This window comes from Lynx rufus, unplaced genomic scaffold (genome assembly GCF_022079265.1).
Source record: "Lynx rufus isolate CCGP_SWC_20201006 ecotype Redwood Valley unplaced genomic scaffold, mLynRuf1.p SCAF_8, whole genome shotgun sequence".
In the NCBI taxonomy this organism is placed as follows: domain Eukaryota; kingdom Metazoa; phylum Chordata; class Mammalia; order Carnivora; family Felidae; genus Lynx; species Lynx rufus.
The window spans coordinates 16,014,994-16,158,254 of record NW_025814896.1 but is presented as its reverse complement, the minus strand read 5'-3'; the positions used below and the strand labels follow the sequence as shown (position 1 = coordinate 16,158,254).

At 46.5% G+C, this 143,261-nt stretch overlaps 2 protein-coding genes across 3 annotated transcripts; one reads left to right on the top strand and one right to left on the bottom strand.

The window, feature by feature from the left end:
- Nucleotides 1-64,129: 64,129 nt before the first annotated feature.
- Nucleotides 64,130-85,909, top strand: PKIG (cAMP-dependent protein kinase inhibitor gamma). Its single transcript, XM_047069438.1, has 3 exons — nucleotides 64,130-64,158; nucleotides 81,666-81,839; nucleotides 85,197-85,909. The coding sequence occupies exons 2-3, from the start codon at nucleotides 81,692-81,694 to the stop codon at nucleotides 85,274-85,276; spliced, it is 228 nt and encodes a 75-aa protein (XP_046925394.1). The 5' UTR covers nucleotides 64,130-64,158; nucleotides 81,666-81,691; the 3' UTR covers nucleotides 85,277-85,909.
- A 512-nt stretch (nucleotides 85,910-86,421) lies between these two features.
- On the bottom strand, nucleotides 86,422-114,267 carry ADA (adenosine deaminase). 2 transcript variants are annotated; one of them, XM_047069498.1, is made up of 12 exons: nucleotides 114,151-114,267; nucleotides 102,360-102,421; nucleotides 96,531-96,653; nucleotides 93,018-93,161; nucleotides 92,133-92,248; nucleotides 91,064-91,191; nucleotides 90,273-90,344; nucleotides 90,091-90,192; nucleotides 89,773-89,837; nucleotides 87,935-88,064; nucleotides 87,194-87,296; nucleotides 86,422-86,716 (listed from the first exon to the last, which is right to left on the bottom strand). In XM_047069498.1, exons 1-12 carry the CDS (start codon nucleotides 114,181-114,183, stop codon nucleotides 86,703-86,705), a joined length of 1,092 nt encoding a protein of 363 aa, XP_046925454.1. In that variant the 5' UTR covers nucleotides 114,184-114,267; the 3' UTR covers nucleotides 86,422-86,702. The 2 variants fall into 2 exon arrangements, with proteins under 2 accessions (XP_046925454.1, XP_046925455.1); XM_047069499.1 differs by lacking the exon at nucleotides 114,151-114,267 and adding an exon at nucleotides 113,281-113,314.
- Between the last annotated feature and the right edge of the window lie 28,994 nt (nucleotides 114,268-143,261).

Below are 143,261 nucleotides of genomic sequence, written 5' to 3'. Positions count from 1 at the left end.
TGACTTCGGCTGAGGTCATGATCTCACAGTCTGAGTTTGAGCCCTGCGTCAGGCTCTGTGCTTACAGTTCAGAGCCTGGAGCCTGCTTCAGATTCTATGTTTCCCTCCCTCTCTGCCCTTCTCCAGCTCATGCTCTGTCTGTCTTTCTCTCTCTCAAAAATAAATAAACATAAAAAAAAGTTGGACGCTCAACCGACTGAGCCACCCAGGCGCCCCACTTTATGTCTGTTTTTAACCTCTCCTTATTCCAGAAATGATTAAAGCTGTATTACAAGATTCTTTTTTATTACTGTTGAGATGTAATTGATATTTATCATTGTATTAGTTTTAGGTATACAACAAAATGACTTGATATATGTAATATTATGAAATGATTACCACAATAAATTTAATAAACATCCACCCTCAAAAAAGCAGGGAGGAGGGGCGCCTGGGTGGCGCAGTCGGTTAAGCGTCCGACATCAGCCAGGTCACGATCTCGCGGTCCGTGAGTTCGAGCCCCGCGTCGGGCTCTGGGCTGATGGCTCGGAGCCTGGAGCCTGTTTCCGATTCTGTGTCTCCCTCTCTCTCTGCCCCTCCCCCGTTCATGCTCTGTCTCTCTCTGTCCCAAAAATAAATAAATTAAAAAAAAAAAAAAAAAAAAGCAGGGAGGAGGCACCTGAGTGGCTCAGTCCGTTAAGCATCTGACTTTTGATTTTGGCTCAGGTATCTCTCTCTCAAAAATAAATAAATTAATTAATTAATTTAGTTAATATCCATGAATACACATAGTTACAAATTTTTGTTTTGTTTTGTTTTTCTTGTGATGAGAATTTTTAAGGTTTACTCTTTTCACAACTTTCAAACATATAATACATTTGACATTGGTCTTATATTGTTAACTATATCTAGTTAACTATAGTCACTGTGCTGTACATTAATTACATTTCCAGGATTTATTTATCTTATAACTGGAAGTTTGTACTTTGACTGCCTTTACCTGTTTTGCCATCCCCACCCCCATCTCTGGCAACCACCAATCTGTTCTCCTATCAATGGTTGTTTTTTTGTTTTTTTTTTTAAGATTCCATATATAAGTGAGATCATAGTATTTGTTTTTCTCTGACTTATTTCACTTAGCATTATGCCCTCAAGTTCCATCCATGTTGTTGGAAATGACAGGATTTCCTTCTTTTTCATAGTTGGATAATATTGCATTGTATATATATACCACATTTTCTTTATCCATTCTTCTGTCATGGACACTTAGGTTGTTTCTATGTCTTGGGTATTGTAAATAATGCTGCAGTGAACTTGGAGGTGCAAATATCTTTTCACAATAGAGATTTCATTTCCTTCATATCAATACCCAGAAGTGGAATTGCTGGATCATAGGGTAGGTCTATTTTTAATTTTGTGAGGCACCTCGATAGTGTTCCCATAGTGTCTACCAACTTACGTTCCCACCAACAGTGTAAAGGTTTTCCTTTTCTCCACATTTTTGCTAGGATTTGTTATCTGTTGTCATTTTGAGAAAAGCCATCCTAACAGACATGAGGTGATACCTCATGGGTTTTGATTTGCATTTCCCTGACGTTTAGTGATGTTGAGTACCTTTTCATGTACCTTTTGGCCATTTGTATGTCTCCTTTGGAAAAAAAAGTCTATTCAGATCCTCTGCACATTTTTTAAGTGGATTGTTTGGTTTTTTCCTATTCAGTTGTGTGAGTTTTTTGTATAATTTGGATATTAACCCTTTATAAGGGGGCCTGGGTGGCTCAGTTGTTAAGCATCTGACTTTGGCTCAGGTCACGATCTCCTGATTCGTGAGTTTGAGACCCATATCTGGGTGAGCTAGAGCTCCGCTTCAGGTAAAACATGAGCCCCACTTCGAGCGAGCCCCGCTTCTCTCTCTTCTCTCTGCCCCTCACGGGATTCTCTCTCTCTCTCTCTCTCTCTGCTCCTTTCTCAGTTGCATCCTCTCTCTCTCTCTCTCAAGACAAAAACAAAAACGAAAAATCCTTTATCAGATATGTGATTTGCAAATATTTTTTCCTATTCTGTAGGTTGCCTTTTAGTTTTGTTGATGGTTTCCTTTGCTGTGAAGAAGCTTTTTAGTTTGATATAGTCCCACATGTTTAATTTTGCTTTTGGTGTCAAATTCAAAAAATCATAGCCAAGACTGATGTCAAGGAGCTTACTGCCTATGTTTTCTTCTAGTTTTATGGTTTAGGTCTTATGTTCAAGTCTTTGATCCATTTTGGGTTGATTCTTGTGTGCGGTGTTAAGTGGCCCAGTTTTATTCTTCTACATGTGCTGCCCAGTTTTCCCAACACCATTTACTAAAGAAACCATCCTTTCCCCATTGTGTATTCTTAGCTCCTTGTCATAAATGAATTGACTGTACATGTGTGGGTTTATTTCTGGGCTCTCTATTCTCTTCTGTTGATCTGTGTGTTTATTATTTCTGAAATATGTCTCACAATGTAAAATAGGTAAGACTTCTGTACCTCCTGCTCCATTTCATTTTTCAGCCACTGCCTTTGCTTCTGTGTGGACTGCTGGCACGCCCTTCTTGCTGAAAAAATGACTAGCACTCTCCTTTGGTTTGGGACAACTAATAGCTACAAGGTATTAGGGAGAAACTAGAGCCTAGTTGGGATGCCTCTGAAAATGGTAGGATTTGGGGAAATACACAGGCAGGTGATCAGTAACTTTCAAACAGGAAAAGGGAACAAAATGTTTTATACCTAAAAGCCCTTGTTTTTAATTTTTATTTTTATCAAAGGAATAATAAAGACTTCTTACTTCTGTGCTATAAGATTCTCTATTTGAGGATTTTAACCGCTTGGAAAATGAGATAATCAGGGGCGCCTGGGTAGCTCAGTCTGTTAAGCATCCGACTTCAGCTCAGGTCACGATCTCGCGGTCCGTGAGTTCGAGCCCTGCGTCGGGCTCTGGGCTGAAGTCTCAGAGCCTGGAGCCTGTTTCAGATTCTGTGTCTCCCTCTCTCTCTCTGACCCTCCCCTGTTCATGCTCTGTCTCTCTCTGTCTCAAAAATAAACGTTAAAAAAAATTAATAAAAAAAGAAAATGCGATAATCATAGATGTGTCGTTTAAAAATATAACTTTTAGGGGCACCTGGGTGGCTCAGTCTGTTAAGTGTTCGACTTCAGCTCAGGTCATGATCTTGCAGTTCATGAGTTCAAGCACCGCGTTGGGCTCTGTGCTGACAGCTCGGAGCCTGGAGCTTGCTTCAGATTCTGTGTCTCCCTCTCTCTCCGCCCTCCCCCACTTGTGCTCTCTCTCTCTCAAAAGTCTCTGCCCCTCCCCTGCTCACACTCTGTCTCTTGTTCAAAAAAATAAAAACATTGAAAAAATTTTAAAAATGTATAACTTCTAAATTTTCATAAACAATTTAATTGTACATGAGGCAGATTTGGGTGCAGTTTTTTGAGTGATTTTCTGTGTACTTTTTGAGTGTACTTTTGAGACTAGACTGTGTTTCTATTTGAATATTTGTACCAAAGCTTAATATTTTCCTGTTTTCTGACTGTATTTTACTGCCTAATAAAATAAATACTGAGTGTATTATTTTAAATCCACTTATTTGAAACACACTACCTATATCCTTGTGATTTCTAAGTTAAAACCTGAGGCATTAGATCTTTTCAACTTAGTTTATTTTCTTATGGATAATCTATTAAAGCTGAAGGCATCATGGTTGAAAGTCACTGAAACTTAATTAAAATAATATTTCCAGGGAGAAGCTAACAAAATGGCATAGGGTTCCTGTGACCTCAGTGTCACTGTTCTAACCAACATTTGGGAAATGCCAGAGCTTGTGGGAATGCGGAGTTACACAGTGGAAAGAACAAGAACTTGGGTTTCAGGCAGATCAGGGTAACCTTGGGCAAAGTCTTTTAGTCACTTCCTTTATCTATGAAATGTCTCATGAGATCCTTTGAGAGTTAACTATTATAAAACCTGACCAATAGAAGGGACTTTGTAAATACGAGTTATCTTCTGTTCTCTCACTTTTATTTCCACAAACCTACCTACTGTGTGCTTCTCCTTACCCCCGAAAGGAAACTTGAAGGGGCGCCTGGGTGGTTCAGTCAGTTAAGCATCTGACTCTTGGTTTTGGCTCAGGTCATGACCTTGCAGTTTGTGAGATCAGTTCCTCATCGAGCTCTGCGCTGTCAGAGAGGAGCCTGCTTGGGATTCTCTTTCTCTCCCTCTTTCTCTGCCCATCCCCCACTCATTCTCCCTCTCTCTCTCTCTTTCTCAAAATAAATAAATAAATTTAATTTTTTTAGAAAAAGGAAAGTTGAAAAAGAATAGAAAAGTTGGTGGTTTCATCCTACCATTCAACATCAGTTAAACATATGTAATTATATTGCTTTTTTGTGTGCACAAGGGTTAACATCAGTGGTTCTTGATGATCTCTGCATGTTACACGTGGTCCATATGGCCATATTTTCCAGACCAAAAAACTGGGGCTTGTAGTTTGATGAATATAGTATGCTCAGAGGTTCAAGAAAACAGTATATATATATTTATTTTATTTTATTTTATTTTTAAGTAACCTGGTGTGAGGCTTGAACTCACAACTCCGAGATCAAGTGTCGCATGCTCTACCAACTGAGCCAGCCAGGCACCCCTGGAGAATAGCATATTTTAAAATAACGCAGTCTTGGGGAAATCCTAGATGTGTTTTTATGTATCCTAAGGAAGCAATACAAAGTCATGGTGAGGAGACATTGGAGTCCTTTGGCCATGACTTCAAATCTTGGCCCAGGCACTTTCTACTTTTGTGCACAAGTTACTTAGCTTTTCTTCCTAAGCTTCAGCATTTCCTCATTTGTAAAATGGATATAACTAGCTCATGAGGATTGCACGAGCTAAAGGGCTCCACACAAGGCCTGGCAGGTAGTAAGTACTGGGCATATAAATGTTAATTGTTGTCATTATTATGAGGCCTTTGAAACATGTACATGTATTCAGTAATCTTTTTTTGCAAAAGACTGTAGAAGAACAAAAGCTTCTTTTTTTTTTAAAGATTTTTTTTTTTTTTTTTTTTAGAGAGAGAGTGCGAATGAGCAGGGGAGAGGGAAAGGTGCAGAAATATTTTGATGCCCAACTTGGCATGCCCCTGGGGTCTGTAATAAGACCTGACTTATTTGCCTTTCTCACAGTATTTGAATAACTGTTAGCACCTATTCCATTGCCTTTAAGATAATCTCTTTGAAGAGTGTGCATGTTTTTGGCTCATATAACTTGTACTTGTTCCAGAGGTAAGACTGACTTCAACATTAACTTAATCCATTGCCAGGCTTCTTTCCCTCAGATTCTCTTGGTGGTGGCCTTCCCAGGTTGTTGGCTTCATCTTTAGGCCAGCAGCAAAAGAGCTGTGGCGGTTCTGGGCCCCAGGTCCGTGTGTAGCACCCACCAAAGGAATTGAAAGATTCTCTCTTCCTCTGTTCTTCTAAGTGAAAAATTTTCTCAGAAGCCCCCAGTATACTAATCCTAAAATCTCATTGGCCTGTATTGTGTCATGTGCCCATTCTTGAACCATTTGCTGTCATCAAGGCAATGCAGTGCCTTTTGGCTTAGGCCTGGATCTTGAACAAGTTATTTATGAGGGGGACGAAATTATCTTTAGGCCAATCAAGAACAGAATTGTGTTTCTATTAGGATGTTTTTCTCTGAAGAGGAGGAATGGCCTCTGAATAGATTGGTTGGCTAGGAATTCTGTTGGCTGCTGATAACAGTGCTTTAAATAAGACAAATTAGGGGCACTGGCTCAGTCGGTTAAGTGTCCAACTTCAGCTCAGGTCATGATCTCGCGGTCCGTGAGTTCAAGCCCCGTATCGGGCTCTGTGCTGTCAGCTCAGAGCCTGGAGCCTGTTTCGGATTCTGTGTCTCCCTCTCTCTCTGACCCTCCCCCGTTCATGCTCTGTCTCTCTCTGTCTCAAAAATAAATAAATGTTAAAAAACATTTAAAAATAAATAAATAAGACAAATTATTTTTCTTTCAAAAAAATTAAGTCCAAAGTAGGTTGTCTGTTGCTGGTATGGCAGTTCAACGGTGCCATCAGGCAGTCAACATCTTTCTCTCTTTCTGCTTCACCATCCTTATCCATGGCTATAACTCTCATGGTCACCTTGTGGTCACCACTGGGCTTCTGGCTCTAACCAAACAGTCCTTCCTCAAGGCAGGAAGAAGTAGGAAAGGAGAAGACAAAGGATGTGCTTTAAAGTACTGGCAGTCCCAACCAACACATTCAGTTTACATCTTATTGTCCTTTTTTATAGGTGAGGGACGCTGGTGAATGTAGTCTCTTAGTTGGACAGATTGCTGTTCCCAACAATATAGGGATTCTGTTGCTATGGAAGAAGAGAAAATGCCTGTAGGCCTGGCACTGTGCAGTACCCACCACGGAAGGCACCGACAATCTCCACTACCCTCCATTTGGAGGAAACCATAGTTTGGTATATATTTACTGTCTTTCTAATCATCATTTTTTTTTAAGTTTCTATTTTTAATTTTGAGAGAGCATGAATAGGGGAGGGGCAGAGAGAAGGAGACAGAGGATCTGAAACAGACTCCATGCTGACAGCAGCAAGCCCAATGCAGGGCTTGAACCCGTGAACTGAGAGATAATGACCTGAGCCAAAGTCAGACACTCAACCGACTGAGCCAACCAGCCAGGTGCCCCTGTATTCATGATTTTTCAATCATATTCTACATGTGTTATAGTTCATATTTTCCATTTAACACCATCATGAGTATCTTTTCATGTTTTTTTGTTTTGTTTTGGTTTTTGGTTTTTTTGAGAGAGAGAGAGAGAGAGAGAGCATGCACAAGCGGGGGAGGGGCAGAGAGAGACGGAGACAGAGGATCTGAAGTGGACTCTGTGCTGACAGCAGACAGATAGCCTGATGTGGGGCTTGAGCTCATGAACCGTGAGATCATGACCTGAGTCCAAGTCAATGCTTACCCGACTGAGCCACCCCGGCACCCCATGAGTATCTTTTCATGTCAGTTAATACATAGGAGAAGCTTCTTCATCTCCACTTAACAGATGCTAGAGTAACAGATCCTCTTCATTTTTACTATAAAACGTAGTGTTTAATTCCATGGCCCTCTGAATGTTCTCGGCCAGTGAACAACTGTATACTGTGCAGTCCAATACAATAGCCACTAGCCACATGTGGCCGTTTAAATTTTAGTTGATGTCATTTAAAAAGTCATTTTCTCTCTCGAAAAGCCACAGATGACTGGTCATTATGGAAGTGAGCAGCCCAGAAATGGGATTGCAGACACTGGTGTGGGGCAGCTCTGCTCCACAGCGCCAGCACAGCGCAGCTCTCACCTGTTTGGGTTTAGGGTGTTTGAGTGTAGTGGTTAAAGTCACCAACCCGGGCACCTGGGGGGCTCAGTCTGCTGAGCGACTGGCTCTTGATTTTGGCTGAGGTCATGATCTCGCAGGTTGTGGGATCGAGCCCCACGTCAGGCTCTGCGCTGACAGCCTGTGGCCTGCTTGGGATTCTCTCTCTCCCCCTGTTTCCGCCTCTCCCCTGCTTGTGCACTCTCTCTCTCTCTCTTTCCCTTTCAAAATAAGTAAATAAACATTTAAGGTCACCAACTTGGAACCAGACTGCCTCATGTGAATTCTCACTCTACTATTTGCTAGTTGTGTGACTTCAGGTAAGTTCCTTACTTTCACTGTGCCCCAGTTTCCTTACTTGTAAAATGATGGTCCCAGTAGTACCTAGACTGTGAGGGTTACAGGATTTGATGTATGTAGAGTGCTTAGAACAGTGCCTGGCACAGAGTGAACAATTGTACATATCTGTCACGATGCTGCTGCTGATGGTGATGGTGATGACCAAGAGTCAGCTGGGTTTGTTCCCAAGCCTGTTCGCGCCAATTTTACTTGCTCTTGTGATTACAAAATAACTGTTACATAGGCTAATGAGATTTGGGGCCATAAAGGGGGAAAAAAAAGACATTGTTTTGTGAAAAATAAGTTTAATGTGGGGCGCCTGAGTGGCTTAGTCGGTTGAGCGTTCGACTTCGGCTCAGGTCATGGTCTCACGATTCGTGGGTTCAAGCCCCACGTCAGGCTCTGTGCAGACAGCTCAGAGCCTGGAGCCCGCTTCAGATTCCCTGTTTCCCTTTCTCTCTGCCCCTTCCCTGCTTGCACTCTGTCTCTCTCTCTCTCTCTCTCTCTCAAAAATAAATAAAACATTAAAAAAAAATTCAAAGTGTTTCCAATTAAAATAAATAAATAAATAAATAAGTTTAATATGTTTGAAAGACCTGATAAAGGTAAAGGACAAAAATAAACTTCTTGTTAAATTAGAGACAGAAGAGACCTCTGAAAAGATTGAGGAAAAAAATTCATCAAAATATAGGACTTTGCCTTCAGACTACTTCACATGTGTTTCCAGTAAAAACTGGAAAACATAGACATGCATCATGGGTGTGGTTCATGCAGGAACTTTAATTACTAGAACTTATTTTGAAAGAAAAAGCCTTGGTCTCCCCAAGTATTAGGCAAATCATACATTTTTAATGCTTTCTCTCTTTGATTGGCTGTTTGTGTTTTTTTTTTTTAATGAATTTTTTACCATGATTAGTCCTGATCTCATCAGGGAGAGAATGTCTGTTATTTTTTTAATTGTTACATATGGATTACCGTGCATCATTTGAAATGAATAATATCACCAAACCCAATTGTTGGACATTTACATTGTTGCTCAGTTTTTAGTGTTATAGTTGGTGTTCTGGTGAGCTTCTTTACAGCTAAATCTTCTCCAGTCAGTATGTTTTGATCACAGGACTTCAGAGGAGTCCTGCCCCTTTTCACTGACAGGCCCAGATTTCACAATCTGGAAATGCTTATACTACCATAAAAAAGGGCACGTGGGAATTCCAGCCCTAATTTTGCTTTTGTATTTAGCTCCATTTCTTCTTGTGGGTCACTAACTGATTTTAAGTTAATGTTTACTGTTTCATACACAAAGTTTGAGCTGCCCCAGAGAGTTCAGCGTAATGGAAGATGTCCTGATGTGACTTTTTTTCCCAGTTCACATAGCACTTTGTTTGAACTTTGCTTTTTATAGCGTTTCTCACAGATAGTTCTGTTCTGTAATTATTTTTGCATTCATTTTTTATTTGGTACCAAATTCTTAACTTGTTGAGGACTGGAGTCCTTCACTGGACCTTTATATATCCTAGCATAATGGGCCCTCACTTTGTGTTCATGGAAAGAATGGATGAATCAGTGTCACTTTCTTCTATTATGACATGGCCATCTTCCATAGCATGCCTTCTAATTCCTTGTTATGGAGGCTAGTCTTCTAAGCTCTTTATGATAGGTCAGGTTCCATGTTAGAGCAAAACACGCTAAATGTTTGTAAGGCGATTTTATTTATTTTTTACTTGAAAAAATTTTTAAAGTTTATTTATTTTGAGAGAGAGAGAGCACACGTACAAGCAGAGGCGGGGCAGAGAGAGGGAGAGAGAGAATCTCAAGCAGGCTCTGCACTGTTAGCATGGAGCCGACCTGGCACTTGAACCCACAAACCGTGAGATCATGACCTGAGCTGAAATCAAGAGTTGGATGCCCAAACAACTGAACCACCTAGGCACCCTTGTGAGGTGGTTTTGAAGCATAAACAAAGGTAAAATAAAGAAACCGCCCATCACCCATCATCTAGCTCCAGCAATTATCAACATTTGAGAGTCGATTTTGATTTGGACAGAGAGAATCTGGGGATTCTAAGGATTCTGAGAATTCTGGGGTGCCCATTTAGATTGTGTGGGGAAAGACGCAAGACATGTATAATGGGCAGGTGATGGCCAAGGACAAACCTGCCTACCTCCCACCTAGGATTGTTGTCAGGGTTCTGGGAGTTGACAAGAACAGCACAAAGAACAGGGCCCAACATGAGGTGAGTGTAACTTAGTGCTGCCGCTGCCACACCGTGACTGTCACCATTGCATAGCTTGAGGGAGCTGAGTGTGGTGGCCTAGGCACTTGGTGACCTTGGACATCAACCTTTCTGAGCTGCAGTTTCTCTGTATGAAAAATGAGAATGATGGCATCTTACATGCCATGGGAAGCAGTGAAACAAGGCATATAAGTGTGTTTTGGATTAGTTAACAATCACACTTTTCTAGAGTGCTGTTCTGGCTTGGAGAGACCAGGCTTCTGGAGTTTTTGAGAGTCAAACCTATTCCTTGTATGGACTCTTGTTCTGAGACTTCATGATATTAATGGGCCCCAGAGTCATTTGTCAACCTAGCAAATAAACATTATAGCACTATAAGTTTTGTTTCCATTTGCAAAATACTTGTTTCTAAAGCATGAAAACAATTTTGCTTTATATAGCTTGTCCATATATGCACTGGAAATGAAATACTTATCAACCAAGTTGGTAAAGAGATAAAAATAGTTTTCCTAAGGAATGGTTTGCTGGGAATTAGTGTTGGGAAAATGTTGTGGCAGAATCTGTTTCATCGGCTTTGAAATATAAACAGTATTTTCATTTGTCTATGTTTTTCTTATAACACTTTGCTCAACTCCTAATTAAAAATAGCTTTCCCAAATTCCTCCAGGATTCCTCTTTAAAAAAAAATCAGTTTTCTTTTCAATGAAGTCTAAGTTTGAAACCCTTTGCTTTCTCCTTAGTTCTGCAAAGAATTCTAATTATGCAGAACATTCATCCAAATCACAGACATATCTGTCTGAGATAAGAATTCGTAGATACTGTGGGAAGAGAAGCGGAATATCCTTGCTGGTTATAATAAATTTCTGCAGTGTTTGTTTGGATAGGACAATCAGCTGTCACATCTCCTGGGCATGAAAGTTAAAATAATTCCCAGTCAGAAAGTCAGTGCCCTGAACTTAAATTCTCACAAAGATCTTCTCATTTCAAACTACCACTTGCCATTAGGTTTGACTTTTTTTTTTTTTTTTTTTTTTAAATTTTTTTTTTTTCAACGTTTATTTATTTTTGGGACAGAGAGAGACAGAGCATGAACGGGGGAGGGGCAGAGAGAGAGGGAGTCACAGAGTCGGAAACAGGCTCCAGGCTCTGAGCCATCAGCCCAGAGCCCGACGCGGGGCTCGAACTCACGGACCGCGAGATCGTGACCTGGCTGAAGTCGGACGCTTAACCGACTGCGCCACCCAGGCGCCCCTAGGTTTGACTTTTTAAAAGTTTGATTTTTATTGTTTTAGCTAATAAAATTTGGCCATTTTACCATTTGTGATTTATAGCATCTTATACTTTTTTAAGCTTCATCATTCAAACAAACTAAACTCCCATTCTGTGCCACCAAACAACAAAATAAATAAATACAAAATGCAGTTTTATCTCAAAAAGAGCAGTATCCTAATACCACTATTTGGCCCCAGTGACATATGATCTCTCTTAGCTTTATTTCCCATAGACTGTTCTATTTTAAATGTTTTATTGCAGTTTCTTTTCTTGGTTGTTTTTCCTGAGATTCCAGTATATTTTGTCGATATTTCTTTTGGAAGGATCTAACTCAAATCATCTCTAGTAGTCATCCAGCCAATGTTGTAGTAGAAGATAGCCTTCTTCTAATTTAAATTTTAATTTAAATCTAATCTAACCTTCTAGATTGCTTCTAGAGACGCTGACAGGAAAAACTTTGGATTTTTATAATTATGGGGACACCCCTTCTCTGTGATACGTGTTTACGTCTCCTTGAGTGAAAAGGGAGTTGGAAAGGGGTTAAATGTACTCTTTGATCTTCCTTATTGATCACTGAAAAGTGAAATTTGGAACTAGTGTTCACTTCCAAAGGAATTGGAAGATTTTATCCAGTATATAAGGTGTACCTTCAGTTTTTAGGTACTAGAACTTTAGGATCAATTTTTCCCCTTCATTTCAACATATATTGAACATGTACTATGCACATAGTATTGTGCTGGGTGTTTTACATATATTAAGTAGCTCATTTAATTGTCAGAGAAGCACTGGTAGGTAGATAGGATTTAAATACCCAGGTGCTTAAGCTGAAAACCCTCTTCCTTGATCCCTCCTATCCATACCCAGTCCATTTGGTTACACCGCTGTAGTAGCAAAACACACCCTGCTCCCTCTGTAACCTGTGAGCTGTCAGACAGCATTGGCTGCCTCCTCGCTGGTCTCCCTGATTCCCTATTTTGTCCCACTGTAAGATTTATGGTTATACACCTAAAACTAGTACAATTTTATATGTCAACTATAGCTCAATAAAACTGCAGGACGGAGTGAGTAGAGAGAGAAATGAGGGTCGAAGTTAAATGCCTGTGATCAAAGGCTTTAGGTAGAACTCTGTAGTTGCTGTCCAGTATGGTAGCCATTAGCTACATGTGACTACTGGGCACCTGAATTGTGGTTCATCTGAACTGAGATGTGTTGCATGCAAGAGATTGTAAAGACTTCGTGCAAAGATAAAGATATGTTGTTCATAATTTTATACTGATTACATGTTGAAATGTAACCTGAAATGTGGTTCATCTGAACTGAGATGTGTTGCATACAAGAGATTGCAAAGACTTCGTGCAAAGATAAAGATATGTTGTTCATAATTTTATACTGATTACATGTTGAAATGATAATGTTTTGGAAATACTGTGTTAAGTAAAACAGATTAAAGCTTTAAGAAATGGTGTTATGTATATATACATATTATGTATATATATAAAAATCTCCACATAGCAGCCAGGGTATTTTTTTTTTAACTTTTTAAGATAACTGTAGATTCATATGCAGTTGTAAGAAACAATACTGAGATCCTATGTACCCTTTACCCAGTTTCCTTAATAATAGATCTTAGCTCAGATGTCACCTCCTCAAGGCATCCCTGCCTGACCACTCTGATATAGCCTGCTGTCCCCACTTTCATTCACCTGTCCGATTATTCTGCCTAATTTTCTTCATAGAATTTGTTAATGTCTGGAGTTATTTATTTACTTAGTTGTCTTTTGTCCAGAAGAAGGTGAGCTAAAGAGAATGGGAACCTTGTCTGTTCTCTTCATTGCTTTATCTCCAGTGCCTAGGACATGCACACAGTAGGTGCTTGATAAATATTTCCTGAATGACTGAACTTTGTGGATGTGGAAACTAAGTTTCGAAGTGATTGAGTAACTTAACTGTGGTCACATGGCTAGTAAATAGTGGAACCATGACTTGAAGCTACAGGCACAAAGGCCCTGAAGTCGAGCTGAGTTCATCCTGTTCAGAGAACAGATAGGACCAGGATGCTGGAGGATAGGCAATGAGAGGAGGGAGAGTGGTACCATTTCAGACTAGAGAAATAGTCCGGGCCCAGGTCACCTCAGGCGTTGTAGACCGTGATGATGAAAGTGGATCTCATTCTGAGTACAATGGGAGACACTGGAAGGTTCTAAGCAAGGGAACGCTATGAACAACATAGTCCAGCTTAGCTCATGGGAGTTCTGGGACCAAAGTCTGGGTCTAGAATGAAGCTTTCTTTTCCCTTGCTTTGCCCCCATGTGTATGCATTTCTTTTGGAGACCACTTCAAGAAAAGGACTCTGCTTTTGTCACTTTCAGACTATCACCCATTAATCACACTGGTCCTCCCAATAAGGAGTTCAGGCAGAATGATGTATATGTGCTGGGATGGAAAGGAAGACGCAGCTCATGCTGGGCTTTGGATACGTTCAGGAAGAGGCACCAGGTGACACCCAGTCAGTTCTTCATTGTACCCTGGCCTCTGTAGGTGCAGCACGTGCAGCTTGGAATTCTTGGGGACCACCCTCGGCTTTATGTTAGCACAGATGATACTGTCAACTGAAATATTCTGTATGGGGTAAAGCCAGTTTTTATCTGAGGCAGCATTAAAAACAAGGGCAGTTCTTCAGAGAGCAAATGAAGCAGCCAACATAGGAGAAAGATTTCCTCATGCATCTGCTGCAGGGGGCTGTGAGAAGCCCAAGAAAATAGGTAGCAAAGAAAAGTTCAGCCCTTGTTCAAAGAATTTAAAATCTGTTTAGAGAGTCGCCTGCAAATTGAAAAGTAGTTGATACTTCAGAGCAGCCTTACACTAGTTGCCTGGGAGAAGGACTCCAGACGAGGTCAGCCAAATGATGGCTGAGCCTGGTAAGGCTCTCAGAGGAGCTGGTGCTTGGCTGGCGTCCTGAAGGATAAATAAGAATTAGGAAGGAGAAAGGAGGAAAGGTGTTCAGGTGGCATGGGAAAAAACAATGTCAGGACGTATCTGAGAAAAGAAAGGTACTCCAGAGCAGAGGCTAAGTAGGATCTATCTGGCTGCAGCAGGTTCAAGAAGGGGAAGAGAGGGAAAGGATCTGATTGGAAGGAAATAGTGTGACAATGACTCTTGGTCAGGACTTTCCAGTCTTTTTCTGCTTGTGCAAATAACTCAGGTTGGAGAGATGGGCAGGTGTGTGGGTGGGTGACTGTTCACTGAGGTATGATGATAATAGCTATGATTTCAATAGCACCTACTCTGTGCCAGGCTCTGTTATAAGCACCTTCCATTTATTAACCTATTTAATCCTTAAAAGAGATCTTTGAGGTAGTTACTATTATTATCTGCATGTTTCAGATGGGGAAACTGAGACGTCGGGAGGAGAAGTAACCTGCCTAAGGTCACATAGCTCTAGAGTCTGTGCTCTTAGCCTCTATTATCACCTCTCACTTAATGGGGGCCAGGTGGATCCCCCCCCCCCGCTTTGTGTTATGAAACATTTCAAACATACAGAAAAAAATTTTTTTAAGTATAATGAACCTCTGTAGCAATTACCTAGATGAAACAATGCTAACATTTTGCTGCACGTGCTCTATTATATGTGTGTATTGTTCAGTTTTATAGTGGACTATTCAAAAGTATGGTACAGACATAATTCATCCCTGAATACAAAGCAGCAGCATCTCCCTTTTATTTGTTTGTTTGTTTGTTTGTTTGTTTGAAGTATTTATTTATTTTTGAGAGAGAGCATGAGCAGGGGAGCAGCAGAGAGAGAGGGAGAAAGAGAATCCAAAGCAGGCTCCACACTGTCAGCATGGAGCCTGATGTGGGGCTCGATCCCATCAATCGCGAGATCATGACCTGAGCTGAAATCAAAGAGTTGGATGCTTAATGGACTGAGCTACCCAGGTGCCCCAGACCATCTTCCTTTTAAATGGTATTCACATCCTTCCTTTTCCATGCATTCTTGAAAAATATATTGCCTCTAAAACTATGGGAAGGTATGTTAAGTGTGAAAAGAAGTTAGATTCTAGGCTCAAGTAATTATAAACAGGTTTTCCACTTACATGAATGTCTTGGTATTTGCAAATCAGGCAGGGTAATTAATGGCAGTTTTGTTTCCATAAGACTGCCTCATAATTTGCTGGACATTTAATGTCCGGGTCCCCTCCTACTAAATACCCATTTGAGTATGTAGGTTTCAAATACTGTGAAACCAAAATGCCCTCTCCTCCTCCCCCATTTCTAGAAAGCCCTCTGGTGACTGTGCCTGAGAACATTGACGTAACTGGCTAATGATGGAACCGTATGTTAAATTAAAAGAAAATGTATGCTCACAGAACCCATACTGTAATGATTTAGTGTTTGTTTATGATTCCGTGTTGGAAGTCATGAAGGTGGTAGAACTTACCTGTAATGTTCCTTTTGTTATGTGACCACGTACGTTCTAGATTTGTATACATATATTCATTTAGTCAATTAAATCCCCCCTATCACTACCACCACTTTGTTCCAGCAAGGCTGTATGACAGTTCTTGATTTATTTAACCATTAAATGTGTCTCCTTATGTATTGATCTGAATCAATTAGGAAATATCTATAATTCTTGTGCTTTTCCATATAATAGGACTTGAAGCAGACTCAGGGCCCACTCAGTTTGCTTTCCCAGCTTTATTTTCCCTGTTTTGCTAGAGATGCTGAAGGCTTTATCTCAACTTTATTGCTCCCTGGACTTCACCAATCTCTTTACTTTTCACTGTTACCTGTCAAAGTCCATTTGTCAAGCTTATCTCAAATGCCATCTTATTCATGGATCTTCCTCAGAGCATGTATTATCAGGATTGTAATTTAAACCCCATAACACATTCTTGTTCATGACACTAATCATAGACTGCCTGTGTTACATTTCATTGCCTGTTTCCCTTATCTTCCACATGTATTTCAGTAATAACTCCCTGGGCAATTTGTATGTGGCAAGCCTTGTTCAAGATTCTGGAAATAGAGATGAATCTCCCCTAGATAATCCCATTTTCTTCTTTGCTTTCTTGATAATTGAAGTGGCCTCTTATTCCCTTGTATTCCCTGTGGCACCTGGTACGTTGCCTTGCACATGGTGATTCGTATGTATTTCTGAATTCAGTTTGGGATACAGGAAAACAAGCACTTCCAAGTCAGATCTGAGTTAAAATCATGACACACCACTGTGCAACCTTGAGTAAATCACTTAACTTCCATGCGCTCCAGGGTTTTTATCTAAAAAACACTGATAATAACAGCCATCTTACAGGACTGTTGCAAGTTTAAGGATGAATTATATGATGTGCCAGGCACAGTTTAGCACCAAATAGGTGCTCATTCAGTGGTAGTTTTTGTAAGGGAGGCTCAGTCATTCCTTTAGGTCAGTTGAGTGATAGGATCTTAATTGTCTTAAAGGAAATGCTTACTTAGTCTTGGGGCTTCTCCAAGAAGGAACAGGCCCTTGGGGAAGGTCTGGCCAATCGCTGATTAACTGTTCCCTTTTTAGAGTCCGTGATCTGAGTCTCTGTTTTGGAACTACTTATATAATATATACCACCTGTTATTTGTATATTTTTAGCGGTGGGAGTCGGGTAATCCTAATCCTGTCTGTAAAAGAGCAAACTGTTTACCAGAAGCAGAGCCTTTTTCTTAACACTGACTCACGCTGACTCATCCTTCTCATTTTCCTTCCCACCGCTCATAACAACCTTGCAAGGGAGAGAATTTTTAGGGAAATCAGTCGGGTTACTTTTTTTTTTTTAATTTTCCAAAGTTGAAAGCTTGAAGGTGTCACGTCATTAATTCCATCTCAGAAAAGCCTCCTGCCCTGGAGTGGCCACAATGACCAATGCCATGTAGCTGAACATCTCACATAAAACCTCCTCCAGACAAACAATTCTGTTGGCTGAGAGATTAGACAAGTGCCTGAAATGTACATGTTAATTGACTAAACACATGTTCGCACCTTAACTCACATTCTGTTGAAACTAGAAAATTTCTTCTTCTGAGATAGGAAACCTGAGCAGAATTAGAGCCAGAGCTATGATACCTAACAGTGGTTTTGAGATACAGATACAATTCAGGTAGCACATTATAGTCAGCACAATGGGGAGAGAAGGTTGTAGATCAGGATGACTAATACCTTTGTGCCTTCATTTGATATTCATTAAATGAATATTTGTTGATCATCTGTGATGTGGCAGGTGCTAGTGCTGTAACAGTGAATAATAAAGACATGGTGTCTGCTCTCATGGACCTTGCAATCTAATGTGATTACAAATCATTCACTTGTATTGAATGCTATGGTGGTGGAAGTAGAGGATGCTAAGGGAACAGAGAGGTGCCCTGCCCTGTAAGTGTGAGCATGCACTTGTGCATGAAGGTGAAGGGAGGAAAAGGTACCCAAGCTGAGGCTGGCTGAAGTAGGCGCTAACTAGAAGAAAGGAGGTAGGTGGGGCAGGGATAGCTGAAGAGACTCCAGGCAGAAGGAGCGACAATGTGTGAAGGCCTTGAAGTGGGAAAGAGCTTGCTCATGGAGGAACTGAAATAAGTTCCAGGGTGACCCAAGGACAGTGGAGTGAGAGGGAAGTTTGCTACAAGAAACATTTGGAGAAGCTGCAGGGTCAGATCATGCAGAACATCGTGGGTCAGTTTATTAATTAAAAAAAAAAAAAACTTTAAAAATGAAGTAGGGACTCCTGGGTGGCTCAGTTGGTTGGACTTCTGACTCTTGATTTTGGCTCAGGTCATGATATCACAGTTCTCGAGTTTGGGCCCCACATCAGACTCCACGGTGACAGTGCAAGCCTGCTTGGGTTTCTCTCTCTCTCTGCCCCTGCCCCACCTCTCTTTCTCTCTCTTCTCTCAAAATAAATAAATAAACCTTAAAAAAAAAAAAAGCGAGGTAAATTTTACAGACAGTGCTTATTGTTGCATCCACAGGACTCCTGAAACAGAATGCTACGGGCACCAGTGACAGTCACAACAAAGTTTATTGCAATGAGAGGCAAGGCTGACAGATCGGGACCAACACTCTTGATAAGAGTGTGTCCCCGAACAGCCGGGGTACAGAGTTTTTAAAGCCGATCACATCGTTTTATCATTACCTGGGAACAGAACAGAGAAACAGTTCCCAGATGAGTTAGAAACAGTTGCCGAATGAGGTGATTATTTTAGACTTTCTGCCACTAAGTTGCAACCAGTGGATCTCCTTGACCTTGCCTCTGATGCTCTTTTCTTTGAGCTTTTGTTTCCTTCATTGGTGAAGCCTGATTTACAAGAGTATGAAGCGTAATTTACAAGAGTAAAGCAAGGCTGTTATCTCTTGACCTTCAGTGTCATAGAGAACAAAGCTGTTATTTTTCAAGCTACAGTGTTAGCTTTACACTACAATTTAACCCTTACACTTATGACAAGTGCATATACTTTTGTAAGCAATACCCCATTAGGAGTAAGGACTTTTAGCCTGATACTAAGGCTGTGAGACAAATAGGTTTTGAGCAGAGCCCAGACTTGATGTTAATTGCTAGCTTATAACCCCCTGGGTGGCGAGGGCACCAGTAGGACAGGGCTGGGATAGGTGGTTGTCTGTAGGTGGGTTTAGCAGAACCCAAGTGCTTTGTAGGATCCAAATTATCTGCACAGAGCACAGAATACTGTGGTTTATCAGGGTCTTCCTGGAGAGATTCCCAGGCGACCTGCAGTTTGAAGAAAGCCTCCTGAAATCATGGCTTGCTAGCTACAGAGGCAGTGTTTCCTCCAACTCCATTGATGAGACAGAAGAAAATAATCACCTTATCGATATATTTTCCTACAGTACATGTGACATTTTCCTTTTCTAAGAGTAGTATATTAAAAATATTGTTACAGTTTTGGGTTTTAGGGAGTTACTGAAGCTTATAGCATTTAAGTGTTCCATTTCAATATCTGGATTTTTGACATGATGCCAGAAATCATTTAATGTGTTACTGTGCTATTGTTGTTGTTATTCTTAAAGAGAGAAAGAAAAGATACTATGTATGGAACTAATTATCCTCTGTGTTTCTAATGAGGAAATGGTTTTTTTCCTACTAAAAAAGAATAAGCAAACATAAAAACGTATCGAGAGATCTGGGTCTATCCTTTACCTCCCCTTTTTCCTTTTAAAAAGCCATAAGAAACAGTGGGTAAAAACAGTTTACTGCCACAATATGTGAAATATATTTTCAAGAAGTTTGTTTCCCACCAGGTTTTGTTTGTTTCTCTAAAGCTTGACAAGCTCCATAGGTTTTATATAAGTTTGGGCTTAACCTAAATTCATAGCCATATCCAGACTGCCTTGCATCTTTCTATGTCCAAATTCAGAGGTACCATCTTGTTAGTTTGGGGTAGATTACAGGGTGGTTCAGGCCCACCGGGTTTAATCACTTAGCAAAGCGTGTCATCTGAAACACCATGGATGAATTTAGAGGATAGGGAGGTTGAATTAATAGAAACAAACAGTTGAAGGGTGGTTACCAGGGGCTGGAGATGGGGAGATGTTGGTCAGAGACTACAAGCCTTCGCTTACAATCTGATTAATCTCTAGTGATCCAGTGAACAGCATGATAACTATAGTTAATAATACTGTGTTGAAATTGGCTAAGACTTTAAGCATTCTTACCACACATAAACATACAAAAAGGGAACTAACTATTTGAGGTGATGGATATGTTAATTAACCTGATTTGGTACTCACTAAGTATATGTTAAATCATCACATTGTGTACTTTATTTTTTTAAATTTTTTTAATGTTTATTTTATTTTTTTGAGAGAGAGTGAGAGACAGAGCGTGAGTGGGGGAGGGGCAGAGAAAGAGGGAGACACAGAATCTGAAGCATGCTCCTGGCTCTGAGCTGTCAGCACAGAGCCCGACATGGGGCTCAAACCCACCAACTGTGAGATTATGACCTGAGCTGGTCAGATGCTTAACTGACTGAGCCACCCAGGCACCCCGGTTGCCCTTTTTTAAAGTTTATTTATTTCTTTTGAGAGAGAGTGTGTGAGCAGGGGAAGGGCAGAGAGAGAGAGAGGGAGAGAAAGAATCCCATGCAAGCTCTGTGCTGTCAGCACAGAGCCCTATACAGGGCTCGATCTCACAAACTGAGATCATGACCTGAGCCGAAATCAACACTTGAACGTTTAACCACCTGAGCCACCCAGGTGTCCTTGTGCAGAAGCTTTTTAGTGTGATACGGTGACACTTCTTTTGCTTTTGCTTTTAGTATTCTATTCAAAAAGTCATTGCCAAGTGTCAAGAGTCTTTTCTCCTGTGTTTTCTTCTAGGAGTTTTGTAGTTTTAGGTCTTATATTAAGTCTTTAATCCATTTTGAGTTAATTTTCATGAGTGATATAAAGCAGAGGGCCAAGTTTCATTATTTTGCATATAGATATCCAGTTTTCCCAATACCATTTATTAAAGAAACTATCTTTTCCCCATTGTATGTTCTTGGGGCTTTATCAAAGATTAGTTGACTGTATATGCCTGAGTTTATATCTGGGCTTTCTGTTCTGTTCCATTGGATGATGTATCTGGTTGCATGCAAGTACCATACTATTTTGAATACTGTAGCTCTCTCTCATAGTTTGAAATCAGGAAGTGTGATGCTTCCAGCTTTGTTCTTCCTTCTCAAGATTATGCTGGCTATTTGGGGTCTTTTGTGGTTTCATATGAATTTTAGGATTGATTTTTCTATTTCTATGAAAAATGCCAATGGAATTTTGATAGAGATTGTATTAAATCTGTAGATCACTTTAGGTAGTATGGACATTTTAATAACGTTAATTCTTCCAATCCATGAACACAGAATATCTTTCCTTTTACTTGTCTTTCTCAATTTCATCAATTTCTTACAGTTCTCAGTGTAGAGATCTTGTACTTCCTTAAATTTATTGCTAAATATTTTATTATTTTGACACTATCGTAAAGGGGGTTGTTTCCTTAATTTCTTTTGCAGATAGTTCATTGTTAATGTATAAAAACACTACTGATGGGGCGCCTGGGTGGCGCAGTCGGTTAAGCGTCCGACTTCAGCCAGGTCACGATCTCGCGGTCCGCGAGTTCGAGCCCCGCGTCAGGCTCTGGGCTGATGGCTCAGAGCCTGGAGCCTGTTTCGGGTTCTGTGTCTCCCTCTCTCTCTGCCCCTCCCCCGTTCATGCTCTGTCTCTCTCTGTCCCAAAAATAAATAAAAACGTTGAAAAAAAAAATTAAAAAAAAAAAAAACACTACTGATTTTTGTATATTTTATATCCTACAACTTTACTGAATTTGTTCTAAATTTTTTGGTGGTGCCTTTAGAGTTTTTAAAGATCATGTTGTCTGCAAACAAAGATAGTTTTACTTTCTCCTTTCCAAATTAGATACCTTTCATTTTCTTTTGTTTTTCTTCATCTTTATCTATTTTTGAGAGAGTGCAAGCTGGGGAGGGGCAAAGAGAGGGGGACAGAGGATCTGAAGCAGGCTCTGCAGTGACAGCAGCAAACCCAGTGTGGGGCTGGAACTCAGAACTGCGAGACAATGACCTGTGCTGAAGTCTGAAACTCATCTGAGCCACCTAGGTGCCCCTCATTTCTTTTTCTTATCTAATTACTCTGGTTGGGACATCCAGTGCTATGGTTGAATAGGAGTGGCAAGATGGGGTATCCTTGTCTTATTCCTGATCTTAGAGAAAAAGTTTTCAGATTTTCGCTGTTGAGTGTGACACTAGTTCTGGGCATGTCTTCTATGGCCTCTATTATGTTGAGGCATCATTTCTTCCTTTAAAAAAAATTTTTTTTTTAATGTTTATTTTTGAGAGAGAGAGAGAGAGCAAGTGCACTAGCAGGGGAGGGGCAGAGAGAGAGAGGGAGACACGAAATCTGAGGCTCCACACTCTGAGCTGTCACCACAGAGACCAATGCAGGGCTCGAACTGGGGAACGGGGAACAGTGAGATCATGACCTGAGCCAAAGTCAGATGCTTAACTGACTGAGCTGGCCAGGCATCCCAAGGCATCATTTCTTCTGTACTTAATTTGTTGAGAGATTTTATCATGAAAGGAAGAATTTTTTCAAATATTTTTATGTATCTACTGAGATGATCATATGATTTTTATCCTTCCTTTTTGTTGATATGGTGGATCACATTGATTTGCATTTGTTGAACCATTCTGACATCCCACAGATAAATTCAACTTGATCACAGTGTATGATCTTTTACTGTGCTTTTGAATTCAGTTTGCTGATAGTTTGTTGAAGATCTTTGCATATATATTCATTAGGTATATTGGCCTGAAATTTTCTTAGTGTCCTTATATGGCTCTGATATGCTGGCCTTGTAAATAATTTGAAAATCTTCCTTCCTCTTCAGTTTTTTTTAGAGTTTGAGAAGGATTGGTATTAATTCTTCTTTAAAGTTTGTGTTAGAATTCTCCAGTAAAGCCATTAGATCCTGGGCTTTTTTTTTGTTGGGAGGTTTTAGATTACTGATTTAGCCTCTTTACTCATTATTGATCTGTTCAGATTTTCTATTTCTTTATGATTTAGTGGTGGTAAGTTATATGTTTCTAGGAATTTTTCCATTTCTTCAGTGTTCTCAAATTGGTGTACAGTTGTTGATAGTACTCTCTTATGATCCTTTGCATTTCTGTGATATCAGTTGTACTGTCTCCTCTCTCATTTCTAATTTTATTTGATTCTTCTTTTTTTCTTGATTTCTAGCTAAAAGTTTATCACTTTTGTTTATCTTTTCAAAAAACAGCTCTTAGTTTGTTGATCTTTTGTTTTTCTGGTCTCTATTTCATTTATTTCTGCTCTGATCTTTGTTATTTCCTTCCTTCTGTTAACCTTGGGCTTGCTTTATTCTTCTTTTTCCTTGAGGTAGAACACTTTTTTGAGAGAGAAAGAGAGAGGAAGGGAGAGAATGTGTGTATAAGTGGGGGGGAGGGGCCGAGAGAGAGGAGAGAGACAGAGAGACAGAGAGAGAGAGAATCTCAAGTAGGCTCTACACGTCATTGTGGAGCCCAACACAGGGCTCGGTCCCACAAACTGAGATCATGACCTGAGCCAAAATCAAGAGCCAGACACTCAACCAACTGAGCCACCCAGCCACCCCAAGCCTATAAAGTTTCTGCTGAGAAATCTGCTGATAGTCTTATGGAGATTCCCTTGTATGTGAGGAACTTTTTTCCTCTTGTTGCTTTTAAAATTCTTTCTTTGTCTTTCATTTTTGACAGTTTTAGAATGTATCTTGGAGAAGATCTTTTGTGCTGCACCTTTTTGGGAGTCTGTGAGTTTCGTGAACTTGGATATCCAAATCTCTCCTTGCATTATTTTCTCAAATAAGCTTTCTGCCCCTTTCTCCCTCTTCTTCTGTGACTCCAATAATATGTATATATTTTTTCCTCTTGATGATATCTCATAATTTACATAGGCTTTCTTCACTCTTTCATTCATTTTTCTTTGTTCTCATTTGACTGCATAGTTTCAAATTACTTTTGACTTCGCAACTTCTTTCCTTTGTTTGATTAAGTCTGCTGTTGATGCCTTCCATTGCATTTTGTATTTCATTCATTATATTCTTCAGCTCCAGAATTTCTGTTTTTGTTTTTTTTTTATAATTTGTGTCTTTTTGTTAAAATTCTCATTTTGTTCATGTATTGTTTTCCCAATTTCATTGAATATCTTTCTGTGTTTTTTTGCAGCTCACTGAGCTGCCTTAAAACAACTATTTTGAATTCTTTATTGGGCAGATCACAAATCTCCATTTCTTTGGGGTCAGTTACTAGAAAATTATTGTGTTGTTTTGCTAATGTCAGGTTTCCTTGATTTTTCATGTTCCTTAAAGATTTACATTGTTCTCTTTACATTTGAAGAAGCAGTCACCTCCTCTAGTGTTTACTGACTGGCCTCAGGGAAAAAACATCTTCTGTTCACCTTACTAGGGATTCTGAGGCTTTCTCTTTTTCTGTGGATGCATCTCCTCCACACTTCTTGTTGTTCCCTCTTGGGGAGGAATTCTTAAAGATGTATGCCTTCTCTCAATCCTGTAAAGCCAGGCCTGGTGCTGACAGCGTCTTGTTTGATTTTCTTTGGGTGGTTCTGAATACTCAAGTTTGTGATTTTTTTTCTGAATTCCATAGAGTCAAGCCAGCTTTTTGCATGTGTTCACTAGCCATCTGCAAAGGCTTGCACTCACTGTCCTCAGGGTACTTAACTTAGAGCCGGCCATGGAATGGTGTGGGTATGGATGAGGCTCATGGGGCATTGTGGGTACCCATGGGCCAGTTGGCGGGGGAGTCGGTGGCGGGGGATCCTCTCAGGCAAGGTGTTGCTGGCAGCTTATGGGCAGACTTCCTGATGGAGTCCATGAAGGGGTAGTGTGATCTGTGTCCCTTTGATGGCCTCCCAGAACCCTAGCTCCTGTTCTCTCAGTCCCTGCCTACCCCACAGTCATGTAGAAACATCAGTCTTCTGGATGGAGTGAGAAAGAAGAGCGCCTCTTTGACAGCATCTTGTACAGCTGGGGAAGCTGGGCCTTCACTCACAAACACTCACTTTTCCTCATGGGAGAAATCATGGGGCAAGAAGGTCTCTCTGGGCCCTGAGCTGTGCTGTGGTGGGGGAGGAATGATTGACGTAAAGCGGAGCTGTTCCTCTTACCCTCTTCAGTGAGTCCAATCTTAGGTTTTTTTGCTCTAACAATGTGCTGACATTTTTCCACTGGATTCCTGGACCTCCACAAAGATACTCTTGTCCGTGGGTGATTGTCAAAATCATTATTCTTTGAGGGAAGGGTGATACAACACTCATTTTTTGCTATTTCGCTGATGTCACTCCTATATGTTTTTGTAACAAGATGAAATCCATCTCACAGAACCCAAGAGTTAGAAGGAATATTAAAGACTTCTACTAGTTTTAAAATTTATTGCTGATTGCTTACTGTTAGCAACTAAATCCTTTACTGCCTAAGATAATCTTTTCATTTTTTTGTCCTCATTTAGCTAAATCTCCTAGTTTAAATTTTTTTTTTTCAACGTTTTTTATTTATTTTTGGGACAGAGAGAGACAGAGCATGAACGGGGGAGGGGCAGAGAGAGAGGGAGACACAGAATCGGAAACAGGCTCCAGGCTCTGAGCCATCAGCCCAGAGCCTGACGCGGGGCTCGAACTCACAGACCGTGAGATCGTGACCTGGCTGAAGTCGGATGCTTAACCGACTGCGCCACCCAGGCGCCCCTAAATCTCCTAGTTTAAAAAAATGTTTGTCGTATATATTTCAGTTGATAAATATCTTGTCCCTCATATGTGACAAATCAATTAGACATTTTGGCTAGTAATAGTATTAAGTTTGTGAAGATCTATACTAAATTTGGATTCCAAGAATAACATGTTTTCATTTACAGCAGAGTATAGATTTGAGAGATAGTTTTTACTAATTATCTCAAATTGGGATGTGAAATCATAGTGGCAGTGTAGGTTTCAGTCTCCTGCATGTTTCCTTTCTGCCAAGTCTTTGAATGTGCCCTCTTATTCAAAAGGCCCCACTCATTGTTTTTATGATAGTCTAGTAACAGTCTCTAGTTTGGCCAAGCTCATTTGTCCTCTAGTCTTCTAGGATTATTTACAATTCCAAACTAAATTTCAGGGGTTGTATATATCTTGCATTATCTTAATTACTTCATTAAAATTCAGAAGGGGGCCATGAATGTTACCTATCTTGTTAAAGTCACATATAAAATTATTTTATTGGGATTTTCAGTGTATTTAGAGTAATCTCTACTTAACGAAATTGGCCTTTTCATTTCTTTGTATTATTTCACCAGTCAGTTCCTCAACCTTGACTGAATAGTAAATGTTTAAAAGAGGCTAGACCTTTATACCTTGGTCTCAAAGAACTGTAGCAGAGTATAGAGTGCAAACATGAGGTGTGGTGCTGCTTTGGATTCCCAAGACTTTCCTTGTCTGAGACTGCAAGAGAATTCGGGAGGAGCCTTTGCATAGCCGCGGGGCTAGGAACTTCTCTGTTTTTAAACATTAACCAGCTTTCTTCAGGAGACCTCTGTAAAGCCAGGAGTCATTAGGAACAAAACTTTCAGTCTTTAAATGGACCACAGTATTTTAATACAGCAGTATGAATATATAATACTCCATTCCATAATGTAGATATGTTTCTGAAAGATACACTGCTTTGTATCATTTTTGCTATTTAAATTGTCATCCTCTCCATTGTAATTGTTCTTATAATAGTAGCACTAGTAGTAATTAACATTTATGGAAGACTATGTTTTATATGCATAGTTTCCTTTAATCCTTACAACAGTCTAATAAATTGGGTATTTTATTCTCTCCATTTTACAAGAGAATGGAGACTTAAATAGACTATATACAATTTGTTTGGTTGGTTTTGGTAAAGTTCAGATTCCTTTTGCCCTCTGTTAGGCACTCAATAGTGGACATTCAGTAAGTACTTGAGTGAGATATAAAACCATCTTGTCTTTTGCACGATTTCCTTCTATTCCATTCCTACTGCCAACTCTCCAGTCCAAGCTCATATTTCTTGCAGTTTAACCAGTTTGCCTTTTTCTAGCCTCTCTTTACTTTAATGCATCCTTCTGGTGGGGCTCCTTTTGCCAAAGTTATGTATCTAAATCTTGCTTTGTAAATGTCACCCTGCCACTTAAAATTATTTATCACCGATCTCCTAAGGAATGATAATGGGCTTTGGGTTTGAATGGCCCTCAGTAAGAATAAGCACTTAGAGATTTCAGTGTATCTCAACTTCCAAACAGTCTATCTGCTCTGGCTTTTGTTTTCCTTTTTAAAATAAACTCTTTCTTAAAATAAAAATTCATAAGTGGTTCGTTTCTAGAAGTAACCATTATAAATTGCCTGGATAATCCTTCCAGAAACTGTATATCTCCAAGCAGAAATATTAGATCTGTTGGTTATTTTAAAATTACATAAATGAGTTCATATTGTTCATACTGTTCTGCCACTAGTGTTCACATAGATCCATTTTATTCTTTTAAACAACTTCATGATTGTATCAGTTACAGACCTTTTGGCTTCAAGTAGCAGAAAACAAAGAATGTACTGGAGGGATGTAGGACAAAGTTTGGAAAATGGTCAGGACCAAGGCAAGCCTGAGAACCATGAAGTAATAGGCTTAATGAGCCTCTTTTAGCTAAAGCAGCCAGGCCAGTTTGTTGCCATCACTGCCCTAGAACTCTCAGGAATAAATTCCAACTGTCCCTTTGTCTTTGTGTCACTGGCTTATGATTTAGAGTCCAAGTGGCAGGAGTACCTCCAAATAGGAGACAGATGAATTCTGGACAGCATAAAAAAATGATGAATTTCCATTTCAGTAGTGTTCTGTTGTATAAATATGCCATAATTTATTTAACTAGCTATTTCTTGGTAGATATTCATATCTACATATTCATAGTTGTCATATTCAGTTTTTCACTAGCAAAAAACACTGATTCAAAAAAAATTAGTTTGTCTTTGTGAATTTTTGTTTTAAGTGTATCTGTGGAATTAATTCCTAGTTGAAGACTGTGCTGTATGTATCAAAGGATATGTACATTTAAAATTTTGATGAATATTGCCAATTCATCCTGAGAAGTTGGCACTAGCTTACATTCTACAGGGGGAAACTGACTTTCTCTTCGTTTATAAGATACAAAGTTATTTATCACCAAATAACTCCATAAAAACCACAAGTGTCAAAACAAATGGAAAACCAAGTCCAAGTGGTTGGAGTATAGAATTTCAACTTTTACCAAGCAATAAGTGTATTAAGAGAAGTTTCTGATCAGCTAATTATATTTTTCCATTAAGAGGCTAACATGTTGGGGCGCCTAGGTGGCTCAGTTGGTTGGGTGTCCAACTTCAGCTCAGGTCATGATGTCACAGTTCACAAGTTCGAGCCCTACATCGCCTCAGTGCTGACAGCTCAGAGTCTGGAGCCTGCTTTGGATTCTTCCTCTCTCTCTGCCCCTCCCCTGCTCATGCTCTGCCTCTATCTCAAAAATAATAAATAAACATTAAAAATTAAAAAAAAAAAAAGAGGCTAACATGTTCATCAGTACCCAAGATATACCTGCTGACATTCTGTGAAATATAAAAAATAAATCAACTTCCCATATTTTTTTCCTTTCCATGTTTGTTTTCCTCAATATTGGATCCTTTCTTCATTTTATTTATCTTTTCAAAGTTTGTTGTATTTGTTTATTTGAATAGGCAATATTATTATATGGTACAGAATTCCTAAGTTTCTTGACAGGTACGTGCTGGGAATTCTACTTTCCAGCAATGGAAGACAAGGTCATTTGAATCATCCCTGCTGATGACAATTTAGAAAGCTGCACAAGATATAAAAACATTTTTCTGAAAGCTTCAAAAAGTTTAGAAGATATTAAAGCATTGTAGGAGAGGTAAACCTAGCTAACAGAGGTAAAGGCTAAGAGAGGTAAGCCTAGCTACCAAAGCCATTTTTGTTCTGAAGGCATTTGTTTATCCTGAGAAAGCATCTGTGTAATTAAGCTATACTATTGGTGGCCTCATCTGTGAGGACAGAATTCATAGCTTGTTGCCTGTCAAGGATAGGGACGTAAGTAAACCACCTTTCCAATTTGAATGGGACCCCTAAGGACATGAGGGGGATCTTGAGCTAAACCATCTCTCAAAATAGCTGTGCAACTAAAGCTTCTGGGGAAATTTTAATTTTGATGGTCTTAAGCTAACAGTGCCATCAGGCAAGTGGCAAAAGCAAGCAAAAATCCTTTCTAAAGAAAGATGTTATCCTGGATATCAAAATAGTCCTCTAAATAATTTGTTACATGATGATCAGCACATAGAAGAAAATGAGGTTCACAAGGAAACAAGACACCCATGAAAAGAACTAGAAGAAACAATATATAGCAGAAGCATCCTCAAAGCCATGAGATATTGGAAATTCAGACACGGACTATAATACAACTAATTTATTATGTAAAAAGAAGTAGAAGCCAAGAATGGAAATATCAGTAAGTAATTGTACACTGTCAAAAATGACAGCAGATTTGAAAAAGAATCAAAGTGGCATTGTAGTACTAAAAATATAATAATCAGAAACAAGATCACAGTATATTTAAAATCACTGAAGAGAGAATTAGTGAACTAGAAGATAGGTTAGGAGAAAACGATCCAGAATGAACCCTCAAGAGACAAAAGTATGCCAAATATAGAAGAGATGGTAAGAGAATTAAGAGAATCCAATGAGAAGGTCTAATATACATTTAATTGGAATCCTAGAAAGAGAAGAGCAAGAATGGCACAGAAGCAGTATTTGAAGAGATAATAGCTGAATATTTCCCATAAATGTTGAAAGATATGAATTCACAGATTCAAAAGTATATAGCCCAAAATGCATATAATGGGAAATAAAACAGGCTAAAAAGTGAGCATCTGCCCTTCTATATTTTTTACCTATTTACTATTATTATTTTTTTATTTTAGAGAGAGAGCATGAGTGGGGAAGAGGGGTAGAAGGAGAGAAAGAGAATCCCAAGCAGGCTCCATGCTCAGCCCAGAGGCCAGTGTGGGGTTGGACCCTGGGATCATGACCCAAGCAAAAATCAAGAGTTGGATGCTCAACTTGACTGAGCCATCCAGGTGCCCCAAGCAAACATCTATTTTAGGAAGTCAGAAGAAGCACAGCAAAATAATTCTAAAGGAAATAAAGACAAAGAAATAAGAGTAGAAATTAATGAAATATAAAACAAGTATATAACATAATCTATCAATGAAAACTTGGTTCTTGGGAAAGATTAATAAGAAGTATTTACTCTAGTGAGGTTGGTTAAGAGAAGGAAGGTGGGAGGAAGGGAGGGAGAAAAGAAGGAAGGGCACAGATAACCAATATCAAGAGTGAAAAGGGGGGAATCATATAGTCATTAGTAAGGTAATAAGATACAATGAATAATTTTATGCCAAAATTTTTGGAAATTTAATGAATTGATAAGTTTATTAGTAATGTAACTATTAATAAAAATTCAATCAGCAATTAAAAAAACCTTCCCACAAAGAAAGCTCCAGGTCTGGATGGCTTCATTGGCAAGTTATATCAAGTATTTAAAAGAGAAAGAATTAATATTACACAAACTCTTCCTGAAAATACAAAAAGAGATTATCAAAACAAAATAAAAACTTGACAGTAATATTGTGAGGGAGGAAAATTCACAGGCTATTTTACTCACAGATATGGAAAATCCTAAACTAAATATTAGCAAAGCAAAATCCAGTTTTTCACTTACTATTGTGGTGTAAGAAACTAGCCAGAATCATGTGCCTTAGAAGAGCCATTTTCTATACCAGAGATTCTGTGGGTCAGGAATTTCTGTGCTCCATTTTGTTTGGGCCCCCAGCTGGGAAGACTCAAAGGAGAGCTTGGAATCAGCTGGAGCCATTTTTACTTGCATGTCCAACTGTTGACATTAGCTGTTGTGTAGACGGTCAGCTGGCTGTTGTGTAGAACCTCAGATCATCTCTAACACCTGCATAGGATGTCTCCTTGTGGTCTGCATGGATTATTTTGAGCCTCCTGATAGCATGGCAGCTGGGTTCTAAGTGCAGGATCCTAAGACAGTTAATTGGAAGTCCTTAACATGTTTATGTTCTAATCTTGAAATTCACATATGCCACCACCACCATACTCTCTTGGTTGAGGGAGTTACAGAGGTCAGTCCAGATTCCAGGGAAGATGTCAAAGACCCCACCACCCAATCAGAGGAGTGCCAAAGTCACAATGTAAGAAAAGCACGTAGGATGGGATAGTATTGTTGAGGCTATCTTTGGAAAGCACAGTCTGCCCTATTAGTACCTGAAAAGGATAATACATCATGACCACGTTGGGTTTATACCTGGAATGCAAGGTTGGTTTGATACCATAGACTCAATTAGTGTAATTTGCTAACAGATTAAAAGAAAAAAATCGTGATTATGTGATGTAATTCAGTATCCATTCCTGATTAAAACAGCAGCAACAACTGTAGCTCCCTAGGAATAGGTGGAAAATAGGAAGGGAGCTTCCTTAATCTGGTAAAGAGAACTATAAAACATGTACAGTAAACATCATACATAATGGTGAATTTTCACTTTGAGGAAGTTTTCACCAGAGTTGCCCTATTATTACATCTATTCAACGCTTGTTGGAAGTTCTAGCAATTGCACTGAGGCAAGAAAAATAAAAAGTATTGGAAAGGACAAATTAATGATTTATTTACATGATGACATGATTGTTTATATAGAAATTATAAAAGAATTCTACAAATTATTAAAGTTAGTAACAGTTTTGCAAGTTTATTGGATACAAAATTAATATTCAAAATCAGTTCTATTTCTATATACCAGCTACAAATAGAAAAATTAAATTTTAAAAGATACTCTCAGGGTGTCTGGGTGGCTCAGTCAGTTGAGCATCTGACTTTGGCTCAGGTCATGATCTCACGGTTCGTGAGTTCAAGCCCCACGTCAGGCTCTGTACTCACGGTTCAGAGCCTGGAGCCTGCTTCGGATTCTGTATCTCCCTCTCTCTCTGTTCCTCCTCTGCTTGCACTCTCTCAAAAATAAAGAGTAAAACAACAACAACAACAAAACAAAACTCCCTACAGCAGCATCAAAAACAGCAGGTCCCTATAGAGAAAACTATGAAATTTTATTGGGAGACATTAAAGAGCAACCACATAAAAAGAGAGATCCTGGGGCGCCTGGGTGGCGCAGTCGGTTAAGCGTCCGACTTCAGCCAGGTCACGATCTCGCGGTCCATGGGTTCGAGCCCCACGTCAGGCTCTGGGCTGATGGCTCGGAGCCTGGAGCCTGTTTCCGATTCTGTGTCTCCCTCTCTCTCTGCCCCTCCCCCGTTCATGCTCTGTCTCTCTCTGTCCCAAAAATAAATTAAAAAAAAAAAAAAAAGAGAGATCTTGTTGCAGATATTAGAAAACTCGCTGCTATAGAAATACCAGTTCTTCATAAGACATGTGCGTTATTCTAGATTAGATGGGATTTAAGAAAGAAAACAATCAGATTCCAAGTGGGGTTCTAGATTGGATCCTAAAAAGAAAAAAGAAAAATCTTCCTTTTATCCTTATCCTTCAGCTACCCTGGAGAGACCCACCATTTCCAGTTTCTCATGCATCCTAGAGATAGTCCATGCATATAAAAGTAAATATGCATATTTATTTCTTTCCTTATTACAAAGTAGGTAAGTATACTGTTCATATTGTTCTGCATCCGGCTTTGTAAAATATATATATTTTGGAAATATTTTTTGTATCACTAAATAGCTATCATTTTTTGTCTATCTAAATGATTATGGTTGGGGCGCCTGGGTGGCTCATTTGGTTGGGTATCCGACTTCAGCTCAGGTCATGATCTCACAGCTCATGAGTTCAAGTCCCGTGTCGGGTTCTGTGCGACAGCTCAGAGCCTGGAGCCTGCTTTGGATTCTGTGTGTCTCTCTGTCTCAAAAATAAATAAACATTAAAAAAAATTTTTTTAAATGATTATGGTTGCATAGGCTTCTGTTTGGAAGTACCTTGATTTATTTAACCTGTCTCTCATGGATGGATATTTAGATTATTTCTAATCTTTTGCTGCAATGAATACATATTTCATATTTTTGAAAGTATGCCTTTATGATAAATTCCCAAAAGTGAATTTGCCTAGGCAGAGGATGTGTGACTTTTTAAATTGATTGACAAATGATACTATATCAGTGTATGACTATATTAGCAGTGGATGAGAATTCCTGTTTTTGAACACCAGTGTGTTAGACTTTTTGATACTCTCCAATGGTAGATGAAAAATAGAATATCAACTGAGGTTGAATACTTTTCATATATTCAGAGCCATATGTATTTACATTTCAGTAAATTCCCTGTTCATATTCTGAGCTTATTTGCCCCTTAGGTTGTTGGTCTTTGTCTTATCAGTTTCTAGAAATTCTTTATAGATTAAGGGAATAGGCTAGTCATGCTATGAAATATAATTTTTCCCAGTTTGACTTATGATTTTTACTTTGCTGATCATGATTTTTTGCCACACAGAATATTTTTATTTATACACAGTAGAATTTATCAGTATTTTTTAAATGACTTCAGGGTTTTAGGGGCGCCCGGGTGGCTCAGTCGGTTGAGCGTCTGACTTCAGCTCAGGTCACGATCTCACGGTTCGTGAGTTCGAGCCCCGCGTCAGGCTCTGGGCTGATGGCTCAGAGCCTGGAGCCTGCTTCTGATTCTGTGTCTCCCTCTCTCTCTGCCCCTCCCCCATTCATGCTCTGTCTCTTTCTCTGTCTCAAAAATAAATAAACATTAAAAAAAATAATAAAAAATAAATAAATAAATGACTTCTGGGTTTTATTTCATATTTGGAAAGGCCTTCCCAATTTTGAGGCTATAAAAATGTGCCATGTATTTTTCTAGTACTTACATGGTTTGATATTTTTGCATTTAAATCTGTAGATCCATCAGAAGTTATTTTTTGTGTGAGTTATAAAACTCTGCTTATTAACCTACCTTTCTCAGGCAGATGGAGAGATGGATTTGGACTCTAGGGGAGAGAGATCTGATAAAGAGTCTTGATATCTTTTAGGGTATGGAATTCATTTCACTCAGAGGAATTGGAATGAGCATCTGAAGTTAGCACTCCCTCTTCCCCACAGCAGGTGGGAAAAGTAGTTTTAAACTGAATCCTTTTTCAGTATCCCATTTCATTTCCCAAAACTTTCTATTACTGCACTACCTGACATGTTACAATTTTGATCTCCTTTTTGTTCCATTTTAAGTGGCTGTTTTCTGATGTCATGAAAAGGCACAGCTTCATTTCATTTATAAGTCCTCTAAATTATGATGTGGCATGAAATATAGTGAAGTCTAGTCATTATTTTTATGATCATTGTTTCCAAGGGCTTTCTTTTCTGATTGTGTTTGCCTGGTCCCAAACCCATCTCATCCAGTGATCTTTTTTTTTTTTTTTTTTTTTTTAACTTTCTGTAACTCTCCATCCATGTATTACTTTATAAGGCAGATCGTGAGCACAGGAGGAAACACACCTTGATCATGATTTCATATTCCTGTCATTGTTCCAATATAAATGCACAAACCTTCCAAACCTTTGAAATTCAGTTCAAACTTCTCAATGGAAATAAAGAAAATTAGAAATCATTTTTCTTCATTAGGTCTTGTGGTCCTTAATATAAATACTACTGTGCTGCTTGGTCTTCAGTGGATGATATTAACTTTGAGGCACTTAGGAAAATATATTACAACATCATTTAAAAATGAAATGTCTCATCACTCTAAAGCCACAGTTTTCATGTTTCTTGTGGGTTTTTTTCTATTTATCTACATTCATTTATCAGGTGCCTTTTGTTTTGCTAGGCATTGTGCTAGGGTGGTTGGGGCTGTGGAGATGAGTAAAATATTTTATCCATCAACTAAGGGAGGCACAGATACCACAAATAATCATAATGTACTGTGCCGGGTTCTATAATAGAGGTGCTTTTTAATGTTTATTCATTTATTTTGAGAGGAGAGAGAGAGTGATCATGAGCTGGGGGGAGAAAAAGAAGGAGAGAGAGAGGATCCCAAGCAGGCTCCATGCTGTCAGTGCAGAGCCTGATGTGGGGCTCCATCTCACAAACTGTGAGATCATGACCTGAGCCGAAGTCAGACGCTTAACTGACTAAGCCACCCAGGCGCCCCATCTATAGTAGAGATGTTTATTGGGAGCATGTATTATTGATCAGGGTTTTTAGTAGCAAAGGATGAAATCCACTCTAGCTGGTTTAAGCAGAAAGATAGTTTACACAGTCCCCAGGAAGTTGATAGATCTGGGTTTGAATGTTACACAACTGGAAACAAAGCAACCAGGGACAGTGTTTCCATAAGAAATGCCCAAGCACACTAAAGGGCATTGTTTTAGGGAAAACACTACTGCTTCCTTGACTTGCGTCTTCAGCACAAATGGCATTAGATATTGGACATTAGAAACTCTGTTCCAGAACAGTCCTGTAACATGAGCTTATAATTTCCTTTAAGGTCTCCAGTACAGTTAGATGCAGTTAGCCCAGTTCATGATCTTTATGTTCCTCATACCCCTCATTGGTCTAGAGCAGCAACTACTGAGCTTGAAATAGCTTTGCCTTCAATATGCACTTCACTTCAGATGACTGTGGGTGATTACATTAAAAACTCTTTCATTTCATGCTATCAATGACCAGCATGCTGTCATGTAGTGCAAGAATCAGCAAATTATGGCCTGCCACTTGTTTTGGTAAATGCAGTGTTATTATAATACACTATATTCCCCTGCTTGCACATTGTCTATGACGGCTAAAGAGTTGAGCAGTTGCAACAGGAGTTACTTGCTGTGCAAGTTCCTTATCAGTTACTTGTTCAGAGAGATACTCTATGTGATGGGGTCCTGAGGGACTGGGACAGCAGTCAGTGCTCTGACATTCATAATGGGCCTCGTGTAGCTCCCTGAGTTATATGATGTTCTCATTAAGGTTCTTTTCAGACACTCCAGCCCTTTCAGTCTTAGCTGGAGTGCAGGCGTTTATTAAGAAGTGCAGCATTCAGTGCTGCAGGCCAGTCTTCATTGCTTCAAGCCCATTGGCTCTACTTACATAATTAATTTCTATTTTATTTTATTTTTTGGCCTTTTGTTCTGTTAGGTGCCCCTTTTAGTCCTTCAGATGATGGTGTCTCCAGCTCATAGAGGATTCTCTTGTTAGGAGTCCAGTAAACTCTCTGCCATAACATAGAGATAATTTTGGGATATGGCCAGAAACTTTTGGATGCTGATGAGTGCTTGAAAGATCTGTCTTTCCTGTAAATTAAGCCAGATTAAATCAGGATTATCCTTGTTGATATTTGCACATATGGAGTTAATAGTTGGGTGCCCAAGAATTATAGGACCACAATTCAGGTGTAACTTTGTTCTCTTCTTTGAGCCCAGGCAGTATATTTAGTATATTTAGTCCACACTGAAGTCTTCTGTTAGTAACCTGGCTTTCCTGTGAAGGGATCCACATGATGGAGAAGCCCCCATGTTACTGCCCTCATCTGATTTTCTTCTTTCAAATTTACACTACTATTAATGAGCTTTTCTGTCCACTTCCTCCACTTCCTCTAACAGAGGCAGCCAGTCTACTTTTGTTTGCTTTCCAGTTTGTTGCTGTTTAAATTAATCTTCAAGCACATCATCTTTCTTTTTGTTTTCCTTATTGGGACTTAAATAAACTTCAACATAAGTATCTACAGAGGCTTCTTATCTCTGGGCTGACAGCCTCAGTCTTCTCCGAGGGAGAGGGAAGAATCCCTTTTATCTTTTGCAAGTCTGCCCTCTTTTAAAGACTGCTCTGCTTTAGGCCTGGAATTTTTTCCTGGCTAAGAATTTTCATCTGTGGACACAATAGCCTCTTTGCTGCTCTTTAATAAATAGTCTCTGTTTATTATAAATCATGGCATTGGTGCATATTAGTTTGAAGTTACCTTTAGTTCTATGGACTAATAGCCTTGTTCTTGATCTAATCTTTCATTGTAACTAAAATCCACTGGATGCACAATTACCATCAACCTTCCAGGAGCAATGTGATCAGTCATGGGTGGGAAATGAGAAGAAAACTCTGGGATCCTTTCTCTATGATTTTCTCACCAAATGTTTGGAAGGAGGGCTCTGGCTGAGGAGCTCAGAGACTTCCCAGGGCACTTCTCACAGGATCCTGCCCCCTTCTCTCTCTTCTCCATCTTGCTTTTAAAAGATCCTCCTTTTTCTCCTCTTATTTTCCCTTTCTTGACTTGGTATATATTGTCCATAGGAACTTAAAAAAAAAACCTTTTATATGTTTTCTTTTTATAGAATATTATATTTTTAAGAAGAATGTTTTGCCAAAAACATTTGAAATGCCAACAGACTGAAAGAAAAAAATTAAAATTACCTATAGTGTTACTAATAGATTCATCAGTTCTTTTTTTTCTACAAAATACTATTTTCCCTTTTGCAAACATGAGCCCCTATTATATACACCTTAACATTAAAATGAGACTATTTTTCTCATGTTCGTTAGTCTTTTGTAGCATCACATTGTGATTGCATAATAATCCATCTTATACATGTACCAAAATGTATTTCGCCACTCTAATTGTGAACTTTTAGGATTGTTTTCAGTTTGTCAGTCTTCAGGACACTGGTAAATCAGCAGCCTGAGTCCAGCCTTTGCACACATCCCATAATGATTTCTCCAGGAAGTGGGTTGACCTGGTCAAAGGACATGTATGTGTGTGTGTGTGTGTGTGTGTGTGTGTGTATACGTGTGTGTGTGTGTGTGTGTGCATATGCGTGTCTGTGTATATATTTTTTAATGTCTTTGTTTAAGTTTATTTATTTTGCAAGAGACAAAAAGCATGACTTGGGGAGGGGCAGGGAGAGAGGGAGACAGAGAAAATCCCAAGCAGGCTCCGCACTGCACTGTCAGCGCAGAGCCTGATTCAGGGCTCGAACCCACGAACCATGAGATCCTGACCTGAGCCGACGTTGGACACTTAACTAACTGAGCCACCAGGCATCCCTGTATATATGTATTTTTAATCAAGTAAACTTTATTTTTTAAGTTTATTTATTTATTTTGAGAGAACGAGAGAGAGCAGGGAAGGGCAGAGAGAGAGGGAGAGAGAATCCAAGCAGGCTCTGCACATTCAGCGTGGAGCCCTGTGCAGGGCTTGAACTCAAGAACTGTGAGATCATGACCTGAGCCGAAATCAAGAGTCGGAGGCTTAATGAGCAGCCACCCAGGCGCCCCAGTAAACTTCATTTTTTAGACCAGTTTTAGGTTCAAGCAAAATTGAACAGAAAGAGAGAGTTCCCATGCACCCCCTGTGCATGTAGGATTTTAAGGACTTCAGTGTGTGTTACCAAGTTGCCTTTTAAGACCGTTGTACCACTTTCTATTCTTAACTTACATTTTCCCTTTTTTTCCACAACACCATGTGTTATCATTCAAAAGAAGTCTTTGATAAGGTACATTTGAAACAATACCTACTCCATCTTAAAAAAGATGTTTTTTTTTAAATTTTTTTTTATTTTTATTTTGACACAGGGAGAGACAGAGCATGAACAGGAGAGGGTCAGAGAGAGGGAGACACAGAATCCGAAACGGGCTCCAGGCTCTGAGCTGTCAGCACAGAGCCCGACGTGGGGCTCGAACTCACGGAGCGCGAGATCATGACCTGAGCCGAAGTCGGCCACTCAACCGACTGAGCCACCCAGGCGCCCCTACTCCAGTCATCTTAAGACTGATTTATTTTCTTCTGAAATTCATATTTATGTTACTCATCCCATTACTATCTTTTATGGTTGGTGGTGGCAGAGTGCCACCAATCTTCCTTCCTTTGCCAATTTAACAGAAATTAGAAAAGTAATACCTTTTATTTATTGATATTATTATTATTATTATTTGATGTTTGTTTATTTTTGAGAGAGACAGAGTGCAGTCAGGCACGGGAGGGGCAGAGAGAAGGGGACAGAGGATCCAAAGCAGGCTCTGTGCGGATAGCAGTGAGCCCCGTATGCAGCTTGAACTCACAAACCGCAAGATCATGACCTGGAGCAAAGTCAGATGTCCAACCAACTAAGCCACCCATATGCCCCATATTATTTTTTTTTTTTTTGAGAGAGAGAGGGAGAGAGAGAATATGAGCAGGGGAGAGGGGCAGAGAGTGAGAAAGAGAATCTTAGAATCTTAAGCAGGCTCCACGCTCAGCATGGAGCCCAATGCAGGGCTGGATCCTACAACCCTGGGATCATGACCTGAGCCAAAATCAAGAGTCAGACACTCAACAGACTGAGCCACCCAGGTGCCCCCGAAAAGTAATAATTGTACACAAAAATAAGCACGTAGACCAGAAAGATACAAAGAAAAAACAGTCTCCCTCCTCACCCAGGCTTCCTCCTGAAAGTTACTTGGCTTTTACTTTAATGGTTTTTAGCAATTGTGGTTACTTCCAAAATTGTAAATAAGATCTATACACACACATAGCTGTTTTTTCTTCTTTATTTGTGTTTTTAGAGTGTTAACTTTGACACGTAGCTCCATATTCCTAAATGACAGATGTCTTGAAAAGTTCTGGTGCTTATCTCCTCTCACTTGACTTGTGCTTCTTATTTGACCTCAGAAAACTTCCCATGCTGGCTTGCTTTTAATTCAGGCATGTATTTGCATATTTGCTAGAGTGGTGCCACCAATCATTTGAGGTGTTTGGGGAGGCAAGTTATTTATTAAATATATTTAATCCATTAATTATATCTAATAATTATTTAATATATGTAATCCACGTTGGTTAAAATGGCAGTCTTAATCCACTCACTTTGTATCTCTTGACTCTCCTCTGTAAAAGATGAAGAAATCAGCACCCGGCACTACACTCTACCTTCTGTTCTTCCTTCTTCATTCTACATTCAGATGAGACGCTATTATTTTCTTCGTTTTACAGATGAGATAGCAGAATTAAGAGAGGTTAAGGGATTTGCCTGAAGTCACATAGCTCATAAATGGGAGAGGGAGCCAGGATTTTTTCTCAGGTGCATCTGCTTATACTGGTGCCTCGTTAACATAGCCTCTCCGCTCTGTCCCTCAAGGCTGTTATTACCTCTACTCCCCATCCTGTTTCTGTTGCTGCTATTGTTTTTTTTCCCCTGTGAGTTTAGGGAAAGGTAGGTAGATCTGTATTTTGACTTTGGCTGAAAGACTTACAAGCTGTAAATTACCAAATCACTGTGCCCTTGAATATAAGCATTTACAAGATGTTTTGCAGAAGAAATTAGACAATCTACTTGAAAGTTCCTGTGCAATGCAAACATCAGACATGATTAATTTCAGAGCTCAGTAAATATTTGTTGATGTAACAATGCAAACCAGCAATGTAGATTGTGGACTTCTGTTAGCATAGATGAGTCCTTTGGAACAATCAGTTTGTTAATTCCTTTTTCTTGAAGTGGCATTTAAAAATCCATGGTTACTTACTGTTTATTAAAGAAAAGAGCTCTGTTCTTTTGGAGATTTTTTTTATGCAGACACAGAGGGAAATCAAAGTCCACAGAAAAGCAGGCTGGCTATTTAAAGTGGCTCCAATGTTTTGGCCTCTTGTTGCTTTCCTCCACTTGTGCTTCATATTCTCATCACTCATTTCCACCTGTTGTTCCATTTGTAGTTAGACCTGGGGCCAAAAAGGAAGTTGAGGGTCGAGGTTACTCTGAAGCACCGCCTGACTTATCCCACCCTATTGTAGTGGTCTGTTTTCTTTCCTTCCCTCAGTTGACAATAACTCAGTGAGTACAGGGATCACGTTGCATTTGTTTATGCCTTCAGCATTTGGTGTATTAGGTCTCCAACAAATGTTTATAAATGAATGAATGCCAGCAGTGTTTTTCTGACTTCTGCATAAACTGCAAGGTGGCTTGTGATACCCATTGTCGGCGACAAACTACATCTGGTGCAGTTTCCCTACAGTGAGAGTCCCCGAGATGGCCTCGGACAGGTTCCACGAACCTGTTGAAATTATATACATCCAAAGGTAATGCGTTTTCCAAAGAGCAGCATCTTACTTTTCATCACATTCTCAAAGGAATATGTGACCTAAAATGAGTTGGCAACACCACACAAATTGTGAAAAGCTTTTCAGTGGTGTGGAAGAGCCATTAATTTATTTTTGTGCCCACACGCATATCAGTTTGTTGCTTGACCCTCTTGATAAATAAACTATATGTAAGTAACCCTGATGTGTTAGCACTTTAAGATCTAGATAAGATCAGCTTGATTCCTTGTTACTTGCCCGGTAAAAGTCCAAAGTTTCCCCAGGAATCTGCAGATTCCTTGGGGGTGAAGGTGTGGCTTCTGTTCTCTGGGTCATCTCCGCCTCCTCTTTCTCTGTTTTCTCAACCTGTCCGTTTCAGAATTGAAAGTCAATCCCTTCCTGGTTTCTGTCAGGAACACAGAATACACTCACAAAAAGCATTTGTAAGTGTTGTTACCAGCTTTGCTGGTGATTTGGGAGCCCCAGAAAGGGGTCGCATGGCAGAAAATCCAGACCTCTGGCATCTTCCTGGCTCCCTGTTCCTTCCCTTTCTTTTATTCATCACAGATTTCCCCTTGGAATTCAGTTCTTCTTTATTGTGTAGAGCTACTTGGCAACCTTCAGCTTTTATTTCTGTTATTTTTGCATGGCTGAACTCAAAAAGGTGACCAGGAGCCAAAAGGGCCTCCCATTTGACAGCCTTTCTCTTTGGAAGGCAGATGTGGCTGTAACGATTTTTTTTTCTTGTTGTATATATATTTTAACATCTTTTCAACTTCCTTGAATCCATCTTACTAAATTCTGTAGGTCTGTGTTCTTATGAAGAATGTCCCTGACTTCACTGCAAACGTAGGCCTTTATAAATGGGGTAGGACCTATAAGCACGCCGAAAATCTTGTTCTTACATAGAAACGAAAGAGGACGAACATTTTTATCTTGCGATCTGCAAAACTAGTTTCCCTCACTGTGCCGTAAACTGAGTTTCCTTCTCCAAGTTTCTTTAACTTTTTATTAATCTTCTTTTTTTAAAAAGGTAGTAATATATTTATTTTTGATGACTATGACATCAGTATGAATTTTTCAAAAATTAGAACAGTGTGGAAGTCACAATTAATGAAACCCCTCCCCCACCATAATCCTGTCCAGAGATGGCCTCTGGTAACATTTTGGTACATATCCTTGTAGAGATTTAAATGCATATAGCAACAATAAAACACTGACTATGAGCTGGGTACAGTGCTTTGTCTCATTAAATCTTCAATGTCTCTGAGATGGGGCCCCCCATTTACCAAACAGTAAACTGGAGGCTTATAGCTAACTGATGACTTTCCTAAACGTATTTCCAATATTTGCTTCTGTAAACAGTCTACAGTAAATGAAGACGTAACTAGCTGTTGCTCTTGTCTGTTTATGTCCACATGATAAATTTCCAGAACTATAATTGCTTAGTCAAAAAGGGTGCACATTGAAACTTTTGGTGCATTTTGAGAGCGGTGGTGAAGAGCATGGGCTTCGTGGTCATACATACCAGTGTTCATATCTTCACTGCCACTTGCTGGCCACTCGCTAGACTTAAACTGTGCCTCAGTTTGCTCATCTGTAAAATGGGGTAATACCAGAAACCTCACATGGCTTGTGAGGATTAAATGAGATGATGCATGTCACATCCCTGGCTAGTATTCAACACATAGGAAGAGCAGTGCATTAGACACACTGGGTCATTGCTCATATAAAGCCAACATTTCAGTGTGGAAGGTGGGGAGTCGCAGTGAAGACGAACAGTACACAAATTAATGAGCAAGAAAAATAGCATGCCATGCAGACATTTAAAAGTAAGTGATGTGATAGGTAGATGGGTGGTTACCTTAGGTTGAATGGTTGGGGAAGTCCTCAAGAGGTGACATTTTAGCTAAAGTCTGAATAATGAGGATATTCTTTAAATTCCTAGAAGTAGAATTGTGGTATCAAAATTACATGCATTAAAGCCTTTTGTTAATATATTGACCAAATATTACCAGTGACCAACAAAAAATTTTTTTAATAATTTACATTCCCTCTGCATATAAACATGTTTCTTTCCTTCACCCTTACCAGCACTTTTCTTTTGATTTTAAAAAGTGGGGTTAATATAAAGATTATCTTGGAGACCTTCCTGTTTGTCTTCTAATGTGCTTCATTAGCAGGGGTCAAAAATAAGAAAACAAGTTAGTCCCTTGGAGGGATCCCTTACTTGTCCAACATCACCCCTACTATAAACCTTTCTGCTCACTCACTCTGCCCTTTTTCTCTATGCCAGTTCCTGCACGCATTGTGTGACAGGACTGGAAGCCACCAGCACGTTAACCAGCATACATGTCAACAACCACGTTTCCCCTTGGGAATCAGGCAGTGCCTGGCTCAGGGGAGGTGCTGATCAAGCATTGCCTTTGCTATAAAAACAAGGCAGCTTTTAGAGGTGGGGCTGGTCTTTCCAAACAAATGTGTTGGCAAGGGTATAATAACCTGTGCGTTACAACTGCGCTGAAGGCTCTGCACATCTTTCTGTTCCAGTCACACCCCTCTCCGTGTGGCATGCGCTGGGGGCAGGGGTCTTGTGAGCAGTCACTGCCACTGCGGCTGCCCAGAAGCGGTGCGTAGTGTCTCTTTGGTTTGTTTGGAATGTGTGTATGATTACATATTGTTTGTGGATCTGTTCTGTAAAACCTTTTATCATCCTAAAACTGTGTCATAAGAAACATTCTCTTTGCAGGTCTTGAGTGGGGCTCAACATCATTACAGTGATATAGTACATGTTCAGTTACAGAGCTTATTCAGATACTGTTTTAATTTCAGTCGTATTTTTTATAGAATACACATGTATTAGACTTTAATCTCTGATTCAAGCCTTAAAGAAAATGACATTATGCAGTTTAAGCTCACAGGCAAACGGACTACAAGTTACGTGTTCTTAAAATGTGATTTCTTTTTATGATCTTGATCTTTTTAAACTCAGCAACCTAAATAAAACATCCTGAGGGCAAAATGTGTGAGCGAAGGGGTCCGGGGGTGGCGTAGGGAGGGAATGTGTTTGATGAAATTGTCCAGGAGCAAAGCACCACTCACTTGAAGCCCAGAGATTTGTCATCCAAATATGTGCAGATTGCTGGTACTATAAATAGTTTGAACTCGAGTAAACAGCTTCCTCCCCCTAGCTACTGCTTGGCCATTGTTCAGATGCCAGAACAGCCAGGGAATAGCATCTCAGACCAAGCTCATGGCACTTGTGCCCGACTCTTAGTCTGCTTCTTTGCCAGGTAGAGCCAGCAGCCACCCAGGGTTTGAGATGACCAGAAGGCAGACACTGAGGCCCTTTAGTTGCCCACTTTTGACTTCCACCCTGACCCAGCCTATCGTTACAGCTTTATAAACTTGCCTCTGCTCTAGAGTAGCAACAAGCTAAGGCTCCTGGCAACTATAAAAAGCCCCGGAACCACATGGCCGATGAGTACATGTAGGAGACACAGACATTTTCTTTTTCAGGGCTGAAGCATGCATGGCTCATTCCTTTCTTTTGGAGCCAAGAAGAGTGGCACTGGCTGTCAGAACCGCTGCAGGCTGCCCATGCCAGCAGCTGACGTGCCATGTGCCAGGAAGACAGGCTGTTGACATTTTAAGAACCCCTTTGAGGACTCAAGTAAAATGCTGACATTAGAGCAACCGAGGACATTCCATGGTTTATTACTATATTTCCTTTGGAAAAAATAAGTCTCTTTTTAAAATTCCTGCTTCAGCTGCATTCATTTACTCTGACTCTATGTCAGATGCCTCTGAGGAGGTTATGAATAACAACATTTTGTTGTTGAGGGGAACAGATGATAGGAATGATAGAAAAGTAGTGAATCAGGATCAGGGAACCTGGATTCTGGGGCAAGTTACCTAACTTTTCTTAGCTTTAATTCTTTCATCTGTCAAGTATAGGTAATTCTGTCTCTCCTGCTTCATGGGTTGGATGACAAAATGGATGTAATAATACTTTCTGGACTATATCAAACTAGTGGACCATAAAGGAGAGGTAGGTTAGTTAGAAAGAGTCTCGCAGGCCTGGCCTTCTACTTTGTAACCTCAAGCAAATGGCTAAGGTCTCTCAACCTTAATCTTATCATTTGTAAAATGGGAATATTGATATCTGCTTTGCAAGAGTGTTATAAAGATTAGAAATAACCTATATAAAGCACTGACAAATGGTAGATAATTATTAAACTGCAGTAATAATTATCATTATATTTAATGTGGAGGCATTCACTCTGGTTATTCAGAATTCTTTGCCTAGAGAAACAGATTCAGTTTGTAGATGTTGAGATTAGCAAAAGGCCCAGCTAAAAGCTGATGGCAGTAACTGATAAAAAATAGATAACATTTTTAAAAAGTCAAAATAATATGCAAACATAATTTTTAAAAAAAAATCTGCAGGTCTGGAAAGATACCCGTTTCCTGCTTGCCCCTCCCCCGAGGCAACATCTTCTGCCTTTAGCTCTTACAGTGGTTCCCTCTGTTTCTCTAAGTAACATTACACTAACTCCACTTTTTTTTTTAAATTTTTAATGTGTATTTATTTTTGAGACAGAGAGAGAAGGGGACAGAGGATCCAAAAAGTGGTTCTGAGCTGTCAGCACAGAGCCCAGTGCAGGGCTCGAACCCACGAGTGGCGAGATCATGACCTGAGCTGAAGTCGGACACTTAACTGACTGAGCCACCCAGGTGCCCCTCCACTTCTTTTTTAAAACTAATTTTTGTTTTTGTCAAAATGGCATATGCACATAGATTCTTTTTAAGATCAATATCATTACTTGTTACTGAAACAACAAATAATGTTTCATTAAACAAATAATGTTTCAATAAATTGTTACTGAAAATGGCTGTCTTCTGCCCCCACCCCTCTATCCCCTGCCTCCTGCCCTGCTTCCAAGAGCATCCATTTTGGATCCCATTAGTTGTTTGTTCTAGTGTTACTTCCATATATCCAAATAATATGCTTATACAGCTGCCTCTCTGTGTAAACATTCTCTTATTGTGGAAATTTTCAAACATATTCAATACTAGAATAATATAATGAGTGGTCATGTACCAGCCATTATCCAGCTTCAAGAATCATGACCCATCTTGTTTCATCTGTGCCTATAGCCACTTTTCCCCTTGCCACTGGATAATTTTGGAATAAATTTTAGGCATCATGTCATTTCATCAGTAGCAATTTCAGCATGCATCTCTAAGAAAACAAGGATTGCTTTGTTAAAAATGTAACTATGCTACCCTTATCACATATAAAATAATTAATAATTCCTTATTACTAGCAAAGATCTCTGATTAACTCCTAAGTATTTTTTTTATTCAAATCAGATGCAAGCAAGGACCACACACTACCATACAACTTTTTCTTTGTTCATCAGTTTTATTTTATTTATTTAGTTTTTCTTTGTTCATCAACTTAGGTGTTACCTATTGACCTCCTCCAATGGCACATTAGGCTTTAGCTTTTTTTATAAGCACCGCAGACCCCCTCACGCTTCTCCTTTACCTTTTTCACCCAGTATCACAGGTTTTGGGTTAAGTCAGTATCCAGTGTTTTGTAGCATTATGGTGTCGTAAATATTTACTGCTGAGCCAGTAATGTTCTGGTTATTTTTCCTTTCTGTATGGCTTTTCCTGGATGTTATAACAGCTGCGTCTTTACTATGCTCAGTTCTCTTTGTTTCTTACTGCAAAGTCTTCCCATACTCTTCCGTGGACTCTCAGTACGATTTTCAGCACAGCTGTCGGGGAGTCCCCAGTTAGACTGGCGCTCTCTAGGCCTGCGGGTCAGCTGAAGTCCTGAGCTACCCTCAGCCTCATCCTGGGCGTTCCTTCCACCTCTCTTGTTAGATCCCTGCTTTCAGCTCCTACCTTACAGCTTAAACCCTCCTTTAGGTGAAGGATATTCTCCAGGAGTTGAGTGAGAAAACAGTACACGAGAGAAACTGTTCTGAGTCCTTCCATGTATCAAAATCATCTGCATTTTGCCTCGCTGAGGATAAATTCTAGGTTCCAAATCATTTTCCTTTAGAACTTTTCCCTTTGAAAGCGTTGCTCCGTTGTCTTCCGGCAGCCAGTATTGCTCGGAAGAAGTCTGATGCCATTCTGATTCTTTTCTTTTGAAACAGTCTCCCTAGAAACGTGGAGGATTTTTTTCCTTTTGGATTCTGCAAGGTTAGGAGAATGCATATAGGCATGGGAGACTCTCCTCCTTTTTAAGGATGCAGCCTTCCTTTCAGCCCTGGGAACGTTTCCTCATGATTTCTTAGATGATTTCCTATTGTACTTTTCTTTGTATTCTTTCTCTGGAATTCCTATTTAGTCTAATGTTGAACTTCCTGGATTGTTGTTCTAGATCAAAATCCTTTTTTATCCTGTAAACTTTTCCCCCCTGTACTGTATTTTGAAAGATTTCCTTTTCGTGTTTTCCAGGTTTTCTACTGAATTGTTAATTTCAATATTCATATTATTAATTTCTAAGAGTCCAGTGTTGTCAGCTTATTTTATGAACATAGATAGTATCTTCAGAATCTCTCTGAAGACATAAGAAAATTTTTTGAAAGGTTTTCACTTGTCTGAATTTCTTTCCCATAAAAGAGTCCATTTTCTCTATATTTTAGTTTCTGTCCTGCTGTTGGTTTTCCTCAGATGCCCTGTGATGCCTTTTTTTTTTTCTTTTTTTCCTTTTTTTTGCCAATTGTAAGCAATAATAAAAGCCTCCTTTTAGGAGTTAGGCCTTCGTTTCCTCTGGAACTGGTTGTCTGTTTGCCACATGGACCTCACCCCTGCCTGGGAAGCTGCCAGAAGCTCTGTGTACCACGCTGAAGGGTACACTTTGCTTTAGGGCACCTGACCAGCAGTTAGACTGAGGGGCCCTCAAAGGTCAGGATAAGGACGCCCAATCTCCTATGAGACAGGAGGTATCCTGTGAACCTACCTATTTTTTTAAGTGCATGCTATCTGGGATCAGGCTTCCCTTCTCTTGCCATCCCTCCATTGGGCACACTGGCTGCATCACCAGCAGTCTAAGGGGGCCCAGGAGGTGGACCCTCAGAACATCAAACCCTATAAAGAATACAGCCAGGTATATTCCAAAATCAAAAAAAAAAAAAAAATCAAACATTTCTTTGTCATCTTTTGTGGGACTGACTCCTCTCTGCCCCCAAATGACTTAAGTGTCTGATTTTATTTTATTTTTTATTTTTAAGTTTACTTATTTATTTTGAGAGAGAGAGAGAGAGAGAGAGAGAGAGAGAGCGCATGAGTGTGCACAGGGGAAGGGCAGAGAGAGGGAATCCCAAGCAGGCTCTGCTCTATCAGCACCCAGAGCCCAACATGGGGCTTGAACTCGCGAACCTCGAGATCATGCACTGAGCCGAAATCAAGAGTCGGACACTTAATTGACTTAGCCACCCGGGTGCCCTTAAGCGTCTGATTTTAAAACATTATTTGAGTGTAGGTATGGTTCTTTTTGGGTCCATATGCCAGGAGGTTAACTGGTTATTTCTGTGTGGTAGGAAGATGGATGATTTTCCTCCCTTTTTTCCTGCTCTTCTATATTTCCTCTTTTTTACAGTAAGCAATTATAATTGGAAAGAAAAACAAATCTATTTTTTTATAATTGTCTCAGTCAATATGCTTCTTAATAATGTCTAGAGAAAATGGGGACCTTCTAGCTGTGTGCCATAGTGAATAAGAGAGTTTGAAATGGCATGACAACTGAAACCTGCCTTTTTAAAAAAAATTTTTTTTTACATTTATTTATTTTTGAGAGGCAGAGAGAGACAGAGTGTGAGTGGGGGAAGGGCAGAGAGAGAAGGAGACACAGAATCCAAAGCATGCTGCAGGCTCTGAGCAAGCTGTCAGCACATAGCCCGACGTGGGGCTCGAACCCACAAACCATGAGATCATGACCTGAGCCAAAGTTAGACGTTTAACCTACTCAGCCACTCAGGTGCCTGTGAAACCTGCCTTTGATAGGGTGAAAGCTAATTGCATTTTGCAGCAGCTGTTTGGACTAGGTCAGTAGCCATGGCCAGAACTTATTCATCATATGCTCCTTTCAACAGATGTCAGTCAGTTACCAGTTCAACAAATTACCTATTGATCTGTGTCTAGAATTTCCTCATGTGTCAAATGGAAATAATAATACCTACTTCATAGGACCTCACAGGGATTAAATGAGATAATTTATATAGAGCAATTGGAATATTACCTGGTGTATGGTAAACATCCATTGTAAGTTTTTATGATTTATAGATTTTCTTATTTTAACAAGTATCTCATCATATGTACAAAATGCTCATAAATTAAACACAGATCTTTTCCATAAGGAACTCAGATTCTAGCAACATAAGATCTGCCCAGGAATAAATATGCCTCAGAGAGGAGAAAAGCATAAGTTTTGTAAGAGAAAAACAGATAAAGTACTAAGGAAGTTCACAGGGAGAGACCCCTTCCAGACTGGGGGGTGAAGGGTGGGAATTAAGGGCAGCTTTGTGCAAAGGGGCTGCCTGAGCCCTTCAGAACAGCTATGCGCTCAGAAGCAGCCAGCGTTTCCTCAGGTGGAGCCAATACCGCGGGCCGTGTAGAGTTGGGAGCTTTCCTGCAGGGAAACCCTATCAGAGTCAGTAGAGTGAGGGACTTCAGAATACAGGCCTGGCCCCAGGCAGCCCTGGCGAGGAGCCCAGGCTCCTGCCCGTATTTCAGTGAACCTGGCACAGGTTGGTCAGCCTCTGCAGCATCGGTCTCCGCAGCTGTAAGATGAGAGGATACCAAATACCTCCTGCCCCTGATAATTGTCAGGGTAACATAAGGTGGTGTCTGTAGAGCGCTAGGCACAGAGCGTGGCCCCAGTCCACACGGTAAATCCGCCGTTGTCAGAAGACAGAATGAGCGTGCTGGTGTTGTCCTGTTTTCTCTTCGTGGACTCTGTCACAGATGTACAAGTATTCAGTCTGCCAGGCAAGTGTTATAAAATGTATGTGGTCGATGGGGCGCCTGGGTGGCTTAGTCGGTTAAGCGTCCAACTTCGGCTCAGGTCATGATCTCATGGTTCGTGAGAGTTCAAGCCCCGCGTTGGGCTCTGTGCTGACAGCTCTGAGCCTGGAGCCTGCTTCAGATTCTGTGTCTCCCTCTCTCTCCGCCCTCCCACACTTGTGCTCTCTCTCTCAAAAATAAATTAAAAAAAATAATTTAAAAAAGTAAAATATATGTGGTCGAAGAAAACAATATCTTTGTTTTTATGAACACGCTCCTTACTATTATTCTTGTTCAAATAACAAAACATGATTCAAAGAATTGGGAGTGATTTCAGTAAACTGATCTGTCCAGGGCCCAGCTCATTTTCTGATGCCCCCTTGGGCTTCTGGAATAAAGGCCTGGCCAGACAATAGTCCCAGTCTCCACCTCCAGTCCCTCCAAGCTGAGTGTTCCTGCTGAGAACACAGCTCTAGGTGGGCTTTTGTTCCTTTTTCATCCTGAGAATGAATTCTAGAGAATTCTAGAGAAATAATGGGTCCTCTGGCTTCCCAACATCCTTGACTTTATTCATTCACCGTTACATCATCTTCAGAGTAGAGGATGGTGACACTGAATCAGAATTAGAAAATAATGCCTTTACTTTAGGATGTCGCAGCTTATTTTTGCAAGTTTTTTTTCCAAGTATTTTTGAACATGTGGTATGTGCCAGGCACTTAATCCACACAATAACCTTGTAGGGTAAGTGTTATTATTCTCACTTTACACAGAAGTTGACTTTCCCAAGGTTATACATTGCTGGACCATCCAAGGACAGGAAGGAAAAACCCAGATCTCTCTGAGATGGTAACTACTGTTCTCCATGAGTTAAGAGGCTGGAGTGCTTTTCCTTCTGTAGCCCCCCACACCAGCTTTGGGAGGGCCTTAGATTGGCACACTCCCTCCTGACATATAGTCTGTTTGCTTAGTCCTTCCTGATTACAGCATCAAAGATTTCTGAGAACTAATTAAAATTTTTGTTAAGTCACAAACTCCCACAGCCTTACCCCCACCTATAAATAGCTTCTTTCCTAAAAGAGCTCCAATCCCATCTTCCCATCCAAGTAAGTTTAAGACAGATCAGATCTGCCTTTTGTGGGGAAGGGCGGCGGAAGCCCAGACTCCTTCAGGTCACGAGGTATTTTGGTAGCAAAGCAAGTAAGTAGTACCACCTCTTACCTAATGAATGGCCTGTCGTGTTTCCGTTAGGCAGTAGATGGATTACCTCCCCCTCCCCTGGCCTGGCTGAAAATCCTCCCTCCCACCCCTTCCCTATTTGTTTTAATAAGTTAGCTCATTTTTCTAAGTAGAGATGATCCCATTTAGAAACAAGGGTCATGTTCAGAGAAGTTACCATTCTGAGAAGTAGCCTTGGCATGTGTATGGCATGCATGCTGGCCTAAGTAGGAGTTAAAAGACTCAGTTTCCAAATCTCACCCTTTAATCTTGAGCTGTATGACCGTGAGCATGTCACTTCTCTTTGTTTCATTTTTCCTACCCAGGAAAAGCAGACTAAGAATTTAGCCCCCAGGTACTAATTCTCCTAAAATGAGAATCAGGCGAGATTACGTACGACAACAAAGCTGCCGTCTATCAGCTCGTAGTATGTGCAGATGCTTTCGTTTCCCTTGCACGTGTTCTTTCTCACTGCCCTAACAGGCAGGCCCTAGTGTCCCATTTTATAGTTTAAAAAAAAAAAAAGTTCAGAGCAGTTAAGTCACACAGGACTCAGATCCACATCTCTGGCTCCCACACTGATGCCCATAAGCAATATACATGTCACGCTGCTTCCCTTTGTACCCAGAAGTGCAGGGCTTTCGTGTGTCTTCCCCTTCAAGAGCTCTGCAAATGCAAGAGATTGCTACTCTCTCTCCTAACCCCTGCTGTTCCACGTTAATCCCTAAGGACAGTTCTCATACTTCTTTATCTTATCCAGTAGTTTATGCTGCCTCTTCCCATGTCCCCCAGGCCTTGTTCAGTGAATTCTTTGGTGTTTTCTCCCAGAGAAACTGTTCAACTGCACCACAAAGGAGGCTAAAGGAACCAGGCTGAGCCTGGCATCTCGGGCATCAGCCTCTGACCTGTCAAGGCTTCTCCCCTCCCTTAAGCATGTCGTCAGCCGGCTTGCAGTAAAATTCTTTATGTTGAGATTGTTGATAAGCTCCTCAGTCACTGACCTTCAAAAGTAGGAGGCCCCAAAGCCATCTTCATTGATGGGGAAACTGAGGTGCAGGAAGAGAGGTGACTTGAGGCCATTCAGTTAGGAGTGTGATTGAGACCAGAAGCCAGTTCTCCAGGCAACAGACCAGTGTGCCTTCCGAACCTCACACTTGGGCACATGTCCTCTCCCCTAAGTGAGGGACAAACATGCACTGTGCCCAGCATGCACCCAGAAAACTTGGGAGGAGAGATTAAACAACTGAGAAAATTGAGCAGGAGGAAATGGGGGTGGGGTCGAGTGGGGATCTCCACCCTAGGAAGCATATTACACACCAAAGTGAATGAAAACACAGCAAAGCAAACCAGATCACCTTCGGTCATCAGTGACTATGAGGCAAAGGGACTTAGGCCAGGATCCCTGGCCCAGTGACTGGATAGGAAGCCTTTTGTCACTAAGGCTGCACTGTTTAAAATTGAAGGAAGGATGTTAGGCAAGTGTGACGGCCTGGGATGCAGTTACAGCCCCCGCCCCCCCGGCTCATTGTCCAGAGGAAATGGATCTCCCCCGTGGACGGAGAGGTGGAAACCAAGCAAGGCAGCTGAGTGGTTGACATCATCAGGCTGAGCATTGGGTTACAACAAATGGGGACTTACTTGGCCAGAGACGTGGGAAACACCCACTAAAACCCTCGAAGTGCATTTCATTTAGAGACTCTGAAAGAGGGAGGGAGGGAGAGAGAGAGCAAGAAAGAATCCAGACTGCTCTGCCGGCCTGGTCTGCTAATCTTGCTAACCCTCAGAAGGGAAGCATTTTGAATCCTGGTTTCTTAAATCCTCCCCTCACTTGTGACTGAAGAGCCCTGGACTTTGGAGAAACTCTTCGCTCTTGTGAGTAGAACTTTATTCTCCGTCGCTCCCACCCCAAGGGAAAGCAGAGCTTGGAGGCAGAGCCCTCTGGAGAGCTCCGCTGGCTTTATTGCCTGTTGGCCACAAAGTGTCTATTTTTATATTATGATATATTATTGCTCTGAAAATTATGACTTTGTCTGAAACTGCCTGAGGCTAGAGTCTGAACTCAAGCTTCACAGATGGGCTCCATTCAAACGCTGTTTGACTTTTTTACCCCAGGAAGGCTGACAGATTGGCTACAGCTTTAAAAGCAGCTGCTTGCCCTAAAGATAGGTAAAGAAATAAGTGTTCCCTTAGGCATCGGTGTTTGTAAAAACCTTTCGTTTTTTTTCTCTGATTAAGAAGGTGGTACAACCAAATTTACACATTCCAGGGACACATGTCCCTGCAAGTGAAAATTCCCCGTAGTCCTTTCCTCACAAATATAAGATTGGTATCCTAAATGTAAGCTAGATGATTAGGTTTCATGAAGTTAGCTTATCACATACACCTAATGCCGCAGTAGCTTCATAGACTCCAGGATGGAAAGAAGCGTCGGAAAACTTTAGCTTCGTGGTATTTTTATTGCTTCCTTTTTAAAATTTGCTGTTGATGACTAGAAAATAAACAGAACAAGTGTAAGTAAGCACTTGGGCATTTTATTTGTTGGGGTTTGTTTTTAGGATTTTAAACCGGGCGAGGGGCGCCGAGGTGGCTCAGTCAATTAAGCGTCCGACTTCAGGTCAGGTCATGAGCTCGCGGTTCACAAGTTCGAGCCCCTCATCGGGTTCTATGCTGACAGCTCAGAGCCTGGAGCCTGCTCCTGATTCTGTGTCTCCCTCTCTGCCCCTCCCCCGCTTGCTCTCTCTCTGTCTCTCTCTCTCAAATAAATAAACATTAAAAAACAAAAACAAAAAAACGGGTGAGTCACTCTGTACAGAGGGGAAGGAAGGAGGCTCACCAGCGGGCGCCGGAGCTGAGGCTTCTGCGCTGGTTTGAGGTACGTGGCTTGCAGCCGCTGCGAGCAACCCACCTCCCCTGCCACCAGGTAGAAGCAGTTGGGAAAGTTAAAGGGGAAAGACTTCGGCTTTAAGAAACAAAGGGCCACCCAGTGAAACTTTGTGGCCCTGAGCAAGCGTTCTACACTTTCTGGACCCCAGTTTCCTCTTTTGTTCCTAAATAAAGGGACAAAACTAGATGGTCGCTATATTTCAGAATTCAGCTTGACATGAACCATCCATATCTTTCTTGCTTTTGAGGAGAATCCTTAGGGCTTGAGGAGCAAAGTGCCCGTGGTTTTCAGTATCCCAGAGTGGCTAAAAACGGGCACCTGTGAGGACAATTAAAAGAGGACATAACACAGTAAACAGTAAGTTACTTCTGAGTTTTTATAGTTTTGTAAGGTGTGATGAAGAAAGTCTCAGTGTGGTGTATGTGTGGGCACACACACAATAGGGAGGGAGGAGAAACAAGAATTAACACTAACGAGCGTCTCGTAAGTGCTCAACCCCATGTTATGCTCCCCCTTTTGCAAAACCCGAGGTGGTCAGCGTCATTACTCCCCGATCTCCATTGTATGTTCCATATTATCCTGAACTCCTTCCTCGTGTTCACCTGAACTGTGCTCCCAATTACTGGCATAACTTCCATTCACCGTGTCTCCTCTGGACCATGTGCCCTCTCTCGTGAGTCTGTCTCGGACGTTACCATAACCCCATTACCAGGTAGAAAGCCTGGCACGCAGTTCCAGAGGAGACACAGCATACTCGATTTTAATGTAGAGACCACCATCCTAGTCCCTGGCTTGGCACAAGAGAGGGAGAAAAGGAAGGAAAAATCTCTCTGCTGCCCTTCTACCTTCATCTTACCGAGACACGGCCTCTCCTGCTGCGGGAAAGGATGGCCAGAGCCAAAGCGCAAAGAAAAGCAGATGTCAAATCTTGAATTTTGAGTTTCTAGGGTTCCAGGTATTGTCAATTTAAGGGATTTTTATCTTTAAGCCTATTAGAGACTCTAACCCTCAAGAAGATGCAGTATTTAAAAACTGCTTGAGGGGTGCCTGCGTGGCTCAGTCTGTTGGGCATCTGACTCTTGATTTCAGCTCAGATCGTGATTCTAGGGTCTTGCGATCAAGCCCTGCATGGGGCTCACGCTGAGCATGGATGGAGCCTGCTTAAGATTCTCTGTCCCTCTGCCTCTCTCCCCTACTCACGTGCTCTCTCTCTCTCAAAAACAAACAAACAGTTGCTTGAATTAAGACCATGGTTACCAGGAGAGTTCTCAAAGCCCCTTGGAGTATCTGAGAGTTTCAGTCTCCTCCAGCAGCTCAACCCTTGAAAGTGCACCATTGCTGCCATGGAACCACCATGGCCGTGGGCAGTGGGCCTCTGCCTCTACCCAGCTCCCCAAGATCTCCAGACTTTGGCTGATTTAAAAACTGGTCCTTCCTCCTAAAATGGTGGTGAGGAGGTGATATTTCTGGAAGGAATACCTGGTTTAGGTTTTTATTTTTGTTTGAATTTTAATGCCTTTAGCAGGTGTGCTCCCCAGTTGCTTACCATCTGTGTTATTTGCTTGCCTGTCACCATCTCTAGTCTCCTGCCTGCCCCTTGTCCCCTGTGGGCATTTGTATTTTCGACCTCTGGGCTGGTTGGTATCTGCAGTCCTTGTCACTTCAGACTATCTAGGGTTCAGTGAGAAGTTGGAGAGGGGAGCAGGTACTCCCCACCTCCTAGTGGAGACATCTTAGATTACCTCATAGAGCCTGCTTCTCTTCTGTGAAGTGGGGGGGGGTCACAGTTATACCTACCTCCAGGGATACCATGGGGATGAAACAGGATAAAGCTCATAGCCTACTTAGTTGGCACAAAAATGCTTGGGATTAGCTACTTTATGGTTTCCAGAAACAGAATGTTAGCCAAGGTACACAGGCCCTGGCCCCCTGAGTCATCGGATGGCATTTGTATGAGGGATGTGAGGTCATCTCTGAACTTATCAGTGTTGAAGCCCATCCTGGCTCTTTCAACAAAGCCTTAGCACTGTTTCCTATCACCCAGTCAGGTGCTGTTCTCCTGGGACCAGAGGATGCTGGCCCAGCCACTTAAGGAAGAAGCTGGTGGCAGGTGTTACTTTCTGAGTGTGACAAGAAGCTGAGTTCACCCAATTAACTCTGCTGAGTGTTTTCACAAGGGGCCAGAAGTGATTCCTAAGTGGAGACAGACGTGGAAAATCTAAAGTTCTTGGAAACAAGTCATTAATCATGACCCAAGGCTGAGCTCACTACCTCCTGGAAATCTTTCAGAAATGCTTTATGAAAACTTTGTGCACTGCTTCTTCAAAGAGTGGTTCCTTTGGAAGCTGCCGTCAGCTCTGATGCTGAGTGATTCTAAATTGCAGATTAAAATGCATCTGTCTTATTAGAGGAAGCCAGCGTTTCCTAACTTTATTTAGAAGACGTCTCTTTAATCTTCCAAGAAATTACTACTCTTCAACTTGGCTTTTCCGAAATGAATAATGGACCTTCAGGTCACTAAAGAAATGAAGGTATTGTTAGCTGATGCGTTCTTATTATGTCCCAGGGACTTAGGTCAGTCATTATGTTTAGTACTTTATAGGTGTGGTCTCTGCCATTCAGTAAATTACACTGAGGGCAGACCTGGGACCAAGCATGAGGGTGGAGGAACAGGGCCTGGAGGAGAGATAGCCTGTGGCTTGTGAAGTTCTCAGAGCGTCACGGAAGACAGACAGATGAACAGTTGGAGCGGACCAGCATCTGGCAGATAGGGGTCCCGATCTCCAGCTGGTTGATTACCCCCAGAGCTTTGCCAGCTTTAGGGAGAAATGAGAGCTGCGTGCTGCTGAAGCTTTCACTCCTGGAACCTTCCTGTCCAAGGCTTCAGATGAAAGACAGGAACTCTTCCTCACAAACTGCAGGGGCCCCCGCCTTGGAGGATTCTATATCTTCATTCCCAAGTTTAAGGAGACATAAGGACAGGTGATTTTGCAGTCTAAGATCACCACTGGATCTTGCTGGTTTGTTTTTATAACATTTATTGTAGAGCATTTCCTTTTTCAGATTACGAAATTAGAACATATTCATGGAAGGAAAGCTAGACAGTACAGAAAAACACTTAAATCCTCACCCAGTGGTTTCACATCTTTGATTTTTTAATAAGGCTTGGCCAGGTCAAAGGGTATGGGCTTTGTTAGGTCTCTTATCCACATTCCAGTTTGGCACTAGAAAGTTTCTGCCAGTGTAAGAAACTCCCCTTTAACAGTACACGCTTGTCCTGTCCTCACCCCCCATCCACTCACCCACACACTACCACTGCTTTTCAGGTTTCACTTGTCATTTTCTGGGCAAAGTCTCTGTTTGCATATCTCAAAGGTGTTCATGCCATGTGCTGCGTTCCCCTGGGTAGGAGAAACCATTGTCTGTGGTTGGAGACTGCAGCCTTCCCTTGTACTTTCCCGTGCGTGTGCAAGAATTCATCCCCTGTTCAGAACCCTCTGTGTGTCAGGCGTTATGCAAGGCACTATGGGGAATGCCAAGGTAAATGAGACCTCTAAGCAGCTTGAAGTCTGATAGGAAAAAAAAGACTCCAATAACTCTAACACGTGTCATTGTGCACCCCCAGAGAGGGACAGTGCCATGGAAAACCTGAGAAAGAGGAGGGGCAGTGGCGTTTGAGTCGAGCCTTCAGTTCACTTCAATACTCTTTTCCTGTGTTCAGCTAGTTAGTATTTATTGAGCACCTAATTATTTTCCAGGCACTGGCAAGGTGATAGGTGGACAGTGTTTCATGGAACAGGCATGGTCCTTCTTCACATGAAGCTTACAAGGACGTGTAGTGGTGTTATGAAATGAATAAACGGGTGCAGTCAGGGCAGGTTTGCTTGAAGAGCCAGTGCTGAGATGAGGTGTCCGTTAGGCCAAGAGCTAAGGCAGGAGGTGTGGAGGAAGGGTGTTGTGGGAAAGAATCCAGATAGGGAAAGGTACATGTGTGCAAGGGCCCAAGGCAGGAGAGCATGTGGGATGTTGGAGAGACTGAAGGGAAGCCAGTGTGGCTGAAGCATAGAGGGGAAGAGAACTGAGAAGGAGGCAGAGGTTAGGGTTCAGAGAGTTAGGCAGAGGCCTGATGATGTAAGCCTTTGTGGGTGGTGTTTGCTGTGTGGAGAATGGATTGAGGGGCAGTCGCAGTAGTCGTGGAGAAAGAGGATTGGCGTTGGGTAGGACAAGAAGGTAAGGGTGGGGAGATAGAAGAGGTAGTAGATGGATTTGAAACCACTAGAGGTAGAAACTTAGAGGCTTTTAGTCTGTGCCAGACTCAGGGCTGGGCCCTGAGGGCATAGAGATGAAAGAGATACATCTCCTGTGCCCTGGGCTTTTAGAGGCCTAGCAGCATTGAAGGTTGGGTAGGATGTGGGTAGGCAGACACAGGAGCATGGGATTTCCTTCTCATAGTCAGCAGCTGTATTCCAGTACATGAGAAAGTTTCTCTCTGAGATGGCATAGAATATTACTCCTGGACTATAATTCTTTTCCTAAAAGGCAAGGAGAGCTGTTATTCCCGAGAGCCTTCCTTTATTCATTGGCTTGCCTGCCTTTCTCCTTGTGATTTCATACCTGAGCTCCCTACTGGAGTCCTACTGGACTCGGGGTTTGGAGACCTGAGTTTGTATTGCAGCTTTGTTACCAACCTGCCATGTGACTTACAAAGATTCTTAACTTGGCTTGGGACACCTGGGTGGCTCGGTTGGTTAAGCGTCTGACTCTTGGTTTCAGCTCAGGTCATGGTATCACAGTTTGTGGGATCGAGCCCCATGATGGGCTCTATACTGACACTGTGGAGCCTGCTTGGGATTCGCTCGCTCTCTCTCTCTCTCTCTCTCTCTGCCCTCTCCCCCTGCTCATGCTTTCTCTTCCTCTCAAAATAAATAAAAAAAAGAAAAAAAAAAAGATTCTTAACATCTCTGGGTCATTTTCACCTGTAAGTAAAAATGATACTGATCTGATACCTGGGTCATTATGAAGATGAAATTAAGATAAGGCATCTTAAAGTGCTTTGTAAAATATGAAGTGCTATAGAAATGTGAGGTGTCATTATTATTTCAGTGAAATAAAAGAACACAAGTTAAAAGCAAAGCATTTCACTGGGGAAGGCCAGAGTGTACCTTGCACCTAACTCTGAAATAGCAGATCCAGTGTAGTAGCTGTCCTTCAGGAGCGTTCTCTTTTATTTCATTCACTGGGATAAACCATTTCCTCTCCTTTCTCCTTCCATCAAAATGGTTTGCAGAACGAGCCATTTTGTTTCTCTGGATTCCAGAACCCATTTGATACAGAAGCCAAAGCATCTGCTTGAAGCCCAGGAGAGCCTGTGAGCAGAGATGCAGCATTTGCAGGGCTTTGGTTCCCAGCAGCCAGTACACTCCCAGGAGTGGATTTAATTGGCTCAGGGGGAGGACAGCAGTCAAGGGCACTGAGCCATGGAATAGTCAGCAGCACAGAACCAGCCCACACACCACCTGACCTGGGCAGTTTCTTTCTTTCTTTCTTTCTTTTTTTTAAAAATGTTTATTTTTGAGGGAGAGAGAGAGAGAGAGTGCAAGCAGGGGAGGGGCAGAGAGGGAGGGAGACAGAGGATCAAAGCAAGCTCCACTTTGTCAGTGCAGAGCCGGATGTGGGGCTTGAACTCATGAACTGTGAGAAGATCATGACCTGAGCTGAAGTTGGACACTCAACCGACTGAGTCACCCAGGTGCCCCCGGGCAGTTTCAAGCCAAAGCTTTAGGCTTTCTTTTGGATTTTAAAAGGGGAAAATTCCTTTTTTTCTAAGTAATATTTTTTCCCCTTCCTATTTTTTTTAAAGTTTATTTATTTATTTTGAGAGAGAGAGAGAGAGAGAGAGAGAGAGAGAATGCATGGGGGAGGGGCAGAGAGTGGGAGACAGAGAATCCCAATCAGGCTCTGCACCATCAGCACAGAGCCTGATGTGGGACTCTAACCCACAGACTGTGAGATCATGACTTGAGCTGACACCAAGAGTCGGATGCTTAACCAACTGAGCCACCCAGGCACCCATATTTTTCTCCTTCTTGAATAAAAAGCATAAATGTTTAGGAAATGAAGTACCTTTTTTTACCTCCATGAAGCTTTTTTAAAAAAAAATTGTCTTCCAGCCATTAAAATGTTCTGTTTTGACCAAAAAGAAAGTAAATACAATTAACTATCCCATGTAAAGATAAACAGGTAATGTGTAACATAGCTTATCGGAGTTTTCCTCTGCTCTCATATGCTTCTTTGTTATTGTTTTTATTTTCATTAATTTTCCCTAAAGTAGTAATGCATATGTTCATTGTAACTAAACAATTTGAAGATGTTAAAAAGAAAAAGTTATAATCTCTCCTTTCCCCCTTCTTCCCATTTCCTTCCTTCTGAAATCACTTTGGTATATATACCTTTTGATATACCTGAAATCAGTTTTGGTATATATACTTCCATACCTTTCTCCAAGCTCCTATTGAAGTGGATGCAGTGTTTGTGTAGATGTGTGGTTATTTGTTTTGTCAGAAATGGGATCATACTTTTATTCTGCACTTCCTTTTTCCCACTAAATAATACATCCTGGGTAGGTATAAATCTAATTCACCCTTTTAAATAGCTTCAGGGTGGGGTGCCTGGGTGGCTCAATCGGTTAAGCATCCAACTCTTGGTTTCAGCATAGGTCATGATCTCAGGTTCATGGAATCAAGTCCCACAATGGGCTCTGCACTGACAGCGCGGAACCTGCTTGGGATTCTCTCTTCCTCTCTCTCTGCCCCTCTCCCCACTCGTGCTTTCTTTCTCTCTCTCAAAATAAATAAACATTTTTTAAAAGTTTTAAGGGGTGCCTGGATGGCTCAGTTGGTTGGGCACCTGACTTTGGCTCAGGTCATGATCTCACAGCTTGTGAGTTCAAGCCCCACATCAGGCCCTTTGCTGACAGCTGAGAGCCTTGGAGCCTGCTTCGGATTCTGTCTCCCTCTCTCTCTGCCCCTCCCCCACTCATACTGTGTGTGTGTGTGTGTGTGTGTGTGTGTGTGTGTGTGTGTGTGTCTCAAAAATAAATAATAAAACACTAAAAAAACATTTTTTTTAAGTTTTAAATAGCTTTAGGGCTATAGACCTACAGGTACCACAATGTATTCAGCCATTTGTTCTTTGATAGATATTCAAGTGGTTATGTTTTGTTTTCTCTAAAAATATTGTTGCATTAAATATATACATACATCCTTTTTTGCTTGTGCTTTTACTTATTGAACTGAAGTCGAGTTGACACACAATGTTACATTAGTTTCAGGTGTACAACACAGTGATTTGCCGAGTCTGTAGGTTATGTATGCTGTGCTCACTGCAAGTGTAGCCACCATCTGTCACCATACAACACTATTATAATACCACTGACTATACTGGTGCTTTCATTTCTGTAGGTTGCATTTTCAAAAATAACATTGCTGGGTCAAGGGGTCTATGTATTTGACATTTTAATAGAGAATACCATCCTACTTTATAAAGAATTCTAGTAACTTGCATTCTTCCCATAAATGTGCGAGTACTTTCATTTCCCTAAATCTTTAATATTAGGTATTCTTTCCCTTTCTCCCTCCTATCCTCTGTCTCTTCCTCCCACTCTCCATCCTCCTCCTCCCTCTATCCCTTCCTCTCTCTTTATGGTTTCATTCTTTGACCAAGCTGATGGCAGAAAATGGTGTCTTTATAGGTGCTTGATTTGTATTTTCTTTACTACTTGTGAGATTGAACATTGTCTCATGTTAATTGGCCATTTTATTTTCCTCTGTGAATTTCCTTCACCCTTTTTCCTTATGAATTAGTTGCCTTTTTCTCAACAAGTTATAGGACCTCTTTATGTGTTAAGTATTCTTGCAAATGAATTTTTGCAATGTATTACAAATATTTTTCCTAATCTATTATTTGTTTATTAAATTTTTCTATTTGTTACTTCATTGTGTCTAGATTTCTTGCCTTGCTTAAAAGTAATATCGCCACCGGGGCGCCTGGGTGGCTCAGTCAGTTAAGCGTCCGACTTCGGCTCAGGTCACGATCTCGCAGTCTGTGAGTTCGAGCCCCGCGTCGGCTCTGTGCTGACTGCTCAGAGCCTGGAGCCTGTTTCAGATGCTGTGTCTCCCTCTCTCTCTGACCCTCCCCCATTCATGCTCTGTCTCTCTCTGTCTCAAAAATAAATAAACATTAAAAAAAATTTTTTTTTAAAAAAGAATAATATCCCCACCTCAGAGTTCTATAAATATTTTCCTAAATGTTCTTCCAATACTTTTAGGGTTTTAATTATTTAATCCTGAACCTTTAATCCCTTTGGAATTATGTTTATACATAGCAAAGAGGTAGGGATCAGGCTTTATTCTAGGTCTGCCAGCACCATTTATTAAATAAACCATCTTTTCTGTTTTGCACTGAAATTCCATCTTTGTGATAAATAAGTTCCTTTCTTGTATCCTTTTCTGAACTTGCTCTGTTAGTTCACAGACCTATTTGTTCTTATAACCATGTCTTTTTATTATGTCTTTATAAAGTAAATTTTTATTATCTCCTAAGATAAATCCCCTATTTAGATATTTTAAAAAATAATTTTCTTTTCTGTTTCTTGGCTAAATTTTGGGGTGTTTAGTATTCCATATGAACTTTAATTTTACCCATTTCACTTTCTTTTTTTTTTTTTTTTAATTTTTTTTTTTCCAACGTTTATTTATTTTTGGGACAGAGAGAGACAGAGCATGAACGGGGGAGGGGCAGAGAGAGAGGGAGACACAGAATCGGAAACAGGCTCCAGGCTCTGAGCCATCAGCCCAGAGCCCGACGCGGGGCTCGAACTCCCGGACCGCGAGATCGTGACCTGAGCTGAAGTCGGATGCTTAACCGACTGCGCCACCCAGGCGCCCCAACCCATTTCACTTTCAAAGAAAAACTATTTGTATTCTTATTGAAACTTAATTAAGACCATGTAGTAATTTGGGAAGGATTAACGTTTTTGGATAATTAGACTTAAACTTAAGTGTGAAACTTAAGTGTTCTATTTCAATATTTTGTCATTTTACCTTAGAATTTTTCAATATGCAACATAGATATATTGGGTCAATTCCAGTATTTGTCCTGAATAAGGACCATGCGAAGTTTTAGTTCTGATCTCTTCCATCCTTGACACTCTTACTGTCAAATGTGTAATATTGTCAGATTTGTGTTTATCTTCCTACTTAATCAGTGTTTTCAATTTACCAGTATACTGTACTTACTAGTTTTGCTCACTGTTGACTCTAAAACCCCACTTACTTTCTGTGCTTGGTTTCCTTTCTGTTGGAGAATGTTCTTAGAGTCTGAATGGCAAACTTGCTCAGTCTTTGTCTGGAAACATCTTTTGTCCTCACTCTTGATATTTTAGAATTCTAGATAGACCGCATGTATAACGATTACGAAAGTTGTGTGCGTCCCTTTAAAAGTTTTCAACCAAAATAGGAGTCATTCATGTAAAATGTAGAAGTTTTTCGCTTCCTTTCTCCTAGTCTCTGAGTCCCAGAGAGAGAAGCACTGTTCAGTTTGCTGATGGCCTTTTTCTATGTAGATACAAAACAAAACAAAACAAAACTGTGTATGTGTACAAATGCTGTACTTTTTCCTAGGCATAAACAATCATGTTCATACTTTATATTAAAAATTATGACCTGTACAGTGTCACACTCCTTTTTAACAACAGAGCATGCCCTTTTTTCCATGTCGGTACAATGAAATCTTTCTCATTCTTTGTAGCAGCCATCTAGTATGGTATTAGTACATCATAATTTAACTCTTTTTCCTATTAGCAAATATTTAACTTGTTTCTTCTTTCCTTTGCTATTGCACAATATGTTTTACTGATCATCCTTTTACTTATGGGAACATACCTTTGCTATAAATTCCTATATATTTGACCCAAAGGGTGTGCACATTGAATATGTTACTAGATATGCTTAACTTGTCTTCCCAAAAGATTGTTTTAGTTTACAACCCTAGAGTATGTCTGGCTCTAATTCTTGTTTTTCTTGTCCCTTAGAATTTCCACACTGATTAGTCAACAGTGGAAAATCCGAAGAGATGCAAGTAGGAAAAAGAAACTAAAACAGGTGGGTAGTCACATTGCTCATACCACTACTACAGCATCCCAAGTGTTTATCTAAATACCTTTACTTCTGTTCAAACAAATAAAAGAAATAGGTTCCAAGTGAAATTAGTAAGGAATTTTGGTCCCATGAAGAAAGGTATGGCCAAAGGTTGGCCCTTTGCAGAAATTATACAATATCACACTGCAATTTTACAGACCATTTCTTCATAGCATCAGAAAGACAATTTACTTCTAGTGGCTTCAAAGAGAATGGGTTTCTTCAGCCATCTATTTAAGCTGATGGAATTATACACAGGGGCTATCAGCAAATTTGGGCATGATGCCAACTTTCTTGTTTGTTGTGCAAAGCTATTTTCATCAGGACCAAAGCACATTATGGGGATTTTAATACTGTGATAGAGGAGCAAAAGCAAGCAAAACCCAGCCTGGAGAAACCAGCACAGCCCAGTGGTCTGATGAAGAGAGAGGGTGCAGGTCCCTTCCAGTCCGAAGAAAATTGCAGTTCATGAAACACGAATGGCCTACTTGGAAGTATGGCCACTTTGGGTCGGTGTTCATACTTTAACAGTTCTGGCATCGGTTAGTCATTTTTAACAGCCTTTGATCCGTGGCTCAGCTCCCTCCCCTCCCTACAACATGTCTACCTCTCTCTCTCTCTCTCTCTCTCTCGGCTCCGCCTCCCTATAGTTAGAGCAGAATCTCCCACCTTCATTTCTCTGTCCAAGGCCTAGTAGTCCCAGGAGCTTGGGGGAGTTCCACCTCCTTTAAATTCTGTCTCATGGCCTACCCTGCCTCCAGCACCTACGAGTCCTCTTCTCTGTTGGCAGAGTGAGAGTCTAGTCTGTCTGGAAGCTGCCCTGGGGCTGGAAGTCCCCAACTGCTTATCAGCAAGGCTTCGGGGCCTTGCCCTGCAGTAGCTTCCCAAGCTACTGGGCTTGTGTCCTGTTCTGACTCAGTGCCCCTGGGAACCCCCTGGATGCAGCTGTTTGCAGTGACTAAGATGCGGCAGCCGGTCAGCCCCCAGGCTGTTTATCTGGCCGAGGCCCATTTAGGAGGGCAAGCCTGCAAAAGACCTCTCTGTTCCATAGCCACTAAACCTTGAGGACGCTGGGGTTATAGGAAGTCTAGAGCTGGGGTTTTTAACCAGGGGTTTATAGTTAGCTTCTGGGATTCAGAATTCCCCTGTATTCATAGGTACAGTGTGCGTGTGTGTGTGTACACACACACACTTTTCTGGGCCAAGTGTCCGTAGCTTTCCTCAGGTTCTCAAATGTGATCTGAGATCTCTGAATTTTAAGAACCATTTGTCTAGAGAAAGCTAAAGTGTTGTAGGCCACTGTGTCCCCCTGAGCACCAGCCTCACAGATGCCAGGATCTTGAGGGACCTTACCAGGCTTCTAGGTTTTTCTGTTTGAGGGTGAACTGGGACAAATTACTTAGTGTCACTGAAGCTGAGAGCCTTCCCATGGGATGTCCCACAGTCCAGTCATGAAATTGCACCCCCATCCCTGGTTTCATCTCATTGAACACACCAGGTGTGCTGAACACTCGTAGGGGGTGGGGTTTGTGGCTTCTGAGTCCATAACTCAGAAGGGGCTCTGTAGGCAACTCTACTGACAGTGGTGAGAATAGTGCTGAGGGCTGGAATTCAGTTTGGCTCCTGATTGCCAGGAAGAGCACTAAATGCTTTATCTACATCATTTTCTTTAACACACACACTCCTTCAGTGAGGCTGGTACTGCTGTTTTACAAATGGAGAAATGGAGGCACAGAGAGATCTAGTAACTCACCAGAGATCACAGAGCCAATAAGCCAGTAAGTGATACATGACCCATGCACATGAGCTTAACCACCAAGCTTCATGGTAAAAGTAAAGGGCATTGACAGAAAAGCTAAAGTAAACGGGGGTGTTTAGTGTAGGGCAAGCTGCCCTGTATATTGTGATAGTGAGAGCATTGCTATGTTACACCAGACACACAGCTGTGGTCTTAAATCATTAAGAAAAGGTTGGTAATAGCGACGCCTGGGTGGCTCAGTCGGTTAAGCATCAACTTTGGCTCAGGTCATGATCTTGAGGTTTGTGAGTTTGAGCCTCGTGTCAGGCTCTGTGCTGACAGCTCAGAGCCTGGAGCCTGCTTCAGATTCTGTGTCTCCCTCTCTCTCTGCCCCTCCCCTGCTCACGCTCTCTCAAAAAAGAAAAGGCTGGTGGGGCGCCTGGGTGGCGCAGTCGGTTAAGCGTCTGGCTTCAGCCAGGTCACGATCTCGCGGTCCGTGAGTTCGAGCCCCGCGTCGGGCTCTAGGCTGATGGCTCAGAGCCTGGAGCCTGTTTCCGATTCTGTGTCTCCCTCTCTCTCTGCCCCTCCCCCGTTCATGCTCTGTCTCTCTCTGTCCCAAAAATAAATAAACGTTGAAAAAAAAAAAAAAAGAAAAGGCTGGTAATACATTAATGCATTAATGCAATACATGAGAAGAATTTCTATCCATTATAATTCAGATAAAGGATTTTTTTTACAGCTTCATTGAGATATAATTCACATACCATACAATTCACCCATTTAAAGTATACAATTCATTGGTCTTTAGTGTATTTAGAGTTGTGCATCTGTCCCCATAATCAGTTTTAGAGCATTTTCATTACTCATCACCTTCCCAACTCCCCACCCCTCCCCAGTCCTAGGCAACCACTAATCTACTTTCTGTCTCCAGGTGAGGTTTTGATACTTACAAGATTAACCGTGTGGGAATCTTGGTGATCTGGAGTGAGTTGTTCCCTGAGGGAAATTTGACTCTAACATATTTTATAAATGACTTTATTGGCTAAGAAGCTATAAGTGTGTCTTTGATATGCCTGAATTTGGGGTTGACATAGGCAAGAGACAAGTATTTTCTGAATCATTTCCACTTGTCAACATCGCCTGTCAAATAGGCTCCTCTGGGTAAGTGACTGTAAAACTTGGCTTTGTGGGGCCACATCTCTCCACTGGCGTCAGAACCAGCGGTAATCCAGCACAGGATCTTTCTTCTGTCATCTGAATCCCTGGTGTGGCTTCTCTCTCGGCTTTACTGTGGTTGTCGGTGTAAAGGCTGCTCATGTGGGTGCCTGTCACTGTAAAATTCAGGAGACAGCACGTACAGTATCCTGTCAGGCCCTTTGAGGACGTCCAACTGCGTGCTCTCTTGAGCTGTTTCATGGTAGCAGATCCACTGTACCTCTCTCTGGATTCATTCATTCTTTCTTTCTCTCTTTTAGAGACCATTTATTAGGCATTATGCAGCAGGTGCGGTGGTAGGTGCTCGGTGAATCTACTCTCCAAAAGCTCCTTGTGCCCATCATTACAGTGTGTGGCCTTGTGTCACCAGGTGGAGAGAGCCATTTGTGTTGAGAGAAGCCTGAGGCGCAGGGGGTTTGATGATAGAACAGTTCTCTGAGGGGGACGACACAGATGCAGTACTGTCCACCTCAAGACAAAGCCGTCCCCAGAGTGCACCAGCCTCAAGAATGTGCACCGGGACGCCTGGGTGGCTCAGTCGGTTTAGTGTCCAACTTCAGCTCAGGTCATGATCTCACGGTTTGTGAGTTCGAGCTCCGCATCAGGCTTTGTGCCGACAGCTCGGAGCCTGGAGCCTGCTTTGGATTCTGTGTCTCCCTTTCTCTCTGCCCCTCTCCCACCCTCACTCTGTCTCCCTCTCTCTCAATAAATAAATAAACATTTAAAAATTAAAAAAAAAAAGAATGGGCACTGAATTGGGAATGAAGAAATACAGATTCAAGTCCTGGTTGGAGGACCTTGGGTGACTTGTGCCACCTCTCTGAGCCATGGTGTCTCCATTGTGAGGGTTAAACAATGCAGTGCCTCTGAGATACTTCCGGCTCCATTGCTAGAAGGAGTGTGCATGTAGTAAGTGTTGAATGAAGAACTAAAGGAACGAAGGAACGTTCTGTGATTGTCAGGGCAAGAGTAGAACTGGAGCAGGTCAGGCGACTGGGTAGAGATGAGTGTAAATGAAGACAAAGGAGAGCCTCCCTTTCCTTTCCCTGGCAGTCCACTCCTGCTGCTTCAGCCCCTTTAACCTCACCTTTTCCTCAGGTTCTCTCTCATCCTCTGCTTCTCTGAGCCATAGAGGCGCTGCCTTTGAGGCCCCAGAGCCAGCCAGTCCTGGGTGAGAAACCAGGCTCCAGCACGTGCTATTATGTCTAACAGGGATCTAATTATACTAGGCTACTGTGAAGTAACTAAGACGGTGTATGGAAAGCACGTGTCACCATGCCTGATGCACAGTATATATACCCCATAAATGGTAGCCATTTTCATTTTATCACTGTCACTGTTATTTCTTTGGTCAGGAGCCAGGGCTCAGATTGTTATCTTAATCACTGGCTTGAGAGTATGGAGATTCTTAAGTTTTTATTTTGTTTGTTTACTAATTCATTCGCACGATTGTATTTATTGAGCCTCTTCCGTATGTCAGGAACCATGCTGTGTGCTGGGGATACATTGGCAAACAAAGTCGGGGTACCTATCCTCGTGGAGCCAATTGGGAAGGCAGATAGTGAACAAATATATCAACACTCGCAGCATGGCAAAACGGGGAGCTCTTATCTTTTCTGCTGGGTCAGGGAAGAGGATGCTCTGGCTGAAGGGTGTCTGTCCTGGGCCACTAGGAGTTACGCAGGACACTTCAGGGGGCTGGCCGTCCCGTGAAGACTCAGTGTCTGGATGTAGGGAGTGGAGGGCTGCAGTACTGAGCCCAGGGACTGGGAATCTTGGGCAAAGTGTTGCCATGGGCCGAAAGCACAGGTGAATCTATGTGCTCTCCTCAAGAACAGTCCCTGAGTTGTAAGCATGTTGCCTTTCCAGGTTCCAAGGGAGGCTCTTTAATTAGTACTTACCTATGTTGTGTTTTGTGGATCCTGATCTCTACTCTATCCAGAGGCAGGAAGAATGGAACAAGAACTTTGTTTCCCCTTCAGCTTAAGACCAGAGGACCCAGGCCTTGCTGGCACTGCGTTCGGGCCTACAGTATGTCTGTGAGTGTTGTGTGATGAGTAGTGCCCTTCACTGCCCCAAGGCTCCACTCACCCCACACTAGGGAGAAGGCTCTGAAAATAGGCATGGAAGGGAAGCATTAGAGTATCCAATTGGAAACACCTGTGAAAGGGTCACATCACAATCAGAGCAAAATTCAGAGGCACCCTTGTCCTCTCAGACCCCAGAGGGTACCAGCCACATTCGGTCTTCTTTCCCCACCAGTCCCCGTCCCCCAGCCCTGTGGCCTCCTGGTCATCTTTCTGGACACCAGGCAAGCCCCGCCTCTTGCAACTCCTCCCTCTGCCTGGCACAGCTTCCCCAGGTATTTGCCTCCCTTCCTTCCTTTGGGTCTGTGCATCCAAGGCTCCCTGTCACTCTGTAGAAAACCCCACACCTCTTGCCCCACTTTAGTTCTCTCCTTAGTACTTTCACCACCTGACATTTATTCTGTTTGCATGTTAGTGTGAGTCACTCCACTAGAATGTCAGCGTCATGAGGGCAGAGGGTCTGTTTTGTTCGCTGCTGAACCCTCAGTGCTCAGTGAGTGATAAATAGGAAGGAAGGGTGGAGTAACTTCCTTAAAATCAGTGCCTATAAACGACCGGCTTCCTGAGCCCCCGCTCTGCCTTATATGTCTTTTTATTACAGCTCTTACCTTCCAAGCTCTTTAAAGATTCTTAAAGTTTTTAAAGGTTTATATACAGAAGTGGTCTCTAAACTCTTTTCTCTCTCCTTACCTGTGGGGGCTCTGACACCCTCTCGTCAGTAGTAGAGACACACGCCACATCCTCCTGCCTAGTGTTACTAGAATCCCTGTGGGAGGCAAGGGGTGTGGCTTGAAACCGTCTCCTGGTGATCCTGGTAACCCTGGTGTATGCCCCTCACACTGGTCACCCCACCTAGACCATGCGTGAGTTCATCTCCCCACCCAGACCATGAACTTCCCTCAAGGGCATAGTGATGTCTTACTGTTCTTGTATCCATGGCATCTGGTCCCAAGGCTGGTGCACAATGAGTGATGAGTAAAATTTTGTTGAATGAATGGATGGATAAATTAATAGTATAGAAATCACATCTTGCCGCTTTTCATTCTCCACAGTAGATTTAGGGAGTGCTTTCATATAGACTTCCAGAGAGCTGGCATGGCAGTAACCTGTTAGAGACCACTCTGGCTGTCCGCTGCTGAATAACACTGCAGCCCCAGTACTTAGTGGTTCAAAATAACAGTAATAATTTATTATCATCTCTCATGGTTTCTGTGGGTCAGAAATGTGGGGACAGCTTGGCTGGGCTCTTGTGGCTTGGATCTCATGCACTTGCAGTCAGATGGTGCTGGAATAGCTAGAGGCTGCCATAGCCAGCGGCTGCTGGCTGTATCTCTCTCCATGCCCTCCCAGGATCTCTCCATGTGGGCATTTCATTGGGTTGGTTTGGGCTGCCTCAAAGTGTGGAGCCTCAAATTCCCTACATGCAGCTCAGAGCTCCAAAGATAAGTGGCCCAAGAGAGAGCTAGCTGGAGGCTGTGTCTCCTTTCCTAACCTCGTTTTGGGAGTCCCACAGCATCGCTTCTATTGCATCCCATTAGTTAGGAGTAAGTCACTAAGGCCAGATCATTCAAGGGATGCAAATTAGACTCCCCTCTCGATGGGAGGAGCATCAAAGCATTTGCAGATGTGTTTCAAAACCAACACAAAGATCCCAGCTTACTCCTTCATTGCACATTTGAGACACCCACTGTGTAAGGGGGAAGAACCTTGCCCAGAGGTACCCAGCGGAGCTGGTGCTCAGCCTCTGGACCTTTGGCCGGCCTGCTTGGAAGTGTACACTTTCCCTTCCTGCCCTCCCTGCACGGTCTGACGGGGACTGCCAGTCTCTGGGAACCATTTTAGCTAAGCCCTCACCAAGTTTAGATAGTGTGTAAACAGCAGGAGGCCCGGAGAGACCCAGCCTTCCTGGTCCCCAAGCGGTAATCCAGCTGGACTGTTCTGCCTCTTTCCAGAGACCTCCACAGAAACACAGATGTTCATGGATTGAAGAGTTTATATCACTGTCTCAATCCCCAGCCCCAGCTCTCTGCAGAATTCAGAGAATCAACCTAATACCACTGAGAAAATTCTGAAGATTTTTACCTCCAAATGAAAACTTTTTTTTAATGTTTATTTTTTAGAGACAGAGCACAAGTCGGGGAAGGGTAGAGAGCCTGGGGCACAAAGTATCCAAAGCAGGCTCTGTGCTGACAGCAGAGAGTCTGATGTGGGGCTTGAGCTCATGAACCATGAGATCATGACCTGAGCTGAAGTCGGACACTTAACTGTCTGAGCCACCCAGGCGCCCCTGAAAATTCTAAATAGAACTTTTCTCAAGTGTGGGAAAAGTGCATGTGGGTATATGTTTCAGCCAGCACTGTAGAATATTTTCGTGGGACTTCATTGCTTTCTTGCCCTTCCCTCAGGAATGCTTACTGTGAGGTTGGAGACTGATGGGAGAAAAGGGAACGGACAGCATTTAACAGATGCTTACTATATGCCAGGCAGGTGCTTTCATTTCTGTGTTTTGTAGCTTAATAGCACAGGCTCAATTCTACCCCACTCTCAGTGAGTATACAACTTTGGGGAAGCTTCTTAACCTCTCTGCATCTCAGCTCTCTCTTCTGTAGAATAGGATTAAGAACACTTTCCACTTCACAGAGCTGTTATAAAATTAAATGACATAATGCCTGTAAGGTGCTTAGCACACAGCCTGGCATGCACTAAGGACTGTGTAAGTGCTGGCTCTGATCATTCCTCACAACCACCTTTCAAGGCAATTGTTATAGCCCCATCGTCCAGAAGAGGAATCTATCGGTCAGGTGAGTTGTCCAGCTATAGGGGCAGAAGCCAGCCCTTGCCGTGTCCACCACACTACACAAGACTCCTGGTGGCTCAGCCGTGCCGTCACGACATGCGGCAGTGGTGAGCCACAGAGGCTCTGAAAGCCTCATGCCCTGCAGGGCCCTCTGGTCAGGGTCCTAGAGCAGGAAAATGTGAAAAGACAGAGCCAGGAATCCATGTACAAGGCTCTGTAAAGAGCAGAATAACAGAGAATATTCCAGGCAGAGAGAACAGTCTCATGAAGGCCCTGAATTCAGGAAGAACTTAGTTGCTTTGCGGAATTGAAGAGTAAATGAGTCAAAAGACAGTGGTAATGGGAAGAAAGGTCACAGGGGAGGGCAGGGCCAGATCAACGCAGGACTTTAGGGACTGGTGGCATGAGTTTAGATTTTCCCAGATGTGAAATGGAAAAGCATCAGAGGTTGAAAGAAGCAGGGGAATGACCCAACGTCTGATTTGCAAACATCACCCCAGTTGTTTGTGTAGAAAATAGACCGTGGGCCAAGGACAGAGCCGTGATGCAGTGAGGACGCTCCACCAGGGATACAGGTGAGGAAAGATGGAGACCAGGTGGTGACCGTGGAGAGGGGAGGAAGGCAGATCTAGGCTGAGCTTCCCAAGTAGAAATGATGGGACCTGGTGACAGATTATACATGAGTGGAGGCTGAGGAGGAATCCAGGATGCCTCCAGGTCTCCAGCTTGAGCAGCATGGACAGATGGTGTCTTCACTGAGCTGGGGAAGGCTAGATGAGGCAGGCTTGTGGCTTCACATGTGAGGTTTGAAATGGAGTGGGATGTCCAAGGGACATGCTAAGTAGGCAGACTGGCAACTCTAGAACTCTGGAGAGTGGCCTCTGGCTATATAGGGAGTCATCAACACACACTTTTTTTTTTTTTTATTTTTTTTATGTTTGTTTATTTTTAAGAGGGAGACAGAGTGTGAGCGGGAGGGAGAGCGAGGAGGAGACACAGAACTGGAAGCAGGCTCCAGGCTCTGAGCTGTCAGCACAGAGCCTGACACGGGGCTCGAACTCACAAACTCTGAGATCATGACCTGAGCCAAAGTCGGACACTTAACCAGCGACTAAGCCACCCAGGCGCCCCTGTCAACACACACTCTTAAGGGAAAGGGTCGAGAACTTCCAGGGACCCAACGGAGAGAGAGGAGGACCAAGCCAGATCCTGATTCTTGTCCTGGGGGGCCTGTAACATAAAAGTCCCTGACAAAGGAGGCACCTGTGTGGAAGAGGTTGCGGCATGGCCCGAGAGGTTAGGGGACGCCCCTGGAAGACAGTGATCTGAGAAAAGTCCATGGGGACTAGCAACCAGGAGGTCAGTGAGGACTTTGTGTGACTCAGCACCCCGCCTGTCCTTTCCTCCTCACTGAGTGGCCTCCCAAAGCCTGTGTCTCTACCACCTGCTTCTGGGGCTACATGGTTCTGGCCCTCTGGGTGCAGAGGCCAAGCCTCTGCCTAACTGCCTCCAAATGAAACCTCACTGGAAGCTGCTCTTTGAGTGGGCATCAGGCATTGCCCTGGCAGGAGACTCCTCTCTAGTGACTCCCCTCTGGGTGTGCCCCTAAGGCACCTAGATAGAGCTTGGTGCCGGTCTGCCCCCTTAGCGCAGGCCTCACATGGTTAGATTGAGCTGCCTGCCCCTTCTCAGGTTCTGGGAATGTACTTACTTTGGGACCCTGACTTTCCTGCTTGCTTCCCTCTGGTCCTGGCTGCCTGTCACAGGGAAAAGCTGCTTCCCTCTGAGTCTGAGAAATGCCAGCTGAGTAGGCCCTGGTATTTCCATCAGGTTTCCACAGCCCTTTCTTCCCTCAGAGAAGCCTTCCAGAGCATTTTCCCCACCTCTGAGGAGGCCTCTCCCATGGGACCAAGTCTCATTCTGTGCCCTTTGCAAAAGGGTGTGCTTTCTTTTTGTATGGTCTTTGCAAATACTTTTTAAAAAAGAAAAAAAAAAAAAACAGGAAGTGACCTTTCTGGTATATTTGGAAAACAATTTGGAGTTGTACTGGAATCTGCCTGAGCAATGAGGACGAATAGCTGTGGACTTGGAACAGACCATGTAGCTCTTGGCAGAGCCCAGGGCCTCTTCCGTTTACAGGGCTGGGGACAGTGTTAAAAACTAAAGGGAGAAGGCGGTTTCCTGTGGGGAGCTTGACAGTGCCCAGAGCAAGCACCTGCGAGAGCCCCTGACCCCAGGCCACCAAGGGTCTGGGCCTGGGAAGCTGAGTACGAGAGTCTTCCCTTCCATCCTAAGCATTCAGAGTCAGATGCCTTACAAGTGACCAGACCCCAAGAAGGCTCCCAAATCTGAAAACGAGGATGAGTGGAGGAGCAGCATCACTTTTGAGCACCTCATAGGGCTGGAGCTGAGATGAGGAGATATTAGATGGCTGTAGACGCAGCTTGTTTTCTCTGCCTGGATCACACTGTGTCCAGCTTTGCTGTAGACCTCAGCACAAGGTCACCTGCTTAAGGAGGCCTTCGCTGACCATATAACCCTTAACTAAACATCCACACACAGAGAACCCTGTTCTCTTCTTTCAATGCACTTATCACTATCTGTGATGATAAATCATTGACCTGTTCAATGCCTTTTTCTCTTATCAAATTGTAAATGTCTTTTTATTCTCCAAAATATATCCCATACCTGACACAGTGCCTGGCATATAGAAGGTGGTCAGTAAACAATGAATGAATGAATGAATGAATGGAGAACGAAAAAGAGAAGGGAGGGAGGGAGAGAGAGAGAGAAATGTCAGGACTGAAAGAGACGTAGGGAGCATATTTCAACCTTTGTTATATTCAGATGGGCAGAAAGGAAGATGGGGGTGTTGGAGAGAGAGAGAGTCAGAGAGTCAGAGTCAGTCACCCTATGGCACAGAGATTGAGCCAGACCTTTGGCCACTGTTCTGTTGCAGGGTTGCACACCCTTTGCTCCTTCTGCCTTGGAATCTAGAACATCTTCTATTATTTACTCATTCATCAAATATTCATATATCAGTATACATGCCAGCCAGAGCCACCACTTGTGTGGAACTAACATTCACTTCACCACCTTCAGCACCATAAAGAACAAAAGAAGGAAGTGTAAGTTTTTGGCCTTCTGTGCACCATTAAACATAGAGAGTAAAAACAAAGGAGTTGAATGAAAATGTCAAAAAGACAGTTTTACTGGTAAGACACCCAGTGAAAACAGGCCATACTAAGACTTATTAATTGTGTGCCTCTTACATTGCATATAACTTATCAGACCCTACACACGCCATCTCATTCAGTCCTCACAACAGCCCCCTGATCAGCAGGGTGTTACTGTTATCCCCACACTGCTGAGGAAGAAACTGGAGTCCAGAGAGGTGAAGGGAGATGTCCAAGGTCTCTGAGCCAGTGAATAGGGACTCCGGGCGGCATGTTTGTCCTAGATGCCATCTATTACACCACACACGCCCCTGGGAGATTTGCAGTGTTGCTAGGGCTCCCGAAAGGGGGGAGTGGTGTGGGAGAAAGAGCTCTGGGCCAGGAGTTAGGACCCCTAGATGCAAGAACTTTAGGCAAGTCATTTTTTCTTTCTGAACCTCCGTTTCCCCAGCTATTAATGAGAGGCTTGTCTAGAAGAGCTCTGGGATCCCCTTCAGTTTGATTATTCCACAAATGGTTTTGAGAGAAGTGGAAAAATTAATTAAGATAGATCTCTAACTCATACATTTGAGTAAATAAATTCCAGATCAAGCAAAGATTTAAATGTGAAAAAGTCATGAATGTGTAAGAAATAAACAAGGGAGAATTCTTTACTAATCTCAGAGTGGGGAAGACATTTCTGTATGTGATGCATACAGTGTGCATTATTTAGTGCATTTATTTATAAAATAAAATATGGATCAGTTTGACTACATGAATAGAGAAAAATGTGTGCATGTGAAGAAATGCCAAAAATAAAGCCATAGAACAAATGACAAGTAAAAATTACTTATAATTTTTCTTAAGGCAAAAAGATTAATTTCCTTAATGTATAATGAACTCCTGCAAATCAATAAGAAAAAGAGCTACAGTCCAATAGAAAAATGGGCACAGGATTTAAGTAAACAGTGTACAGAAAAGGAAATAGACGTGGAATGATGGTCAGCTTCACTCACAGGAACAGTACAAGCTAAAACAGCCAACTACTGTTTCACCTTTCAGACTGAGGAAAAAACGACAAAAAGACAAGTGTTGATAGGAATGTGTTGAAACAAAGTGTTCCTCATACATGCCCAATGAGAGTTAACCTCTGTGGAGGCAGATTTGGCAGTGTCTATTACCCTACCCAAATCACAGATCCTTTAATGAATGTGGCAGTTCTACTTTTATGGAAGCCAGGGGCGCCTGGCTGGCTCAGTTGGTGGCGTGTGGGACTCTTGATCTCGGGGTTGTGGGTTCAAGCCCCAAGTTGGGTGTAGAGATTACTTTAAAACAAACAACAACAACAACAACAAAAAACCCAAAGTCCATCAAGAGGGAAGTAATCAGTCTACAACAATGAGACGACAGAATACCATACTGTCAGTGAAGAAAGTTTTAGCTATATAAAGATTTTGGGTTTGTCTCTTGTGTTTTTTTGATGTAATCAGTGCTGTGGTTTCAGGTCCTCTGCCCATTTTTAATTGGATTACGTGTGTTTTTTTGTGTTGAGTTGTATAAGTTATTTATGTGTTGTGGATATTACCCCCTTATCAGATATATCATTTGCAAATACCTTCTCCCATTCAGGTCTGTCTTTTCATTTTGTTGATGATTTCTTTCACTGTGCACAAAAATTTTTATTTTGATATAGTTCCAATAGTTTATTTTTGTTTTTTGTTTCCCTTGCCTTAGGAAATATGTTTAGAAAAATATTGCAAGGCCAAAGAGATTACTGCTTGTTTTCTTGTAGGGGTTTCATGGTTTTATGTCACATATTTAGGTCTTTAATCCATTTTGAGTTTATTTTGGTGTATGGTATAAGAAAGTGGCCCAGTTTTCCTAGCGCAACTTATTGAAGAGACTGTCTTTTCCCCGTTGTTTATTCTTGCCTCCTTTGTCATAGATTGATTGGCCATATAAGCACGGGTTTATTTCTGGGCTCTTCATTCTGTTGCATTGATCTAGGTATCTGTTTTTGTACAAAGACCATACTGCTTTGATACTACAGCTTTGTAGTCTATCTTGAAATCTGGGGTTGTGATACCTCCAGCTATATTCTTCTTTCTCAAGATTGCTTTGCCTGTTTGGGGTCTTTTGTTTGTTCGTATAAAGTTTAGTATTATTTAGTATTCAGTATTATTTTAGTTCTGTGAAAAATGCTGTTGGTATTTTGACAGGGATTACATTGAATCTGTAGATGGCTTTAGGTGGTCTGGGACATTTTAACAATGTTCTTCCAATTCATGATCATGAAATATCTTTCTATTTGTGTCATCTTCAGTTACTTTCATCAGTATTTTCTAATTTTCAGAGTACAGGTCTTTCACCTCCTTGGTTAATAAGTATATTCCTAGTAATTGATTCTTTTTGGTGCATGTCCTTTTTTTGAGTTTTATACTACATGCACACGTATTCAAAAAGGAAATAATTTAAAAATAAAGTGAATGTTTTCACTATGAAAAATACAAAAATTTTAATTGTAATTTAAATATCTGATATCATTTTTTATTTAACAGTTGTGAGCATTTTCCCATGTCTTCTAAAAATATTCACAAACATTTTAATGCCTGAAGTGTATTTCATTTGGCTATAAATTAAACATTTGTATAATTGTGTATATTTCTCTGTTGTCCATATATGAGCTCATTTTAGTGTCTTAGTTTTTGACTATTATAAATACCATAATGAACATCTTTGTATATCTGCATTTACAACTTGGATTTTTTTCTTAGAACAGTTATGAGCTTAGTTGCTCAAGGATATGAAAAAAGTTGGTTTCTTTTTTTTTTAAGTTTACTTATTTTTGAGAGAGACAGAGTGTGCATGCATGAGAAGGGCAGAGAGAGAGAATCCCAAGCAGGCGCTGTCAGCGCAGAGTCCTTCTCGAGGCTCTGTCTCACGAACAGTGAGATCATGACCTGAGCCGAGTTAAGAGTCGGACACTTAACCGACTGAGCCACCCAGGCACCCAAAAGTTGAGGTTTCTTGATGCATCTTATCAAATCACTATCCAGAGATGTTCTGGTGGTTTATACTGTCATAGGCAGTCTGATAATGACCATTTTCTGACGTAGTTCCCAACTCTAAGGATTCATTTCCCCGTTGCTGTTGACTGTAAGCAGCAGAGAGCAAGAATTCAAGTGTTGAAGAAAAATGAAATTGTGTACTTGTGCTGTGGCGCAGGGGGCTCCCCAGACTAAACCCTACAATCGCTCTGGAATCCCTGTTACCCAAGGGAACGAGGATGGGGCAGGGGCAGCCGGAGCATGTTGGCTGGGTTGGTGTTTTCCAGGATTGGGCTTTGCACTTGGCACACTTCCCTGAACCAGGAGGATCAGCTCCCTGCACAGGGCAGCTTGTAAGGTCAGCCAGGCAAGGGCAGGAGTCAAAGCCCCAGGGTGTCTATTCCATCAGGAAGCTGGCCTTTTAGATGCAGCTTGTAACTCCATCCCACAGTGGCATCAGATTCTAGAGGTACCGGACAAGAACGTTACATCAGTCTACAGTAGCCTGAGGCCTTTCCCAGCAGCCCTGCGGAGTCACTTTATCATCCCCACCAATTGGCTAAGAGAGATGGAGGGACAATAGACAGGTAGATACAAACTTGAGAAATATTTATTGAGCACATACTCTTTGCCAGGCACTGTTTGAGAATCTAAAGATGAAGCACAGAGCATGTTGGTCCAGCTGCCAAGATTAGGCCTTTGGGTCTGGTGTGGTGAAATCTCCTGGAGCTTTTCTAGTTGGAGAAAAGCTAAGGAGACAGAGCTTGGGGAGATGGTGTGGCCTGCCCAGGGTCTGTCCCTTCCCCTCGGATGTGGATGTAACATGGAGGGTGGGCTTTGGGTCTAAGATATTTCTGAGTCATGGTTATGAACTCACTCACTGACCTCAGAGGGCTATTGTGGCAATTTAGTAAGTGAGGTAGGGAAAGCACAGAACGACTTGGCAAGTGTTACCTTTATTATTATTGTTTAGAATTGTCATAAATGTTCGTGTTATTACTGTTGTTGCAACAGGCCATTCCCCTGTTCTGAAGCTTTGAGCCATTTCCCAAGAGAGAGAGTGCAGGAGTGAAATTTCTGTGACCTGCAGAAGGAACCACTTCTGGGGCTTCAGAGAGTTCGTTGTGTTGTTTTGTTTTTTTACTGACAAGACCAAGCACTGGGGCAACTTCTTTCTCTCAAGGCAACCAAAGAAAAAAAAAAAAAAATAGCCTGAGCACACCCTCTGCTGGAGCTTGGGGGGATTGCCTTAGACAGGATCCGGCCCTGCCTTTATTTTACAGATGGGGGAACAGAGGTCTGGAGAGGAGCTGAGCATTCTGAGTGCCCCTGCTGTATTCTTTAGTGGTCTCTTCTGAGCTCGGTGTTGTGGGGAGACATTGGGGCCAGCCCTCCACACCAGTAGCCCACTCTTTCACACATGCACACTCCCCTTTGGCACTTCCCAAGCCCACCCCAGGCACCTTCTGCCAACGTCAGTTACCTAAGAAAAGCATCACACGGTAACTTGGGCTGATAAGAACTTCTGCAATTACAAAAATACAGTCTTAGAAGTTCCCCTTAGTTACAAAGAACCACACTTGATAAGGTGATTTTTTTCCTTGTATTTGCTCTTTCCCTACAGAAACTAGTTTCTATGTTAGGTGTTGTTTTGCAGTTAACAGTTTATCTCAGAAACCTTGCCATATCAGTACAGGTTCATCTGGTATGATTTGATTGCCTTCAGAAACTCAGAGGTGTTCAGTGAGAGATATTTATGTCCCCCTAGCAGATGAACATTTTAATACAGTAGCAATACTGATTGTTGGCAAGGGTGCAGATAAATGGACAATCTTATAGTGCTGTGCGTGGGAATATAAATAGGAGTAGTACAGAATTTATAAGTTTTTTTTCCCTTCATCTTTTATTGTCCTAAATACCTATGCTATTCACAAAGGCAACTTGGAAATGTGTCTAAACAATGTGGCTTAAACATCATCTCACCCTTCCTTTTAACCCAGCAATTCTACTTCTAGAAATGCATTCTAAGGAAATAACTAGAGCTAGACACAGATTTACATAAAGACCACATACTATGTGTAAATGGCAGACAATTGGAAATACCTCCATGTTCATTTCTAGAGGACTGATCAAATCTTGGTACATCCAAGTACACATGTACAAAAGTCACCTAGAGAGAACCTTAAATGATATGTTCTAGAGTGTTCTACAGAGTAGGCTATAAAATACAATACATGGTATGATCTCCCAATTTTTAAAAAATGTATGTGGCTCTTTTTTATGTATGTGGTTCTCTTCTCACTCTAGGCTATATTATCAACTATATTATCAACGACCAGAGCTCGTCATCATAGTAACTCCTAATTTCCTGTCTTTCTTCCCCACGCCACCCCCATCCCTCTTCTGAGTTCTAGCCCCGTACTTCCATTGACCTACTGTACGTCTCCCCTTTGAGGGCTCACAGGCCTCTCCAAGTTGGTGTGGTCAAATAGAACTCAGCCTTCACCCCACCATCATGCCCCAAAATATTCCTTCTGTGCTGTTCATCTCAGTCAACCACATTTTCATCTGCTTACTCATGTCAGAAAGCTCACTTCCCCACCATTCAGATACCAGGTCCTATTGATTTAGCCTCCAAATTACATCTAGAATCTGCACCACCACCTCCTGCCTCCACGGGCCATCCTCTCACACCTGACCTTCTGCGGGAGCCCTCAACTTGCCCACTTCTGGGCCCTGCTCAACCCAGATGTCAGAGTCATCTTTGAAAATGCAGATCTGAGCTTTTGTGACCTGGCCAAAACTCTTGAGTCGTCAGGTTGCAGAGGTGATCTGGCCCCTGCCCAGCTCAGCAGCATCCTTGGTGTCACTGCCCCTGGCCCAGCATACATGAGTCTGTGGCTCTTTTGGTTCTTCTGTTCCACCAAACCCGTCCCTCCCCTGAGCCTTCACACGTGCTCTTCCCCTCAGCTCCTTATCTAGATAACACCTGTTCTTCCCTGGAGCTCATCTAAAACATCACTTCCTGATCCCCAGCCTTGGTCAGACCCTGGTAGTCACTCCAGCACCCAGACAGTTCCTCGGGTGATTTAGGCAATTTGCTGTGGCCCCCAGCAGGCTGTAGACTCCCGGAGGGCAGGGACTGTGGCTGACTTGTTCATGGCTTCATCTGTAGCATCTAGCCAGTGCTAGATATTTATCAGTAACTTTAGAGGAAAGACAAGGGATGTTCTTTCAACTGGCCATAGTGGTTTTCTGGGTGTGAAACTTTGGGTGATTTATTTTGTTCTTCACACTTTTCTGTGCTGTTTTCAATGATTAAGGCAGAAACTGTCATTTTGTCGAAAGACATCCGTGCTAGGGACCGGAGCAGAGTCTTCCCTGCAGGATGGACCCGGCCTCACCTTTGTGCTCCTGCCCCTTTGCCCACAGGCCTGAAGAGCGATGCGACAGGCGTGATGGAGGTCGAGTCCTCCTACTCGGACTTCATCTCCTGTGACCGGACAGGCCGTCGGAACGCGGTCCCTGACATCCAGGGGGACTCTGAGGCTGTGAGCGTGAGGAAGCTGGCTGGAGACATGGGCGAGCTGACACTCGAAGGGGCAGGTCAGAACCCACGGGTCTTTAGCATTCCTACACTTCTGGGCTCTAGGGCTGTCCTCCAAGTCATAGACCGCCCACTCCAAATCAGTCCCGGGTGGCATCTCAGGCCCTGAGGACTCTCTGGCCAGGAACCTGGGGCTCCTCCCTTTCCTCCCTGCCCTCCATCCACAGGGCCTGTCAGTTCTCCCAGACTCAGCCCAGGTCCTTCGGCTTCCCTCCAGCCCCACAGCCTCCCTGCACCACTCCCTGCCGGCCAGTTGCCAGCGAGACAGCAAGACTCACTCAGACCATCCTGTCTCCTCCTGCCTCTGCCAAGCCCATCATCACAGGCCCTGCCGTGGGGCCAGACCCTACCCTGCCCTGCCTCTGGGTTCTCACCGGGGGCCCCTCTCCCTTCACTTTCTGTCCTCCAGCCATACCCACCATTAGTCTGTTTCTGTCAAGGTGCAGGCCTGCCCTGTCCAGAGCCTTCTGTGTCAGTTTCCTCTACTAGAACCTTCCCATTCAGTCCTGGGGTTGCCATCTCCCCGCTCAGGCTGTACTCAGAGGCACCTGCCCAGTCACTGACCTTCGTCACTCTGACAAGGTTTCATGTGTTTAAATGTGAGCTTCAGGAGAGCAGGGGCCTTCTCTTCTGCCGGCGCATAGCAGGTGCCTGGGAACTACAGGCTTCATGAATGAATGGGGGAGATAGCAAGCCAGCCGCCAACCCCCACAGTGCCTGGGGCCACCCTTCTTTCAGCCCTGGGACCTTCCTCTAGACAGCCTTCTCTGACCCTCCTGCACTGGGTAGAGCCCTCTCCTCCCTGTCCCCAGAGTTCCACGGAGGCGGTGTCTGTACCACATCACCTCCTACAGCAAACTGCAACTGTAGGGCTCCGTGGGTCTTCCACAGAGCTGTCCTGGAGGGCCACCATCTTACTTTCCTCCATGTAGCCTTCAGTCCAGAGCCCTTGGTGCTTGTTGGCCAGAAGTGACCATGGAGTACGGAGCAGACTGTGGGCACATGGACTCACCCCTCTCCTGTAACAGATGGCCCTACAGGCCCAAGAAGCTGGGCGGCTTGCTCAAGCTCACCAGCAAGTTAACACTGTTAGAATGGCAACCTGCCCAAGGAAGCACACCCCATACCTCCCCCAACCTCCCCCCGCCTTTCCTGTGGCCACGCTCCTCACAGCTCACCTCAGCCTGCTGCCTCGGAGCCAGAGGAAAGCACGTCTATTTCTCAACAGCCCCTTAACATGCTGCTCCCTGGGGCTGGTTCTTCCCGCCCTCCCCTCACCTGCCTCACCTTGCTTGCTCTTAGAGACCCAGACTGCTCTACGGAGAAGCCTTCCCTGACAGCCTCAAGCCAGAGGCGACACCTCTGCTCCCAGCCACCTCCATAACCCCACTTAGCACAGCGCCCCTCCTCTCCCACCTGGATCTTTGTCTCGCGTACGTGCTACATGGTGGCATATCGGCATATTGCTCACAGCTCCTGCATCCTTATGCTCAGCTCTAGTGAACGGTCTTCTGTCTCCTTCTACCTCAGTAGTAGTAAGCACTCATCCGTGGACACAGGCCCTTCTCATACCTGTTTCCTCTAATTTGGAATCCTTGAAGTGTCTGGGTCCTCTGGGTCTAGGACATTTGCCTGCCAGGGTGACGGACATTTGAAAAGGGGACCTGAGGAAGGAACAGTGTTCAATGCAAGGAAATGAAGCAGTCATGCTGGAGTGTAGGCCAGGCTGGCTGACGAACCTTCCAGTAGGCCCTGCAATGAGCCGTTTCCACAGGCAGGCCTGGGGGGCTGTGCTCAGTCCCCCGGACTCACTGAGGGAGTGGGCCTACAAAGATTCTGACCAGCAGACCCGGCTTAGAATCTGTTTGCTTAAAACAGCCCGGGAGACAGATGCCCAGCTGGACGGAAGGGGAAGTATGGCCTTGGCCTGTCCTGGAGGCCCAGCCGCCGGCCTTCCCAAGTCTGTGGCCTGTTGGTGTTTGTTAACGCTCCCTAAGCATATCGTACACAAGCCTTTGCCTTTCCTGCCTTATGTGGGGAGGATGTTTCCGTACTTTGCCTAATGATAAGAGACAAGACATGAAGAAAGGAATACACTGCCCAGCAGTTGCTGACCATGAAAAATTCTGACCAGTTTCAAATTGTGCCCTGAAACTGACCTCAAGGAAGTCCCAAGAATACTGATTGGTGAAGAAAGTGCTTGAGAACCTTCTCCCCAAGAGAGAGCTGGGACTGGCACAGAGGAAGTGTTGGCGAAGACATTCCCATGTGCCGGGTGACCGCCTTTGGCCCTACGCCTTGGTCACACACAGGTGAAGGTGTCCCCATCCTCACTTTAAACAAATTGCCTGAGGTCCCACAGCAAGGAAACAGAGCAGAGATTACTAGGGAATCCAACGAGAATGTTCCTGCTGGCCAGGGCAGGAAGCTCAGGGTCAAATTGGGTATCAGAACCTGGGAAATTTGCCCGAAGTGCAGACTAGTCTGTCAGACTTCTGGAGGGCCAGAAGGACCCTCTGGGCCCAAGCTTTTGTTACAGGACCACCCAGGATAGGGGTAGTGGTGGGGATGGGCACCAGACATCCACGTTCTGGCTGCACCACTGGCTACCACCACCTTCTCAGACTGCTACGCAGGTGGGATGAAGCAGTGCCGAGGACAGCCAGCCTTCATAAACCCTGGAGAGTGCTGCTTTGTGGCCGAAAAAATTCAGTGGGAAGGACATTGGCTCTCTCCACTGCTTATCTCTAGCAAATCAGTTCATGTCTTCAAGCCTGCTTTTCCCATCTATATCATGACTCTAATCATAATCTCCAGGCTGTGTGGATGCTCCAGCCTCAGGAGCTCAGGACAGGGTGGGGTGGTTCTCCTTGGTCAGTGGAGGGATTGGTCTAAGGATGCAAAGACAGCGGCCCTACTGGGAGGTCGGGCTGGTCTGGTAAGGACACAGCACAGTGAAACGGCCACACCCTGGTACTCCCCTGAGCTAGCCTGTTCCCTGCCCCTTCTCTGTCTTATGAGAACAACTACCACTCACTGAGCACCCATTCCATGCCGGGACGTCACATTTGCCCCCTCCTTTTGAGAACCTCCACAGACAGCCTGATCCTCAACTGAGGCTTGTAGCAGTCGTCATGAGCCTGGCCTTTCATTGACCTTAATTATACTAGTAACACCGCCTGCATTTTCTTCGTAAACGTTGTTAGAGGCCAAGCTAAGGGTCTTTTTGGCCATGGCCACCCTTAATCCAGCTCCTTCCCTGCGCCCCAGGGCTCACCCACTGTTCCGACTTCAGCTGCATCCTTCCAGGCCTTCTGTGCTTTACATTTGTGTATATGCTTCTTTTCTCTCTTCAGAAGGACAGACAGAGGCGGGCACCCCAGACAAGGAAGCTAGCAAGCAGCCTGAGAGCAACGATGGGACCACCTCATCTTGAGTCTGACCTTGCCCATGGAAGGTGGAAGAGAGACCTGCTGTCCCCACCTGGACAGGGAGCCCTGGCATTGGCCTGGCAGCCCCTTCTCTGAGCCCCTGTACCAGGCAAGCCAGGCCAGAGTGAAAAGGCACCCCCGGAGGCCGCCGTGGCCCCTACCCTGGAAAAACCCTCCCCCTGCACCCTCAGGCTCCACTCGCCCACCACCTCCTCACCGTGCCCGGGCACACTCTCAAGACCCTGTAGCTGCGGGGCATTATTTATTCAGCGGGCACCTGGGTGAGCAGCACCCCAAGAACACGCCTCCATAGGTGGTCTGGGCGGCAACCACGGCCCAGCTCTGCCCCGCCTTCTCCAAGCCCAACCTTCTGGGTCAAGACCTTCGTATCCCTTTTTTTAAAAAACACTTTTAAACTTTTTAAAAACTATAAACCTCTTTTCAGCAGAGAGGAAGGGAGCTGTTTTTTTTTTTTTTTTTTTGGAAGGCATTGTAAGCAGAACTGACCATCTGTGCAGCTCCGCGTCCTCTCGTGGAGCTTCACGGATCCATTTCTAGGGAAGGGGTTTTGTGCTCACAACTGATCAACTCTTTGCCCTTTCTACCAACATAAGTGGCACCTAGGACCCAAGAAATAAATGCTGATGATTTGTGTGACTGGTTTAAGATTATTTCTCCTTTAAGCAGCAAAAGCAGGGGTGGGCCAGGTTTCCCCGAGTTAGTTGGGATCTGTCACTGCCCCGGGTTTCCATGGAAGGGCATACCTGAGAAGATGCTGGTATTCCACAGAGGCTGGCACCCTCCTTGGCCTGGTGCCTGATGAGTCTTCTTCCATCTGTCCCTCTTGCTTACCCCAGTCCACAGCTCACCCCCATGGGCAGGCCCAGCCCTTAAAACCTACAGTGAGAGGGGGCTCAGAGGTAGCATTTAAGCACATAACTCTTCAAGAGAAGCCTGGTTTCTTCTTGAGGGAAGGCAGGCTATGGTTCCCTCTCCCCCCCCCCCCCGCCCAGCATCAGAAGCTCTAGCTTCTCCTTTGCAGCCCCCGCCAGGGTCCCAGGGTCCCGCTGCTGAGCAGGCTGCCCGAGTCTGGGAACCCACAGCCTCCTTCTGTTCTCACTCCGCCCAAGACCACAGCGCTGCACAACACTAGTCATTAGCTTCTTTATTGAGCACCAGATTTTCAGCATGAGTCCCCATAGGAAGGTTTCAGATTCAACCAGACTCTGGTCCACAGTCCGAGGAGAGATACAGCGTGCTGAAGTTTTCACGTGTACAGAAACAGGCACACAGGCTTCAAGAGCAGCAGTAGCTGACTATGGGAACCCTGGTCTTCCTTGAAGGAGTAAAGGTAGGAGTGTCATTCCAGGCCCCAGAGTCAGGGAGGCTCCATCCACAGGGTGAGGGTTTGGAGAGGTGGCCGTGATGTCTTCAGAGACGCTGCCCTGCTTGCCAGGTCAGAGACACAGAAAGGTTAGGCACCTTCTGGTACCCAGGATGTAAGAAAATCCCAGAATATCAGAGCCAGAGAGGAACCCTTGCTGCAGATGGGGAGACTGAGGCTTAGAGCGAGAGAATGCTTTGCCAAGATCACACAGTAAGAAAGCAGAACAGAGCTAGGACCTAGGCCCAGCTCCCCTGCCCTTCACTTTAGGTGGCCATGGTGACAACCCAAGTTGCCAAGACCTTTGGGACTACACTTCAGAAACTCTCCCCTGAGACCAGCCTCAAGGCAGCATTACACAGAAGGTAAGCTGATCCAGTGAGAGGCGCCGTCACCTAAAACCACGTGGCCAGGGAGTCCCCACACACTCTTGGCACTGCCCAGGAGGGGAAGGGGGTGCTTCTTGCAGGAAATCCCACAGAAAGCCAGGCTGCAGCCAAGGCAGGTCGGCAGCCCAGAAGATCAGCCAGGAACATACCTGCAGCAGCCAAAGATGGCATCCCATAGGCTTTACAGAGCAGATCAAGAAGCTTCCTCTTCTCATCTTCCGGGAGGAAACTGGACTTTGCCGCATTGATGTTCTAGAAGGACCAAAATGGTGGATAAGATGACACCAGAGAGCATGGAAGGAAGCCCTGGGCAATCTAGTGATGGGCCACCCTCTTCAGTGAACACGGGCAATCGATTAAGCTCAGAGCGGAGAAGGACGTGTCCAAGGTCACATGGCAGCAAGTGCCAGAGCAGAGACCGTGAGGTTCCGTGTTCTTGAAGTGGCACTACAGGACACAGTGATGTGAGGAGGAATTTGGAGAAATGTGACACAGGGTGGGATACGTGTGGGGCCAGAGAGATACTCCTGCCGGGACGGATTTGGGGTGTCACAACCTCTAAAATCAAGGGCTCAGCCTGGGATCTATGAATGGCCTGAAATGTGTGCAGAATTATAGCTGAGCACACCTTTCTGGAGAGAGAGTGGACAGTTTTTATCAGATTCTTTACAGGCACTCAATCCAGGCAAAGGCTGAAAAACCTGGTACCAGGTCAGCACACCAGCCTGAGGTCGTATCCATAGAGGGCACTTACCTCTAGGTCTGGCTTGGCTTGGCCCGTTGAGGCAAAGTCACTCATCTCCAGAGGTTCCGGGCCCTGGCCAAGACCTGCAGGCCTCACACACCCCCAGGGCCAAGAGTCAAGGCCACCAGGCCTCACGCCCACTCACCAGCCTCTTGAACTCCTCTTCAGTAAAGCCCATGTTCTGTTTGGTCATTTGGTAATCAGTTTCCAGGGTGGACTTGAAGATGAGAGGGTCATCCGTGTTGAGTGAGTAGTTAGCCTGGTCACGTTTGAACCTGGATACAGGGGTGAGGGGGAGAGGGAAGAGCCTCCTTTTACTCTGCGGTGAACAGTCACCGCACATTGGCTTTCACCCTCCCTTGAGCCTTGCAGCACCTTTAGACCTGGAAGAGCTGCTCGCTGTACAAAGGAAGAAAATTCAGAGAGCTCAGGCGACTTGTGTAATGCCACGTAAATAGCAACTCAAGACAGACCCATCTGACCAGCCCAGAGCTGGGCAAAGGCAGAAGAGGAACAGGTAGAATGGCAGATCATATGAAACCAGAGAGCATGGAAGGAAGCCCTGGGCAATCTAGTGATGGGCCACCCTCTTCAGTGAACACGGGCAATCGATTAAGCTCAGAGCGGAGAAGGACGTGTCCAAGGTCACATGGCAGCAAGTGCCAGAGCAGAGACCATGAGGTTCCGTGTTCTTGAAGTGGCACTACAGGACACAGTGATGTGAGGAGGAATTTGGAGAAATGTGACACAGGGTGAGATACGTGTGGGGCCAGAGAGATACTCCTGCCGGGACGGATTTGGGGTGTCACAACCTCTAAAATCAAGGGCTCAGCCTGGGATCTATGAATGGCCTGGAAAGCGGGGAGGCCCAGCAAGCAGCACCCTCTGGAGCCTTTGTCTTCACAGCCCGCACTCTGAGGGAGCTGTCTGGACTCCACCCTGTTCACCCTCAATCCCACTGGCATCAACTCTTCAACCAGCCCCGCGTGGAAAGGGTTCCTGGCACAATCCCAGATCACCGTCTCTGTAAACCCAGGCCTTTCCTGGCTCTTACCTCACTTGACTTGTGTAGCACAATTATACACTGTTGACTGGTCTTAAAACCCTTTTGATTTCTCAGATAGCACACTTTTGGCTCTCCTCGTACCAGACTGTCCCTTAAACGTCACTATCCTGCATTCTCTCCTAGGCCCTCTTGCTCCCCCATCTCCTGAGGCTGTCACTTCTCCATGAACCTTTCTCCAGCCCACAGGCTGTTTCCCGTGTGCCTCCAAGAACCTGCGCTCGGACGCTCAGCAGGTACCACACGCTCCACCACCCTGAAGCGGACCTCAGGACCCCCTTGTAATCCGATCACAGCCCGAGCTCCTTCCCTTCTTAAGCTTGGCAGACAGACCAGTGCAGGCCTGACCACGGTGGCCCCAAGTTCTTGTCGCCTTCTCCTGTGTCAGGGAAAGGTGGCTTTGCCCTCCTGAGGCCTGATGCCACCCCCGGGGCTCAGTCACAGGACAGCTGGAAGAAGGGCCAAGGTGTCTGGTTAGGTGGTGGGTTAGAAGCAGGCTGGGATGGGCCAGAACCGCCCCCCCCACCATGGGAAAGCTTCAAGATGGTGCTTGGGGGGAACACCCGGAGGTGCCAGGATCGCACGAGCTGGAAAGACTCCTCTTCCTGATGCCTAGGAGGCCAAATCGAGCGTGGAAGCACCCGTCCCACCTCAAGGCCAGCGGAACATTGTGCTGTGGCCACAAGAGTGAGGGGGCCCCGGTCCACTATTCGGGAGCGGGGCTTCCTCGGCATGGTATAGTACACCCGCAATTTGGGCTCCTCGTCCGTAAGGTGAGGACAGCAGCACCTGCTCCCCAAGGCCTTAGAGAGATTTCCTATCAAGAGGCCCCGCGTGGGCCAGCACCCAGCCCCTGCACTTCCCTCCCACCCTTCACTTTGCTGTACAAAACCGAATGGGCCCCAGGGTCTGGGCCTCACCGAACCACCGGGTGCTCCGTGTCCGACTTCCAGGCGCCAGTGAGGTAGCTGGACCAGGGGCAGACCTGGAAGAGCAGGTAGATAGCTGGCACGCGTGCCCCCAGGCCACACTGTTCCCAGACCCCAGGCTGGGACACCCCAGGGTGTCACCCCTGCTCTGACACCATTCTCCGCACAGCCACGCTGGCCTCCCAGCTGCCGAGTCCTGTGACCTCCATCCTGGCGGCTTTGATGCCCACTGCCCAGTCCTGCCACACTGGCCCGGCCCCGGCGGCCCCTGGCCTTCCGCCTCGGTCCCCTCGCTCCCCGGCCACTCACCTCAAAATGCAGGTTTTCGCGGCGCAGCCGGGTGTAAAGGGCCTCGTCATCCAGCGTGTGGTAGCCGTGTCCCACCCTCTCCGTCTTAAGCGTGTCCACGGCCTGCAGAGAAGCAAGTGGAGCCTAGTGCCAGGTGGGCAGGAAGCGGGGAGAAGGGCCCCACGCCAGCCCCGCCTCCTCACCTGTCTCACCACCTCCGCGGAGCCCGCCTCCCCTGCATGGACAGTGCGGTGAATGCCGCTCCTCACGGCCTCCTGGAAAGGCAAGAGCCAGTCATGGGCGGCCTGGGGGGCACCAGCAGCCTGACCTTCACCGCACTCTGGGTCTGAGTTTTGGCAGCCTTGAACTACGCCCAGTCAGCTGGCCTGCTTCAAGATGGGGAAGTGGGGGGTTTTGTTTGTGTCATCATAATCTAAGTGGCAGCTGCCCTTTATTAGACAGTTATTATGTGTCTGTCACCATATGAAATGGTTTGTATATGTTACCTAACATCCACAAGTATTATGATACCTGTTTTACAAGGAGAGAAACAGACCCAGGAAAGTAACAGAACGATGATCGAACAGGTGGGGAGCCGAGCTCTGAATCTTGGAGGGGAGACTCCAGAGCCCCTTCTCTAAAGCCCCCGCTGCATCCACGGGAAGTGCATCGTCAGGCTTCGAGATGTTTGCTCTAACTCTGTCATGCCAACAGATGCGACGGAAGCCCAGAGAAGGGGCAGCCTCACCCAGGTTCACATAGCAAGGTACAGACAGAAAGAAACAGGTTCACACATAGTACTCCCAACACCAAGGGGGAGTCTTCTGTTTATACCAAATTCCCAATGTCTAGCACCCCCAAGACCCAACTAAGCTGCACTAGGGGACCGTGGAGGCCTCACGCACCCCAGTCTGTGTGACCTCTCCCTCCTGGGTGGAAGCCAGCTCCTGGTGCTCACCCGGTGTCGCCCTCCCCACCGTCCTGCGGGACCCACCTCGTAGGCCTGCACGTGTCCCGGGAAGAGGCTGCTCCCTTGGATGGTCTCGTCTCCAGCCAGGTCAATGGCCACCACAGTCTGATGCTGGTACTTCTTACACAGCTCCACCACCTCCAGGGACCAGTCTGTGGGCAAGATGCCCACCGGGTCTCTGATGGCATCACCGAGGAGAGGCCCCCCGCCCTGGCTCACTGTCCCCCAACCTGAGCCCAGCGGCAAGGCGGGGGGCCCACGTCGGGTCTTCAGATCCCACTGGCCATGGCCTAAGCACGTGGCCTTTGGCCAACCCCTCCATCCAGGGCCTCGCTTTCCTCTCCTCTGAGAGGACTCCAGCTGCCACCGCATCGGCCCCTGGCCAGGCCCTGTGTGGAAAGTGCCGAGGGCGGGGCCTGGCTTGGTAGACAACAAATGGCTGTGTCTCACCTGACCCCACCTCTGCCCTCGAGGGGGCGGGGTGAGCTAAGCCTCACTTGGCTCATGAGGAGATGGAGACCCCCCGGTTTAACACGGAAGCCCAGAACAGACCCCACACGAGCGCTACTGGACGTATTGCTAACATACTCCGTCCTCTTAACAAATCAAGGCATCATGAAGGGTTTAAAAATGGGTGAACAGTCACAGGCTTTGGCACCAGATGGCCCCGTGTTCTCACGTGGCCTTTCTGCCTTCCCGACAGGAGAGAGAGGCTCCCCCGCCCTTCAGTCTCCTCATCTATCAGAGGGGAAACAACGGCCATCCTACCTCACAGGCTGCTACAAGGATCAGAGAAAATACGTGCGAGTCTCTGTACATGGAACCTGGCCTAGATTTTTTTTTTTCTATTGTTCAGGTTCCTTTGGATTTGTGCTGCCTGCAGGTCACGTGGCCGTCAGGCCTGATCTCCCTGGGGAGAAGCGTCTCTCGGCTGCCAGGAGTTCCGAGCCCGAAGCCCCAAGGTCCTGCTGAGGGGCTCAACAAACACCATGGTGCTGGGGGCAGGGGAAGCCCGGATGTGGCTCCAGGGCCAGGCTGGGGGATCGGCCGGTGTCAGAGGGGCGGCCCGGGGCAGGGCTGAGGGCGTACTCACTGGGCTGGTGGCGCATGCAGCACAGGATAGACCGCACCTTCACCCCAAAGTCTCGCTCTCCCTCCTGCAGGCCCTGGTTCACCACAGCCACCACCTCGTCGGGGGTGAGATCCCCTCTGTGTGGGGAGAAGAGTAGGGATGGGGCAGAGGCAAAGGTCTAAAGGACACAGCCCCGGGACTGGGATGTGGGGGGCATTGAGGGGAGAGAGAGAGAAGAGTCTTCTGAAGCGGCTTCAGCCCCCATGAACCCACCGCCTCTGGGGAGAAAGACATGGCCCCCAGCCCTGGCACACCCCACTTCCGGCTTGCTGGGGCACTTCCAGACTGGAAGGTGTGTGGGGCGGGGGTGGGGGGTGCTGGTCAGACACAACCCTCCCTGTGGGTGCCGGGCACTGATAAGCCCGCCTGCTCAGATTCCCACTAGTCCGCATGTATCAGAGTTGTAGCTAGAAGGGGGTAGTGGGGTTGGGCAATGCCACTTAGAGACCCCTGGGGTCCCGGCAGAGGGGCAAGAATGGGCCACACTCACTTCAATCACAGGGTTAGAACAGGACACCTAGAAGTCACTGGACGAGGGGGTTAATGTTTCTAGACTGTGGGTCTGTGTCCGGGACAAAGGAGGCAAGACACAGATGCACACTTTTTCCAAAGGTAGATAAGTAAGTAAATAAGTAAATAAATCAGACAGCAGGCCAGCCAGCCAGCCCAGATGAGGGCTGGGAATGTCTCTTGTGACAGAGTTAAGGACAGGACCTTAACTTTCTGAGGGCATGGACAGGACCAGGGTGGGTAACGTTAGGTCAGGGGCTCCTACCAGCCTGCCCCCGAGTCAGGTTGACCCATCCCACCATAGCCTGGGACCGGCCCCTCCAGGTGGTCACTCACTCGGCCTGGTCCCAGGGGATCGGCTCCACTTTAGAGTTGGCCAGCAGGTGCGGGCTGTAACGCACCTCCACATACACCACGCCCTCCTTGGCCTTCATCTCGACAAACTCATAGGCGATCCTTTTGATGGCCTCCCGGGAGCCCCTGGGAAGGGAAGAGAAGGGTTGGGAACAATAATCTGATTTTAAAAACGGGCAAAGGACCTGAATAAACATTTCTCAAAAGACATACAAATGGCCCGGTTTTATGAAAAGGTGTTCAGCATCACAAATTATCAGGGAAATGCAAATCAAAACCACAACCTCACACCTCACACCTTGTTAGGATGGCCACGATCAAAGAGACAAGTGATAGTGAGGATGTGGAGAAGAGGGGCCCCTGTGCACTGCTGGCAGGAACGCAAATTTTTGCAGCCACCGTGGAAAACCGTGTGGAGGTTCCTTGAGAAATTAAGACTAAGCTGTCATATGATCCGGCAATCCCCTTCTGGATATTTGTCCAAAGGAAATGAAGTCAGAATCTCACCGAGGTATCTGCACTGCCATGTTTACTGCAGCATTATTTACGACAGTGAAGACATTGTTACAACCTCAAGGTCCACTGACAGATGAATGGATAAATCTCTCTCTCTCTCTCTCTCTCTCTCTCTCTCACACACACACACACACACACACACACACACACTGAAATAGCTTTCAGCCTTAAGGAAATTCTGCCATTTGCAACATGGATGAAGCCGGAGGACATTATGCTAAGTGAAATAAGCCAGACGCAGAGAGACAAACACTGCATGATCTCACTTACATGTGGAATCTAAAACAGTCCAACTCATAAAAGCAGAAAGTACCACAGTAGTTGCCAGGGGCAGGTTGAGCAGGGAAAGGGGAAATTGGGAGATGTTGGGCAAAAGGTACAAAATTTCAGTTCCACAAGATGAGTAAGTTCTGGAGACCTAATGTACAGCATGGTGACCATAGGTAACCATACTGTATCACATACTGGAGATTTGCTAGAAGGGTAGAGCTTAAGTGTTCCCATCTCACACACACACACACACACACACACACACAGGCAAGAAAAAAGAAAAAGGGAGGCGCCTGGGTGGCTCAGTCGGTTAAGCATTTGATTTCGGCTTAGGTCGTGATCCCATGGTTCATGGGTTCAAGCCCCACGTCAAGGCTCTGTGCTGACAGCTCAGAGCCTGCTTTAGATTCTCTCTCTCTCTCTCTCTCTCTCTCTCTCTCTGTCTCTCGCTGTCCTTCCTCTACTCACGCTCTCTCTCTCAAATCAACATTAAAAAAATATTTTTTTAAAAAAGCAAAAGGTAACTATCCACAGTGATGGATATGTTAGCTTGCCTGCAATGATCGTTTCACAATGGATATACACATCAAAACACCTTAAAGGCACATAATTTCTATTTATCAATTATACCCCAATAAAACTAAGGCGAGAGAGAATGGACAAATCCAGAGTGTACCCTGGGGTCGGGGAAAAACCCGCGACTCAGATTTGAATCCCGGCTCCCACACTTATCGGTTGCAGGACTCTGGTGAGTCAGCCTGCCGCTCACGTCAAACGTGATCATGAGGACAAACACGTTAAACATCAAAAAACTCACCCAGGCCAGTGCTTAGAGCAGAACAGACAGATGCTCGAAGTGGTTTTGTTGGTAGCGGAGTGCTGGCTCTAGAAGCAAGGCACATTTAACCTGCCAGGGCCATTCTAAGTTCTCAAGTGACAATGAACTGTGCCTAGCTGGAAGTTTCCACCATGAAGAGTGAAAACAGAAAATGGTTACTAGAATGTGTGAGGGAAGTGTCTTGGGGAAGTTGGCCAACTCCCAGGAAAAGGGGACCATGCCTTTGCGGATGAGGTGGGGGGCAGCTGCTGCCTTCCCTGTGGGGCAGGGGCAGAGCCTGGGTCTGGGACCTCAGACCTGCCGCAGGGGAGCTGGCCTCTCAGGAAGAGGGTGCCAGATTGCCCCCACCCCCACAGGTGTGGAACGCATTCATTCCCCACTGTGACCAGCACGGTCCTAGGCCCAGGGGATACAGCAAACAAGACGGACAAAATCCCCGTCCCTGCAGTGCCTACAGTTGAGCAAGGCAGGCAAGTGAATAAGCAAAACGTAAAATCTACAGTAGGGGGCGCCTGGGTGGCTCGGTCAGTTAAGCATCTGACTCTGACTCTTGATATCTGCTCATCTCATGGCCGGCTCCGGGCTGAGCGTGGAGCCTGCTTGGGATTCTCTCTCCCCACCCCCTCTGCCCCTCCCCTGCTCATGCTCTTCCTTTCTCTCTCAAAATAAATAAAACTTTAAAAAAAATTAAAAAATAAAACCTACAGTAGGTCAGATGGTGAATCTAGCCAACGGCCTCCATCTGCCTCAATACCTTCTTCACTGGCCCTCCAACAACCCATACTGGGCACGTGCTCCAAACCTTTCCTCAGGTCCAGCCCTCTGGACTACATCACACCTTATCTATCCCAAAGCTTGGGCCATACTTCCTCCTCCAGGCAGCTTTCCCTGACTGCCTCCAACCCGTTTGCCTCTTCCCCTTCTGGAGCTCTGGAAGCACAGACTGCAAAGGCTTGACTCTCACTGGCCCTGGGAAACTCTGCCTCGTGCCAGGAAGCTCAAGGTGGCACCAGGGGAAGAATCTGTGTGGTCCTGGCCATGCTCCTATACTTCCTGAGCCTTCATTTCTCCTCTGCGAACAAGGAGCATGTCCACCTGGCAGGACTGTCGACAACCACAAAGAGTACAGTTCTGGGAGCTGCACACTTACTCTTCTAGATCAAAGAGACTCTGCTATTAAAAAATGGAAGGAATGAAAGGTAACATGAAAACACCAGTGCCTTGGGAGCCTGGGTGGCTCAGTCAGTTAAGCGTCTGACTTCGGCTCAGGTCATGATCTCACGGTCTGTGAGTTCGAGCCCTGCGTTGGGCTCTGTGCTGACAGCTCAGAGTCTGGAGCCTGTTTCGGATCCTGTGTCTCCTTCTCTCTCTGCCCCTCCCCTGCTCGTGTTCTGTCTCTCTCTCTCAAAACTAAGTAAACATTAAAAAACAAAAACACCAGTGCCTGGCTGTCCATGAAGGTATCTTCATCGTAACAGGGGACTTGCTGAGGACAGTGCTGTGTCCGTTCCAAACTCCAGTCCTAGGAGGTAGATGGGATCATGAGCCCCACTGTCTAGATAAGCGAACAGAGGCCCAGAGAGGGTACATTTTCCCCATGTCACAGTTATCTGGTGACAGGATCAGACACTAGGATCTGAGCTCCTGACCTCACCCCCGGTCACTTTTCCATAGAAGTTGAAGAAAAACATCAGTGCGTTATACCCACGTTCCAGAAGGAAAAAAACTCAAGGCCCAAAGGTAGGGAGAGATTCACACAAATGCACACAAGGATGAGAAACAGAACTGGGGTTTCACCCCACAGGTGGAGGCACAGGCCACAGGGAATGGGAGTCACCCAGAGCCTGGGGCGGGGGTGGGGGGTGACTCACGCGATGACAGGCATGTAGTAGTCAAACTTGGCCAGGAAATCTGGGAGGCTGGTGGGCTTGTCCATGCCGATGATGTCCTGCAGCTCCTCTGCGGTGTCAGCGGGGAGGGCAATCCCCCTCTTCCTGGGAACAGAACCGTGAGGGCAGTGGGCCGCTCCTGAGCGGGACCCAACCAACCCCTCAGAGGGGCCAGAACAGGAAACCCGGGGATCTCTCCACCCAACTCCTCCCGTTAAACAGATGGGAAAACTGAGGCCTGGGGCGTTTAGAACCCAGACTGGAATCCTTCCAGCAGCTCCTGTCCCCAAGGCTGTGACCAGCCAGGGAGTCGTAAGAGGGGATAACCGGAGTTAAAGTCTGTACACATACACACGCACATCCCTGGTGCCTGGGACCCGAGAAGCTGCCAGGCCAAGCCCACAGTTTCCTCCTCAGCCCCAGGAGTGGGGAGAGCCAGCTGGGCTTCTGCCAGGTCAGGGGTTATCGGGGCACTAACTGCAGCAACACAATGCCCGGGGCAGGCGCCAGACCTGCCCCCTCCGTCCTCCATCTGGCCGGCACATCAGAGAGGCCCGTCCTGCGCACTGAGCTGGGAGTGTCTGGTGGAGGCTCATGGGAAGGCATGGGGGGCCGGCCACCCACCTCAGCGCGGTCTCCCCTCTCTGCCCACAGACCCCGTGTGGGGCTCGCCCAGAATAGCCCTTCTGGACCGGAGCCTCCTCTCAGCCGCGGGCAGCGGGGTGCGCAGGTGGGCTGGCCTCCTCTGCTGCGACTCCCGGGTCCCCCTGGGCCTCAGTTGCCCCACTTTTAAGAACACCAGACATTCAAGACACGCTTCTACCACGAAGGGACAAAACAGGAGACCAAAGGGGCTCTGAGGAAACAACACAGAGAACAGAAGAAAACCTGAAACCCTGACAACGAAGAGCCTCGGGGACAGGCGAAGAGGTCACGTCCCTGAAACACAGCATCCTTTTCAGGAAGGGGACAACCAGAGGGTAAGGGCTCCCAGAAGCCTAAAAGAATATGGCGCCAATCATCGTAAGGATATAATAAAATGAATGGAAAATAAAGCAGCGAAACGCCTCCAGCAAGTACCACAAGAGACGAAAAATAGGAGCAAACGGTTAATCAGGTGACTAGATCAGGCTGGAGCAGCCGGTTATCCGCAAAGCAAGAACAAAAGAAGGAAGGAAGGAAGGAATCGCCAGAGAAACAGAAGTTTGAATAGTGTTTATGTTCTTTACTGACTTCGGTCACTAAAATACTACGATGCTTCCCCACATAAATCCCTAAGGCCCCGACGTAGGCACTCCTCTCCTCCCGGTGGCCCAGGAGTGACCCCCAGTCTGCAGCCAGCCCCCACCCCCCCGCCTCCCCCCAGCCCCGTGTCCCCACAGGACACCGTGGGGGGAGATGGCATCCCTGGTGTGGTCCCGGCACAGAGGGCAGCGTGGGCCCCCTGATCCTTCCGTTGCCGGGCAGCCTGCCCCGAGGCCACCCTCGGAAGGTCATCCCCAGGGACCGAGTCCCCCGCCCCCGAGCCAGGACCATTTAAGTGCTGTGTTTGGGAGCTGGTGGTGGCAGCAGAGGAAGGCTTTGGCGCTCACGTGGTCAGAGGCAGTGGCCACGCTTGCATAGGCCCTGCTGGACCTGCTCTGTGCGGCTCCCCTACCGGTCTTCCTCCAGCCCCCACGACCACTGCTTCCTGGCGGGGCTCTTCCTCCTGACATGCTTTCAGACTGTCTCTTTTACACACCTGTCCGGATGGACTCCTCCCCTTTCAAGGTTTTCACCTGAAAATCCAGAAATCTCTGCCTCTACACACCACCACTTGAGGGCCCAGGGCGGGCCGGGCACTGGATGGGACAGCAGTGACCAAGATAGACCACCTACCTCCTGCCACCTCTCCCCTCCCTGCCCCACGCTCCACATCCCTAAATACAGCCCCTCCGACCCCCCAGCTGCCCAACCCACGGTGGGGGGCCTCCCCTGGGACTCCATCTGCTTTGCCCACCAGCAGCCAGTCCCCAAGTCCCACTTATTTTCCTTCCTAAATGTCTGTCCCATTAGTGCCCCCCTCTCCAGACTCTCTCCTCATCAGCCACCAAGAGATCTTTTGACAGAGTGGTCAGAGGAGGCCGGTTAGAGGAGGGGACAGTTATGCAGAATTAAAAATTTTTTTAATGTTTATTTTTGAGAAAGAGAGGGAGACAGAGTATGAGTGGGGAGGAGAGAGAGAGAGAGAGAGAGAGAGAGAGAGAGAGAGAGAAAGAGAGAGAGAGAGGCAGACACAGGATCGGAAGCAGGCTTCAAGCTCTGAACTGTCAGCACAGAGCCCGACACGGGGCTCGAACTTAACGAACCGCAAGATCACGAAGTCAGACACTTAACCGACTGAGCCACCCAGGCGCCCCTTAAGCAGAACTAGGAAAGAGACAGAGGGAACAAGAGGGGCTCCAGGCAGAAGCCAGGAGGGAAGGTGAGGCATAGGGAGGCTGGAGCTCAGAGTGGGGTCAGTGGTAGGTGATGAGCCAGAGGGCAGGCGGAGCCCAATGGGGCTAAGTTAGGGCCTTACCCCCAAAGCACCAGCAAATCGCTGAAGGATTTCAAGCAGGGAAGCGGCGTAAAGAGGTTTCAGTGCTCCTTCTGGCCGCCGTGCGGGTAACAGATCCAAGAGCTACTGTCGCAGTCCCGGCAGGAAACAAACGGGACAGACACTCTTCAGGATCTCACGCACGACTGGGCCTCCAGAAGCTGCTTAGACCAAGCTGTAAAGCTCCAGTCTGGGACCCAACGCTGAGGCAAGAAGGAGTTCCTCTTAGGGCCCCGGGTCCTCCTGCCACCACAGCCACTCGGCAGCAAAGGCTCCACCCGGGACCAAGCTTGGTCCTCAGATGGTCCCTACGCCCCAGTCAGCCCTGCCTTGGCCAGTCCTCTTCCGGCCGTGGTGGGTGATGCGGCCACAGGGAGCCTGGCCAGAGGGCCCCGTGAGGAAGAGGAGCTCAGGATTTGGAGGTCAAAGTCCATCCCCCTGCCGTAGGTGCCAAATCACCCAGGGTAGGAGCTGTCCCATCTGGGGACCTCCACATCCTTGTCAGTAAAACAGACAGTACTTTCTTTTCAGGGAACAGAGAAGCAATGAGGCTATTTACGTGTCCAGCGTAAGACAGCAAGTTCCAAAGCCTGACGGACTGGGTTCCTTAAAGCCTGTGTGACCCTGGGAGAGTTACTCAACCTCTCTGTTTATTAAGTCTGGCAGGTTTGAGAAACATCCAGTGTGGACTAAGTAGCAGAAGAGGTCAGAGAGGCCACACAAGCTTTGCAGGTCTGTAAGGGCCATGGGTGGACTTCGGCTTTGCCCCTAAGCAAGCGGGGAGTGTGGGAGGGCTTGAGCAGGGGAGGGGTGCTGGTCAGACTCTGCTTTAAGCAGTTGTTCTGACTACAGTACTGTGGGGACAGGAGACGGGGGAGGCCAGAGCGGCCACCCGGAGACCAGTCAGGAGGCCACTGCCACAGTCCAGGTGGGGATGCTGGTGGCTCAGGCCAGGGCGGCGAAGGGAGGAGAGCGAGCCCACATTCAGAACGTGCTTTGGCAAAACGGCTGACAGGGTCACGAGGAGATCGAGAAAGAGGTAGGAGAAGCACCCGAGAAGACAGAATCATAGGAGCAGAGGGAAGCAGCGGGCACGAACATGGTCAACGGAGGCCCAAATCACAGAGGCAGAAGAGGCGCCACTGGATTTGGTGACAGGGAGGGAGGGAGGGTCTTCCTTCTTTCCTTCCTCAGCCCACCACACCCAGGAAGTCCTCCAGTGTGTTTATGGGCATCCACAGCTGCGTCTGACCGACTCCCTGCTCCCCCGCCTGCTGGCCTCGAGTTCAAGCTCCAGCTGGCACCTGTGACACCCCTTCCCCGGGGCCCACAAAGCCCCTCCCCTGCTCCTGATGCCAAGGTGACGTGGGGACAGCAAATCCGACCAGCATCCCTACAGGGGCGGTTCCCCTCCCTCCTCTCTCTACCCCGTCCCGGACTCAGGCCTCCTTGCTCCACCACCACGTGCCCTCTGACCCCTTGAACTAGCACCTGCCAGGAGATCCCATCCCCGTGCCAGTAACCCGCCTTAACGGCCTCATTAGGAGCCCTGGGGGAACGGCCAGCCCTCCGCACGGGCAAAGGACAGGCCAAGATAAGCCAAGCAGCTTCACCCCACTCAGCAGGAGCCACGACTTATAATTAATAACACCATCATTAAATGCCCTTTATGGACACCGTGCTTAACCCCGAGCTAAGGGTTTTCTGTGCACGGCTTCCCCTAAGCCTCCCGCTGGCAGGAGTTAATGTTCAGGGTGTGGACTCGGGGCCACACCCATGCTTACTAGACAAGTCCCCTCACCTGCCAGGGCTCAGTGTCCTCCTCCGCAAAATGGGGACAACAGTGGTACCTCCTCACAAGCTGTCGTGAGGATGGAGTACGTCAGCCCCGGTGCAGCGCTTCTATGGCGCTCAGCACAAGGTCAATGACGTAGGGGAGTCAAAAACTACATCAGTAGCAACTCCCTAGGGCAGAGTGAGGTCTGTGTAAGTAGGACAAGGTGGAGAAGTGTGTTCCCGCCAGACCTCTGTCCCCAGCTCTCGGAGGTAGAAGAGGTGCTCCGGAGAGTTGGGGGACAGACTCCCCAACATCGCTAGTTCTCTGGAACGGTGGCATCTGGAGAGGCCAGGGGACTCTGGCTGACGGAGCAGTGTTCACACTTGGGTCTGAGCTGAACTGCTCCAGGCAACGAGAGAGGCGGAGTCCTCCCAGCTCCACAGGGAAGGAGTGCCCAGCAAACAGGTGAAGAGCACAGTCCCCGGAAGGAGGGGTGGGTGGCAGAAGGGGCCCCCATCTCCCAGGTCAGTTCTGGAAAGAGGCCAAGGTTGCAGCAAGGAAATGGTGTGCTCACATTTGCATCCGGACCCACTGGCCTCTAAAGTCCCTGCTGTTAAGTGTTAGACCCAAGAGAAGGGCCACCATGAGCCCTTGAGGTGGGGAGGGAGGGGCGGGTGTCCCTCACTGGGGGGGCACTAGGGACCCTTCAACCCACCCACGTGCCTGTGAGCCGAGGCAGGAGGCACATTCTCGCTTGGAAGATGAAGAATGGCCCCCAGAGGAGGGGCCTCCTGTCCACATCCCCCAGCAGGCTATGGCCAGGGTCACATAGGGAAAGCCCTGGGGATCAGATGACCCTGGGTCAATTTTAGACTCTGTTTATGGTTATGTGGCCTCAGGCTACTGCCTTCACTTCTCTGGGCCCCTGGCTCTCCTCAGTGACATGGGGATAGCAACACCCTCCCTCCTCCAAGTGTGGAAGGATTAAATTCACTGACTCAAGGAGAGGGCTCAGCCTAGCGGCCCAGCACGAGGAGATGCTCGGCAAATGGTCCCAGCATCCTGTGTGGGTGCATCACCTGCCATAGACTCTACGGATTCAAAACACAGTGACCGGTTCAGTCCTGGGGACTGCCTCCTCGTGTGTGTGTGTGTGTGCGCACGTGTGTGTGCACCTGTCTGCGTGTGAGGCAGGGCAAGCTCTTCCTGGCTCACCTGGCAGCAGGAAGAAAGAGAAGCACAGAAAGCAGAAGACTTGGGCTGTGGGTCTCCCGCTCAGAGCTGAGGGGCCTTCGTTTGTCCACAGACCACCTTGTTCCGGCCGGGGGGCCAGCTTGATTCCATGGAGATATAGGAAGGAACAACCCTGGAATTGTCCAGAGTCCTCTGGGTTGAACTGTGGGCCCCCAAATATCCCCAAATGTTGCGGAGGAAGGTCTCTTATCCAAGGACTTACTTGCCATAGTATAAGATGGTTTCAGGCTTGATGGCCCCATCCAGGTGGATATGCAGCTCCACCTACAAGGGGGTAGAGGAACAGACACCCATGAATGCCTGAAGTACCTTCCAGAGGGTTTGCGTTAACAATGACCATGATACCATTAGTCCCATCAACTGGACACTTACCACATATGCCCCACTAAACTCTTTATACACACCACCTTGTTTAATCCTCATCTGTGGGGCGGGTTTAATGGTCATCTCTAGCTCTTTAACAGTTAAGACCACAGACAGGTTCAACCACAGCTGAGGTTCAAGGAGGTTAAATAACTTGCCCAAGGCCACACAGCAAGCCATAGAGGCAGGAACCCAGCCTAGTGCTTTGGTTCTCAACCACAGCTGGTAAATGGCAGAACCAGAATTGTAACCCAAGTTCAATCCCAGAGCCGGTGCTCTTAAACACGAGGCCAACCATGGTACCATAGGAGCTATGGAGCCCCAGCCACTGTCCCCACCCAGGCAGTGTCTGCTCTCCACCAACTCAGTCAACAAAATCCAGTATTCAAAAGTGTTGACCACAGACTTCCTGGACCTGTGAATATCCACAGTGGACTTCAAAACACAGGCCCCATCTTCAAAAGCAAAAGCAGATGTCACTTAAGCACAATTATCAGGAATCAATATTAGGCGACACAAGATCCTTCCAGTATTCCAGAAAGGGTACCACATACTTGGCCATCTTGGTGATCTTTCTCTACACACACACACACACACACACACACACACACACAACCCCAACAAATGTTGGACACACAAAGCCAGGAGTTTAAGGACACAGGCTTTGGAGACGGCCCATCAGACTGGACTCCCAGATCTGCCTCTTTGCTGGCTGTGTGACCTCATCTAAGACTCTTGATCTCTCAGAACCAGTTTCTCAGCTACAAAACAGGGTATTTCTGCCTCCCTCTCCACGAACAACTCTAAGGATTTAAAAAACAAAACAAAACAAAACAGACAGTGTTGGGTGCTTGGGTGGCTCAGTCAAGTGTTCAACTTTGGCTCAGGTCATGATCTCACACTTCGTGAGTTCAGGACCACCCCCCCTCCCCCATCGGGCTCTGTGCTGACAGCTCAGAGCCTGGAGCCTGCTTTGGTTTCTGTGTCTCCCTCCCTCTGTCCCTCCCCCGCTAGCACTCTGTCTCTGTCGCTGTGTGTGTGTCTCTCTCTCTCTCAAAAATAAACATTAAAAAAAAAAAAAGACAGTGTAGGTGGATGTGTATGGCCCACAGGAAGCAGACACTGCTCTCGGCCAGGGCATCTTCCAGAAGCGGTTAAGATGAGCATACCAGGGGCACCTACGTGGCTCAGTCCGTTAAGTGTTGGGCTTCAGCTCAGGTCATGATCTCGTACTCTGTGAGTTCGAGCCCCGCATCAGGCTCTGTGCTGACACTCAGAGCCTGGAGCCTGCTTCAGATTCTGTGTCTCCCTCTCTCTCTCCCCTCCCCTACTCACGCTCTGTCTCTGTCAAAAATCAATAAATGTTAAAAAAAAAAAAAAAAAAGATGAGCATACCAGGTACTCGGAGACAGCGGGAAAGTGACTTTTCCTGGGCCAGGGGGAGATCTAGAGAACTCCAGGTTGGGCCCTTCTCTGGAACTTGGGGACCTGGACACAAAAGTAGCTACCTTGGCTGGGGAGGAAGCCACCGGCTCCCGGGAATCCCAGGAACACCCACCTGAGCCGCTTCCTGTAGAGGAAACCCAGCCCCGGGCCTCAGAGGCACAGAGCTGCCAAGCCCTCCTCCCAGAATTTGGTCCGAGTAATCAGATCTTTCCAGAAGTCATCCAGCCTGCAAAGGAGCCAGTGGCACTCACCCCCAGGCTCAGAGGAGCTGTTGGTTCCCTGACAAAATAAGTTCAATGCCCACTTAGCTAACTGTTCATTGCATTCTCAAAAAACAGAAAAACGGTCAGCATTGGGAACACTGAAGCTTCCAGCCCAGGGAACTGCCAAGCAGTAGTGTGACCCTGGACAGGGGCCCTCCTCTCCCTGAGCCTGTGAAGTTTTTTATCCTTAACCCTCACGTGGCTGTGCTGAGGATCCCGCCAGAGAGGCAGGGTCCTTTGTGGTCAGATCTGGAATCCAGGCTCCTCCACTCCCTCTCTGGCGGCCTGGACAAAGTTACTTCACTTCCAGTGTCCTGGCGTCCTCATCCGTCCAATAGGGCGGTTAACATGCCTCTCTCCTGGGGCTTCGTGAGGCTTAACCACATTCACACATGTAGTGCGCTAGGCCAGCACGTAACAGATGCCGAAACGCTGCCAGTGAAGAGTCCTGTATTCACCAAACTGCTGAGGCCCTGCTGGGTGCTAGGAATGGAGAGCGAAGCTTAAGGGACAGAGTCCCGCTCCTGTGATGCCTACAGTCCAGCAAGGGAAGTGGAAGTAAATGTCACGGTGACAAATGTACACTCACAAGCCAAGACAAGTCCTTGAGAGGCATAAACAGTCCTACAGAAGAGATAATAAACAAAAGACCTTACCCAGCTAGAAGGCCAACAATGGCTTCCTGGAGAAAGCAGAGCTTGAGCCAAGATCCAAAAGATAGAGAGGAACCAATGAGGCAAAGGCAGGGTGAGGAGGAAAACAGGAAGAGCATTCTAGGCAGGGGGGACAGCACAGGCAAAGGCAATAGGAAAACATGCGGTGCGGAGAAGAACTAAAACACGGCTCCAAGAAGAGAGGGGTGGTGGGGCTGGAGGGGCTGCAGGACCACCCAGGCCATAGGGAGTCAAGTTTTAACTTGAGAGCACAGAGAAGTTATGACAGGGTTTGAAGCCAGCTAGAGGGGGAAGATACTCAGAGCAAAACCAGCTGGAGGCTATGAAGGTCAAGTTTATGAGAGATGATGGTGCCCCGAACCAGGGTGGCAAAGAGGACATGGAAAAGCAGGGGGACAGAAAAAGGGGTCAATGATGATGCCTCGGGTTAGGCCTTGGTGGGTTATGGGTAGCGATTCCCACGCTCTAGGCGCAGCCCAGGAAGAAACCCCAGCGCTCAGAGGGAAGGTAGGGCAGGGGTAAGAGGAGAGAGACATGGTCAGTTTGATCTTGGTTAAGCTAGGATACCTTTGAGCCCTCCACATGTAAAAGGACAGAGCCAGGAAGGAAAGTTCTAGAGTACTTTGAGATGGAGGCTGGCAATGCAAGTAGGAATATGGATGATGAAGCCGTGGCCTTGAATGACCTCACCAGGGAGAAGGTGTTAAGAAAGGGGCCAGAGAGGAAGCCTCCATGAGCACCAGCACCCAATGGCTTTACACGGGAGGTTGAACCTGGAGAAGAGCTGTCAGAGAGGCAGAAGAGAAACCAGGAGTGTGGTGTGCAGAAGGCAAGGGACGATCAGATTTTTTTTTTAATTTTCAATATTTATTTTCGAGAGAGACAGAGAGACAGAGTGTGAGCAGGGGAGGAGCAGAGAGAGAAGGAGATGCAGAATCCAAAACAGGCTCCAGGCTCCAAGCTGTCAGCACAGAGCCCGATGTGGGGCTTGAACCCACGAACCACGAGATCATGACCTGAGCTGAAGTCGGACACTTAACCGACTGAATTACCCAGGCGCCCCTAGGGACAATCAGATTTTAAGGAGGAGGGGCGCCTGGGTGGCTCAGTCAGTCAACGTCTCTTGATCTCGGCTCAGGTTATGATCTCACAGTTCGGGGGTTCAAGCCCCGAGTAGGGCTTCACGCTGAGGGTGCAGAGCCTGTTTGGGATTCTCTTTCTTCTCTCTCAAAATGAACAAAACAAAAAAGATTTTGAGGAGGAGTGGCCCAGCAGGTCAGCAGAATGGTAACCGCCCAAATATGGCTAGATCTGAATCCTGAGAAATACAGATTTCCTCACCTGGCAAAACAGGTGGTTTAAAGTTCTGAGGAGTTTATCCCGGATTATCTAGATAATGCAATTACCCATCTCCTTATGAGGGAGGCAGGGTTTTAAGAAAAACTCCTAGCAGTGTGACCACTGAGGCAGATGGGAGTTGAGTGGTCACAAGCCAAGGACAGCCTAGAGCCACCGGAAGCTGCCAACAGATGCGTCTCTCAGAGGGTGTGTGACCCTACTGACACCTTGGTGTTGGCCTTCTGACCTCCAGAACAGGGAGAAAATGTCTATTGTTTAAAAAAAGGTGGGTTTTTTTAATGTTTATTCATTTTTGAGAGAGAGAGAGAGAGAGAGAGAGAGAGAGAGAGAGAGAGAGGGAGGGAGGAGTGGGAAAAGGGCAGAGAGAGAGGGAGACACAGAATCCAAAGCAGCTCCAGGCTCTGAGCTGTCAGCACAGAGCCCGACAGGGGGCTTGACCCCATGAACCGTGAAATCACGACCTGAGCCAAAGTTGGCTGCTTAACCGATTGAGCCACCCAGGTGCCCCGAAAATTTCTATTGTTTGAAATTCCCATTACTGCGTGTGGTTATTTGTTACACAGCAGCTACAGGAAACTGATACAGTGAGGTCCTGCCAGACATCAAGCAATAGGAGAACAGAAACATGTCCCTTGGGCTAAGGCCACAGGGGACAGGACCTGGAGGGGAGGTTCTCGGCCCTGGGCGCCCATTAGGAGCACCTGGGAAGCTTTGGGAAGTCACCCACACCCAGGCCCAACCTGGTCCGTGAAGTCACATCCTTGGGCCTGCACATGGGATCATCGTTAGATTCAAATACACATAGCCAACATTGAGAAGCACTATCCTACAGGAAATATCCCAGAGGCCTGAGGGGGACAGAATCCACGCTGGAATAGGGGAAGAAACAAGTAGAGGTTTAAAAAAAAAAAAAAAAAAAAAGGAGAAAGTTTAGATTCTTCTTTCCAGAATTTTACTCCTGAAGAAGAAGAAAAGGCTGGAGAAAGGACTAGAGGGAGAGGTGGGTCCAGAGAATGGTCTGTAGCGTGAGAGTGACTGGGGCAGGCTTAAACGCTGATGGGGAAGACGATTTGCACGAGGCTACGGAGAAGGCCCGAGGGCTCCCCCTGAGAAGGGACAAATGGAAGAGCTGGACAGGGGAAAGGAGGAGGGAGAGGGAAGGGCTCCAGGCAGAGGAGCCCCGGGTGCAAACATCTGGATCAGGCAGCAGGGAGGGAAGTGGCCTGATATAGAGAACGATATAGTGGGGAGAGGAGGCGGCCATAGAAAGGGGGTGGAGGGCAGGGACAGGTCACGGTTACGGCCGGATCCGCGGAAGGGTTTGGGATAGGAGGTCACCTCTAGAAGTGCCTCCTGGCTGCCGTGTGGAAAGGAGGTGAGGGGGAAGCCAGAACAGAAGCCAGAGCTGCCCAGGAGTCAGGACTAGAGATAAGCACCCACAGGAGACACCTGCCGCGGCACGGACCGGACTGGGAGTGCCCCACGCGAATGCACGGGCTAACCGGGGCAGAAGTGCAGGGAGGGAGGAGGAAAGAGGCAGGAGGCAAGAGCCCCCCGGGGACAGGGAAAGCAGGGCCTGCTGCCCCGCTGTGTCCTACAGGTCCCACCGCTCCTGGGGCTTCCCGGAAAGCTGCCTTGACTCCTGTCAGGGGAGAAGCAGAGGCAGGAACCCCCTTCCTCAGGCAGCCCAAGCTCCTCAGGCAGGCCTCTTATGGAACTTTCTGGAGATGAGCCACTACCCACGAAGATGTCAGCATGCCCCAGAGGATAATGGGGTGCAAGCTCCAAGACTGGGGTGGAGACCCTGCTCTCTTGTCCCCATTCAGGAAAAAGGAACAGCAGGAACAGCAGGAACCAGGAACAGCTTCTAACTTACTGAGTATCCACGACATACTGGACCATCCACACACATTAACTGATTTCATCCTTAACAACAGCAAGGCGGGAACTTCACTACCATTTGACAGAAGTGGAAACTGAAAGTTCAAAAAGTATCCAGGGACACAAAGGCAGGCAGTGATAGAGTCAGGATTTGAACCCAGGTCTGAGTCACATTGAGCTCTCACTAGACTTTCCCTGCAGGCCTGGCCTCAGGGAGTCTACCATAAGTGATTCAGCAATAGCAATAACCAGCTGCCTACTATTATTAGGTCCTTTATCTCAGTTAATCCTGACCTCCAGGCAAGGTACACCTTACAGAGGTATACACATCAGCCCGGTGCCACAGAGGCCAGATGGGCTTGCTGAGCTCCAGGGAACTCTGTGACCTGCCTGACATTGCCCAGGCTGATAGCAGCAGAGCTGGGTTAGAACCCAAGTCTGTCTCCAAGCGCACGTCCCACCCACAGGCCAGACCATCGCCCCGGAGCGCGCACCGGACCTGTGCCCGGCCACCCGACCTCTCTGCAAGGGAGTCCCTCCCCCACTCCCCTGCACTTGCTCCCCAGGAGGCCGACTCACAAGCAGCATCTGAAAAACACGGCACGCATGAAATCCAGAGAGGAGCAGGAAGCATCCTCAGTTACCAAAACTTAAAAGCTCCCCCCCAGGTGCTGGGCACAGTGGGGGCATGAGCAGACGTGCCGAGTCTGGCTCTCAGGGGACGCCAGCCAGCCAGGTGGGGGCCAGGGAGGTGCATTCACTCACCCGAGGTGTCCGTGGCAGAGCCAGGACAAGGACATAGGTCATGGACTCCTGGGCCAGGCACTCCCAGATCGGACTCTGGCTCCTAACCGGCAGGCAGTGTGCCTTCAAAGCACACCCAAGTCGAACCGGGCGCCCCCAAACACAATATTCGGTTTTGTTTTCATCCTGCTGACTTTTGAAACTTACTTAACACGTCTGTCTCCCTATTAGTTCCCTGAAAGTGTGGACTCTGGGTCGTGATGCTGGATCTTCAGTGTTTAGGACAGTGCCCAGCACAGCAAAAAGCGCTCAGCACACGTCGAGTGACCAAGTGACCGTTTCCTCCGCTCTCTGTTCTAGGTCAGCAGTGCTGTGTCCTCTCCCTGAAACAAGGGAGGGGCCGACCTACGCCCTTGGGCTGGGAGAGGGCAGTGTAGACAGGACTCCTTGACCAGCCCCCAGAACCTGGATGAACCACAGGTGCCCACAGCCAGCCGGACACCCTCTCCCTCCCTAGCCCCGGTCTTGGCAATGAGCCGGTGCCCACAGGCCACCACGGCCTCTCAGCTGACTTTTGGGGGAAAACCAGGAGGCAGAGCGGCCCTGGGCTGACAAGCTGTTTCAGCCACACTTCCTCTAGAAAGTCCTCTGTGCTCGGCCCCATCTGAGCTCATGCAGCTCAGAGGCGTGGACCTGAAGGGGCCGAGCAGTCTCCTTGTGCCACCTGCTTCCTGGGGGCCTGATGGAGCAGAACAGAGCATTCAGTTGCTGCCGTGAGCTTCCCCAGACGTCTCAGAGATGGGAGGGCGTGTCTTCGGCCAGGGGCACATCTTGTGGAGCAACAGCCTAGGAGCTCGACACAGCTATTCCCCACTTCACAGGTGGGGAGACAGACACAGATTAAGGAACCAGCCCTCAGCCACAGATGGCTGAGTGCCCCGGAAGCTGTTTGAGTCAAAGCCAGAGGCTGTAACAGCCACAGTGCGCTCCCTTCATCCTGCAGATCAGAGCTGAGTCAATACTGGTAAAATCTAAACAGAATGGTTGAGAACCCGGACAAGGATAACGAACAGGAGCGGCCGGCATTGGGTGCCCCGCTCTGAGCCAGGCCTGCACTAGGTTTTATATAGGCTCATACACATCTCATTCCCACTGTACAGAGAGGAAAACTCACTCCTCTGCTTCCACGGTCACAAGGACACCAAGCTTGTTTCTTCCCTCACCTTGCTGCTCTGGGGCCTCAGAACCCTAAGGGGTGAGGGTGAGCCTGCCCCCCAACACTCTGGGTACAGATAGGCTTGGACCTCACTTTGGACCCCCTGGCCTCCTCTTCTCCCCTGTCCAAAGCCAGGCTACAGTGCTATCCTTCCCCACCCCAGGGGGGCACCTTCCTAGGACAACTGGGTAAGTCGTCGACAAGTCCTTCCCAGCTCACAGGGCCCCTTCCCACCGAGGTCAAGCCAACCCAAGATTAGACGTAGAATCAGAACTGCAGCCAGCCTCCCCCACCTCGCTGTGTGACCACATTTACCCTCTCTGGTCCTGGCCTCCTCTGTCAAACAAAAGGTTTCCCTGAAATCTAATCTCATTCATTCCCTTCTCTCCCAAGGGCCATCTGAGTTATAATGGCCGGGTGGGCTCTTTGAGGGGCTTTTTAAACACAGGTGGCTCTAGTAACCAAAAAGTACTGAAAGCCCACATAAGTGCTAACAACGGGCTTTGTGGCAGGAAGTCCAAAAGATGAGAAAGACTCTGAAGGTGGAGGGGGCCTCCCAGAGGGCACCGGGGCTCCCACGGCAGTCCTGGGGGGGAAGGAAAACACACTTAAGGGCCTGCTGCTTGCCAGCCGGGGGCTTCACAAGTGCCACTCAGCACAATTTCCCCAAGATCCCACGACTTTGATTTGAACCAACCCATTTTACAGAGAAGAAAGCAGAGGTCCAGAGAAATGTCCACCAGAGCTCTTGTAGCTGCTGAGCAGTGAGGCAGGGATCCACCCTCAGTCCATCTGAAGCCCAAGGTTACTCTGATTCTAAGTGCCTTCCCGGCAAAGTGGTAAGGGCAAATTTGCAAGGCAGTTGGCCTTGCAAATTTTAGGCAGTTTTAGGTAGAACTGGGTTCAAGTTTAGCTCTGCTTTCTGGCTGTGTGACTTTGCATAAAGTTCCTTCCCCTCTCTGAGCCATTTCTTCAGATGTCAATGAAGAAGACCTACCTTAAAGGGCTACTGTGAGCATTGGATGAACATAGGCAAAGCAGTTAGAATGGTGCCTGATACAGAGTAAACATGCAAATAGGAGAAAGAACAATTTTGTGGGCAGGGTGCCTGGCTGGCTCAGTAACGCAGGAGACTTCTGATCTCAGAGTTGTGAGTTCAAGCCCCACATTGGGCATAGAGCTTACTTTTTTTTTTTTTTTTAAGTTTATTTATTTTTTGACAGAGGATCCCAAGCAGGCTCCACACTGTCAGTGCAGAGCTCAACGCAAACCCGTGAGATCAAGACCTGAGCTGAAACCAAGAGTCCGATGCTTAACCAACTGAGCCACCCAGACACCCCTGGCATAGAGCTTACTTAAAAGAAAATGATGTGGGAGATTTAGCCCCAGTTCTCTGCATCGGGGAGGGAGAGTGTAGAAAGTGTGCTCCGGGCCTGGGCCAACTCGCTTGCCTGTCTACAGCTTTCAGGTACTCCTTTTGTGTAGCCTTGGGCAAGTCACTTCCCCTCCCCACGCCTCAGTTACTTCATCCGTAACGTAAAGGCAGATGAAGATATCTACCTCGTCCACTTGTCCAGAGAACGCTGCGATGTAAATCACCGAAAGTACCCGGCAGCCGCTGTTATTACAAAAATCGGCAGGTGACCAGCATTGTCCTCCATGCCGAAGAACTCCTGAGCACCACAGGATTTTCCAGCCTTGCCTCGTGTAGAAGGAGACTGGCAAGGGCCACCACTCCACCTTCCCTATACCTCCTCCAGTGCCCAACAGGTACTCAGGAAGTATTTGTTAGATTAACACTATCAGACCAGGGAGGCGACCAGATAAGGCCTTGCTCCTCAAACCGAGGTTGGTCCCTGGTCTAGCAGTGTTATTAGCATCACCTGAGAGCTTGGACGGGCCCCTCTCAAGTTCCACCCCAAACCCACCAGTTCAGCGTCTGAATGTTAACGAGGCACTCAGCATTTTAAGTTTGGAAAGCACACCCTTGCTCTGCCTTCTTAAAGCTGGCCGGGGCCCTGGGCCTCACCTGGTGGTAGGCATAAGAAGCCAACCAGCCCAGCAAAGACTCCTGTCCCAGACAGGCCTACACCTGGGCACTGGCACCTCTACCTCAGAGGCGTCTCAAAGGCAATATCAGGAAAGCTGGATGGGACATGGGATTTTTGAAGCCAGCCCCCCACTCTGGGCTCAAACCCCAGCTTGGCTACCTCCGTGCTGTGGATCTTAGGCCTTGTTAATCTTCCCTCTATTCATCTGTGTAATGGGATGATACCAGCTGTCTCATGGAATCACTGAGAGAATCAAATGAATTAATAAAGGTAATGTGTTGAGAACGGTAGCGGGCACAGAGCCCTAACAACTCAATTAGCTCCAGCTACTAATTCTAGTTCTCACGATTATCTGATTATCTGTTCCCCCCACAGGGAGGCGGGGAGCGGCAGTGGCTGAGACAGGCTCCTTTTTGCTCCTCCCGCCAGCGCAGGCACATTCCCTCCTTGCAATATACAATTTAATCACATCTTCACCTACATAGAGGAGGACACTCTACCTTCCCTCCCAAGCACCCCCTTTTAACTCTGGACCGCCCCACACCACCACCACAACACCCACAAGCAGGTGGGGCCCATTTCCCAGGTGTGGAAACTGAGGCCCAGAGAGGGGAAGTAACCCACCAGCTGGAATCAGAGAGGATTGGGTGAGGCCAAAAAAATGGTAACAATGACCTCTCCCTCACAGGGCTGTTACAAGTATTGCAGGGACAGATGTGGAGCACACAGCAAGTTCTGCAGAAGTGTTACCTATCATCTCCATAGCTCCAAGGTCGCTTCCAGTCAGGGGGCTTTGTCTACTGCCTTAGGATTCATAACAAGGTAAGGTGGTTCCCCCGCCAAGGGCAGAGGGAATCCAAAAGCATTTTAAAAAGAAAAGGCGGGGGGGAAGCCCTCACAAGGAAAGAGGCACCGAAGATGGGGGCACCCAGACAACGTGCGGGGGAGGCGTGGGGTAGGGCTCCGCAGGAGCGCTCCCCAGCACTGACTTGTGGCAGAGTAGCTGAGCATTTACCCTGCGGTGAGGGCATCGGCAGTGAGGGGCAGGCCTTAGCTCCTCCAGCTCTCACCCAGCTCTCTCTCTCGCTCTCTCACTCACACACACGCACACACATGGGATACTCACCAAGTCTTTTATGGTATCTGCCGTCATCATTCGCACCCATTTCTCAGAGAGGGAAGTGGAGTCTGATTACAGCTCACTCCTTCCTGTGACCCCTCCCCCCACCCCCAGCAGTCTCAAACCCTGCTAGCCCATTCACTCTGCTGGGCGGACTCCTGGACCCTTCCCCTCTGTGGACTGAATCTCAGTGCTCCAAAGCCCTGCCAAGTGGGCCTAGACCCTCCCTGACCCAGCCATTCCCAAGACGCCACAGCTGGTGGGAGGAGGGACCACGGAGTTATCCCTTGGGGCCAGTGGCTGTGGCTTGGCCTGGAATGAACCCAAGGCCTAAAGCCCACTCAGCCCCTCGTGGGGAGAGAGGGGCGCCCTGCTCCCCTCCCTCGGCTCTATGGCACGGTCCTTCCGACTGGCCTATCCATAAACCCGAGATCCTCAGCGCTCGCAAACCCATCACAGTGTCGGAGCATAAAGCTGTTTCCGCAACACTTTAGGTGCCTATGGGTGTAGACACTGGGCCCCATTTTGCAGCTGAGGTTCGAGAGGTCAAGCCCCCTGCCTAGGTTCACACGGCTACCCGGTGCTGGCGGAGCCAACAAGGCCCATTTAACAGGTAGTGAAACTGAGACTCAGAGAGGACAAGTCAGGGGCAGAAGCAAAACTCGGAGGCCAGCCGGGGGCGCCTCGGGATTCAGGACACTCCCTGCCTCATTGTCTCTCGTTGAACTGCCCGGAGGCACCCCGGGGGCCTGAGCTGAGGGAAGAAAGCGGCTGGCTGCAGGGGCCCGGGTTTGCTCCCGGGGTGTGGACGCCCTTACGCCCTCCAGCCAGACAAGGTGCCAGACCCCCCGGACCCCAAGGCCCCCCCGCGCTCACTTTGGGCTTGTCGAAGGCGGGCGTCTGGGTCATGGTGCCAAGCGTGCGCCCCAGCAATGCTCTCTCCGCCGGTAGGTGCTCACCCGGGTGACCTGCCCGGACCGCGGCCCGCCACGATCCTCTTAACGCGGCCCGGCCCCGCCCCCGAGCCGGAGCCCCCGCCCCGCTCCCGCCCCGCCGGAGCCCCGCCCCGCCCCCCAGCCGGAGCCCCCGCCCCGCCCCTCAGACCGGGGTAGTGTATTTCCTGGAATTCCTTCCTAGCGAGCGGCGGGGACAAATCCGAGCGCCCCCTGGGCCGTGGCCCGCCCTGAACCTCCGGCCCCGGGACGCAGTGTTGGAGCCACCTGTGGGCTCGGGCTCCAGCCGCCTGGCTGGCTCTGCCTCCCTCCTGGCCCCTCGAGCAGCATTCAAGCTACCTCCTGGGCGCCTGCAGCGTGCCAGGCCCGACCTGGAAGCTGGGAACGGTGAGCGTCACAGACCTCGTGTGGCTTGCACTCTACTGGGCGAGACACACGCTCATCACATAATCCCACAACATAAATGTACAGTCGGGGGCCTTAATGGGGACTAGCCGTGGCTTGCAGGTCGGCGAAGGCTTCTCTGGGTTTACTGGGGGGGGGGGGGGGAGGGGGGGAGTAGGGGTGGAGTGGAAGAGGGCAGCCCACGTGGAGAGGACATTCTCTGTGAGACCCCAGGGCTCTGGGGAATGAACGGCGAGGAGGGAGGCATAGCAGATCCCCTCCTAGGCATTTACCGTTGAGAAACCCGCCTGCGTGCAGTCAGAGAGCATTTTCCAGGATGTTCACGGCAGCACTGTGCCTCACAGCAGACAGCACTGGAAACACCCCCTAATGCCCATCCGCACGGAGTGGGCAAAAACTGGGATTTTCACTATAGAATGTTACACAACCGTGAAATTGAATGGACTCCAGCTGCAGAGAAGCTAGACGTATCTCGGAAACCACTCTGCATGAAGAAATAAGTTGCAGAAAAACTATGTACACTATGATGCAACTTTTAGAATGTACGGTAAAAGCAAAACCAAAAATATGCTTGTGTGGGCACATGCACATGTAGAAAAAACTTTTGAAGGGAAAGATAAACACAAACTTAAGAATGTTGTCTCAGGGGAATGGGAAAGATGGGGAAGAAGAGGAGTTCACAGGTACACTCTGGTTGCAGGTGGCGGTCCAGTATTTGAGTAGCATTATTTCATTTCATAATGTTATAAATAAATTGATATATAAGGGGGAAACAGGGTGGGAAGTGGGTGGCATGGGGCTAGTCAGGTGAGAGCTAGATCACACTGGGGGGGTGTGGGACACGGTGAGGGATTGATTGGTCTTTGCTCCTGAGAGCACTGGAAAAATCAGTGGAGGGTGTAAATGGAGGCAAAACAGGATCAAACTTTTATTTGGGGGGAAAAAAAATAGTCTCCAGCTACTCAAAGTATGGTGCGGGGATCATTGGCGTCTATTCCCTGGGGCTGATTAGAATGCACACTTCCAGCCCCCATCCCAGCCCTGCTGAACTGGAATCTGTATTTTAACAAGATTCCAGGTGCTTTGAGTGCACATGCATGTTACAGGTTAAGCCTGGGCTCGCTGCTGTGAGGGGAAAACATTGGCGGGGGGGGGGGGGGGAGTCAGTGGGGTGCAGAGGACATCCCTGGGGGACTAGAAGGGGAGCTGCTGCAGTGGTCTAGGCAGAGTGTGGTAACAGTGGAAGAGATGGGGAAAATCAGATTCAAGCTACACTTACAGGGTAAAATCAGCTGGACTTGGGTTGGGTTGTATGTGGGAGTGAGGGAGAGAGTAGGTCAAAAATGACCCTTCCAATACGTGGTTGGAGTCAGAGTTTTTTGCAAGACCCTTTCCTGGCTCTCCATGTAACTCAGGATAAGAATGGCTCTCATTTAGGGGCGCCTGGGTGGCTCAGTCGGTTAAGCGGCCGACTTCGGCTCAGGTCATGATCTCACGGTCCGTGGGTTTGAGCCCCGCATCGGGCTCTGGGCTGACAGCTCAGAGCCTGGAGCCTTTTTCGGATTCTGTGTCTCCCTCTCTCTGACCCTCCCCCGTTCATGCTCTGTCTCTCTCTGTCTCAAAAATAAATAAATGTTAAAAAAAAAAAAAAAAGAATGGCTCTCATTTATTGAGACACACTTGGGGCCAGGTACCCTGGGAAGTGCTTTATAGGCACCATCCCGTTGAATCTTCGCAGCAATGCTGTGCAGTGGGAACAGACTTCCTCATTTTACAGATAAGGACACTGAGGCTCAGACAGTGGAACAGCCTGCTTAGCGCACATTGTGAGTAGCAGAGATGGCATTGAATCCGAATCCAGCTCTAGAGCCTTCATTCTCTGCCTTGTTACTGTCTCCCCAGCCCCTGTCATGACTTTCTGGTCCCTGTCCCACATCTGTCCCTTGACTTCCTGGTGCGTTTCCCAGATACTAGTCAACCTGGGCAACTTGCTGGTGGAGTAAAGGCGATTGATCACAAGTTCTTTGCTGTTCCTCCCGTTGTGGCTTTCCTTCCTTCTGTATCTGGGCTGGATGGAGGGCCTTATTCAACAGAACACGATGGAAATGACATTGCTGGACTTTGAGCCTGGCTCATCAAAAGCCTGGCAGCTTCCACTGGGGCCTCTTGAACACTCTCTCTGGGAACCCTGAGTTGCTGCGTATGAAGTCCAACCACCTTGAGCCCATCCTGCTGGAGACCCCATGTAGAGCCACTGCAGTCTAGCTGAGCCCAGCCTTTCTACCACTCCCACCAAGAAACCAAACACACCAGGGAAGCCGTGTTGGACCCTCCGGACCAGAGCAGCCGCCAACTGAATTTGTGACTTCGGTCGTGCCATGTGGAACCGAAGAATTACCCAGCTGACCCCAACCCAAACTCCTGACCTACAGAGTTGTGGTATGTAATAAAGTGGTGGTTATTTGAAGCCACTAAATCGTGGGGGATAGACGGTCCAGCAGAAGGAGATAACAGGGATGCTAGTGCCTGGCCACCCAGCCCCTCCAGTCTCTGCACCTGAGTTTATGCCATTCTGACACCCGGAAAAGCCTTTTCGCAGATCCTGAACTATCAAAATTCTGCCTTCTCAAGCAGGTCGAACACAAAGAGAAGCAATCAGGCTGTGTGCTGCCCGGCTTGTGTTTGCTCTTACGCACTGCTCCGTGCCAGGCAGCCCCCCCACTACATCAGCCGCTCTTGCCCTCTGACTTGGGTTTGGCCAACAGGGGGCAGCAGCAGGAGGTCAGAAAGCGGGAGGAGGGAGACGTCAGGATGTTTATTCCTTCTCTCCCCCCTTGCACAGTCAGCCACCGGGTCAGCTGTGTCTCTCCACCAAGGCCACAGCTCCTGGCAGGCGGTCCGGTCCAAGCCACACTGCCCACCTTCAAAGGCAATGATTCCTTTAGTTACCAGCCTCAGGCTACTGCTCCACCCCTTCTTGCTTTCCAGAAGCTCTGCTCTGGGTTCGAGTTCCCTGGAAACAGAGCCCGAGGTGAAGATTTGAGTGCCAGGTAGTGTATTTGGGAAGAGGCCCAGGAAACGCAGGAAGACAGGAAGGGAGCCGATGCAGACGGGCTACAGGACCAGGCGCCTAGAGCTCAGTTGTGCAGCGAACTCTGGGAGACCATGTAGAGAATGTGTCAGAGTTAACCCTGCAGGAGTGAGGAGGCTGGGAGGTTTATCTATCAACTGCCCTTTGACTTGAGGACATTCACTTCTGGGCACTCTGGGCTTGCCCAACCCGCTGGCTCAGCTTGTTTCCATGGCTAGAAAACACCAGGAGAAAGAGAACGAGCAGGAGACTGACCCTGATACTACATGGCATGAGTGCCATGCAGAGGCGATGCTGAGGGCTCTCGGGCTGGGCCCTGACAGCCACGCCTAGCCACAGCTTTGTAAATCCCTTGTTTTTTCCCAGCTTTACTGAGGTGTGATTGACAAATGAAATTGTAAGATATTCAAAGTGCTCAATATGGGCCGCCTGGGTGGCTCAGTCCGTTAAGCGTCCAACTTTGGCTCATGTCAGGATCTCACGGTTTGTAGGTTCGAGCCTCGCGTTGGGCTCCGAGCCCGCTTGGGATCCTCTGTCCCCCTCTCTGTGCCCCTCCCCCGCTTGCGTGCTCTTTCTCAAAATAAACTTTAAAAATTAAAAAAATAAAAAAACAAAGTGTATAATGTGATGATCTGATATAAGCATACATGTGAAAAGATTCTCCCCCCACCATCAAGTTAATTAGCACACTCATCATCATATATTTACCTCTTTGTTTTGGTGAGGACACTTATGTTTTACTCTTAGCACATTTCAACATTTCAGTTATGCAAAAGTGTTATCCACGCTAGCCATCCTGTTATACATTATATCCTCAGAATGTATTCATCTTCTTAATGAATATAATTCCTTTATTAAACTCCCCTCAATTATTCAGTTTGAGTGTTTGCCTGCTTTCTGCCGGGACCCTGGGTGATATAGGCTGGTCTTGACCTTCACATAAATACAGGGTAGGCCAATGTCTACAGAGTTGGAAGAGGGGTGGAGAGAGAAAAATCTAGCTCGGGATCTAATTCCAGCCAACAACAACAACAACAAATGAATGAATGAATGAATGAAAACAGAACTAATGAATAAGAATTGTCATAGACTCTAAGTCTAAAGTTCTCTTTTGGCCAGCAAAAGAGCCGACGCAGGATTAAAGCGAGAGATGGCTGATGTCCCGGAAAAGACAAGAGCCCCGAATAAGGATCCTTGCCCCGTTTTAATTAGTATCGGAAGGCTTACAAACGTGATGGGTGTGTACAAAGAGACAAGGAAACTGGGAACGTTAACTTGGGAACGTGAGGAAAGAGGGGGGTTTTGAAGATATACAGTGTTTGGGGTCTGGGTCAATATAAAACAAAATCCGGGCGCCAGGCAGTCGGGAGGAAGGTTGTTTACAGTGGACGTGAGGCAGCACCCCTGTTTATCTTTGCTGAGGGGATGAGACAGATAGAGGAAATAACCTCAGGGCTGACCAGGCACCTTGGCTTTTGTTAACCGTCTCCACTCTTGGCTGCTTTGCCTGCAGAGGCAGTCCGTTGTCCAAATCACCAATTTACCTACCCTGGCCCTGTCCTCCTGGCAAAGCAGCTTTTCTGCCAGAGTACTGAATTGGGGTGCTTCCACCCTGAACATCTAATCTTGTTTATTTCATACACCTGTGTGCTGGGCACCTTTGTGCCGTTCCTATTTCAGGCCTTTGCCTCTCCCTGTTTGGGGGGCTCTGCACCCCCTCTCTATTTTGGGGTGCCTTTGCACCTCTCTATTTCTGCACCTTTGTGCCTCTCTATTCTCGGGGTGCCAATCTGGTTTACCCAAACTCGGGTGTGAGCATCTTATGACTTTATTTCTTTATGCCTTGTTAACCCATTGGTGTAAACCCGGGGGATTCCTAAGCTTATCCCCCCCAAAGAATATTCTAATTGGACACAATACTGATCAGGAGTATCATGTCCAGTTAAATTAAGCTGGTAACTTAGTACTGCAGAGCCCAATGTGATTGTTAGAGTTGGGAAGGGGAAAAGTTACAGAGACGAGAACCAGGCTTTCATGGCAGATTATCAGTTGGGGCAACCCTAGCTACTGTTACACATAGAATGTTATAGATACCCAGCAAATAGGCTAGAAATAGAGTCCTTGCTTATATAACAGTTGTGAGCAGGTGGCAACTCTCTCCTTGGTCCTGCGACATGTGGGTCTCGGGTGGCCCTGGGGATCATCTTTATTCCAGCCATTCATAGGGCGGAGAGAGTACTAAGGAGTGTAAGGGCTCCGAAGTGCACACATCACTCCTGCCCACATTCAATCCCCACAGCTGCCTCATGGGCCATACTGAATTGCGGGGAAGGCTGGGAAATGTAGTCCAGCAGTGCACCTGGGAAGGTGACCTTCCCATAAGACTTGTCATTGTATGTGTGTCAGAGAATTGTGTGACCTTGTCTGACCTTACCAGCCAGGTGGATAGTCTATAAAGGCAGGACAGGGTCAACTTATCCCGGATCCCCAGCCCTGACCCAGGGCCTGGGGGAAAGTAGGCACTTGCGACACGTTGGTGGAATGAGAGGATTTAAGTAGGCAATTAAGGTTATTGTTGTTGAGCTTCTGAGGTATATGGGAAGCCCTTAATGAGCATGACCTTGTGTCCCAGCCCTGTGCAGGCTCAGGTTGCCTTGGATTAAGGGAGGGCAAGATGATGCCTAAGGAAAGAATTTCAAGACAAAGGTAAACCCCTCCCTACCGCACACACTCATGCAAAATTTGTGTCGCAATAGTAGCTACTATTTATTGAGCACCTATTTTATGCTGGTCGCTGTTATTCACGGGCATAGGATTTCATCTAGAGATCCCCACCCCCCCCCCCACCCCCAGCAGCCCTATGATGTAGGTTCCATGATTAGCCCCATTTGCTGGTGGAGAAATCAAGGCTCGAAGTGGTGAAAGATGAAGCTGGAATTTGGGTGTGAATATGCTAGACTCAGAGCCTGTGCTCTTGACCTCTACCAGTATCCAAGGGGATGCAGGGTAGGTTGGACAGCAGCCGGGTCTGGGGGAAGAGGCCTGGGTAGGCAGGCGGGAGCCCTGGGTTCGCATCCGGCTCTGTGTGACTGAGGGCAGGTCACCTCATTCGTTTGGCACGTAGTTCCCTCGGTTGGCTCTGCACCAGGCACTGAGGATATGCAGAAAAAAAACCCATCCTCTCCATGGTTTGCTCCTGGGCAGCAGGGGAACCAGCATCATCACTTTGATTCAATGTGACAAGGGTCATCAACTATTTCTTCCTCCTCGGCTCTATTGTCTTCCTCCGTGAAACTTTCAGCAAGGGGTCGGGAAGTCAAGGGTTGCAAACTCAAAGACCAACAGAGCAAGTTTGGAATGCAGACAGTCTGGAGTCCTGGCTCCACCGCTTGCAACTCTGTGACTCAGGGCCGGTCCTCTCTGGGCCTCAACTTCCTCATCCGTTGAGTGGAGATAACACATGTACACACTGAGCTCACGGGATAACACATAGCCATCCCTGATTCATAGGATAACCCACATATATACCTAACTCGCAGCGTAACCCATATACAAATCTAGCTCATAGGATTCTGTGGGCTAAGACACACGCGCCCAGACCTAGCTGGTGGCATAGTCCACAGACATGCCTCACTCGTGGGAGAGCAGTGGAAGTAAGGACTGTGCAGTGAGACGGCAGATGCCCCACAGAAATGCTGCTGTGCCGAAACGCGAATCCTCCGAGTGTTCAAGGAAATCCAGAAACCACAGTTTCCATGTTTAAAATGTGTTCAGACAGGGGCGCCTGGGTGGCGTAGTCGGTTAAGCGTCCGACTTCAGCCAGGTCACGATCTCACGGTCCGGGAGTTCGAGCCCCGCGTCAGGCTCTGGGCTGATGGCTCAGAGCCTGGAGCCTGTTTCCGATTCTGTGTCTCCCTCTCTCTGTGACCCTCCCCCGTTCATGCTCTGTCTCTCTCTGTCCCAAAAATAAATAAACGTTGAAAAAAAAAAATTTTTAAAAAGTATAAAAAAAAAAAAAAATAAAATGTGTTCAGACAGACAGTGACTATACTTATCATGGTGAGCAAGAGTAATTTATAGAATTGTCAGATCAATACGTTGTACACCTGAGACTACTAGAATGTCACAATTACACTTCAATAATAAATTTTAAACTTAATTAAAACCAAGAAGTAAAGCTCTAAGAATACTAATAAAAAAATAAAGAGGGGTGCCCGGGTGGCTCAGTTGGTTGGGCAGCTAACTTTCGCTCGGGTCATGATCTCACCATTCTCGAGTTCCAGCTGTGCTGAGTGCTCAGACAGCGCCTGGAGCCTGCTTCAGATTCTGTGTCTCCCTCTCTCTCTTCCCCTCCCTTGCTCATGATCTCTCATGAATAAATTAAATAATTAAATAAATAAATAATCTCTCTCTCTCTCTCTTTCTCTCTCACACACACAAAAATAAAGAAACATAAAAAAATTTTTTTTAATAAAGAAAAAAGTCACACTGGTAAGAAAAAAAAAGTGTTCAATACCTCCTGAATCTTAAAAACTTTGATTGAGCTAAGAAACACATCTGTGGGCCAGATTTTGTCCCTGGCCCTGTGGACTTCATAACAGCCAAAGTCTCTGCTGATTCTGGTCTCTGAATAGGAAAGAGGACAAGGAAGGTGTTGCCCCAACTCAAATTTAACCAGGCAGAATTGGAATCAGTTGCACACAGTAGAAAATTCTAAACTAATAGTAGCCAAAACAGGAAAGAAGTTTACTTCTCTGTCTTGTAAAAGATGTCCAGGGGCGTTTGGTGGTTCAGTTGGTGAAGCATCCAATTCTTGATTTCAGTTCAGGTCAAGATCTCACACACGGAACCTGTTTGGGATTCTCTCTCTCCCTCACTCTCTGCCCCTCCTCCCCTCTCAAATATAAATAAAATAAACATTTAAAAAAAGTACAAAGATGCGCAACGCAGGCTAGTATGGCAACTCTGTGCAGATGCCTCCTTCCATCTCTCTGCTCTGCCGTCCCAAGCATGTGGCCTTTATCCTCATTGTCCAGCATGGCTGCTGGAGCACTGGCCATCACATCTGCAGCCCAAGACAGCAGAGTGAAGGAAGAGCTCTCCTCTTTTAAAGATAATTCCTGATTTCCTCATGACACTTCCACTCTTATAGTCAAATGGCCATACCTAATTGAAAAGAAGACTGAGAAACGCTTATAGCCGGGGAGGCAAGGTAGCTAGCTAAAATGCGAGGTCCACCTGCTCAAGAAGAGGAGACAATGAGCCATTTGTGCCACATCAAAGAACTGGGTGTGTGAGGAGGGTGTGTGGATGGGCGGAGGGGTGTTGCCAGGCTGCCAGATTCTGCCTTCTAGGCCTCAGGTGTCTTTACAGCCCTGTCTGACCAAGAGAAGAAAATCAGAGAATAAGACAGAAAGAGGGTAGCTGAATATAATAATGAGAGCAACGACTTACCAAGGACCTGCTATATTCCAGGCTCCGCGCTGAGCCCCGGCGAACATCACAGATTAGCATCCCAGGCTCTCTCGTGGGTGAGCCTCCTGCTGTGAGGCGGGAGGTCCTGTCCTGCCTGTGCCAGCTGGGGAAGGAGACGTAGAAGTCCGGAGACAGATAACCACCAGCCTTTCTGTTTTCAGTCCTGCCCTACACCTCGGTCTTTGGAGGTTCTTGGTCTCTCTCATCCCTGAGCCTTTGATCTCCAGTTGTCTTGTGTCCTGATGGCTCCCCTGAACAGTCAGGGTTCAACTTTCTGGGTTTCTCAAGTCAGCCTACCATCTGTTTTCCAGCTTCGAGAGTTTGGTTGACTGTTCTCATCTGCTGTGAGCTCCTCACATGGTCTCTTTGTCCCAGTGGAGAGGTGTGCATTTTTAAAAACGCTTTTAGGTCATTTTATTAGAATTTCAAAAACAATGGAGGCGAATAAACGTGTTCAGTCTGCCATGTTTAACCAGGAGCCTCCAGCCTGCATTCTTGGGGCGCCCTCAGCACACAGGGTTCTCTCTCGCTCTTAACCCCGGGGAATGTTTCTCTCTCGCCTCCATAGCCCAAACCTGCTTGTCAAGTGTGACGGCCTTGCCGCCCTCTTCTTTGTACTTAGGAAAAAGAAATCTCTGATATGGCTCATTTCTGAGAAGTCAAGTGTGGACGTTAACAAGTTAAAATTTGAAGGTGGGGATGAGAGTTAGTCATTTCTGAATTGGAACATCAGAGTAAATCTCCCTCCAAAGCAATATTTCCACTGTGTTTACAATGGAGTCCAAAGTCAATGCTCAAGGGAAAAGCCAGGTAGAGCCACGCTTATCCTTACAAACAACTGAACACAGACACATGGCCTCTCTGGGGGTCTGACACAGTCACCATTTCCTCCAGAGTTTTCTCCCGGTGTCTTGGTGAAGTGCCTGCAGGAGATCCTGGTTTTGGCTGAGGAGCCATGTTCTATGGACAACACGCACCTCCAGACCCTGGGACCCCCTCAGTGCACCGTGATGCTCGTGATGCTGGTAAGAAAAGGGGCACAAGGTCCCCAAGAACTAGGGTGACCGACCGCCCTAGTTTGGTGGGACCAAGGAGTTTCTGGGGACACAGGACAGTTGCAGGGCAAACCGGATGGGTGGCCGCCCTGCAGACTTGCTCCTCACACGCGCTCCCGGGCGTGTGCTTGCTGCACACGTAGCTGAACATGCTCATCCCTGCTGTTACCACCTACCCCGGCGGATGGTGGAGTAGCTCAGAGAGTGCGCTCTGGAACCAGGATGCGGAGGCCAAACCCTAGCTCCAACACTCACCAGCTCTGAAGCAAGTCACTTTACCTCTCTCTGCCTCAGTTTCCTCATCTATAAAATGGGAATCATAGTCAGAACAAGTCTACTCTGTAGGTTTCTGCAAGGATCAAGGGAGTTAATAGATCTAAAGCACTTAGAATGTTTACAGGCCACCATCTCTTATCTGAAACCCTGATGTCTCAGGGCCCTCGTGTGTTTTGGGATTTTGGAAGCTTTTGGGTTTTAGAAAGCACACACCAGGGGCGCCTGGCTGGCTCGGTCAGTGAAGCGTTTGACTCTTGATCTCAGGGTTGTAAGTTTGAGCCCCACGTTGGGTGTAGAGATTACTTAAAAATAAAACCTTAAAGGGGCGCCTCAGTGGCTCAGTTGGTTGAACATCCAACTCTTGATTTTGGCTCAGGTCATGATCCCCCGGTCGTGGGACTGAGCCCCACGTCAGGCTCTGCGCTGAGCATGAAACCTGCTTAAGATTCTGTCTGTCCCTCTGTCCCTCTTCGCAGCTCACACTCTCTCTCTCTAAAAAAACAAAATAAGATAAAATCTTTTTTAAAAAAAAGACAAAGCACACACCATATGTTATGTAACACACCAGTGGGGTCTGGGTTAGCATCCCATAATTAAGCACATTAATATTTCTGCAGAAAAGAATGTATGAGTATTTATACATGTGCTCAGGTTAGATTTGGGGCACCAAATGAATTTTGGTACTAACCTTATTTTGTTCAGAATTTCTTGGATTCAGAAGTACGGGGAAGGAGTTGTAGACATGCACGGTTTGCTGATGTTATTATTATTATTATTATTATTATTATTATTTTTGAAAGAGAGAGCACAAGCCGAGGAGGGGCAAAGAGAGAGGCAGAGAGAGGACCCCAAGCAGGCTCCACGCTGTCAGCACAGAGCCCAACTCGGGCCCAAACTCACCAACCGTGAGATCATGACCTGAGCTGAAATCAAGAGTCAGATGCTTAACCGATGGAGCCACCCAGGTACCCCTGCTGGTATTATTGCTTAACGGACATCTGGTGCAGCTACCACACAATTGCTCCTTAAGGACAACTCAGGCTTTTGTGCCCAAGGTCCCCACTCGTTCCTGAAGCTTCCTAGTGGGGTCTTTCTGCGCCAGCAGCTGTGAAGGGACATTCTCTTTTCTTCTTTCTCTACCCAGACCCTCAGTGTAGTAATTTCTCTCTGTTCCCGTCAATATGCGGATGGTGGGTGATTGTTGGCGAAAGTGGCAGCTGGATGCAAATTCAAGTCCCCAAGCATCTTCCTGGGTCTGAGCTGGGGAGCCCGCTGGGCCCCGGTGGCCAGAGCAGGGGCGTGGGTGGTGGTCATCAGCGTGGAAAAGTGACGAGCAAGCTGAGCTTCTGGCAAAGCGGCCGTGGGTTCCGTGGGTCTGGTCTGGGAGGTGAAATGGTAAAGCCAAAGAAGGAGTCACGGCCCCTCAGCAGCCCCTGGGCATCCACAAAATCACCACCAAAGACACTGATTTACTTGCAGAAAAGTTTCAGAGGCGACTAGTTGGGGCGTGTCTGGGAAATGCACTCCGGGAAATGCATGCTTGGCAGGTTACTAGGGAGTTACAGTGACTTCAAGGAGCAGGCGAAGCCCCCCAGCACAGCCACTGGGAGAGGGCTCGCCTCCAACGGCTCTCCACCCTTCACAGAGTGCCCTCCCCGCCCTCCTGACGCACACATTCCTGCCTTGACAGGGGATTATTTTGCAGATTGTTTCTTTCTGGGTGTGATTATCTGGGAAGGAAAATTGGCTTCTGCGTGTTTTCAGTGGAGCTTTGGCAACCAGGGACGTGGGCTCTTTCCCAAGAGGGAGAGAGAAAGGGAGGATTGGGGTCAGGCCTCCACGCCAGACGCAGGTCTAGCCCCTTGGGGAAGGCGCCTGATTTTGCCCGTAGGGCATTTCTGAGCCTTCTGCAAACTGGAATCAGAGCAGTCATGGTTCCCCCATCTTTTCACACCCTCCACTACATGGGGTGCCCCCTTCCCCTCTTTGCCACTTAGCTCCCCCTTTACCCCCAAAGGGCCCTAGACTTTGAACCTCTCCCTCTTTTTCTCACTTCCTCTCTGCTCGCAAGTAAAGAACTTAAGAAAGAATCCCGGACCAGGAGCCGTGAGACTTCAGTCCAAGTTCAGCTCTGCCCACCAATACACTGTGACCTCGAACTGGTGCCTTGTCTTCTGTGTGCCTCAATCAGGAAGACTGAGGTCAGGGATCAGGTGAGCTAGAAAATCCCGGCCAGGCTGAAAGGGGCAGCTTAACGTTGCCGCGTGGAAAAGTGAGCCCAGTGCTACCCGATTTCCGACTTTTCGGAAGAAGCTGTATTAGTCAGAATACATAACAAGCAGCCCCAACGTTCAAGCCTTTGAAATTGCTAAGGCATGTATCCTGGTCCCACCACAGTCCAACATGGGCCAGCCACGGGTCCTCCCCCCCCCCCCCCCGACTCCTTTTGTCTGGTGGCTCAGCCACCGCCTAGGGCCACTCCCCAGGTCCTCCCCTGGACCCCCGGTGTTCATTCCGTGGCCTCCGTGCCAGGCGGCCTCCCGCAGGAGTCTATCGGTGAGGCGGCGGCCTCCCCCTCGTTTTGTACTCGCACAGCTCGTTCCACAAACATCTACTGCATGCCTACTCCATGCCAGGCCCCACGACAGGGAAGGAGGACGCGAGAACCACCAGGAAACCCTTCCTTCCCTTGAGGAGCTCACAGCTGTTTTGACCTCTGGGTGGAAAACAGTGTTGGATTTTTAAAACTAAATATTAGAGCTATTTGTCACTGCGTTACGTTTTAGCAGTGGCCCAGTCCTTAATCGAAAAGAAGGACTCCCTGAGGGGGAAATTCTAGGCCTAATGACTGCTAGGGAGGGCCCGGGCAGAGTCCACGGGTGGAAATGTCCCCTCCAGGCTCTAGGGTTCAGTGTGTGGGAGGGTTCAGGCAAGTGCTTCACCCCAGCCTCAGCCTTCACCTCTGTGAAATGGGGAAAGGGATCTATCTTAGAGGCTGTAGGGAAATAAGAGAGCCACGTAGCACAGCTGATCACGGTGCGGAGAACACTGGAGATGCAACCCCCGCCCCTCCCCCCACCCCTCCCACCCCACCCCCCCCCGCCCGTCCCCAGCAACCACTGTAGTGAGTCAGGGCTGTTTGGGGGCAGGCGGCGTGTCAGTGTCAACCTTAACTCCCAACCAACATTTTCTGGGTGTGACCCTGGGCCAGGCCCTGGGGACGTGTAGTGAGAAGGTCTGGCCCCGATGACAGGAGCTTAGAGTCCTGGGGCAGCTGCCTTCTGACTTCTGTGGGTGTGAGGTTGGCCCTCACCTGACCCCTCACGGGGGTGAGCCAGCCCTCGCCCTCAAAGCGAGAGGCGGATGGGGGGATGCACGCGGATTCCAAGTCACTTGACTGTAACAAGCAGGTTGATCATCTTGGTGGACATCAGCAAGGCAGCGTCAGAAGCCCAGGGGTGAGGCCCCCTGGGCCGGGGGTTGGGGAGCGTTGAGACGGCAAAGGAGGAAGAAAAGCCTTCTGCTCAGGCCTCGCTTCACAAAGGCGATGTTGCCACTTTACTCTGGGACCAGAGCACTTCTGCTGGTCGAACACCACCAAGGTGCGGCCATAAGACCCATTTTATAGGGGGCGCCTGGGTGGCTCAGTCGGTTAAGCATTAGACTTTGGCTCAGGTCATGATGTGAGTTCGAGCCCCGTATCTGAGCTCCTCTCTCCCCATCTCCCCATCTCTCTGTCCCTCCCCTGCGTGTGCTCGTGTCCGACTTCGGCTCGGTCATGATCTCACAGTTCGTGAGTTCGAGCCCCACGTCGGGCTCTGTGCTGACAGCTCAGAGCCTGGAGCCTGCTTCGGATTCTGTGTCTCCCTCTCTCTCTGACCCTCCCCCGTTCATGCTCTCTGTCTCAAAAATAAACGTTAAAAAAATTTTTTTTAATATTAAAAAAAACCCCATATTATAGATGAGGACATTGAGGTGCATAACGATGAGGCCAACTTTCCCAAGTCTATAGGGCTGCTAAGGGGTGGCCTGGAGATTCAAACCCGGGTCGACACTCTCTTCTGTGCTTCACAACGGTGCCCGGGAGGGAGATTTCTGTTGAGGGTCTCAGAGGACCTCCTCCCTGGGTTCCCAGTCAGCTGTGCAGGACCGAGGAAGGGAAGCAGGCTGGCTAGGGCTCTGAGGGATCCGGCAAGAAGTGTATTTCTCTGTCCGAGGTGTGCGGTTCATCTGGGAAGCTGGGGTTACTTCCTCCCTCCCTTTCTCCCTTCCCTCCTTCCTTCCCTCTCTTCTTCCTTTCTCTTTTTTTCTTCCTCCCTCCCTCCCCTCCCTACTTCCTTTCCTCTCTTCCTCCTTCCTTTTCTTCCTTCTCTCCCTCCTTCCTTCCTTCCTTGCCTCTCTCTTCCTTTTTCTTCCTTCCTTCCTTCCCTCTCTTCTTCCTCCTCCTTCCTTCCCTCCTTCCTTCCTTCCCTCTCTCTTCCTTTTTCCTTCCTTCCCTCCCTCTCTTCTTCCTCCTCCTTCCTTCCCTCAATACTTCCTTCCCTCCATCCTTTCCTCCCCCCTCTTCTTCCTCTCTTCCTTCCTTCCTTTTCTTCCTTCCTTCCTTCCTTCCTTCCTTCCTTCCTTCCTTCCTTCCTTCCTTCCAGGTGGATTCCCAGCCCTGGCAGTTACTATCTGGGTGACCCTGGTAGGTCACTTCAGCCTTCTGAGCCTATGAGTCTACTGTATACCAGGTACTGCTCAAAATATACTGAGGGCAAACAGTGAGCTAGACAGACTTGGTCTCCAGAATCCTGGGGCAGCGAACTGGCTCTTGAGGCCTCCTAGAAAAAGCGATGCTCGAGGTTCATGGGGTGGGCATGGTGGGGATCTCGTGCTGCGGAGAGGTGGAAGGGGATTTCTCGGGCTTACTGTGAAACTCACAAAGCTTAAGCTCTAGAGCCCCTCACTTGCCAGGCGACTTCCAGTGACCTGGGAGGGGCCCCAGCAACTGCACACTCAGGATCACATGCTATTGTAGAGTCCGCCAAAGCAAGCTGTTTTCACTGCAATTAAGAATGCTGCCTCTCCCCTCTCCAACTTCCTCCCTGTCACACTTCCCCTCCTTTTGGGTATCGGGGGAGCTGCTGTGGCATTTTGGGTATCTAGCTAAGGGGAAGCTGTCACAGAATACTGACATCGATGAAAATAAAAAATAATAAAACTCAAACTACACCAACACAAACAGGATGTGGGCAAGAAACTGGTTGAGAGGTGACATCGATGCAAATAATTTTTAAGTTTGGTAATCAAGGAAACCTGCAAGTCCTGAGATCCTCTATGATCCTTGATCTCGAAGTTTTTCGAAATTTGACAATAATCCTAAGACCTTTGACATTACCAATAATGACTTGCGAAGTTGAAGGAGACTTTTTGAAACTATTAATGATGGGGGAAAAAAAACTTTGGGTCACCTGTGCTAAAGAAAACTAAGTTATCTTCTTATTCTCTCTAAAGAAAATGTCACATGAAGAGATTTCCCCAAAAGTATACAACCAAAATGTAGGAATGAAGGTATTATGGCAGCATATCAGGTGATTAACATAAATATTATATTGTTTTTCTGGACATTGTGTAGCGTTTATGAACTTTTTAAATTTTGTTGTGGTTTTGTTTCTCATTCTAACTATTCACATTTTTGTCTGATTTTTTGGGGTTTTTTCTTAAAGAAAGTCTCCAGCTTTATATGTGTCAGGCCCACAAAATCTGATGCAATTCTATGGAGAGGATACGGCATGTGCAAAGGCCCAGTGGTAGTGGGGTGGGAACTTTGCTGTGTTTAAGGAATAGAAGCACAGAGAGGACAGGCAGAGGAGAAGAGGAAGATATTGCCCATAACCCTGACTTGACCTCTCACTGGCTATGTGGCCAAACAGGGATCTCCAGAGAGATCAAGGCCAAAGAAAGGACCTCATAAGTCTTTCTTCAACCTCCTACCAGTGCAGGAATCCTCTCTCTGACAGCTTCCCACTGACTCTGGCTCTGCATACCCCCTGGGATGGGAAGCTCACTAAAATCCTATGCTATCATAACTCAAAACTCTGATTGTGGAAGTTCTTTTGTCAAGCTGACCACTAACTGCCTTCAGTTCCCTCTTGGGTCCTCATCTTCCCTAGGGACCCAGAAATCATTGGTTAATGCCAGCTTCTTCCCATTTCTTTTTTTATTTCAAGAGAGAGAGAGAGCATGAGTGGGGGTGGGGAGCAGAGAGAGAAGGAGAGAGAGAATCTCAAGCAGGCTCCGTGCTGTTGGTGCAGAGCCCGATGTGGGGCTTGATCCCACGACCGCAAGATCATGGCCTGAGCCAAAATCAAGAGTCGGACGCTCAACCTACTAAGCCACCCAGGTGCCCCTTCCCCATCTCATTACAGCTCTGCAGACACCGGAGGGCAGTGTTCAGGTTTGGTTCTTGCCCAGTATAACCTGGCTTCCTTCAAACGTTCCTTCTAAGACTTGACTTCCAAAGTCTTTCTCATCCATCATCTCAGTGATACCTTAACCACTCACACATATACAATGATGATGATGATAGCTAACACGAGTTGAGTGCATACTATGTACTAGGCTCTGTGTCGGGTGTTGCTTATGCCTAATCCTTAAGGCAAATCCTAGAAAACAGGTAGTCATAAAGCCCATTTTACATAGGAGGAAATCAAGGCTCAAAGAGACTAAATAACCAGCTTAGGTTACAGAGCCCATACAGGTGGTACAAACAGAATCTTTGACTTCAGAGCTCATGCTTTGGATCACCACATTAAATGACTGGAATGGGAGGGGAGGGGAGGCGCCTGGGTGGCTCAGTCGGTTAAGTATCTGACTTCAGCTCAGGTCATGATCTCACGGTGCGTGAGTTTGAGTCCCGTGCTGACAGCTCAGAGCCTGGAGCCTGCTTCAAATGCTGTGTCTCCCTCTCCCCCTCTCCTGCGCATGCTCTGTCCCTCTCTGTCTCTCAAAAGCAAATAAATGTTAAAATAATTTTTAAAAATTAAAAAAAAAGAAACAAATAAATAAATGGCTGGAATTAGGGGGTTCCAGTCTGTGCAGATGAGAATAATTCTGTTTCAGGGCTGTAACCTGGACATCCTATGTTTTTAGTCTGCTGACCTGTCCAGTACATTGTGGGTGGACTTGCCTTATATATTGTGTGAGCCAATATATAAATCAGTCCGACTTCCCCACCTTCCCCTCCACTCTGTGTGTCTACACACACACACACACACACACACACAACCTTCTACTGGTTCTGTTTCTCTGCGGAACCTAGCCTGACAAAGGTCCTGTCTCCCTGCCTTCTGACTGCATGTATCTTAATGAGGCATCTAAGATCACCAAGTCCAATCTGCATAATAGTATCCATTAATGGGACCAACGTGATTCCTGTGAGATGGCGAGACAGTCATGCAGAGCCTGGGGACTGACCTACTGCTGAAGGAAGGTGGTGATGGTGAGCTGCCATCCCTGCCCGTGAACTCAAACCACTCTGGTAGGAGAGGAAGAGCCCTGAGTATTCTTCTGCTAACCGTGTCACATTGGGTAAGTTGCTTCCCTTCTCTGGGTCTCAGTTTTCTCCTCTGTAAAACGAGAGGGCTGGGATAGATGACCTTCAAAGACCCTGCCACTCCTTCTCATCCTGAGCTGGTACAAATAACCAGAGCTTTCTGTCCTACCTGCTGCAGGATACTGACAATCTGTCAGTTTCTCTCACCCTCTGTTTTCTTCCTGGAGCGAAATCGCCAATGACCTACCTCTTAGTGTGACTATGCAGCTAACGTGCAGTAAACACCGAGATTAAGGGCACTGGCTTTACCAGGTGGCCAAACTTGACTTTGAGTCTGAGATCCACCACCACTTGGCTTTGAGGACTCCTTGAGCAATCACCTCACTTCACCTCTCTCAGCCTGTGACCTCACCTGCTGAACAAAGACTAACATGCCGACCTTGAAGGACTGAAGGTGAGATCAGATCCTGACTATACTTTTTTTTTTTTTTTTGAGAAAGAGTGCATGCACACACATGTAAGCGGGGGAGGGGCAGAGAGAGAATCCCGGGCAGGCTCCTCGCTAAGCATGGATGTCAGGATCCAACCCAGGACCCTGGGATCATGACCTGAGCCGAAATCAAGAGTTGTATGTTCAACCGACTGAGCCACCCAGGCACCCCTGAAATTAGATCCTGATTATAAAGTGCTCATCACATCTTAGGTACCTGATGAGTTTCTAGGCCTCTTTCCTCCCTGAATCCCTGTGTTCACAATCTTTCAAAGCTTTAGCCTCCTCATACATCAAAAAGGAATAAGGAATCCTACTGGGTGCTGTCCTAGTGACTTCACATACTGCTTTAATTTACTGAAAGTTACCTGCTAGACAAATAAAGGTTCACAATCGTCTTTTTCCACTAGGGAAACAGGAATAAAAGGATTCTGTAGGGCAGCAGAGTGAGTCTATGTAAAGGACACACACTCTATTCCCTTAAGCAGTAGGGGGGCCAGGAATGGGCCAAAAGAGCAGAGGGGAGTGCCTGAAAACTGAATATTCGGGGCCTCTGGCATCCTGTGCTCTCTGGGGCCCCTCCTGGGAGGAGAGGAGTCAAGTTTGTGCAAAGAGAGACTCACAATAGGAAAGGCACCAGGGCTGCGGGTGCCCTGCAGCCTGCCCCGATCCCTCCTGGCTGGGGAAGGGGAGATCTGCTCACCAGACATCTGACCCTGTGGAGGCCCCGCCCAGCCTCAGCTGGGCCCTGCTAAAGGCCAGCTGCACCTGGTGGCAGTGATCTCAGAGCAGGGGCTGCTGAACCCAGCTGGGTACAGCCGGGGACAAAATAGGAAACAGCCTGCCATTGTGTTCCCTCTTCCCCTGCCCCTACCCCCGGTCCATCAGAGAGTCAGGGAGCTGAGCTCCCTTACGAAATGACCAGACCACCATTCACACCTGCTGGGCCCTGCATGCCGTGCTGAACAGGCTCCACTCTGGCCCAGGACCCTCTAATGGCCTGCCGGGGGTGGGGGGGGGGGCAGGTGGGGAGGGGAGAGGGACTGGCAGATGGCCACCTTCATTTGACAGTCAAGTCAAACAGGGCCCAGAGTAGGGCCAGTTTATGTGTCTGCCTCCTCCACCAGACTATGAGCAACTTGAGGTGAAGGACTAGGTCTTGATCACTGGGTCATTCATTCCAGGTAGAGGAAATAGGCAAATGCAAAGGTCCTGAGGCAGAAATGCACGTTGGAGAACCATCTTGGTCAGTGAGCAGAGTAGTGAGAAAAATTACAGGTGAGTTGAAGAAGTGAGCTCTGACTGGAACACGTGAGGCCTTGTAGACCATGAAAACAAGTCTGGCTTTTATTCTAGTTGCCAAGAAATTCACTGAAAGATGCCTGCTCTGAGAGTAGATACTGCAAATAGCCAGAAAGATAGTAGCCTCATGTTCTGGCATCCAGCATGGGTAGCAGACCGTTACCTGGTCAGTCCCAGAGAGTGTGACCACGTTCTGATGTGGAAGGACCAGGGGGGCCCTCCCCCTGCCCAGGAGCCAGAGAATAATACTTCAAAAATAAAAAATAAAAAAACACTAAAAAACATTTTTTAAAAGGGGCACCTGGGTGGCTCAGTCAGTTAAGCATCCGACTTCAGCTCAGGTCATGATCTCACAGTTCATGGGTTCGAGCCCCGCATTGGGCTCTGTGCTGACCGCTCAGAGCCTGGAGTCTCCCTCTCAATCCACCCTCCCCCACTTGTGTCCTTTCTGTCTCTCTCTCAAAAAATAAACATACATTAAAAAATATCTTAAAAAAAGCAGAAGTGGCATTGCAGGCAGAGGAAACAGCAAGTGGGAACCTCTGAGAAGACAGAAATGGGGGGGGGGATTTGGGGACCATAAGGAGTTTAGTGCGCTTAGACGGTAAGATGCAACCAGGGGGTGTCTGGGCGGTGGGGGACAGCGGGGTGGCCAGCAGGGGTGCGGGAGCTCTAAGGCCTGCGTCAGATTCTTCCACTGCGTTCCGTTGTATGGTAACCAGTCCCTCCACGCTGGGCACTTGGGTTCTTTCTAGTTTTCCCCTGTTAGAAACAATGCTGTGATGAACATCTCTGTCCACACACCTCTGTGCACATGTATGATTATCTCCGTACAGTAAAGATAGGAACACCTGAGGGCTTCCTGGTGGACAGGTTGGAGCAGATTCTGTTTGCCAAACCAGTCCTGGTGCTTTTGGACAGCACTTTGCCGGGTGTCTGCTTGAAGGGTCCTGGACAGGGAAACGCTGGGAGAAGGCCTGAGGGAGTGATAGAGAGCCCTGACCGTGACCTCTGGCTGTCCAGGCCAGATAAAGGGCAGGGAGGAGCCCCCCGACCCTGGGCCCCACCTGTCCTGTTGCTGTACATTTATCTGTCCAGCTGTCCTGGTGCCCCAGCTCCCGGCTCCTCTCAAGGAGGCGATAAAGGTACTTCAGGGGCAGGTCTTCAAAGTTGGGGTACCAGATGCAGAGTTCAAACCCCTCACTCCTCAGGGAGAAGCTCAGAGTTTTTGTGTTTCCTCCCAATTGTGAGTCTCCCCACTAGGGGGGAGGTTTGTGGCGAGAATGTGTCTCAGCCTCTCCTACCTGCTTTGATGTGGGTTTTTTTCTCCTTCGCCTGATGTGTGGGAGTCATTCAGCTAATTGTTCTGTAAGTAGCTGCATATCCAGTATATCCAGTGTCTGGGAGGAGGAGAGTTCAGGATCCTTCTACGTCACCATCTTGAGCCAGAACTACAACGGCAAAAGCACTTCCACATTGAGCATGGATCTGGGTTCAAATCACAGCTGTACCACTAAAGAACTGAGTGACCTTTGGGCCAGTTACTCAAACCCTCAGAACCTCAGTGTCCTCATCTGTATAACAGGGGAAATAACCTAGCAGGGTTACTTTGGAAGTGAAATGACATTGACTAGTACCTGGCCCATGGTCCAGCTCTCAGTAAATGGTGCTGTATATTTCCATCATCATCGTGGGTCTCCAGCCTTTTTTGAAAGACCCACAACAGCTTTATGGGGATAAAATCTACATGCCTGACAATGTACTTGTTTAAAGTGTGCAATCCAATGGCTTTTGAGTATATTTCTCACAATCACTTTTGCAACCTCTTCAGCATCCCCCAGACCCATTTGTAGTCCTTCCCATCTCTCCTGCGGATTTCCCTCCCCCTCCAGCCCTAGGAAACCCCAGTTAACTTTCTATGTATTTGCCTATTCCGGACCCTTCAAGTAAATGGAATCATACAAAATGGAAACCTTGCAAAGTCTTCTGTGACAGCCTTCTTTCACTTAGCATAATGTTTTCATGGTTCATCCATGTTTAATCAGTGTTTCATTCCCTGGTATTGCTGGCCAATATTCCCCTGTGTGGAAAGACCGCATTTCATAGATCCATCCACTAGCTGAAGGACACTTGGATTGTTTCCACCTTTCGGCTGTCATGAATAATGCCGCTGTGAACAGTTACGTGTGGACGTACGTTTCATTCCTCTTGGGTATATACCCCAGGGTGGAAATGCTGGGTCATAGGGTAGCTCTATTTTTTTTTTTTTTTCAACGTTTATTTATTTTTGGGACAGAGAGAGACAGAGCATGAACGGGGGAGGGGCAGAGAGAGAGGGAGACACAGAATCAGAAACAGGCTCCAGGCTCTGAGCCATCAGCCCAGAGCCTGACGCGGGGCTCGAACTCACGGACCGCGAGATTGTGACCTGGCTGAAGTCGGACGCCCAACCGACTGCGCCACCCAGGCGCCCCAGGGTAGCTCTGTTTTTAACCTTGTGAGGATCTGCCAGACTATTTTCCAAAGCAGCTACACCACCTTACATTCCCACCGGCAGTATATGAAGGTTCTAATTCCTTCACATCCTTACCAACACTTGTTACTGTCGGTCTTTTTTTATTTTTATTTTTAGCCATCCTAGTGGGGGTGTAGCCGGATCTCATTGGGGTGTTGGTGTGCTTTTCCCTGATGGCTAACATCTCCATCTTTTTCAATGGAATCTGCTTTGTTTCCGGGGACAGATAAATCCTGGGACACCCTTTTCCCAGTATGGAAACACTAACATGTCCCAAAAAGAGGGGAAAAAAAATCTTATATGAAAAAAAAAATGTCCATGACGAATTCATAACACTCCTTAGCTTGCTCTTCCATAAATGACTGTTTCCTTGTTTGGGGACATGGGGTAGTTTCTAATTTTCTTCTATTATCTTCAATATAAAGACTGGTTGTCACATGGAAAATGCTTACGATAAGTAAACAAAAGCAGGCTGAAAAAATACCCAGTTCAGTCACCATATCTGAAAACAACGTATGTTTGTTAATTCATTCAAATGCGTTTTGACCAACGTGCTGTGTTCCAAGCCTCGAGCTAGCTGACAGATGGACAAGGCTGGGAAAGGAACAGCAAAGATGCAAATACCACTGGGTAGGGGTGATGGGGGCCCCGGTGATAGATTCCCCACCCTTCCCCATCTCTATTTCCCAAACTCCCTGGACTATTGTTATGGTGCCCTTGCAATGATAAAATTGAGGGAAAGAAGAAATAACTATTGACTTAAGGGTGATGGGAGAACCATTTCTTTTTGTAAAAAAGTATTTATTTTTGAGAGAGATAAAGAGAGAGTGAGTGGGGTACGGGCAGAGAGAGAGGGAGAGAGAGAATCCCAAGCAGGCTCCTCACTGTTTGCACAGAGCACAACTCGGGGCTCGATCCCGCAAACTGTGAGATCATGACCTGAGCCAAAATCAAGAGTTGCACGCTTAACTGACTGACCCACCCGAGCATCCCACGGAAGCATTCCTTGAGCCAGATCCTTCAAAGCTACCATTTTATAGAATCTCCACGCAACTTGGGAGGCTAACAATACAGTAGCTAATATTATGGCACTTACCACATGTCTGGCAAGGGGTTCCCTTCCGCTATGGTGGTCTGTCTTTCCACATTACCCACACATGTGCACAGCTGCACATAAACTCATGTTCACACTCAGATCCGCACCTGCAGCCTTGGACATACCCGGGAGCATTCATGCCACACCTAGACTCACATGGGCACTTACGTGCAGGACTGCTCATATCCACAGGTATGCGCATGGGCACATGTGTACGTGTGAGCTATGCACACACACGTATGCATGTGCATAGAGGCCATACACTTTTGGACTCATGTCTAAGAGTGGGAAAAGGGGTGCAGATAAAGGGCCCAAAGTCCAACTTGCCCTCAAAGCACCGTCTGCTGCTGGCAGGTGTGTGTACAGGACTGGGTGAGGCAGGGACAGGTGGCTATAGGCTCAAAGGGCAGCAATGACCTTGTGCTAGAAACCAAGGGCCACCCACTAACTTCTGGACAGCAACTAGAGGGCCTCATCTGCTGGGCAAATCCCCAGCTGGAGGGCCTGAACTGAGACCCTACATATAGCCCAACCCTGTGCCAGGAGCTCCAGGGGCTGCAGAAAAGAAGACACCATCCAGGTCCTCCAAAGGTCCCCAAGGAGTTGAGAAGACAAGATTCACATCTAGAGGAGGCCTCACATAGCGGTCAACGGCAAGCATTTTAGCGACAGACTTCCTGGATTAGAATCTTGATTCTACCATTTACTGGCTGTATGCCCTGGGCAAGTCAGTTAACTGATCGGTGCCTCAGTTTCCCCATCTATACAATGGGGAAAATTCTAGTGCCTACCCCTTGGGTTGTTGCTTAACGAGTACTAAATAAATACATCTTTACAAAATAAGCTGTTCTGGGCAAAGGGGGTTTGGGGGTGAGGGACAGGCACTGAGTAGCAAGAAATTCCTCAGGACCCTGGCCCTGTGTCCTACTAGCTGGGTAACCTCGGACAAGTCACACAACCTCTCTGAACCTTAGAGCTCCTTATTTGTAAACGTTGCACAAACATTCTTGATCACTAAACACATATTTATTGAGGACCTACCATGTGCCATGCATAGAGAAAATAACAGTGAGAAAGCCAGACGGTCCCTGTCTGCACGGAGCCTACAGACTCAGAAGAAGGATGAAGTGAAACATCTGGTGCATAGTAGGTGTGCCATCAGTGTTCCTTCTTTTCTACCATTGTAAAGACAATACGTCAACGTTGTAGAGAGTTTGGAGAATGCAGAGGGGCTGAGGTGGGGGAGATCACTCGGAATCTCCCCGCCCCCGCCCCTAACAAAACTAGTCATTTCATTTTTGCCTGGCAAGCCAGTAGGGCCTGGCTCGTGGTAAAATGCTTTAAAAAGCATTGGGATTAGGGCGCCTGGATGGCTCAGTCGGTTAAGCATCCGGCTTTGGCTCAGGTCATGATCTCGTGGTTCATGAGTTCGAGCCCCATGTCGGGCTCTGTGCTGACAGCTCAGAACCTGGAGCCTGCTTCGGATTCTGTGTCTCCGTCTCTCTGTCCCTCCCCTGCCCACACTCTTGTCTCTCTCTCTCAAAAAATAAATAAACATTAAAGAAAAGTTTTTAAAAAAGCATTCGGATTAACCAATACATTGCATTTGTGATCATCAGAAAACAGCTAATTACACTGTAGCATATTTACTCGATGGAAAGCAACACGAGCTGTCATGGCCAGCCCTCAGCACATAGAGGCCTTTCCCTTCTTTGGGACCGACAACATTTCCATGTTATAGGAAACAAAACTGAGGCTCAGAGAAGTCACGTCACTTGCCAAAGTTCACACAGAAATGTGAAGAGCCAGCTTCAGAAGCCAGAGCTCTTTGGCCCACACTGTCTCGGACTATGGGACGCAGCCAGAGATGGACAGTAGGGCTTTGGGCATGGTGACAGGGCTGCCTTTCCATTTACTGAAGCTCAGGTTTGGGGAGTCTTTGTGAGCCAGACCTAGGGACACAGGATAATTGCCAGGCTCTTAGATGGTCCTGGGGTTCTCTTCTGAGCCCAGAAAGCCCTCACTCTTACTCCTTTGGGAGCTTGGGGGCCGGCTTAGCCAGGGTCATAGCACTGGACAAGTCCGTGACTTCTGGTGCCCTCTAGTGGGCAAGGAATGAAAACCTCTGGATCCCTCAGGGACCTGGGAGCCCACCTTGCGGAAGTCAACTGCTCCTGCTGCTGCTAATGATGGTGGCCACACAAGTGCTGAGCATGTGCAGGCACTTTGACACCTAATCTCATGTAATTCCCACAATAGCTCTCTCAAGGTGGGGACCATCATTACTACTTGATATATATAATCTGAGACTTGGGAAAATGACTTACCAGGGGCATGTAGCTGGTTGGTGGCAGGGCCAGGAGGTAAGCCCTTGGTGCTCATAGGAGAGAGCATCGTCACGGAAGCCTTCCTGCGCCATGTGACAGCCCTGCGTGGTTGGACACACGGCAGGTTCACACCCCCCACAAGACCCTTGGAGAGGGGCTCTACAGCGCATTCACCTGATTCCGTATTTGATACATTTTGCAACATGAAGACACTTTAGTTGTAATTGGTTAAGACTACTGTCTCTACTCCACTGTCTAGAATGTTTTCATAATCACAGGTGATAAATATACATTAATAATTCGTTTGACACATTTTGTTAAACGAATGAACGGATGACAGTGGAATGAATGAATGAAGTAGCATTTAGTTCACTCTTGAAGGAAGGAGGCGATTTTCATGGATACTTCTCAGGCAGTCTAGGATTACCCTCCACAGGACAAACTTGGGCCATGGTGGTCTTGAATGTCAGAGTGACATTCAATCTGGACTGCTTTGTCAGGCAGTGGGGGCGCTATGGGAGGTTTTAGAGCAGAGGAAGGATTTGGGTGTAATCGTCAATTAAGCAGAAGCTGAATGTCAGATAAGAGGACGGAGCCCTATGGCAGGGTGGCGGCGGGCGGGGCACAGACTGCCTCTGGTAAAACTGCCCTCAGCCAGCACCACCAAATAGCGGGTGCTCAGGTGATGGGATCACAGGGGTCCCGTCCATCACAGTGCTCCTTTCTACAGCATCCCTGGGAGAGAGAGCCCAGGCTAGGAGAGACCAAAACCTCGGTGGGTGTTCAGCCTGGATTTGTTCAACAGTTTGGTGCGCCCAGCCCAGTGTGGGAGAAGGTTGGGGCCCTGCCCAGGTCAGGCATGGGGTCTAATGGGTGTGAGGGTCCCAGGCATTACGGCATGTCCCAGCCTCTTGTTTTGAGGTGAGGCGGCCGTTCCACAGAATGCGAAACGGGAGCTGGCGAGGCAGGGGTGGACCTTATAGGTCCATCCAGCTGTCCGTCTGCCTCCTTTACTAGGCGCCGCGCTACCCCTTCCCTCTCCTCCAGGAGTAGAAATCAACAACCCCAACCCCCAGCTACCGTGTATTTAGAACTTGTTTTGTGCCACACCCCATTAATGTCCTGTCACTTGATTGTTCCTCCAGCAAACCTCAGATTCAGAGGAATGGCTATTTCCGTTTTACAGATAGGAGCTGGAGATCCCAGAGAGGTGAAGTTGCTTACCCAGGTCACACAGCAATAAGGGGTAGAAGCGAGATCACACCAGGGTCCCGAGGCAGCCCCCCGAGTCCCGCCCCCCCATCTGCCCTGCCTCCTGTGCTGGTCTGAGCTCAGGTGCAGAAACTCAGCACTGCCAGCAGAGGGAGACACGCCCTAGAAGATAAGCCCAGCTTCCCAGAGCTCTGGCCACTGGGATTCTCCCTGCGGGGAACAGCCTGGCTAAGGCTACTCTAGGATTCTGAAATGCCTGGCCTTGGGCGCCCCCTTAGTCCCAGGTTCAGGTGGGGCCTGAGGAGGACGGAGACGTGTGTAGGGGAGTGTAAAACAGCTGAGGTGAGCCCATGGTTCACAGAAAAGGAAACCCAATGGCTTTTAACATAGAAAAAGAGGTTTCGCTCACTCCTAATAAGTGAAATCTGTGTTAAATCCACAAGCCGGCACTTGTGATCTATTAAATTGGCCGCTGTGCAGGTGAGGGTATGGAGAAACATGCCCTCATACATTGCCGATGGGTTTAAAACTTGGCTTATGGAAGGCGATCTGGTAATAGCTATTGAAACTGCAAATCCGCATGCATCCAAAGGGCATGGAAAATACATGAATCGAAAGACTCGTACTAGACGTGCATTATTCAATATGGCGGCCACCAGCCACACCTGGCTGCCGAGCACTTGAAGTGTGGCTGGTTCCCACTGAGATGAGCTGTAAGTATAAAATACACACCAAATTTTGTCAGTATGAAAAAAAAAGTAAACTAATTCCTTAATAGTTTTTTTTATATTGATGTTGTGTTGAAATGATAATTTTTGATAGATGGAGTTAAATCATTTTTCAAGTTACACTTGTTCTTTTTTACTTTTAAAACATGGCTGCCAGAAAAATGTTAAATTACATAGGTGGTTTGCATCTGTGGCTCATATTTTTTCGTAGCAAAATACACATAACATCAAATTCATTATCGAGGCCATTTCTAACTGTACAGCTTAGTGGCACCAAGAATGATCACGTTGCTGTGAACACGTGACCACCAGCCATGTCCGGAACTTTTTCATCTTCCTGTATAGAAACTCTGTCCCATTAAACAACAGCTCCCCGTTCCCTCTTCCCAGGCCCTGGAAACTACCATTCTAGTCCCTGCCTCTCAAAATTTGGCTGCTCTAGTCTCTCCTTCATATAAGGGAATCCTACAGTATTTGTTCTTTTGAGTCTGGCTCATTTCACCTAGCATAACGTCTTCACGGCTCACACGGTGTCCAAGTGTCCTTCCTTTTTAAGGCTGAGCAACAGTCCATCGTGTTTACGTACACATCTGTTCATCAGCTGATGGACATTTGGGTTGTTTCTACATTTCGGCTGTTGTAAATGCTGCAATGAACGTTTATGTACAAATATCTGTTCTTGAGTATATCCTGTAGTAGATTTTACTGGACAGCACTACACTAGTAATTTCCATAGCAGCACTATTTGAAATACCTCCAGACTGGGAACAGCCCAAATGCCCATCAGCAGTGGAACAGCGAAATAGATTTTGGTATATTCACACGGAACAGCACAGTAAGAATGAATGAACAAGCGCACGCACAGTGTGGATGGAGCTCACGCACAAAGCAACACATGTGCTGTGAGTCCACTTGCACAAAGTTCAAAAGAGGCAAAGCTAACCTGCGATGTTAGAAGTCAGGGTGATGGCTCCTCTTTGTGGGCTGTGAAGGGGCTTCTGAGGGGCTGGCAGCGTCCTGTTGATCTGGCACTGGCTTCAGGAGTCTGATTACTTTGTGAAAATTCACCAGCTAAACTCTCAGTTTTGTGTATATGTCAGGCTTCTGTAAGAAGTTCTAAAAAAAAAAAAAAAAAAAAAGGGGCGCCTGGGTGGCGCAGTCGGTTAAGCGTCCGACTTCAGCCAGGTCACGATCTCGTGGTCCGTGAGTTCAAGCCCCGCGTCAGGCTCTGGGCTGATGGCTCAGAGCCTGGAGCCTGTGTCTCCCTCTCTCTCTGCCCCTCCCCCGTTCATGCTCTGTCTCTCTCTGTCCCAAAAATAAACAAACATTGGAAAAAAAATTAAAAAAAAAAAGTTCTAAAAAAAAATGCATATACCCTTTGATCTAGTGATTCTAGTTTTAGGAATTAAGCTACAGATATATTTTTCACATGTGTGAAATAAAGCAAGTACAAGGTTCTCCATTGCACTTTCTCATCATAGCAAAAAACTGGAACATCTCAGCTCACACCCACTAGGATGGCTAT

Excerpts from the sequence above, each read along its gene's own strand:
- ADA (XM_047069498.1), bottom strand. The coding sequence starts at position 114,183 with ATGACCCAGACGCCCGCCTTCGACAAGCCCAAA. Across the intron at positions 91,192-92,132 it reads CTGCATGCGCCACCAGCCCA|ACTGGTCCCTGGAGGTGGTG; the intron begins GTGAGTACGCCC and ends TCTTGCCCACAG. Across the intron at positions 90,193-90,272 it reads CCGCGGAGGTGGTGAGACAG|GCCGTGGACACGCTTAAGAC; the intron begins GTGAGGAGGCGG and ends GCTTCTCTGCAG.
- PKIG (XM_047069438.1), top strand. The coding sequence starts at position 81,692 with ATGGAGGTCGAGTCCTCCTACTCGGACTTCATCTCCTGTGACCGGACA. Across the intron at positions 81,840-85,196 it reads GCTGACACTCGAAGGGGCAG|AAGGACAGACAGAGGCGGGC; the intron begins GTCAGAACCCAC and ends TTCTCTCTTCAG.